Below are 144179 nucleotides of genomic sequence, written 5' to 3'. Positions count from 1 at the left end.
GGTGGTAAATTGCCTGATTTAAGGTGCATTTGTTAGAGTTATACCCATTTTGATGTGCATTTCTGCTGTTTTCTTTTTAACCACTGAAATAATACATTTTTACTTATTAAACAGAAAGCAGGGTTGGAACCGTTGCTGCCAAAAAACTTAAATTCTAGATAACTGTTGCAAGGGATAACCCATTAAGAAATAAAATAAATGTATAATTTCCTTAATTTATTAATAAACCAAAATTTTTTTTCAAGATATACAATTCTTCACAAGATGGATGTACATTAGCTTACTGAAATCAAAGTGTAAAGGTTGGTATTGAAATCTGAAATGAAGTAAAAACGTGTTGCTGTTAGACAGAGATGCCACCTTAAAAATGGAATTGTTATAAAATGGATTTTTGTTTGTTAGTTTGTTTTCTTGGTCAGTCCTTCATGGACAAAATAAACAGTGTCACTTTACTGTTTAACTCTTGAATTATTTGTGCTTACTTTTTTTCAAACAACATTGGAACTTGGTTGCTCATAATACCTAGTTTCCTTTATTTGCTTAGTCAATGTGCATTTCCTTTCTTCCAATCACAGTGTTTGGAGCTTTGGAATTTTGCTTTTGGAATTCCTCTTTATTTGGTTTGCTTTTATGTAAAACTGCAATTATTTCCACTTCAGACATTTGTTACAGAAATTAAGTTTGTACACAACCAAATGTTACTCTACCAGCAGTAGTTTGTCATACTTGGATGGCAGGGAGAGCAGTTTGCCACAATGCAGTCAAGTAAAATTTACTTAATTCTTTTCTTTAACCCTTGATCTACAAAATTCAGTATATGAGGCATCTCTCTGAAGGCTGTGAGGTTAGGACTAGGAGTGACGTTTATGAGCATGTTGAGAAAACTAGTAAATTCTAGGCCAATCAATTATTTTTTCTGGGATAAATGTTTTATAAAAGTATAATGTAACTTAGTAAATTAATTTGTACATACTGTAACTATTAATCCTGCAAGATTTATAACTCATGAAGTGTATTTTAAGGAGGTTTCCTCCACCTAATTTTTTTTTCTCTCTTTTTTTTTTTTGGGGGGGGGGTGGGGGGGGGGGGTGGGGGGGGTGGGGGGTTAACTGTTTTTTTATCATATTCTTTGAAACATAAGAATTTGCATTTCACTTAATTTTTTTTTCAATTTTGCATATTTTTTCATAATTTTATAAAATATTAGATCAGTTGTTATGGTCATGCATAGTAAGTAGATCAGTTACTTAGTACTTGAAAAGCTTTTTAACCAGATACATTTATACTTTTATTTTAGCAATTTCTTTAAAGACATATTTTATACTGATGTGCCGCAGGCATTAAAACTAGAACTGGGCAGCTAACATTTGTGGACTGTTTTAATGGTAGCATTTTTATCTGCTGCCCTCACCTCGAGTCTGGGTTTCCATGGAGGTTCATGGTAGAGGTACTATAACTTCTCTGTTTCCACTTTTAGGTTAAACTCTTCCTCTTATTCAATTCCATTTAAACGGTCGGTGGTTGTAAAGATTCTTGAAATCTGGTCTCAATTCATGTAAACAGTCGGTCTCCAGGCTTTTTTTTTTATTTTAAACCCTGTTACAGCTAATTATGTGTTTGCCTCTTTGGCTGGATTTCGAATTTGGCACCTTCTGTTTTGCTTATTTTATAGATAAGGAACCATGTATGCACCTGGTTTGTATGTATTAAAACACATCCTAGCTTGGGACGTGTTTTTATACATGCAAACCTTAAGTCTCACTCTTTATGCCCAGCATGAATTTCATGTAGGTTTCAGAACCGCTCTGCATTTTGTTGTCACTAAATTGAATATAAAGCTTATAAATGAAAATGCTACTTCTGCAGGCCAGAACATTTTAACCCACTGGAGACGAGTGTATATCAGAAAAAAAATGAGGATCTGTTTAGATCATAGATTTTTCAGGATGGTTTGTTGACATTCTGTCATCTCTGTTTCTTCCTGTCTCTTTCTATGTTACTGATCTCCCAGAGGATGAAGATGATTCCGCTGCCCTGTTTCTACTCATCAATCACTTTCTGAGAGGGCATATATTATAATTTTTAAAACTTCAATTTTCAACTCTTTCAAGGCTTGTAGCTCACAAGAAGTTATCAAAGAAAATGAGCATAAGTCAGTGAAAAATTCTGCCAAAACTTGTTGAAGATTGTCAAAATTATATTTGTAATCCTGAACTCAGCCATCAATGTTTGACAAAATGATAGCCAAAAAAAGTATTGATACCAATAATTCCAATTTGAGTTAATAAAATGAACAAGGATTTATGGTAATTTATCTAGTGAGGAGAACAAAGTCAGGAGAAATGCAATCTGACAGCTGTAGCTCAAACAGTCAACAAACCAGCACACTAGAGTTTAATCCAACTGTAATGCAAAAAAAATTATGATATTAGGGAAACAAGTAGCTGTGATAATATTCCTTAAACTTCTCTGATTAACCCTTATTTTACCCAGTGTTCATCAGAAATATACATATTTGGGCTTCCAGGGCAGTGAAAGTCTGCACAACAGCCCAAAAGATAATATGTTGTGAGGTTGAAACAGAACAAAAATTCAGAATGTGAATGTTTCCACATAGTGAAAAGAAGAATGATGTAATAGCAGCAAATGACAAAAAAAAAAAAACTTTAACAAGACATGAGGAAAAGGGATATGGAGCCTGGATTATGAACTTAGTAAAGTAAAGGAGTAACAGAAAAGCACAAAGTATAACACAAAGAATACAACAAGGAGGAAGGAGAACTGCTTAGTATACATACTGAGGGATAGGTGGAGAATGACGTTAATGGGAAGTGAAAAAGCCAAACATTTCTGTGCTGAGTTGTGTGCACGGTGCAAATACGAGGATGTATTACCATGTGTCTGAAGACTGTGGCCAGGATGGAGCTGACCAGTTTGTCTGTAATTTCACTGCTGGTGATCCTTAAAGAAGGGAACCCAGCACGGCACGGATACTTCCAAGGAACAGATCCACATCTAGAGAAACACATTTAGCAATGTCAGTTTTTCTAAATGTAAACATCATGCATTTAACCCTTGCTGTACATTAGTGGTGTGCCGATTGATCAGCATGTCAAAATGCACCACAAACACAGAATAAAATAGGATATTTATATTTATATAAAAGCACTTGATGACAAGTCATCGAGGCACACCGCAGAATAAACAGACAGCAGGTAAAGCTGTGTATATTTACACTGTCCTCTATGAGAATGATGTTCAGAAAAAAACAACTGATTTTATAATTGGGTAAAGGAGCAGCAGTGAAAGACTTTTGGTTCCATTGACGGCTCTCACAGAGAGATTATCAGCTGTGCTGCTGCCATTAACACCTTTGTTTATAGATGTTGAGGATGGGCCTGTTTTTCAGTGTAGCCCTGTTTCTCTGACTGTGACTGGCTGGATGTGCTCTATTCATCCTCTGACAGTTGCCTTTTGTATCTCTGCTTCTGTCTCCTTGAACCCCAGTCGGCCTCGGCAGATGGCCGCTCACACTGATCCTGGTTCTCCTGGAAGTTTTGTCCTGTTAAAAGGGAGTTTTTCCTCTCCACTGTCGCTACAACCATGCTTGGTGTGAGGGATGGCCTTTGAGTCAATGAGTCGATGCAATCAACTGATTTATCTTAGATAGAAAATTTTTAATCAATTTGACTGTATGTTCTGGTGAACTGTAAAGTGCCTTGAGATGACATGTGTTGTGAATTGGCGCTTTAGAAATAAACTGAATTGAATTGAACTGGACTGGCAACCAGGGTTTATCTCCCCTTTCAGGTTTAGACTGCTTGAGATAGGCCCAACTGTGTACCTGATTAACTAAATATGAAGGAATTAATAAAAAAGTCCCTTAATTGCATTCAAACGATCCTTTTCAGAGGTAGTTTTATCCATATTTTTACGGCAATTATATTTGTGGCTTAATATTGTCTTTCACTCTTTTTTTAAGTACTTAAACTCTTTGAACATTAAGGTACATGTTTTCATTTCTGCTCCAACTCAGGCTCTAATTTCTCCTAAAAGCCGTTACACCTCAATACTTTATATTAAGGAGCAATACAGAGAGCGTGCAAGTTTTCCTTTTCCAAAACTAATCAGGCTTTCCTTAAGTCACAAAGATTAACTACACTACAGTCATTTACCATTTTTTTCTGAGGTAAGCTACCTATCAGTGTTTCCCCAAAGTTGCTTCTTATTCATCTGAAACATGTGGTAACATTCATTCTCAGTCATCCACTAGATGGTGCCTGAGAGGCTGCTGGCTAGGTGAGCCCCTGCAGGTGATTCTCATCAGACCTCATCAACAGCAGGATTTAAGGACGTTGCTGCAAGCTCCTCAGCGTCTAAGTGTTATGTAGTGGTGGTAGGGCTCTCAATTCTTCAACTATCACTTTATTGTCTTGTGAAACTCTGCTTACATTTTCCTGTGCTCACTTTTGGATGATTGACTCCCTGGATTATGATCCCAGTCTGCTCTCTGGCTCTTCCGATTTTGTGTTTAAAAGACTTGCTGGTTTTCAGTCCTGGCAGGCAGGGATCTGTACGTCCCTCTTGGCAAACCTTTTTGGTTGAACGCTGTTCCCCTTCTACCACATCTGCTTGACTCGGGTGAATCTGGCCTTTAAGGCACGATGCTCCCAGTCTGGATCCTGAATTTAAATCACTACTCAGATGAAACCCTCCCATGCAATTCTCAAACATCCAACCACCAAGTCCTCTTAGAGTGATTCTTTTCAATATTCTGATTAAGATCTAATCATCTAGATTTCCTCAGATGTGTCGCAGCCTGGTCCAAGACTAGCCCCGGTTCAATAAGTATTGTAAATCTTATTTGTCTATCTCCTGAGTGTATCTGCATGTGGGCCACAGCTCTTAGAAAAAAACAATGATGTAATTTCTAGCGATGGGCATAAATATTTTTTTAAAATCTAGATGAATCTCACTGTATTCTTGGAATTAATCTAGATCAATCTAGATTAAATCGTTCATTTAATTCTGCCAAAGGCATTCATGATGTGTGTGTGCTACATCTAGGATTTAAAAGAAAATTTTTCATTTTTTATGCTTGCAAAATTACACGTAACGTTGTCTTCTTACTTAAGATTTTGACAGAGTTCTAAATATTTATTTTGCTCATTCGTTACTGTGTTTTTGCTGCAAAAAGTAGAGTCTCCCACTTCCAATTATAGATATCCCACTTTAACAATATAATGTCTCCAAACATCGGATACGCACGTCGCCTCAACCAACATCTTATCATTTGCGGCTTTCTCTGCAGCGTGCTGGTCATGTATTCTCCTCATGATAGTTCACCTGGCAGGTAGTTTGTAGGATGGGTCACCTGCGTCCTTCTGGAGAACAAGCTCGATGGGCCGGCGGTTTGTGGCTATCCACTGACTGAGGAGATTGGTTAGCTTGGCTGATAGAGCTGTGCTTATAGCTGAAACAAATGTCAGCACAATGTGGTTCATTGTGGTAATTTCACAGTACGCCTACTTAGATTGGAAGACCGATTTGTTCTCGCCCCCCAATATACACCCGCACTAAAATATCAAGGTGAAAGTCATCATTAGAATAGACCCAGCTCTCAACCCAACTGTGAGAATAGATTGACGGCGATATTTTTTATTGCCCGTTAAGAGTCTGGCATTAACGTAGTGTGTTAACAGCCAGAAATTTCATTAGTGAAATTATTATTACTCTCTATGCTGTGTTCAGACCAGACGTGGTGTCTGCATTGAGTGCTGTGGATTTACATAGAATTCCTATAAAAACTGTGAGGTAAGCAGCCAGTGGTGAATCCAACGTGGTGACGGTGTTCACTGCTGCACTGTCACTCTATGCTTCTAGATAGAACTGAGCAGTGATGGCTGAAGTTGAAATATTTTTACTTTTCCATGAAATCGCAACATGACAACCAATCAGGGACTGGACTGGATGTAGGTGAAGTGTTTTTCGGTTAAAACTGAATACAGAAAATATAATGATAACAAAGGTAGAAAAAAGGAATGATTTCAATGCTTGAAAAAAAAAAAACTTTTTAATTTAGTCATAGAAGCACTACTCATTGTCCTCCCTTACCTGACCCCTGACCCCAGACCCTGATCTGCCGCTGCCCACTGTCCAGCATCTGTGCTTTTTCTGCATGGGTAGATTTACAAGTTCGGCCGAATCCGACCGTCATCCAGACGCAGCTCTGGATGAACCTAAGTGAACTCTTTTTTTCAGTGCTTCTGGGGCATTTCCCAAAATCTATGGTACTCCCAAAGAACAATTTAGCATCAGTCTGCGATGCTAAGTTTCACCTGTGCTTTTATTGGAAAATGCCGACAGTGAGACCTTGACAGGAAATGGTTGTAAGGAGTAATGGCAGGTCCAAAGCGAAGGGTTTGGGAGGCTGGTGTCTTTGAAAATATTAAACAATCACTGCAGCCACTAAATAAAGTAAACACACCCACGGTTATATTCAGTAGCAGTGTGAATGACATGTGATGTTATGCAATAACTTTATATTAGCAAACGAGTGCGGCACTAACACGCAACACAACATAAAAGTTCCCCAAGTTATCCTCACAGAATTTGGATTAAATCAAATGGGGAAATCAAACTTAACTTTTAACATATTTGTAAAGACTGAAATGACATTGAGACAAAAGTCACATTTTTCAAAGTAATTTTCCTGGAATAAAGATATAAGTTTAGAGAAGGATCTAAGCCAGCCAGAAAAAAAAAAAAAAAAAACAGAAAGATAAAGTTATTTCACCAATAATTACATTTTGTACCTGAAGGCAATTAATTTAGATGTTAAAGATCTAATGTCTGCTGATTATTGTTCTGCTGTCAGACGCAGCTGAAAGAAACTTGGGTAGTGTTGTCTTACTGAATTGGTTGAATAAGGTGTCTTGTCTTTTCATTTTTCTTATCAACGTTTATATAATTATTTTATGTCTGAAAGTTTATCTCATTACAGTAACTTTTAAACATGGAATAAGAGAAAATAAGGCTTTTGACTATGTTTTTTAAAATATGTTATATATAACAGCTAAAACTTTGCCCACACACCACACATGGACTTTAAGGTAAACTTACTCAATTTCAACTAGTGAAAGGGAAACAAGGTCAGACAAGGTGTCATTATGCATATTTTAAGATTTAATGGTGAAGTTATGTAACTGTCTGCATATACAGTGAGGGTTCAGTTGAAGGCCTGACCTCTGGAAACATTTCCTTTGCCTAGTGAAGAATCGGGATAAAAAGTAGTCAAGACAGAGATCTCCAGCTGTTGACATTGTGTGCGGCTGATGTATATGAAAAGCAGATGTTTTACTGCTCACTAACCCGTACATGTTGTCTTTTTGGATTTTGTTTTCATTTCAATTTGCCAAGCCCTTAAAGGCTTTGATTGCACTAGAAAATGAAGATCTTTGTCTGATAAAGTATCAATGTTTACCATTAAGTTTCTCCACAATAAAGGTACTGATATTATAATGTAACAAACATATTTTGTAAAGGTTTGTCTGCCAGCTTCCATTCTATATGATGATAGAACATAGTCATGACTCTACCTTTATGTTTTCAGATTCTTCATTATAATTTGCTTCTGCTTCACTTTGTATAAAGAAGCTGGGAGTTTCTTATTACTTGTGAGGCAACTCAGGTAATTTGGAGAATGTGCCGATGCGATAATGAAGAGATTTTCCTGAATTAAAGTTATTTCTGCTGAATTCAACAGAGATTTAGTCAGGGATCTAGTGAGCTTACAAGGTTTACCTGATACACATCTGCCTTTTTTTAACAGAAGTATTCACTAAACTCAGTTTGAACTCTCACTTTGAGTTTTCAGACAGGCCTTTTTTATTTGTTAGATCTGTGAACCTCCTATAGTTGCGGTGCACAACAGCTGTAATATTAGGTTTTAAATTGATGTAGGATAATGCTTAGCTTTTAGCATTAACCACACAGCTGTTAAGATTAGTACTTTGAGAAGACAATTCACTGTGTGAGCTTTGAGGAAAGAAAACAAGGATGACTTAATGATAACATATTTTATTTAAAGTGCCTTTCAGGAAACCCAAGGACACAGTACTACTAGAATCAAAAATACACAATATCACAGAATATACACTAAATTAAAACAGTGGAGGCAGTCAGTGGAGCTATGCAGTTTTGAACAGTTTTTAGCCTTGATTTAAACAGAAGTAAAGCGTCACTATTACAAATAAACAGTTGGAGTGAATTCCAGAGTTTGAGAGCAGAGCGGGAGAAAGCTCTGCTTCCCATAGTGACAAGGTGGACAGGAGCCTAAACAAGGTGGATAGAAGAGGAAGATCTAAGGGTACGGGAGGGGGTAGCAATCTGAAGGAGATCTGAGAGGTATGGTGGAGCAAACTAGAGGCTCTTGAACTGGATTCTGGAGCTAATAGGAAGCCAATGAAGCTCCTTTACGACTCGGGTGATGTGATGGAAAGAGGGGGTTTTGGTAATTAAATGAGCTGCTGAATTCTGGACCAACTGAAACTTATGAAGCGATTTCTAGGGAAGGCTAAAACGAAGAGAATTGCAGTAATCAATGCGGGAGGTTACAAGGCTATGGACCAGAACAGAAGCAAAGTGCAGGGAAAAAGAAGGACGAAGACAATGAATGTTTTAGGTGAAAATAGGCAGGATGGAGGATGTTTTTGATGTGGGAGGTGAATGACAGACTCCTATCATGGATGACAACCAGAATCTTGACCTAAGGAGAAGGAGAGGCTATGGAACTGTCAATCGTAAACGAGAAAGTGCTATTCTTGGATTAAACTTATTTGGTTCCTAGCAAGAGGATCTCAATTTTGATGCAATTCAGCAAGCTAGACGTGAACCAGGCTTTTATTTCAGCAATCCAGGAGGTGAGGGTCACAGGAGGAAGTTTAAAGTTAGGTTTACCAGATAGAGCTGGGCTGCATCGGCATAACAAGGAAAATTGACTTCTCGAAAGATATTACAAACTGGCATAAGGTATAATTAAATTTAGGGGCTCCAGGAAAGAACCCTGAGGCACACCAGTTGTGACAGGTGAATTCCCTCATTACAATGGCAATGTGATCATAATATTTACCTTTTTTATTTTGTCTCTACATTTCATCCTTTTTTGATGTTTTCAAAAAGCCTAAATACAGTGAAAATTGGGTGTTTTTCAAATATGCAGTAGTACAATTCGGCAGACATATGATTATTTTTGAAATAGTAGGAATCTTAACATTTTTAATGAAGTTTGTGACAGACAAGACAGCAAGGGTAAAGACTAAGAAGATTATACTGGAATTAATTGAAATTATATGAAAAAGGAGAGTCATACACAGTAAAAATAAATTTTTCCCTCCATGGTGAAAGTGGTTGCAGACTGCTGTGTGTGTTGCCAACTCTTTCCTGTAATTTATGATCAGTCAGTGAAACCCTCACTGACTGGTTTTCAGCCTTGAGACAGCAACAATAGTTGATTTCACCAGTCGCTTGGCTGGTGGAGGGAAAGCAATTGTTACCTTATTGCACAAGTTCAATTGGAAATAACTCGAGAGGGTGTTTCCTCAAACAAAAGGAAAAAAAAATTGTAACTCTTTTAAGTTTGAAATATTCAAAAGTGGTGACAGTGTGAATGGAAGTATTCACCATCAGCTGCTGCAGGTTCCATCAAATGGAATACCTATCGACTCTAGCATTATAATATATATAAACAGTCTGGTTTAAATTGCATGATTCAGTATATGATATTCATTATTTATCTATGATCACTTATTGAATATTGACACGATTTAAATTCTTAAATAGCTTTTTATTGTAAAATATGCACAACAGCACAACAAAACGTATCAAAATATTAATTAATGCATGAAAAAAAATACATCAAAGTCAATATGGAAAACTAACCAAGTTCATGTCAAAAAAAAGAAACAAATACACTGAATGAATAATACAAACATATATAATAATAAAAGAACATTACTCCTTGTATTTTACCATGATGACACAAAATACAACCCTATATTTTGATTTCAAATACAAAACATTTCTAAACCTCCTTGTTAATCTTTTAAATTTAAACTTTGAAGCTCTTCTATGCTTTGTAATGCGTTTCTTGGCCTCTGGAATTTGAAAATGAATAATGCCATCAGAGGGTCTGCGACATTTGGTCTTTATTATTAGTCATAATACTAAACTTGAAGGGGGAAAAAAAACAAAAAGGATAGTTTAATATTGTTTACAAATAAAGGTGGGATCTCAAAAATAGGGAAAGAATAATGATGATTTATTTTATCAATTTAATTAAAGTTGAACAATTTATTAGTTTCATCTAGAAAGCTTAACATATTGTAAAGTACAGTTTGTGATTAATTTAATTTAAAATTCAAGTTTAGGGGCAACTCAGTCAAAACAAACTGGCTTCTTCATTAAGTTACATTTTCATAGCAACACATACGCAAAGCAGTTGTACATGGTTACCTACAGAACGACATACACAGCAAATTTATATTTTTAATTTTTTCTCTATTAAAGGCAGTGTTGCATGTAGTTTTATGGGGGCGGTGATATTTGTTTTTTGTTTTTTTTATGTGGACCAGTGTTAGAGTTTAAAAAGCAATAACTGCACAGCTATATTCAATGAAGGGGAGTGTTGGACTAGTTAAAAACAGATAAATCAAAGGGAGGTAATCAATTTTAATTATGACTTGAGATGCACCAATAACCAGCATTTGAGCCTGCTGTGGCTCAGTGGGGAAAGAAGTTCCTCTTGCAACCTTGTCGATAGATAAAGACTCTTGACCCAAAGTTGCCCACTGATATACTTATAAATGCGTAAAAATGTGTCTATGCTTTCATTGTGGCTGGTGAAATGTGGTTTGAGTGTGAAAGCACAGTGAGTGGTCAGTATGACTGGAAATACCAGTCTATTTAGCATTTTAATAAATTAAACCGATTTCTAGCTTTCTTATAGGTCTAACCAGTAGGTTCTAGTTGATATATCTAGCTGATATAAATTATATATTTTTTATATACCCATGGACATTTATATTAAATAATGAATGTGATCGATTGACCATTTAAGACATTAGCACCTGTAGGTTTCTATTGAGTAGTTAAATATTTGAATTTATAATGAGAGACTGCAAAATTATTCCCCTTAGAACATTAAAGAATATTATTTAAAGCATACACCCACATGATCAATAAAGAAGTGCTGTAGAATGCACTGGGTTTAAAATGTAAGTTCTTGTTACCAATCACTGATTGGGGCAATGAAGGACAATCAGACTGATTTTAATTGCTGACTTATTAAAGAAATGTGTTATGTTAATTAGGATATTTTTTAAAGTGTAAAGATTTTCAGTAGCGAAGGACTTACCAGCAACGAGACGTCGCTAGGCGTATAATAATAATGTATGAATATTTCAATAAAATCAGGATAACGTGAACAGAGGCAAGAAGTGTGACAGGAACAGGATGTGAAGTTGGTGACAACACAAAAAAAAACAAAAAAAACAACAACTTAAATGCAACAGGAATTAACTCAAAATAGTTGATTTCAGTTAAGTGAAACAAAATAGTGTGGATTGGGAAATCACCAACTCAAACAGGATGATGACGTCCCTGCAGGGTCCAAAACTAAGTTTTTGACTCGCCGGCCAAGTGGACCGGAAGATAAAAATATTTGCCGGCCAAGCATATATTTCCCTGCTAGGAAAAAAAAAAGATAATAATTTGCTCTCATATTTGAACAGACTATTTCACTAGCTTTATGTTAAATGCAAACAAAGTTACAGTAAAAGGTCATGCAATTTTATTAAATAAAGTTGTACTTTAGAATTTCATTAATTTCACTTTAGAAAAGTGAAAATGCTAAATAGTTTTCTTGATAATGTTGCCATTAATAAATAATACATATTATTATTATACAATAAAAAATAGAAAGCTAGTTTCATTTATTATATTGTCAATATATTAAATTGAAGCCTTTTTTTCCAATGCCATGAGCAGTGCAAACCAATATTTTTCTCTTTGTAAGTTTGTGTTTATATAGTCATCAGTGCACTGACAGTTAAACTCCGTTCCAATAAAAAAAAAAAAAAAATAGTTTTAACCTGAGAAGAATCAGCTTTTAATGGCAGTGGGAACAGCTCACTGAGGCGTATCTACGCGGGCCAAAAGATTTGTTAAGCGACGCATGTTAAAATCGTTTTGACTCTGATTGGCATGCTGTCGGAATACCAGAGCCGTTATACCATTGAACGCAACAGACAGATGTCAAAACCCGTGACAGTCGTGTCTGATCTAACAAGTTGAAACAACTCTGTTTACATTAGATAAACATGGCACAGCACTGGTGAGAGAGTTCGGACAGATAAAAGACGGAAAAAATAAAGCACAGTAACTACGTCCTGGCTTCCTTACATGTTGCATCCTGATTTTTGTCGCACTGGTGACATCACACTGAGCCTGGTTCTGCTGAAGGTTTCTTCCTGTTAAAAGGGTGTTTTTCCTCTCCACTGTCGTTACAAGCATGCTTAGTGTGAGGGATTGTATTTGAGTCAATGAGTCGATGCAATCAACTGGTTTTCCTTAGATAGAAAACTTTGAATCAATTTGAATGTATGTTCTGGTTGATCTGTAAAGTGCCTTGAGATGACTCAATTGAATTGGTGCTATATAAATAAACTGAATTGAATTGAATTGAATCATCAATGGTAATCCGGCTTGTTGGTATCACCATACATGTAGTGGCAGGGATCAGCGGCCATGCAGCTTGCCAGCAAGGGGTTAGACCCCACTTTTCTTTACAATGGGAAGGGAGCAAAATGCCGATTCTTAGTGACCCCTGTTTGAAAAACTAGCATTAAATTTTCAGTGGAAAAGAGGCTTTATTGTGGGATGGGTTGCTTGATTGAGCCTGAGACATTTTCTGCATTTGTGTTCACGGATGCTTTCCAGTTTCATAGACTGAAGTTCAGAATATTTACTGCACACTGAGCAGCTGATTAACTTAGCATCAATGTCATAAAGAAGTCTTTCTCTTGCGAAAAACAGCTGTAGATCCTCGCTCCCCTTCCAACTCATCGACATGTTGTCTTTTAGAATGCTTGGTTGCTCTAACTGTTGGGATCTGGAGCTGTGCCACCTTCCCCCAGCAGAGTGCGCCGTGGGTCTCCTGGAGCTGGAGTCTTCCAGCACACCTGAGACGCATCTACTCATAAAGAGACCTGCCCTTTATAACCAGCTGCCAGACCTTGCTTTGACGCCGCAGTGTTGACCTAGTTTGGTTAGCAACCTGAGCCTAGAACCTGAAGAATCTTAGCTGTCTCTTGAGAGAGATCTGATTCTAACTCTCCCTTGTTTTTGCCTCACAGGAAACCTGTCTCTAACCTGAAGCTCTGGATGAGCTTAACCTGCCGAGATTGCCCCTGTGAGCCAAACCTGAAGATTCCTATGTGGATTCCCCTGCTGCTCTTAGTTAAGAGCTGGAAACTCTGATCAAGGTCTGCCATTAAAGTCAGAAGCAAGACGCTGCAGCTGCTCTTGGACTCTGCTGAACAAACAGTCTCTGGACCCAATGGTTCCCTCTCTCTCAAAGAGAAACCCGGACTCTATCAAGGTATACTCTTGAATTACCAAAGACTGATAACTCATCAGGCTGCTTCCTAATCAAACTATCATCTCTGCAGACTTCAGTGAACCACCCCGGACCAGTTCCTGATCCAGTTCATGATCTTGTGTTTTGTGCATAACTCAATAAACTCTGTTAAACTTTTACCCAGCCTCCGTTGTGTTCTGCATGTGGGCTAAGAACCTTAAACCCATCATGACACTAACTATATACCGCCACATTTTGCCTGGCGGCAGAGTTGGGGATGTGCTCTCTGTACACGTCTTTTAGGAACAGACAGAGGGACAGAGGGAAGACTTAGGAAGATAAAAGATGAAACTGAGGCGCAACTGTGGCCCCAACATCTACTGGCATTGTGGCGAATGGTGCTCTGGCATAAACTCCCCAAATGAAGAAAACTAAGTCCCATTTGGCAAGTGGCAAGTCCTAACGTCCGACCCTGCCTCCATGCCTGTAATCTAATTCTTTTGATATTCTGGTCCTACTGCCACAGTTGTGAAAAAGAGAGGACTGAAGTGATAAGCAGATGTGGGCAAATGCAGAGTGATGGATAAATACATAAATGAGGTCAGCATAACTTAAACATAGAGAACACAGAGGGTGACTGGAATGTCAACAGAATAACAACAGACCAAACAATAACCAAGCAGAAAACACTGACTTAAAGATAGCAGAAAACAGCTGAAAACAGGTGAGTTGAATTAACTGAAACATAAACAGGTGTTCGCTTCAATTTCAGGTATAATGGGAAGCTATATAAGCCAATGTGTCACAATTATTTTTTTTTTTTTTTTTACCAGTGTTCATTTAGAGTATATTACTTTTCTTGGCAACACCCTTTGACTTCCCAGACCAAACTTCGACTGAGAAGTAAAGGCAAAGCATAAAAGATTTTTGTCACAGTCTATAATAGCACAATGTTGCCCAGTGGGGGTAGATCGATATTGAGGCAAATGCAAACACACATCCAGACACTGCACGGCATAGACAGCGACCCTCCCACAGTTCACAAACACTCTTGAGTTGCAACCTTGGCAACTGTTTTTCTGTCTTTTTTTAATTAGAGCAAAAGATCAGAGAAATACCAAGTGTCAATACTGCCGAGAATGAGAATATGGCAACGACGACCTTTTAGAGCTCTCTGATCTTTTATAATGTCAGGGATGGAGCGTCTTGTTCTTTTTTGCCATACGTTTGGGTCCTCTGTCACACCCCCACATGGAAATATAGAGAACTGCAGTGTATTAAAAATAAATTAAGTTATCACAAAAGGCAAACACTATCTTCTCACAGAGAGTCTGTAACTTTATTAGAATGTCTCAGGATAATTTCTAAAAATGTTCCATAGATTGAAAGAAATATCTGTTCAAGAAGAGCAAACTAGATGCATGAATAACAGTTGAAATACAGAATTTTAGGTATTTGGTACCCCAAACCCCTAACTCCATGTAGGAACAACTCACCATATCCCACAACCCACCAGAGTTCAGCTTTCAAGGCAGACTGACAACACAGCTGCTCACTCAGACAACTTATGTTTCCAAATTGATGGTATACAACACAAATACACTTAAATGAGCCACCCATAAGGTTCTGTATTCAAGTGTGGGGGGAATATTTATTTGCAACCTTATGAAATTCTTTTGTTTTTGCTTTTTATCTTTAATACTTAAATTGAAAGAAAAAAGGGAGAAAATCTTCCAAATTAATCTGGCACAATTTGAAAATGTAACCTCTCTTAGTCACCATTACATTACTGCATCTGCTGATACAGGGTAGGCAAAACAATCTCAGAACATACCACGGCATGTATCCTGATCCTCATGTAAATAATTACAACAATAGATAGAAGATAGAATAAAGTCACAGATACAGCATTTAGCAGTCAAAAAAGGGTTTAAAAAAACTAATTCTGATTATATGAAGCTTCAATAGGCTGCAGTGAGAGCCTTTAACCAAAAAATACTCAGAATTCACAATTTTACACAAAGAAACATTAGGGGGGAAAAATAGCATCTAAGGGAGAAGAAAAGTGATCTCACATTTACTAGAAACTTCTTTACTATTTGTTGTGACCCAGCTTTGATGACACAAAAAAAAGGGAAATCCACAAAGGCCACAGACGCACCATGGACTATGTAATTTATGCAAGCAAAAGAAAAATAGTTCCAGGTAAACTCCTTTAGATTTCTCATTTTTATTTTCCTCAGGCAAGCAAACAGAAAAAGACAAACATTTCCTTTGTGTTTCTCTTGCGCTGGTAAAAAAAAAAAAAAAAACATAGGCCCACCCAGATGCATGCTGGTCCTACCATTGACAGCCTATTTCTAAAAATAATTTGCCCAAATTAATATTATTAACCAAAAACAAAGGAACAGGACTAAATAACAAAGAAACATAATCTAATAACTGATATCAAACAATAAAGTAGAATAAATTTAGCTAGATTATCCACAAAAACAAAAAAAAATTGTTAATTTTTAACAAAAAATAATTGGCTCCTACACTATTCCCAAGACTATTGCGAAAATAATCAAGGAATTTTCTAAAAAGTAGAACTTCTTGGAGGACATGTCAAAATAGAAACATAAACATTTTTGGAATGGTTGACTCAAAGTATATTTTTTAATTTAAGATAAGCTGCTAAATTAAACCATTACTACAAAGAAGAGAAGGACAATATTCCTCCGCAGTGATGTCTCTGCCAACTGTTGGAAATACTTGATACTTGTTGCCTAAAAAGGTTAAAACTGTAGGGAACAATCACCTTATCACACAGGACCAGTTTAGTTGGTTAACTATTTTCATTTTCCAAATGAAATAGTTTAAAAAACAGCCTTCTGTATAAAAACACATTAGAACACGGTTAGTTTTCAGATGTCCACCTAGTGACTGCATACGCTCAGGTTTAAATTGACTATATAGATGTCATGCAGACTAAAGCTGTGAAAGGTGGTATGAAGTTTGGCCTGCATGAAAAAAATACTTTTTTCTCTCCTAATTAGACCCTGTTAGAGATTAATATCAATGCCTTGATGTTGCAATGGACCATGCTGGCCACATGCTCCTTTCCCAACATTCCCTGAGCAGCAGGCTGAGGAGGAGATAAATCATCTAGGCTAGAGGCCCAGCGTATGGGATCATCTCTATCTGCAGAGATGATCCCAGCACTTCTTTGTGTGCATGCCGGTATTAGCGGTTAGCACGAGTTTTCGCCTCAGGCTGTGAGACAAGGAGATTTCAGTGTGGTGCTGGTGGCCTGGTCAAGTTGAAAGCAGACTTATCTCCTAATCCTGTTAAATAAATTGCCATCATTTAGGTGTAGGATAACACTAGTAGTAGGGAGAACACATTTATCAGCAGGAATAAAAGAAGATGTATATTTAAAGAAAACTATTTTCACAGTGATATCTGTGTGTGAGTGGAAAACCATAGTACTAAGTTTACATACTCATTCTTTTTTAAGTTTATGTTAAATGTAAACATACTCATATGTGGGTTAATGATACCATATGAGTGTCTGACTGCCAGGAGAGTGGGTTAGCCTGGCTTGTGGCCTACGTTTATTTAGCTGTGAATTCTTCCTCCTGATCTAATGACTCACAGCCTGTTTGTGTGCATACAAAACACTAATCTCTTGTGGAAAGTGTCCATTATTCCAGCAAACCCCAAACTTCTTTCAGAGTTGGCCCTAAACTTTGGGTACTTTTGAAAACACCTTATCTAGGAGACAACATGAGCAATAAAACTAATTGAATGTCTTAGAAGATGTGTTAGAATATACTGGATATTCATTAAATACTTTTACCTTCGTTCTTTAAAAAATACCTCAAAAAATAGTATTAAATGATTGTAACTTAAGTTGCAACTTTTATTTTCAGATCACCCAGATTAATAAAATGTAGAATACAATTTAATTATTCAATGTTGAGGAAAAATCTTGACAAAACTTTGCTACCTCCTCTCTCTTGTCAGATCTATGTTGATTTCTTTGTCTGATGAATCCTGCCAAAAAAGAATAATACTTCATCTATTCAATACCAGTATTGCTATACCATGTTTCAAGCCTGTAAAGCCTAAACTTCAATAAATGTGTATAAATAGACTTTTTAAAACTAGAATCTACATTGAAAATGAAAACCATGAATAATTTCAAGTAGATATTTAATTTGTATGATCTGTTTACTAAATGTGTCTGATTGTATAAATCTAGTTTTTATAAGAAAATAAATATAAGGTCTCAAAAACTCATGTATCAAATATGATAGACTGGACATTAAAGGGTTAGGATGTGATGTACTTCCGGCAGAAAAAAAGATTAACTCTTTTCGTTTTTTTAAAGAGATATATTTTTATACTTTTTTCTTAAAAATTCAATTGTCAATAAACCAACAAATTACATACTTGATGGAATAGAGGCTCCAACCAATCAATGAACCTTGAAGATGAAGAAGTGATGGAAATGTTACTTTATCATTGTGGATTTGTTAAAGTGGGCACGGAAGTGTGATTGTCCCTTGTTACTGTAGATGCCTTAGAATTGGTAGGAACGAGCTGGATAAGTGCTGAGAAAATGCAAGTCAAGACTTTTTCCTCAAAAGCCGGATCTTGGATTTGCAGGATATAATGGACGGATGTCAGGGACCCATGCTTATGTATACAGTACCTTGTGGTGCCACTAGGTAACTAGGGTGGAATACATTGTACCGCTCCTACCTTCGCACCTCCTTGTTCTCTTCTGCCGCACTAAGCTGGTGCTTCCCCAACGTGTCAGGGGCTTAAGGTTCTCCCCAGCTTAGAGCCAGTTAGTTATACTGCAGGGTATTGGTGATAACAAAAGATAAATAAAATCAACCTGCTGAAAATGTTTTTGTTTGGTTTTAATTTTTTTATTAAGTCAAAATAACTCTTTTAATTGATAGTATAGTATATGTCTACAAACTTGATATGTAAAAGCATTTATTTAGAGTAATAGATCTGCAGTGCACCGTGAGGGTGTCTTAGGAGAGAACCTCTGCAGGAAGAGAATTAAATCTCGCAGAGGATAATAATGAATATGTGAGTCACTAACCTGGTCTTACAGTTCAGTCCGTGCCGAGAAGACCATGTTAGTTCTAGCCGCTGGCTGCTGACAAGACGCGGCGGAAGCCGCCCAGAGTGTCCCGGATATTGAAGCCCAATCCAAGGACCTCAGAACATATATTAGTAGTGGTTTAAATGCTATGGCTAATCTGTGAATGTCTCCCATTGGTACTTTGCAATGCATTACAACAGGCAGTATTCCCCTGCTACTATCTAAGAAGAACCATCTAAATCTCACCGACAACTTTTATAACTAACAAATGAGATAAAGACAGAACAACAAAATCTCACCTACTTTTTAACTCATGCCTCTAATCCCTCTGCTCCTCATCACAACTGACAGCAACGATTTGAGCTCTCACACAGCCGTTGCATTCAGAGATTCACCTTTCTTTGCTCATACTGTAAATCCAGGGTTTTTGTAAAACCTAAAAAAGATCATAAATCTGAACCACCCAGGATGTTTTTATGGTGAATTTTGTGAAAGGATTCAAAACACCCACTTATTAGTATTTTGTTGCCTCTTGACTTCGAATGAGAAATAGATTTTGGGGATTTTCTCTATCATTTGTTTTGCATCTCCTTCAAAAAAGAATGCACTACAAAAAAGAAAACACAAAATCAATTTATACCCATGGGACTGGGTACTAATGCCAAATCTGTTAATGGAAACCCTAAATGTACTTAAATTATTTGGTTTGAAAGATGTAGGTAAAGTTGTGATTTATTTCTTAAATACCTGGTTGTATTACTAAGTTTATCTTCTTTTTTCAAACAAAAATCCAAAAAGTATGTTTTTACCCAGGCCTTCATAGACTTACACATATTAATACATAAGTGTGAATTAAAAGCTTAAATTAAACCTCTTATTATAGTGTAAATAGTTAAATTTTATTGCATACACAAAGACACATGGCTGTTTTTCTTAACTTAGCTTGGAAAAACGTTATCCTTACCACTGGAAAAATGTGTGTACTCCATAGATCTATTTTGTTCATTGTTTTTTATGGAGAATTATAGGACCAAAAGAGTTAGGAAAGCCAAATTAAATACTTTTGCAGTTTGCCGCAAGCCAATGCAAAAAACAAAACAAAACATCTCATTTTATAATAGACAACCAACATTATTTTTTGAATAAAGTGACGGTATGAATAGTTTTTGGTGTAACTGTATGTACATATGGGAATTTGGAATTACTTTATTTATTTTAAGAAACAAATCTTTTCAGCATTAGTGATAGTTTTGCTTTTTTAAGTGTAGAGATTAATGCAGATTGTGCCATGTTACATAGGCCTAGGCTTTGACTTTGAGTAGTCAAAGCGTTGTTGATTAGAGGAATGTATTTTCTACTGAAGAAAGCTTAGTATAAAACATGCTGCTTTCTTTTTATCTTGTGATTAAAGTGTCTGTCAAATACTAGGCTTTGTATTTCTTTTACATTAGCACATATGTCTTCCTTTTCATCTCCAAAGGCCCATATCTTGTTGCTACCATTGTTTATTTTTGTACTATGCATCAATTTAAGGGCTAGGTTTGGACTTTCTTGTTTTATTAGCACAAGTTCTCCTTCCTAATTGTTTTGGAAGTTTTAGTGGTCTTCTTTTCCAGGGACGTTTATTGTTGAGACAAATACCTAAATTTTCTAATAATAGTTTTATCATTGCTCAGTGCGATGATCAGTGTATTTTCTTGTTTTGTTGTTAATCTCAGTCCTCATCTTCCTCTTTTTGATTGGAAAGAAAGGTTGTTTTGTTGTTGCTTGTCATCCATACTCATATATTGAACCTTTTTTTGTGTGTGTGTTATGATATGGCAGGTTCTATGTGTCTTAAAAAAGTTTTGAAATTTAAAGCATTAGCATTCAATAAATGTGACATGCAGAATGAAACATCCTTATTTTTAAAATGTTGTAACTGTCCGTATTTGTGGTGATCAGACACAGACTGAAAGGAAAACAAGAAAAGAAAATTTATAAATAGTGTGGTTGTGTGAGAAACAGACTTTGCAAGGCCAAAGGGACATGAAGGGGGTGTTAGGAGCAGTACTGGCAGTACACTCTGTAATTGTGTGTGTGAGAGAATGTGTGTGTTTATGTGGAGCCCAGATGGACTGTACTAAGGTTACTTGGAGAGAAGAAAAGACTCATGTTGCTCGGGAAATGGACTTGTGTATAAAAACTTGTTAATTTTGCTACATCTTTATAGAAAAGCAGATCTGCTTTTCAAGATGTTGTTGTGCTGCATCGTCAGCTGTCAAAATTCACTTGTGCTAAAGATGGGTTTAGATGAGGAGGAGAGGAAACTGGAAAAAAACAAAGATATAAACAGAGGAGGTGAACAAGAGAAGGCTGTTTTCTGCTTGTCTTTGCTAAATATGCTGTGTTGTATGGGATTAGACTCCTACCTAGTTACAGTATGGTCTAAGCAAAGCCCTGATTCATATTTGTTTGCTTATTCTGCAATAATGCTTAAACAATAAGTACACACAGAAATACATTTCAGTACTGTACATGCTATAAACATAGTCATATTGGTAAATTTTAAACAATGTATCATCGTAATATGTATTTACGTATTAGAGTTAATGGTTTCAAAATAAAACTATACGTAGGCCTATTTCTATTTAATAAACTAAACTGAATTTAATCAATTTAAATAAGAATTAGATTGTTAAATTAAACATGACGTGATGTTCCCAAAAAATCCCTTTATATTATTGTGTTTTAACCCATATTACAGTTATTATTATTATTATTATTATTATTATTAGAAACAGTAGTATCAGTAATATTAGTATTAATAGTATTATTCAGAAGGATGCATGTTAATATTGTTAAAGTTCCCTGCTAATAAAAAAGGGAACAGATAAACTACACAATATGGCTGTGTCCGAGCATCTGTCTACGGCAGTGGCGGTGATGAGAGTCTTAATGTCTACTGGATGAAAAAGTAGTGGACTCGAAATCTCCCACAATGCACTTTGAGATTTGTTGTGATGGAACAAAGAACAAAGATGCTGCAGCACCATGCAGGGCAGCAGAGTTACATGACCAATGGGGAGTGAAAAGTAATTATCATCTGTCCAAAAGGTCAGTTAACTGAGTTCACTATAAAGTCCGCTATATACAGTAGTCCCTGCTCTAGATAGTGATTGAGGTATTTAGGTGTTAGGGAGGATGTCCGGACTAAGCCTATAACTTCAATTGAATTAAACTTCTGTGAATCAAATTGTCCACTTAGGAAGCAACACTCAACTCAATCCATTTCAGATGTTGTAGTGCAAATGTAATAGACAACAGATTGAAATTATTGTCAGTTAGCAGGACACACTCAATAAAGGAAAGGTTCTCCAGGTAGGGACCACGGACCACTTCTCAGTACAGTACCTAAGCTTTCTGGCTGATGTTTTGGTCACTTTGGAATGTTGGTGGTGTTTTTATACTTGGATTTGGGTCATTTCAGGCAACGTTCACACTGCAGCCTGAAGTGACCCAAATCTGATTTTTTTTTGCCCACATGCGACCTGGATCTGATCTTTTCATGGCAGTCTGAACAACACAGATCCGATTTTTTTCAATCCGACCTAGGCCACTTGGCTATGTGGTCCTGAATCCGATACGAATCCGATCTTTTCAAATGCGACTTGTGTCGGAACGGCCACGTTGCATTTATCCGGCCTGAACGCCGGATAAATGCAAGGATTGGAAGGATTGTTAGATGCGCTCCAGCACAACATCCATGTTTACTTCCGTAAACACGAAGGATTTTGATGTCATTGCGTCCTCTACTGCGCATGCGGGACACTTAAGCTATATGAATGCAGGTTATGCAGGAGATCACATACAAGTTGCATATATTTGGAAATGTGAATGGCAACGGAAAAAAATCGGATTTCACAAAAAAATCGGAAATGAGCATCAAGGCCTGCAGTGGGAACGTAGCCATAGTTGCATGAGACACTCTGCAACGCACACATGACTCAGATAGTACAGCTCATCTAGGATGACATATCAATCCAAACTGTGGCAAAAAGATTTGTTGTTTCTGTCAGCATAGTGTTCAGATGATGGAGGTGTTCCTAGGAGACAGGTCAGTACATCAGGAGACTTGGAGGAGGCCATAAGAGAGGAGCAACTTAGCTGCAGGACAATTACTTCTACCTTTGTGCGAGGAGGAACAGAAAGAACATTGCCAGAACCATGTAAAATGACCTCCAGCAGACCACAAATGTTAGAAACCGACTCCAGTAGGATGGTATGAGGGCCTGATGTCTACAGATGGAGGTTGCACTTACAATCCAACACCATAGAAGTAGAGTCAAATTCAACTTTTATTGTCATTACATTGTCACAAGTACCAACAACGAAATTCACTTCTTGGGGAGCACTGGGCTGCCATTGTGCGCCGCCCAGGGTGCAGTGTGGAGGTTAAGTGTCTTGCTCAGGGACCCAAAGTGGCAGTCTATGTGAGTGGGGCTTGAACTCAGAACCTCTGGGATACAAGTGCAATGTCCTAACCACTAGGCCACCACTCCCCATCAGGACACCTGGCACTGGGATTGCCAAATTTGCCACTGTCGGCCTGTTGGCTTTGCAGTTCAAAGTAGGTTCATACGGAGCACATGTGACAAACATGACATAGTCTGAAGACACCGTGGAGAGTGATCTGCTGCCTGCAACATCCTTCAGCATTAGTGGTTTGGCAGTGGGTCGGTAATGGTGTTGGGGGCTATTTCTTCAGAGGGCCGCAGAGCCCTCCATGTGCTCTCCAGAGGTAGCATGACTGCCATTAGATACTGAGATGAGATCCTCAGACCCTTTGTGAGACCATATGGTGCGGCTGGCCCTGGGTTCCTCCTAATTTAGGACAATGTTAGAAATCATGTTGCTGGAGTGTGTCGGCAGTTCCTGCAAGATGAAAGATTGAAGCTGTAGACTGGCCTGTCCATTCCAGAGGACCAAGTCTGATTGAGCACATCTGGGACATCATGTCTCGATCTATCAACCAACGTCATGTTGCACCACTGACTGTCCAGGAGTTGGCAGATGCTTTAGCGTAGGTCTCCTGAGGAGATCCCCCACCTCATCAGGAGGCATAATAGGGAAGTCATACTATACGGACAAGCGGAGGTTCTGCTGCTATCAGAGCCAAAAAAATGCCCCCCATGCCATGGGGTTTAGGCCTTTCTAACAGCATTTTAGAAATACTATATCTGAGCAGAATAAGTCTGAATTGACTTGAGTTGCACTTTAAGAAAAAAACAACAACAAACAACATCCTGGCAGTGGAAACAAAGAGCAGAATGGAAGGGACTTTGGTGTTTCTTTTATTAACAAATAGATCTATGTTGGAAAGCAATAAAGTGGAGAATTCAAAGAATGGAATCTACTCACTATGATGTCACAGAGAATAAGCATCATAACTTTTATGTGGTTATTCATTTTTGCCCTCTCAGTCATACATACTGCATATTTAATGGATTTATCAACATTTATTTTAGGCACTGAATTTTGATTCATAACTTATATAATGATTTGATTATGCATTGACACAAATTTTGCATCCACAGTCCTTGTGAGTTGGCGTGTGTGAGACAATCTGCGGCTCCGCATTAGCTGCAGGGGCAGTTCCATAAAGTTTAATTACATGTTGCATTCCCAGTGGAGGATCTGAGATTAAACTAAATTAAATTGTGTTGGGGTGCATAAAACGTTTCTGTGCTGCAGAGGATATACACACCTTCACATGCAAAGTAGCAAACATAAATACACACACACATAAAAAGGAGGTAATGCTGCACTGCAGAAATAATTGAAATCGTGGCATCTTTTTTTGTAGGTCACATGAGTGATAAGGTAGAGTCCATATGGTTAAATCTGTCTAGTTTGACTTTGTTAGAATGAATCAAGTTTAAATGTTGAAGACATTGTGCAGAATCTCGAGAGAAGTTCTTTTTAAAAACTTGATTTGAATAAAATTGTTGAATATAACTTCATCACAATTTATTTTCCATAATGAGTTACTTGCCCAAGTAGAACTAAAAGAAAGAGTTCTGTTGTTCATTCATTATATAATGACTATAATATCAAATATAAATGATTAATTTCCCTTTGAGATCAGTAAAGAATTTCTTTTATTTGAATGTAGATTGAAAATCTTATGTCACAATGCTACATAAACGATCTCAGCATTGAGGTTTTTTCCAGATTTTACCTTGCTGGACAGCATGTCATTATTTTACTGAAGAAAAAGCTTTATTTTGTTATATAATACATTCTAAAGTTCCAACAATGGTCTGTATAATTAAAACAGTCTTTAATCAGGTATGCCTCTCATAAGGGATGCTTATGCAGTCTTAACACCTAAAAGCAGAGTGTCCACAAGTTCAAGTTTAGTATTCTTAGATTTAAAGCATGTGGTCAAGTCTTAATTATTACATTAACATTTAACATATAACTATCAAAAATAAAGAAAACGTTTACTTTTCCATCTATTCACTTTTGATAACCTTTGCATTCATGCTTTGCATAAAATTACTATTACAACCAATTATCTGTATACAATAGTGATGTCTTGGATGTGACACTTATCAGACTTTCAATCTTAGTAGAAAGCCTTCAGAGCACCAATCCAAGTTAACTTGTGTCTCTAGTCTAACATAATCGGGTCACGATCTGTGCCACAGATGAGCTGTCTGGTAGGGATAACTGACCAAGAGATTTCTTTATCCATCTTTATCCATGCACTAAGAAACAGAGGGACTGTCCAGATTGAATCAAGCTTTTACATTTATCTTGCTCCCAATAAGCAAGAGAAAATAAGCAGAACAGGTATTAAAAAATAAATAAATAAATAAATCCCTTTATTGTCTGACAATGGGGAAATTCATTGTATGCATTTTGATCCATCCGCTTGGGGAGCAGTGGCCTGTCATTGTGTAGTGCCCAGGGAGCAATCAAGGGTTAAGGGTTTTCGCGCAGGAACACAGAGGTGAGGCTTTGGGGGTCGAACCGGGTACTTGCAACCCTCTCAGAGCACAAGCACACCGCATTGGGGGGGGGAAGTGGTCGCCCAGTGGTTAGGGCGTTGCGCTTGGAATCTTGAGGTTCTAAGTTTGAGCCCGACTTCCACAGACAATCTGGGTCACAGTGTGGGACTGTGCAGTGCCCGATGTGGGGTTAGGGGTAACCCCACACTGCTCCCCGGGCGTTGCAAAATGGCAGGGTTAATTTAGTTGCTCTGCACTTATGAAAAAAAAAAAAACCTTGTCATAAAATGGACCCAGTATCCAAGGTGAGACAGTCAGTAGGAAAATTCAAAACATTTATTAAAACAAAACCATAAACAAACATAACTGAAGCGGGGGGCTATGGAACTGCAACTGCAGCGACTGCAGCTACTTCAGCGACTGCAGGAGGGGGCGAGGCACCGCCCAATCACTGACACTCTGGAGGGAGAAACACAGGTAAGTGACCACAATCATCTGACTGGAGATGATTATCAGAGTGAATCACTTACTTGGTTTAACGGTTCAATCTGTCCCCTCAATAATAGACAGGATAAGCTGATGCACTGCCAACGAGATGCGGCCCTGAACTTTCCAGAGTGTCCCCGATGCTGCAGTCCCGGAGATCATGAAAAAAGCGATCAAGATCAAGGGAAGACAAAGAAGGCAGAAACAGTTCAGGAATCCAGGAGACCTCCGCTCGATCAGAGGTTCCGACCCAAATAGGAATAGACAGGTCCGGGTTCCAGCAATCCAAGAGAGCGTGAAGCCCCATGCTTCGAGCAACCAGTTCAGACAAAAATCGCACAGACACAAACAGGCAGAATCCTGCAGAGTCCAAAGGTGGTTCAGGCGGACAAATCAGACGGGTACAGACAGGGCCAGTGGGTGAGAGGGAACGGAATTAGGATATCAGAATCAGTAAGGAAACGCTGACATGCTCTCCCCACTGGTTAGTGAGGTCAGAACTGGAAACAGATAATTTAACAATTTAGGGAATGGCAGGTGAACGTGGGCCTCTGACAGCAGGAGAAAGATCTGTAAGCAGACTGAAACAACAGTTTCTTAACCTTTTTTAAGAAACTGTCTCTTGACCCAAATGACTTGGTCAGTATTAGACCTATATCCAATCAAGGCTTCAAATTGAACTACAAATAACCAAACAAGAATAAGATGAGAAATAATATTTCCTTAATTTTATTTAGTTTTTTTATATATATATATATATATATATATATATTTTTATTGTCATGACTGTTTATCCCACAACAAAAATCCAATACAACTAAACATTGTCGAAAAAAAGATGGAATTTTTAGGGAATTTAGAGTGGCTACAAGTTTAAAATTTAGAACGAGTGAATTTACTGGACATAAATAAGCTGACACCCAGACATCTGCAGAATCCATCAGTAATGATAACAACTTAATTTTGTTATCATTTGTAATTCATTCTTAATGCAAGTGTTTCTATATGAACCTTCAGCTGTTTTTTCTCCAATTTAAAGTGAACTTTTTTGTGGTGAAACCGAGGATAATGAAATTGGATCATGCTTCTAAAATGCTTTTCTGGAGTACTCAAAATATGGCTCAGTGTGCAGTTCATACTCATTCAAAATTATATCAAAACATGCCAAGAGCTTAATTAGGATTATAGCAATGATTATGTTTTACTATTTTAGAAATAATAGTATGACATATTCTAAATTTAACTTTCCTAATCTGTGGATAAGTATTTTTGTTACAGTAGCTATAACAGGATTGGAACATTTAGCTGTTTACAGCACTTAGACAGCTGACTGCTCTGTTTTTTTAATTAACGTTGGACTTGCAACGGCTTTTTTCTCTATTTTAAGGTTTGGTTTTGTCCTCCTGGCATATTTTTCTGTATACTTTAATACCAGTATACTTTAATGCCTTCATATGTTGTTTCCACATATGTTCTCTAAAGGGAGTGAGGGAAAAAAACTATAGAAATCACACTCATTCCAGATGCAGTTCATGTGGTTAGTCTCTGCACATGGCAAAAGTTAGCGGCCGTCTGGGAAATTATAAATATCTGCTGGTGAAGGAAGGCGGACCAAACTCCTTAAAGTCTTTCCATAGCATATGAAGCTGTAAAGCTACTTTTGGTTTTAGAGAGGAATCATCTCAAGAGTCGTGGGATATATTTTACCACCAGGCCTTTTCTTTTTGTGACATATATCCTACAACCTATTCTTAATTCATCAAAACTTTATCTAATATCATCTCTTTAACATTTTACCCCTTTGGGTTTACATAGAAACAAAAGCAAAAAGGGCAAATAATATCATTCTGAAATAAAAACGTATATACAGTGTGTGTTCTTTTTTTTATTTTGATATTAAAAAACTTTTACTGGGGAGAAAACTACGTAATATTTTAACATAAGTATAAATAGGTTCAACAAACCTTTCTCAGGACCTTTACATAACAAACTGTTTCTCTACTTCCATGCCTTAATTAGTTGATATAGCAAATACCTATCTAATTAAATCTAACTAAAGTCCTCAGTATTGATATCACTTATGAATTGATAAATCAGCCAATGCATCGTACAGACATACAGTATACTTTATTCTTCACTTATGCATTTATACTTGTTTAATCCCTCTACCTCAAAAGAACCAGTTTGACATCTTTTTTTTGTGATGGTTCATGTTAGACTGCAGCAGCCAAACTCTGAAACCTGCACTGTTCACAGGGGATGAAGAAAGGTTTCCATTCAATTACTAGACCCCTCTGCCCCCTCGCGCTCTGCAGAGCTGGTAATACCTACAGTATGCACGTATGTGTGGGTGTCTGCACACTGGCCGCAATGCTATCAGTCTTCTCATTCCTCTAAAAGCAAGACATGTTTCTAAGGGATTATTTCACCTCATGAACAATGCAGTGTATACCGATCCTTTGCTTATGTTCAACCTTATGTTCTATTCTACAAGCTTAAATAAACAAAAACAAGTACATAATGCTTCCTAATATTCACTGTTTAATTAGAATCTTCTTTTTTGAGGGGTTTCAACTGTGTACAGTTATAATTCTATCTTCGACCTACCTTCAAAAAGGAACTTACAGACATCTTGTCCCATTTCAATCACAAACATTTATGTATTAAGATGGGACTTTTTGTGGTAGATCCACACAAAGTACTGTATATTTGGGAAATGTTGCTTAATTTATTTAACAGGTGAAGCTCCAAATAAAGAATGGTTTGAATCACATTTGAATTTAGCTTGCAAGCCTGAGAACGCCATTCCAGTAGGTAGTAGAATCATGTGGTTTGGCTATGTTGCTCAGAAGAGACTGGCCCGTTTATAGATGCATCTTGAAAACATTTTTTTAAAGTTTTGTGGTTTTTATTTATGGACAAATCAAGTAAATGCTGTTTAAACTTGTAAAAAAAAAACTCTAAAATTGGTTATCATATTATGGTGTTAGTCTGATAGATTGCATTACAATAACCACTGTTCAATTAAAAAAAAGAAGACAGAAGAGTAAAAGCCCTTGAAACCAATGTTCCAAGAAGACAATGAGTCCAAAGAAACAAGTAAGTCTTGGTTACAAACCAGTAAAATGAATGCTATCGAGTGGCAAGCTCAAACCCTCTAGCTTAATCCATCATCAAAAATTATATTTTTGAACCAAAACCCAGAAATGCAGTGCCACAGTAGTGTTTTCATCTTGGGGTGGTTTGCATTCACACAGGAATTAGAAGATATTTGACTCAATGCAACAAATATGTGACAGTGTTTGAGCTATTTTATACATATACATATCAATACATGAGCACAGCTCAGAAGGGAATTGGCTAAAGTGCCAGCGGTGCCAAACACCAACTCCTGGTAGATAAAACAAGACTCGCTCAAGACTGCAGAACTCGAAATACTAACATAAGCACTGCCTTGATTGATTACAAGAAAGCCTACCACTCAATGCTACATACTTGGATTGTCAACAGGACTCTAAGAAACTTCATTACAATCTCAATGAGGTTGTGGAAAACAACCCTTGAGGCCAATGACAAGATACTTGCACAAGCCTTCATCAAATGTGGCATATACCAAGCAGATGCGCCGTCCCCGCTGCTGTTCTGCATAGGTCTGAACCCCCTCATCCAAATAATCAACAACACTGGTTATGGGTATCGACTCAGGAACGGGGCCACCATTAGCCACCTCCTCTACATGGATAACATCAAGCTGTACGCTAAGAATGAGCGAGAAATTGACTCACTGATCCATACCACCCTGATCTTCAGCACAGACATCAGGATGTCATTCGGACTAGAGAGGTGTGGTCGGATGGTAACTAAGAGAGGGAAGGTAGTCCACAAAGAGGGGGTCTCACTCTCAAAAGGAACAATAACAGACACTGAAGACAGCTACAAGTACCTTGAAATCCAACAAGCAAATGGCAACCTCGGAGAGGTTGCAATTTCTTTTTTTGGCTATGGCCAAATACCTCCAACGTGTGAGGCAGGTCCTAAGGAGCCAGCACAATGGCAACAATAAGTCTCGGGGCAATAAATAGCTACACTCTACCAGTAATCACATACCCTGCAGGAATAATAAGCTGGCCAAAGGAGGAGGTACAGGCCACAGATGTTAAGACACAAAAGCTCCTAACCATCCACAGAGGGGACCACCCCATATCCAGTACCCTGAGACTGTACGCCAGCCGTAAGGAATGAGGCCGAGGACTAACGAGTGTAAGAGCCATTATCCAGGATGAAATATCCAAGATCCATAAGTACATCAAGGACAAGGCTCCAACAGACAACATCCTCACTGAACGTCTCAGACAATAGGGAACAGAAGATAAGGGGCCAGAGACTCTGTCATGGGAGGATAAGCCCCTACATGGGATGTACCACTGGAACATAATCAAAGTGGCAGATATCAGGAAATTCTACCAATGGCTAGAAAAAGCGGGACTATAGGACAGCACAGATGCACTCATCATGGCTGAACAGGAGCAGGCCCTAAGCACCAGAGCAGTAGAGGCCCAGATCTACCACACCAGACAAGACCCCAGGTGCAGACTGTGCAAAGAGTCCCCTGAGACAAGGGTGTAAGATGCTGGCAGGAAAAGCTTACGTGGAGACCCATAACCAAGTGGCTGGAATAGTATACAGGAACATCTCTGAAGAGTAAGGGCTGGAAACCCCAAGGTAAAAGTGGGAAACACCTCAAAAAGTGGTAGAGAATGATCAAGCCAAGATCCTGTGGGACTTCCAGATACAGACTGACCGAATGGTAATGGAAAACCAACTGGGCATTGTGGTGGTGGACAAAAAGCAGAGGAAAGCCATTGTGGTTGGCAATACCAAGTGACTGCAACATCAGGAAAAAAGAACATGAAAAACTAGAGAAATACCAGGGGCTCAGAGAAGAGCTGGAGAAAACCTGGAAGGTCAAGGCATCAATGGTACCCGCGGTCATTGGGGCACTCGGGGCAGTGACCCTCAACCTTGAACAGTGGTTACAGCAGATCCCTGGAAATACATCAGACATCTTGGTCCAGAAGAGTGTAGTTCTAGGAACAGCAAAGCTCCCAGGTTTCTATGGGAGAATTATCCTGCCATAATGCAAGAGCACATAATTTCAATTTGAGAAAAGAATTTCATCTTCTTGCACTCAAAACTTATAATGCTCACACTCAAAACATGCGCTCTCTCTCAAATATTTCCTCTTCTCTCTCAAATCTTTGTTTCTTCTCTCAGATTTAATGCTTCTTGCACAGATATTTTCTCCTCTCGCTTGCCTCCTTCTCTTCGCGCACAAACCGCGCTCTGCTCAAGTCTCGGTTACGCTTGCAAACCCAGAGGCTCTGCTTGCGGATTTTTTTTGCTCTCTCTCAGATTGGATCGGATCGTCGCCTAGCAACCTTTCCAGCCAATAGAGTGACAGCCTCAGAAAGGGGGCGCTTGTCTAACTCTACTGAGTGGGCCTGTGATAAACCTTACCGACAATAAATTGGCTTTTTAATTTAAAAGCTATCCATTTTCAGACGTGACGTGATGTGAACAGAAAACTCCCGCCTGCATTATGGCAGGATAATTCTACCACCTTCTTGTTTACTACCACCAGTAGTAAACAAGAAGAAGAAGCAGCTTAGCCGAGCATAGCAGGGAAAAAAATCTGTTGTTATGGAGAATGTGTGGGTATGGCGAGTGGGAAGGAACAGGTGTTGGAAGACGCACCAGCAGCACTTTATAGGTCTGCTGTATGGGACCGCTTTGCATTTAGAGTGACCTACGATGATGGCGGAAAGAAAGTTGTGGATAAAAGTGCAACACGTTTTGTTTATGCTACATGTAACAGCAACATGTCATGCTAACCCCGAAATCCATCATACTTTGTCAGCAACCCCCACTCCGCCCCGCTGCGCTCCAGACCGGCTGCTCAAAGCAAAGCCTGCAGCCTCCACTGTGGCTCCCGTCCGCCCTCTGAGTCCCTTGGAGATGGTAGAGAGCATGCGCGAGATGATTAAATTCAAAGCAGCAAAACATACGGAAATGATCCAGGGTCTCTGCAGATCATTTAAAATAATTACAATCCATTATTTTTGGGGGGATTTTTTCATTAATTTCATAAATTTTTATGGGATTTTGGTGTAACAATCAACATATACCGAATCGAACCGAACCGAAAACCGTGACAACGAAATCGTAAATCGAACCGAACCGTGGATTTTGTGAACCGTTACCCTAATATATATATATATATATATATATATATATATATATATATATATATATATATATATATATATATATATATATATATATATATATTTATATATATATTTATTTATTTATTTATATATATATATATATATGTATATACACATCCTGTAAATAACAGAAGATTTTTTTCTGTTTTTGAACAGTTTTTGAACTTAATGTTCAACTTGTAAAAAAAAAAAAAGGTTGACTTTGTTACTCTTTAGCAGCCTTACATCCCTGTTTTCTCTTTAAAAGATGAAATGTTTGATAAAAAAATATTTTAGCTTGGAAATGCTGTATTATCTTTAAAAGACAATGTGCAGTCTTTCCAAGTTACAGGGTATAAATGCATTAATGTTTTGTGGGGGGAAAAATCCCACAATTTTAAACTTGAATCACTTTTTAAACCACTGTTATTTTGAAACCAACAGTTGTTCAGTTTCTTATGTGTCATTGGTGACTTTCTGGAGCAGGTCATAACAAACCTAATGAATCAGTGCTGGATGACGGCATGTGCAGAACCAAGAGCTTACAGCAAGATTTAAAGACAGAATCTCAGCTCTGTGTGCCTTTCTGTGTGGAAAACTGATCCAGTTTTTGGAAGCCTTGGTAATTCCTGTAATAAATCCTTGTATCATTTCCAGAGGAGGAGAAAAAAAAAGGACAACAGACAGAGATTAGTCAAACATCCAAGTCTTCATTTACATAGTAGGCATGTATACAAATGTGTTTTATTTAACAAAAATGACCAATACTAACAAAGTTGATAAAGGATTTTTTTTTTTTAACCCTGTCACTTATTGTATTATATTTTATACTCTTTTAAGGTCCACATCTGTGTGACCAATTTTGCTCTGATCTTTTGCTGTTGTAAAAAACACAATTTACTTATTGTGGGAAATTTGTTCTATTCTATTCTAAATTAAAAGTACAAAATTAAAGACTTGTAAAATGCGTAAAGCGTAAAGTAAAAATTCCACCTGCCCCCCCCTACAGATTTTGAGTATAAGCAAAAATGCAGATGTAAAAATAGACATAAAAAAAGATATGCAGCTATTTATGGTTACACCTGGAAGTATGACTATGATTTTGAACTATGATATAGAGTTTTTAGTCTAAATTTAAAGGTAGAAAGTGCTTCTGGGTCTTTAATCAAAACATGCTGCCGGCACCACAGTGGGAGGATCTAATAGCTAGAGGCTTTGCTAGACTTAGAAACCATAGGAACAAAAAGAAACCCTGCATTCATAAAGGAAGATACTCCATTAGGATGAGAGGACCAGGAGGTCTTTAAGATTTGATGGGGCCTGGTTATCTTAGAATTCGGAAAGTGCACTGAAGAATGTTAAAACCTGCAGTGACTTGTGTAGGGAGCAACTGCAAAGATCTCAGCAGAAGAAATATAGTGTTGTTGTTTTTTTACTCGTTTTTGCCAGTGCTCTTACAGTACTTCTGAATATCAGATGAGTTGAAGATTTCTTTGAAACTTTTGGAACATCCAGAAATTAATAAAATACAACTGTCAAGGCTAAGGTAGAGGAATGAACTAAATCTTGTGTAATGTTGTGCATAAAGAGAAGCGCAGACCCTAAGGCTTAAAATGGTATAAAAGACAAATGTTTTAAGAAAATTACAAGAGTTTCGACTTAAAGCAGCAAGACAGTAAACATGATAAGAATGTTTTCCTTTATATAACTTCTTCCGAACACTGAATAAATAGATAAATAAAGAAAGAAAAGTAGTTTTGTGAAGTTTTTTTAGAGTTCAGGCTAAACGATCTCAATAAGTGCCAGATTTGCCTAGTTCCAAGGAAAATCAAAAACAGATTTAGAAAAAAACAATAACTTCTATTAGGTTGGGTAAGGTCACAGATTCAAATACAATGGCAAGCATTGCCAAAATATATTTAAGTATATTAAAGACTTATTTAATAAGAACAACATCTAAAGCACTGTAGACCTCATTCGCCTCATTTAAAGGAAATATAATACAAAAATGACAATAGTTTGTGGACTGTAAGAAAAAATTAGAAGTTGCTCTCACAAATAGTGTAAAAGTAAACAGCAATCCAGAAAATATCTAACTGCAGTTATTTTAAAATAGCATCCATAGAACCAGTTTGTACAGTTAAAATGCAAAATTTTAAATTACTGGGTCTGAAATTGTGAAAAAAATGCAAATTGTAAGCGTGTATGAGCGATGCATACAGCAAGTTTAAAACATAGCATGCTCTTGCATGAGTTTAATAAGTGTTTCCTCTCGGGTGTGGGTAAAGGGTTGAGCATGTGCATTTTTGTTTTTTAAGTGAAGAGGGCATGTTTTTTTTTTAAAAATTGTGAAAACTCTCCCTACTCACTATACCTTTAATGCCAGCAATGTGGACCAAACTCGTGCTTGCTTGTACAGAGATTGGATGGCCCCTAGAAATGGCCATACCGACCCTGTAGTCCTGGACTGCTGCCCCCCAGGGAACTATGAGGGATAGTGTTGAATGCCTTCGCTATGTCCTCAAAATAAATGTGGATCAGTTAAGAAAACTCCCAAGCACCTTTGATGTCTCTGCAGAGGGTTTAGAGCTGGTAAAGTGTTCCTATTCTTTTAGCAAGTGATTTTTTCTAATGAATTGTTCCAGTCAATAGTGGATTTAAAGGTTAGGCGCTAAGAGACACTTCCCAGAATTACAATTTTAATTTATAACCAAGGTTTTTGTTTCAGGTACAATATAAGGAGATGCATTTTGAGGGATTTTTACATGTTGTCCATTTTAACAACTGACACACAAAGCAAAATAAAGTTTCATCTATATGCTCTTCCATTTCAGACAGTGAACATGTTTTTGCTTAAAAGCCAACAAAAACCTCTGTCAGTAGATGTAATCAAACAGACAGAAAACATGGCTGATGAGCTAAGAGAAGCACTCACTGTAACAAGCAGTGAACAGCTGTCGCCTGTACTGGGAGCTTATTAGGCGACTGGGGCAGGTGGGCTGATCAGATGATCAGCTCAGAACTGTTGGGCCGGGCAGCTCTGAAATGGAAGGAGGAATGGAAAACAGGGAGAATATGGAGATGAAGTAATATTTTTGACTTCGACAAAGAGCTTCAGTAAACGAGAGGCACACTAATGACTACTTTTTATATTAAGATGGTGTCATAAAAGCAGTTTTTAAAATATCATAAATCAATTTTTGAAAGTGAAATTAATGATTTAAATATGAAGTTTAAGGCAGACAAATGACTATTTGTGAATAAAACCTCACTGCTGACTGTTTGTGAAATACATCTTTGTATCGACCTGTTATCAAAAACCTTAATTTTCTTTCCCTTAAGTGACTCCATTTGGTAAGCATGGTACAAACAAACACTTTCGGTATTCTCTGGACAGGAGCTTTGGCATCATATAAGTGGTCAGTCAGATGACTATTTTTTTTTCTCTTCTTCCTAGTGGGTTAAGTTATTAGTGGACAGATGTTTCGCTATTGGGGCTCATTTAATCAAAGTGGTTGTACCCCTCAATCATGCAGTATTCCTATGAACGCAAAGATTAAAATTCCCTGGATGAAATTTTCCCCCTAATCTTCTTACATAAGAAATGGGATTATGGAATATCAATTTAGATGTGATCAAGAGGATCATTTAGAAAACCAAACTGCTTATTTTCAAACCCAGCTTAAGGGAGCTTTTCTATGCTGGGATTTACAAATATCTTTTACACATTTTCTTAAAAATAGCCCATAAACTACATCTCATTGCAAAGTCTGAGCTGAGCTGAAAGAAGCAAACAAATTTCCATTCTTTAGATTTATACTTATTACTCAGAACAGAGGTCATATAAGCCTTTAGATCAGTTAGGAACATAAAAGGAAATTGACAATAGACACCTGGAGCTTGGATACCATATGGTGCTTAAACAGTCAATAGCAAAGTCTGTGTATACCTGTCTGTGTGTGAGGCCGACAAACTCACCCGGTGGTCCAGCAGCAGACAGCTTTGTGCTGGCACTGTAAGAGGTATTGAGTCCGATAACCTAAATGCAACACATTACACAAGTCTTTTGTGGAGACAGCTTGCTTATCTGCCTCTCTGTTGCTTTTAACTCTTCGATATTCTTGTTGGCATTTGTTCGACATCAAAAAGGTAATTTCTGATGTGAGTCAAAAACAGATTCACTCATTTGGAATTTTCCAGTCTTTCTGGCAGAATACAGTTTTCAAATTATCCAAAATATCTTTTGCACTTTCAAATTTGTACATGCACAACAAATTTGGAAGTGTGTTGTTTTATGTGTGAAGTAGCTTGAGAAAGATACCTACTTTTTACATTGGTTTGAATTAATTCGGTATGCATATCCAGACCTTCTGAATCAATACTCTGTTTTTTTTTTTTTTTTTTTTTTTTACAGCTTATAGGCCATGCCTACCAACTTTACAACTTAAAAGACAGAAATTTTGTAAATTATTGGAAAAGTTAAGCTTGCCCCATATTCTTAATTTTATTACGGTTTGGAATTTAACTGGACCATTGGAACACACAAATGCTTTGTTCTTAAGTGACAATGTGAAGTTGAATGTTAAAGGTCATTTTCTGCTGGAAAGTGAAAATTCAAATGTCAAATGTTTCTTTACCCTGAAGCGAAATTTGTTTTAGGATTACCCTAAATGTAGGTCATTCTATCTTTCTATCAACCCTGACAAGTGTTCATGTCCCTGCTGACCAAAAACAAACATTTTCTTTTTCCCTTTCTGTACATCACTTGTGGCAAAATGCAGAAATATCTTGTTAGAGCTTTCTTTTACCCACATCTTTCTTCATACTATGCTTTCATGAAGGTTAAATTTGTTGAGTATACTACTATAAATGTTGACTGAAAATTCTCTCCAATAAGCTCTGGTTCTCTGCAGCTCCCCCAGAGTAACAATGGGCCTGACTCTGACTATTCCCTGTACAATAAGCAGCCCACACATTATACATTTTTTCAAAAGTTAATTTCCTCTACATATGTCACTGCTACTTTATTGGACTTAAATTAACTGCTGAAGGCAATATCACTATCTGGCCAAACAACCTAAGTTCATTAAATCTTCTCTAATCCCACAGAGCAGGTACTCAGCTAGAAAAGTCAAGCCCTCCCACAATATCTAGCCACTGTTTATATTGGAAACTTCTTGCATTTTTAACATATATACTGTATATATTATGGAGTTTTGATGCTGTATCATGTAACCTGTATGAGAAACAGGTAACACCTGTCCTTGTTCTAATATGTTATGCTAATAGATGCAGACACATGGTGGCCTGCTGCCTGACCTTGCTAAGAGAGCTTGTGTCATTGAAGAGAATGGTGGTGACCGCCCTGCAGGGCTCTCTCTGGCATATGCTCACTCAATACAGTCTTTAAAAAATGCAGTGAGTTATTCCTGTGTGAGGTTGCATTCAGGATTGGTAAACAAAATCAATGTAACACCAAATTTGAGCAAATATATTGCTATCTTCCCGTTGCCAAATTATATTCAGATTGTGTTTAAGTAACAAGATGGATGAGTTATGCTTGGTCTTTTTGCTGTAGAAAACATTGTATTTTTTTAAAATGGAGAATCTAAGATGCATTCACTGTTTCATGTTAATATGGATATGAGTAAACTACAACTAAAACAAAGTCTATGCTACCTTTGATTCTGCACCTGGCCATATGTATCTCTGGAGATGCAGAGATAACATGTTTAACCTTCCCTTTGGCTTCCAAGTATTCCATTGAGATACCAATCTTCCACATGCATCATCTTGACTCATGCAACCATTTTTCTTGCAAGAGCATGTTCTTTGCCAATTCAAGTACCTGTTAAAGAAAGCTAGATTATTGGCAGAAAAGACACTTCTTCAAGCATGCAATCGTTGGAGATATTGTATTAAGTGTTGTTTTTTAAAAATTTTTTTATAAAGGCATTATTTTATTCATTAGATTTAGGAAACACTAACAAAGGCTCTTCAGATGCTCCTATTGCTTAGAGTATAGCAAGATTAGCTCATCTACACAACTCTTGCTGTTCCTCTTTAGGAAATGAAAGACTATTCTGACAAAACAGATGTCATAGCAGCAGCTATGAGTATGTCCTCTTGCACTGCCGTGTTTATTTTGGTTTGTTGGCTTAGCAGCTCTTGCTTTTATCACAGCTATATGTCCTGTCTTAAGGCAGATTTTTGCAAAGTAATTGGCTGACCTGTTTTTGTCCAGTCTCAAAAGCAAGCAGTTGCAGGACATTATGTACTGTATTCTTGTGTATGTTTGAATGTATAGATATTGCGAGAATTCAGAATGAAGGTAAGGTTATTTTCAAAGGGCAGCAGTCCCAATTTGGCAAGCATTAGCCATTTGCATTTCTGTCACCTAATGACGTCCAAAAGGCTAAAGGCTGTCGAGTTTGGCACAGAAATATGGGGTTCCTCACCTGGCACCAGCCAGATTGATATGTGTAATCCACTCTGAATTTTTTGTGAATTCACCAACTTCGAGACAATCCATCTTGATCAGAACAGGAACAGGCAGACTCAGAGGTCCAAAGGCAGAACGGGTCAGGATCAGGCAATTAGAACACAAACAGGTACACAAGAGAACTCTCACCAAAGCCTTGAATGATCTGGCACTGATGACTGGGACCATGCAGGTTAAATAGAGACTGGAGCAGGTGACACAGATGAACGGTGAAGAGAAACTGGGCAGAGCTAGACAGGTGAATAAAATGAATCATTAAGCTAGTCATCAGCGCAAAGATCATAAGACTTCTAGCAAACAGGCTTGAGGTAAACCCCATAGAGAACTAGCTTTGTTAAATGTACTATAAGCAATAATCAGCACACTTAACACCAATGAAGCCTTGAACTGCTACTATTTTCAAGTTTTTAATGTATCTACATTAATTTTAGGTTTTGAATGGAAAAACAAGACTTTGATTAAATTCTATTTTATTGATGCTCTACTTTACACAGCTTGATGAGACGTGTGTAAAATTCCTTTTCTTTCACCCTCTAAGGGAACTTAATTTTCCTCCACATCTGTGAATTCTTGTCTTTGGATTATTTAATAAACACTGGCATCAATTTGCTTGAAGGGTTGGTCCTGATGCTCACAGAAGGGCAAAATAAACCCTCTCCTAAGTCAACGTATATTAACAACAAAACAAGAAAAAAAAAGACCCCCATTGGTAAAACAGTGCAACATGCTGTAATAGCACTGTTTTTTTTACCACTTCTTTGACCAGATAGCTCTATATCCCTGCATTAAATCTGTTTTCAAATCTAAATGCAATGGACATTTAATCACCTTCCTTCCTGACAAACACACAAATATGCACCTCACTCAAATATCTGCCAAGCAGTCATGCAAGACTTTGTTTGAGTGGTTGTTTGTCTAGGAAGAGGGATTTTATTGTCTATCTCTCCCATATGCCTTCCGAGTGCACTTTTCAAGGTGCAGGGCTTGGTATCTCCATAGAAACAGCAAAGCCACCAGGAGACAGGGGAGGGGGAAGAAGGCGGGCGTGGGTGGGTGCACGATGTTGGGGGGTGGGGGCGTTTGGTCCTCTGTTTTCAGACTGAAGAACAGGGCACAGAGACTTGTGCGAACACAGTGACATTTGTGTCCTGATGGTGGAAAATAAAAGTGGAAAGGGAGTGGCTTTTTCTGGAAGGGTTTGTGTGTGCATCTTTAGTGACATCTTTGTCGGAGTGCTCCTGTGCAACCTTAAGGGGAACTGTACTCTCAGAGCCCAGGTATAATCCTGATTCTTGGTGAAGCCTGACCGCTCATTTTAACACACAGACCCTTGATGGTCAGTGTTTGTGAGGTACCAACCTCGAGTTATTAATGGATTGGGTTTACATGTGCATGTGTCAACACTGGCCCAGAAATGTCCACCTCTATAGATTCTTCTTCTCTGTCCCTGTTTTTTTGTTTAACCTTTATTCTATTGTAGTCACTTTTGGCTGTTTCGTCAGCTGGTCCGACAAATAACTGCAGACACTTTGTAAAAGAAAATCTTCTTGAGGTGTCATTTCTGTTTTTTTATTTTCCACTTTTTCAATGTGTAACCAAAAAAAGCACATTGGTGGATAATTATCGAGTAAACAACCTTTAAAAGGTTTTTCTTCAATCAGTTTGTATGCAGTTTGACACTCCATTCTGTAAATCAATCTGAGTTGAAACTGCTATTTTGTGATGAGATTATTGGCAAAGAAACAGTAAAATGATTTTTTTTTTATTGTAGAAAAATATGAAGCATTTTTATTATTAAACATTGCAGGTTTTAAATTTTCATAAAGCACTGGTTATTTCATCATTGGACTGGCAAAAAAGATGTCATTTCTGGAAAAAAAATTATTTAAAAAGTCCTGTTTGCATTTCCTTCTTCTTACTTCTTGATTGGTTAAAACTAAACTTTGGTGGGCGGGCCCTAGATGTTACTTGGCGTGGCTAGTCCCTCTGTTCCTGGAATTAGAGTAAACCAACATTGATATTGTAGAGAACTAAAGAAAGAGTGCTGTACATTGGCAGTCTGGTTTGCCAGTCTTATTGATTTTATTGGTAGAAAATTTTCTGCCGAGTTTCCAGTTTAGCAGACCAGAGCAGAGTGGAGAAGACAAGTATGCACCTGGGTTAGTCTTAGCAAGTACTTCATACAAATGTACATCCATCTTAGATGGTTGCTCTAAAAAATTGAAAGCCAAATATAAAGCACGTTTAATTCACAATTTTGCATGACTTTGTATTGGTCTGACACACGAAATCCTCAGAATTATATTGAAGGGTATGGAGAGCTTTGATACACCCTGTTACTATCCCACTTCTTGAAGTCAGATTTTCTTAAATGTCATGTACAAAACTAAGTTTTTCCTGTTGAAAATTATTATTATTATAGATGTACTGGAATAACACATTAATGAATATCAAAATATGATGCTTAACTACAAATACAAACAAAAAAAGCTCTTGTTTTAGATAAGTGTGAAACTTTACATTTAGAGAAAACTATCAGTACTCAGGTAGAAAAAAAAAGCTCCTGTAGAAGTAGGGGGAGTAAAATCTCAGAGCAGAAATAATCTAATTTTAGATTTTAAACAAGATTAACGTAATCCATATTTTTAAAATGAGTGAAATAGCCATCAATTTTAACATTCAACTGCAAATCAGATGGGAATTGTAGCATTATTAACCTCTTGTATTGTTAGGTTATAATTTATTAAAGTCCTGAATTGACGTGTAACAGATCAGGGCATGTGATATGATTTCAGCAATAAATATATGCCTCCCTTCAGGCAGACCCAGCTGTAGGAACAAATTAAAGGGGAGGCATTCCATGTTTTCATTGGGGCACACATTCTCAGCTAACTTTTTGTTTTGTCTCCAGCTTAACAATTGCTCTGTTACTACTGCTACACTGCTTAGAGAGTAAAATATATCAATAAATACCAAAATAAAAAAAATCATTTTGTGTAATACTGTGTTCATTTTATTACTCAAAAGTTAAAACCAGTCTTAATATATATTCATAAACACTATTGTTAGGTTGAGATAATCATTCACACTAGTACAGCTAACTACATCTCATCAATGCACGGTTTGTCCCACTTCCATTTGGAAAACAATTCAGGATTATTGCATCAAAAACACAGGTGGGTGATAACTATTTAAATTTACTGTAGAAACAAGTATGCACAATGAGGAGAAACTCTTTCCTCTTTTTTGTAACAACTCTGGGATAGGGACTGGTCCAAAAGCAATGTTAATGCTATAAAAAGTCATATAGCTACAGTAGCATGCATGTAGTCCATGTACTGTTATTACTCCCTAACTTTTAAAGGAAATTTCACCAACTTAATGTAATATTGTGGGTCTACCTTGTTTTTTTTTTTTTTTTACTGTCCCTTCTATCTATTTATTATTGACATGTTTTTATGCAGGTTAATCTGCCAAGATCTACAGTCATATTTTAAAGAGGGACTTGTTCGTTTAGGCAAAATGTTTGTATATGATCAAATTAATTTAGCTGCATTGAACTTGATCTGACTACATATGGATGAATCTTAATAAATTTGTACTGTATGGAATTGGGTTACATTTCTGTACTCAATGTAAATGGATATGAATGGGACATATTTGTATTTTAAAATGACTTAACTTAGCAATTAATAAGAAAACAGCTAATAAAAATCCTTTATTTTATTATTAAATTGGAACCTAGTTGTAAATATTTCAAGCTGTAAATATTTCAGCTGACTTTTTTATTTAGGGGGAATTTGAAATTACTTATGTGTATATGCTTTCCCTTCCTAAATCCCAGAACAATTTGCACAAACAATACTGCTTAAGATTGGAGTTTTTTTTATAATAATTGTTTCTAATTATTAAGCTACAAGTGAGTAAGATTCATACTCTTTTTGTAGATGTAATGTTCTCTTTATTGTGTATTACATTTCCCATGAAAACGGTGTTGTAAAATCTGATATGCCTATTGTGACAGCCTTTAGTACATTAGCAAAAATCAATGGGAACCACAGACTGTAAATAAAGCCAGATTAGATTTTCAGATGGCATACATTAGAGATAACTGCAACAAATATTTTTATTGGAAAGATTTTCATTGGGTCATTCGTTTTGTAGTGTATTTGTCTTATTATTAAGCTATTTGTTGTGAATTATACCTAAAAATAAAACTCATGTTTACAAAAGCACTTCTGACAATTTTTTGTGTTCCATCCCCTTAAAAATCATACAAATAATCAGGATGTTGTTTCTTTAGCAGGCTCGGATGAAAAGTTGAGTGAAGCCCAATACGCAACAATAAAGCTTGATATTCTGTTAAAGGGCTGCAACAGACTAGAGTGTGGGGAGGAGCTTCGTCATCTAATAGGACCAACAGCTAAACACACAGACAGGGCAGAAATTCAATGAATCAAATCAAAGCAAATCTGTGAATTAGTAGCCAAGTCAGAATCTAACATATAATCCAATGCAGAATATGCGGGAAGACTTTCAGACTTTGTTCACTCAGGCTCTCAAATCCAGTCTGAGTGAAATTTAGCTACTTTGCAGAAAATGCAACAAAGTTACAACTAAAATCAATTATGGCTTTAACAAACTATGAACTTTGTCCAGCTTTCCTGGCAAGTCGAAGAAAATCCTCCTGGCGGCACAGTGTATTTAGGTTGATGAGTTTGCTAGGTAACACTGGGGTTTTTTTCTGTTCTAAAGTCGGGACTGACCCAATGCATAAGCAGCGTAAGCGACTGCTTGAGGCCCAAGTGCATGTTTGGGGACCACAATAGCAACTAACTGATTGCTTTTTGTTTTTCTTTAACTCCCAAATCTCATTGTATCCGTTGCAGAATATAATGACAATAAAGGCTTTTGACTTTTTGACTTTTGATTTCTGTTTAAATGTAGATATTATTATATATTTTTGTTATAGGTATTGTTGGTAGAAATAAAGGACCACAAAATCAAACTTTGCTTGGAGGCCCGGGGCTGCCCTTATTAGAGTAATGAAACCAATGCACACTTCCACAGAAAGCTTTGTTTTCATAAAAAAATAACTAAATTCATGAATAATTTTAGTTCTACTTCACAAGGACTTTCTGGTGGTTTATTAGATACAATTCTGAACAAAAATATTGAATTTTGTGATTGTAGAGTCAAAAAATATGGAACATGTAGAATTTCATAACTGTTTTCTGTCTGTACAATGCTCATGTTTGGTTCTAAACAGGGACCAGTACTCCTGTAAAACCAGTCCTGGCCCCTGTATGGTCCCTGTACTGAAAAAAAGGATTGCAAAAATTTAAATATATATATATTTTTCTTTATGAGAGTATTTTTTCTTGATGTGAGCAGGTACATTTAACAATCTGCCAATGGAATAAGATGATTTATGTTAAAAATATGAAAACAAAAAAGGCTCCATTAAATTATTTGAAACACATAATATTCATCCTTTTTAAAAGACTTTTTAAGAAGGTTAGACCTTTTATAGATCAGTTTTTGTTGTGGAAATGGCCTGTACCTATATAGCACTTTTCAAGTCAGGAGACTTGACCAAAGCGCCTTACACTACATTCAGTCATTCAGACAAATGCTCACACCCTGATGGTGGCAAACTACACTGTAGCCACAGCTGCCCTGGGCCTCACTGACTGAAGCGAGGCTGCTGTACACTGGTGCCACTCAGCCCTCTCACCATCAATGTAATACTAAATATTTTTTATGATGATATGTGCTGACAGAAGGGTCAGTAACATAATCCCCCCTTGGACCAATTTTAATATTTAGCTTTTACAATTTATTCTAACAATTATTTGAGCTTAAGCTTCAGTAGCACCGCAGTTTTCATCAGTAGTCTACAACCATAGCTTTATGGCTCACTTAATATAGCAAATGATGTCCTTTTGCTTTCTTTGTCAATCTTTTGTTCTGTGCCCACATGAAAATTATAAACTGGCTCCACCCTGGGAATGGAACCGCCCCTGACTATACACATCTATGTTTAAGAGTTTAATAGTCAGCGGGGTAAATCATGTGCTAAATGAGGGCAATACAGGCTAGCAAAGACTAGAAGGAGCTCTCCTCTCTCTGCCTGTAAATTGGGCCCCTGGGCCCAGCGGCTTCCTTTAAGCAGCCACTAGGGGCGCTGGTGTTCAGCGAGTCTGGGACGGCTCGCTGAATATTCAAAGTTTATAAAAAGGCATGCAGCATATCAGGGACCGCTGGAGCGGAGCGCTGACATCTATTTATGATCCTAGAAAGAGCGCATAAGTTGTACAAAAAAAAAAAGAAAAGAAAAAGATGAGTTTAGGCCGAGGCCTCTCTCATGCTGGAGGTGTGATGAAGCAGGGAGCTGTCAGCGGGCCTGTCTGTCAGTGGGCCAGCGCTCCGTGAAACATCTCACACACTTAGACACACGGGCTGTGGGTGGGAAACCAGTGGCCGGTGCGAGAGTCAGAGCGGCAGGGAGGAGAGGAGAGAGACGTGGAGCGGAAAGAAAGGAAAGAGTTGAGTGAGAGAGAGGAGAGAGTGAGAGACCTTGGCTAAAAAAAAAAAAGGAGAGAGAGAGATAGAGAGTGAGATAGGGAGAGAGAGGAGGAGAGCTCCGTCTTTCCCGGCGCACTTGGCAGTCTAGTTGTGGGCTGCTGCGCTGTTGCTGTCGTGGCGTGGCTGGTCGCGCCAGGCGGGGGAACTTCACCACACTGGAGCCCGGAGTCCCACTCTCTCACCTGCGCAGTTCGGAGCTGTCATGGCTCTCTCGCCAGGATTGACTGTCCTAATTATCCTGCCGGCCTTCTTGCTGCACACCAGCGGCCTTTATATCGCCAGTAGCGTTGGTGAGTACAGTAAAAACCAAACGTGCTCAGTGTTTATACTCGGATCTGATCTCATCTCTTATTAGCGGGGCTCATCTGAGCGCTCCCCCGAAACTCCTCTCCTTATCGCCCGGTTCTCTTCTTGCTTGTTTCACCCTTTTTTCAGCCTTATTTACCCACAAAATAAGACAATTTGCAACTTCAGTGCGTCCCGCTGTTGTGCGTGTACTTTCCGAGGGTCCCCGCGCGCCGCGCCGCGCTGGGATCTGACTGCTCCTCCAATTTAATGGATCCAATCTTTGCTGTAGAGAAGAAGCAGATGAACTGATCACAGCCAGGTTTTGCAGGGAAGTAGCCGGAACGTTATCTGATTCGGCCGCTGTCGCATCTATCGACCTGTGACAGGACGCAGGGAGTCGGATGTCAGCCTATTGATCACTCCATCATCAAATTGTTCCCCAAACATGGAGAGGTTTAAGAGGAATTAAGAGAGTGGGTTTGATGTTATCAGTATGCAAACTTTATAGCCTACATGATGTGTGCGCCTGTGGAACATGAGGTGGTGACTAACCTGAGTGCTCACCTGTCTGGGGGACACTGGCACCATAAAACGGCCTTGGCTCTGTTTTTTTTGCGCGTGTAGGTGTGTGAGCCCATACCTGTAATGCCACTATAACTACAAATATTTGTAAAAAATAATAACATGTCAATGCATCTGTAATTTATTCAAAGTCAATTGTTTTCTTTTCTGTTCAAAACATTTACTAGGTTAATTTAGTTCATACAGTGAATGTTTTTTCCTTTTTTTGAAGTCGGATAGTGTGACAGGAATGAAACAGCGTGAGGATGCTGGAATTAGCGCCTTGATGTGTCTCTGGGTTTCCTGTTGTCAGTGGAAGGGCACAGAAGGTGTCAGGAGCTCAGCGCGCAGTGCTGAGGCTATCGTTTCCAAACGCACGCACCCAAGCGTCGGGGTCGCCTGTAGGAGCATGGGTGGGGCAGCGGCTCTGCTTGAGCTTCTGTTTGGAAGGGGAGGATTCAGGGGAGATTAAAATATGATAATAAGGGGAGATTTTTCCCCCCCTTATTTGTACATTTCATGATAGTCAAAGACAAAAGAATAGATATACATATATACTATATATAGGCCTATATGGTTGTTGGGTGTAAGATAATTACTTATTATTTTGGAAATTTCTTTCTAATAAAATTGTGTTTAACTGTGCAGTGAGTTTGCATTCAGTCCACCACAAACATACTCTATAGATACCCCTGTAGTTATTTCTGATCATCCCACATTCTGGCTTTACAAAATAGTTCAAACCAAGACAGGATAAAGAATAACTATAAACAGGCATGTATAAGTCTTGCGATACATTCTTGATTGGATTTACATCTGAAATTTCACTAAGTCACTCTAAGAGATGAATGTCCTATTATCTTAATTATTAGATTATTGCGCTATCTAATGGGAGTGGCGGCCTAGTGGTTAGGACAGCTTGAAATCCTGAGGGCAAATTTGGCAATCCCACTGCCAGGTGTCCTGATGGGGAGTGGTGGCCTAGTGGTTAGGATATTGTACTTGTATCCCAGAGGTTCTGAGTTCAAGCCCCACTCCCACAGACTGCCACTCTGGGTCTCTGAGAAAGACCCTTAACCGCTCTCTGGGTGTGCCATGCCGGCAGCCCACTGCTCCCCAAGGGGATGGGTTAAATGCAGAGGCAAATTTCTCCAATGTGGGATAAATTTTAATTATTCTTATTCTCATTATTATGTTTATTCTAGACCAGGCATCCCCAAACTCGGTCCTCAGGGCCCCCTATCCTGCAGGTTTTAGAGGTTTTCTTGCTCCAGCACAGGTGATTTTAATTGAAAGCTGATTAACAGGCTTTGGGTCTACTGCAATCATTATAACCAGCTGTGCTGAAGCAGAGAAACCTCTAAAACCTGCAGGACAGGGGGCCTTGAGGACCGAGTTTGGTGATGCCTGTTCTAGACTAAAGTAATGCCTGAAGCTGCAGACTAAAGTCATCTGTGATATTTTAACCTTCTTTACCGGAATTGGCCTAATATTAGTTACACATTTTCCCATATTTGTGCTGTAGTTGCTCTGTCCCTGCTGAAGAAAAACCTCCCCACAACATTATGCTGCCACCACCTTGTTTTGCAGTGTAATTAGTGTGTTTTCAGAGTGATGTACAGTGTAAGTATTTCACCATATATAGCAAGGTTTTTATATAAGACGGAAGGTTGCAAGGGTACCTTCTCAACATGGCTGTTGTGTTCCCTTTTTGTAAGACTCTTTAAAGAGGCATTACTGAGTTTTCTAATGACACTGCCACCTGTGGCCCAAACACAAACTTCTACTCATTTACATAGCCCACACTTTTACTGACAATTTTTTATTTTATTTTTTTTTTTATTGCTGCTGAATATCCACAAAATCCATATTGAACAAAATGCTTCGATTGTTTGCTAGGTCAGAACTATTCAACATGGACGGAGTTGATGTTACAGCCGCTGAACAGCTCGGGAACCTCTAACCTGAAGTAAATTCAGGAAAATATGCTACAGGCTCAGAAATGCATTGGCACTGAACTACTGAGGTGTCAGTCTGCTCATCAATTGATGTTTTAGTCATATGAGGTCAAATAAAAAGGCTATTTTAAAGATAGCTTCAGTAAAAACTTACATAATGTCTTTATAAGCAACTCTTTATAGAATTCTATATTAACTTTAAACAGATTTTTCCACTTGAGGAGGTTGCTCCTCCCTCTGATAACACTCAGCAGCTTAACAACCTTTTGATTTATTATTTTACCCAAAACTCTTTGTGTCGTTTGCTAATTTGTATTAATAAATCTCTTAGGCATTCACAGAACAATTGGGTTTACATTTGTAAAGATAACATTACACCTAAATAGATTTTCCTTTTATTGGGTTTTATTTTGGTTGATTAAATGCATGTTTTTGGTATATTACCTGGATTTACAATAAACTGTAATCAAGTTACACAACAAAGTGCGAAAAGGTAAACTTTAAGCTTTAATTACATGCATCTCTTAACCAATGTCTATTCTTGTATCTATTCAGTCCTGTAAATTAGAGGGCAAAAGCTACACATAAATCTAAAAGCAAATCGGTAGATGTCACCTACAAACTATTGATGTGCAGAAATTGCCAGGCAACGTCTGTCAACATAAAAAAGAGTGGATCTTCATAGAGAGGCACGTCTAAAACGCAGCATTAAGAGGATAAAGTGAAGGATATTATCTCCTCACTTCTTTAACAGCTTTTGTTTCTTTTAATTATTTAAAAATGTTTTCGATAATTTGGTAAAATTAAATTTGGTTTTAGGGAGAATCTGAATAAAATTCTAACCATGTATTTTCATTTTCTGTTTAACACTGATTAGAACGCAAATTGTACATTAACAGTTGATAATATAATAAAAGAGATTTAATTAATAATAGCTTGATCTTAGGTATTTATTTATTTTTCTTTTCATTCAGTGACAGTGACAATGATGAAAGGTTAAAGTAACATAATTTTCATTAAATGGTTGTGAATTGGTCTGAAATATTAATCTTAAATTTTTCAACACTAATTTTCACTACACTTATTGTAAATGTAAGACTACTAGTAATCTGCAATCCATAAATGCTTTACAATCTGCTAGTTTTAACTTTTTTTAGGTGGTCCAGTCTGTATATTGGCGCTTTTGATCAAGCTTTTTCTTGACCAAATTGGATTCCTGGTGTTTTCTGAGGTTGGATGTACCAAATTGGATTTTTACTGATTTGTTTTATTTTACCATAGCAATAATTATTTTTTTACTTAAGCAACACATTGTATGTGGAGTAAAGAATAAAGGAATCAGTAAAGCATTCAGATATGTGTCTTGAAAGTATAGGTCTCTAGTCTTGATCCTTTATTAAAAAAAAAAAAAGGAGAGGATATTAGTTCTTTTAATTGTGATGCATTTGGTGAAAGCATGACAAATTTGATTTTTAAACTTTCAAAGCCAATATGGGGGAACTAGCAGATCCTCTATAATTCATTCTTTTTTGTCAAACCATTTGTCATAATCCAATGGACATTGATTTAAGTGTATTTTTAAGGGTTGACACTTCTTATGCTTGATTGTATTTCTGTGTTTTTGTTCTCATATTTAAAATCATGTTTTTCTTCACAATGTTGGCCTGTCATCCTTATCTCTGCATTTTGGTCACAATCAACACTAGCAAACAACATTTTCCAATTCCATAATTTCTGCATTTGTAATTTTAGACCAGACTTGAGTCACTTTAAAATCAAATTTTTTTCTTTACTTCTTTTTCCAGTTTTCCCTCATTCCTGCCCCATGTAATTTTTATTCTTTCCTTTTGCTTTCATCCAATATTACTCTTTACACCTATCTCAGGTTCTCCGGCTTATTTCCCTCATCCAACTCTGTTTTTTCCTCTTTCATAGACTCCCTTCAGCACATCCTGGGGGACTATGGACTGGTACGGCCGATCAGTGTGGATGCAGAGGGCCACTTTCTGTCACATGCCGTCTCAGCTGGTCGCGTGGCAGTGGGGCAGTCCCGTAGGCGCCGGAAGAGGGAGGTAGGAGAAGGCAACAATCAGTGGGAAGGACCTCAAGGAGCCGAGGAGAACCAAGATCACCAAGCCAGTCAGGAAAGGCTTTACTACAATGTCACCGTCTTCGGCCGGGAGTTTCACCTGCGCCTGCGCCAAAACACTAGGCTGGTGGCTCCCGGAGCCAAGATGGAGTGGCACGACGACAGTGACAGCATCCGGTACTCCGAGCCTCTGCACAATGAGTGTCTGTACGTGGGGGACATCACAGACACGCCAGGGGGCACAGTGGCTCTCAGCAACTGTGACGGCCTGGTAGGTGGAAAAAGCAGTATTATATTTGTTCTGTTCAGGTCACGGAGGTCACCGAGGAATGACCTGACAAAACATGAGAAACACAAGGGAATATAACACATACAATAATAAAGGATGAGACTTGTCTTGGCTCAGGAAGTAGGGGTTCATTATGTGGGTTTCTCTTTTGAGTCTCTGCTCCACCCTTCTCAATAATAGTGTCTTTGATCAAGACACTTTACCCACTTTGCCCTGAAAAAGCTGTAAAAATACAGCCCATTGCTAGGGTTGCAATATATTTTGCTTATGGACTGTGCAAACTCTTATTGGTCCTGTCTCTGGTTGGGACCAGGTTTGACGTCTGGGCCTGGGTCATTCGGCTAATGTTCAGGTATCCGTAGGGCGGTTGGGCTGCTCAGCTGTTGTGGAGGGTTGGGTGGTCTGCTTGTCTCTCCTCCAGAAATAAAGGAACATTTTCTGGGTCCGTGGACAGGTTTCCCCTCATAAAGGGTGCTACCTGGACCTTGGGGTACAGAATGTGTTTGAGGAACACGAGTGGGTGTATGATGTTTGTTTTTCTGAGGTGTTTATGTTTAGTAAGTTGTTGTATCTGCATCTGATTGTGTTTAATTTTTTTTTTCAAATTGAGTTTTGAGCTGAACCCTCTCTTTGATTATTTGTCTGCTTCCACCTATTGTACTCCGCTCTGGTGGCTGGTGCCTCTGCTCACTTCTGCTTTAGTGGCTCTAGGTATCTGGGGTTGCTTGGTCAGTTCTCTGCAAGGTGGTGTTGTGCTCCCAGAGCTTGTGTCTCTGTGTCCATGGCTGGATATTCACTGGCTTAGTGGCTCCCAGGGGGTCGCCCGTTACTGTGGTCTGCTGCTTTCTGAGGGTGGGGTAAGGTCTGGCTGTTCTTTGCGGGGCTCCTAGGCCTCTGTGCTTGGTGGCAGTTGGGTGTCAGTGATTACAATTTCTCTAGTCTTGTCCTCATGTACTAGTAGGTCGAGTCTGTCGGCTCCCACAACCACAATTGAACATTTTTATGGAGAAACCTTATGGACACATCCTCACAAATGCACAGACGCATGTTTACATTCAGGTGTTTGAAAGAATACACTCTCAGTTTGTCCACGGTAACCACTAAATGCATGTGGTATTACCTTGTACTGTTTACTTTACATTGATGTCATAGCTGTTGTTATTATTATATATGAATATGTTGTTTGTTGTTGTGGTTTCTCAGTTTTTAATTCACTTTTTGCAGTTTTAGAGACAAACTTCATTGTGTTGACTTGTGTTATCTTTCTTTTATCTCCTGTACTTCAATCTTCTCCTTTCCATTTAAAACCTTTACATACTTTTCTCTCTTTGCTTCCTGATTTATTTTGTTTCTTTTACCATTATATAAAAAACCAAAGCAATTTTTAATAGGTTAATATCCATCCATCCATCCATCCATCCATCCATCCATCCATCCATCCATCCATCCATCCATCCATCCATCCATCCATCCATCCATCCATCCATCCATCCATCCATCCATCCATCCCGATTTCTCCCTTTCTCGATATAGGCTATCATTTGATCGTTCACGCTCTCTATAAATACTCTCATTTAGAAAGAACATTTGTTGGTCTTTGCTTTGATAATCTGTTGGTTGCTTTGACAAGTTAAAGAAGTAAATGTGCAGTATAACTACATACACAAGCTTTCTAGCACACTGTGTGTGTGCTGGAATAATTTGCATGTCTAAAAAAATAAACCTGTATCTTCCTGGCTTTTCTAGTAATTGTATAATGTATTTTATTGAATCAACTATGTTGAAAAGCAATGGGGTTAAATTATTGATCCATGTTAGACTATCTTCATATTAGGGCTGAACGATTTTACCAGAAATCTAAATTGAGATTTTGTTTTTTACAAAAGTTGTGATTTTATTTCCATTTTCCTTTGCACTAACCCCAAGCTTCCAGATGTTTCATCTCAGGCTTTGGGTTATTGAAAGCTATTTTTACAGGACTTTAATGTAACTATTGGGTGAAAAAGTGTTTAATTCTACTTGCATGGATGGATCTTCATGCTAAGTGCTACCATCTCTATCTTTCTGTATGGAGACAGACCCACTTCAAGCATTTAATCACCAACTAAAGGGCTGGAGGGAGAAATTTAGTGTCTTACATGTTAAATATAGTGTAATTAAAAATCTGTCGCTCTGTGATTTGAAAATTGTGTTTTGTTTAATTACGATTACAAATGCAAATGCCCAGCCCTGCTGTGTATGTTTTAAGTCCGATGGTACAGTAGCATTAGTAGGTCTAATGGGTGACACCTTGATGGGTGGAAACTAACCTGTGTTTGCAGCAACAAGTGCCAGAGGGGAATAATAATTTTATACTCTATCCTCCAAACAGCTGGAGAAGCCTCTGACCACTCCTCCTTATTATCTCTGATTGAAAGGATTTTAAACAATGGAGTTGCATTGCCAATAGCTATTTTTGGTTTGATGTGCTAATCAAAAATTTTACAAATTATTATATTTTTATTTTGAAAGGAACAATCCTATAAAAAGTGAAACAGAAGTGTTACAATTTTCTTGACATGAATAACAGTTTTGAATTCAACAAATAATAAAGAAATGAAAGGATTAGCGCAATTTAGTCATCACAGCTTATTCGCTGACTGTTAATTTTGGAGAGTGTTTTAAGTAAAAAAGGCATCACAATACATGCCGCTGACTTTCTGACTTCTTTGAGGTGTTATTATTTTAAAAAAAGTACTAATGGGCTACCGGTAACTGGCCCATGCTTACCTCACATGTATTACATTCTCAGTTTTTTCGAATTGTGTTTGGCTGCTTTGTGATGCACGCAGAGAGAGCAGACTAATTACTTACAGTCCAACAACATTCAGGATTTAAACTGCCCCGGTGAAATATTTTGGTTGCTCAACAGTTGCTCAAAGAGCTTTTAATAGAGCTGATGATACAAGGAGAAAAAAGGAAGGATATGGCAAACTGTTGGTGAGTGACTGTCAGTAAGGGAGCGAAGTGAGATGTACACAGTGTGAAAACTGTGCACAGGAAATGAGATGAGAAGATGAAGAGAGACCCGTATGGGCAAAGACTTGTGCCATCAGCAACTGAATGTCATGTAATAAAATGGAATGCATCACTTTGAAAAGGAATTAAATTTAAACTTCTATAACTCGATTTCAGATTTAAACAATGTTCAGTTTATTTGTGTTAACATCAGATCCTTTAGCCACAGAGTAATTAAATATAGATTCACCAATTTAGACTAAGCTTTCTTTTACAGAAATCTTCTGATAAAGCAATGGAACTTTAACCTGACTCCGCCAGATGGATTTGCTCCGCATATCCATCTGGAAACCTTCCATAGAAGTAATTTTAGGAAGGGGCGAAAATACTGGTTAGCTGATTGGCCTATGTTGGTGATAGACGGGCCAAATAAATCAATCAGATCAACGAAGCATATGACGTAACAGAGCGACGACGAAGAGGAGCCAATTGATAGATCAAACTCTTGCCGAAACCAGTTGGGAGAAGAGCAAAAACATCTTTTCCTCTGAGAAAAGCCTCCAGAGCAGTGTTTTGCTCTTCTTTCAGTGAAGAAATACTGTGTAATTCTGATAAAACTTGCTTGATAGCCACGCTAACGCTAGTTTCATCGGCTGAAGCCGCCATGTTCTTTAGACTGAACTGTCGCGCTTCTCGATGCTTCACACCTCAACCCGCCTCAAAGCCATTGCTGATTGGACGTTTGTTTGGTGAACGGCTCCAAATTTTCTTCAACGGAGAGTCTCCAGACTGATTAGCGAGTGAAATCTTGAAAGCTTGCAAGATCAGGATGGTCTTGCGAGGCTAATGGAACTTGGCATACTTGAGCATAAGGTAAAGTGGAGGATATTCTTTTTCCAGGTGGATTATCAAAATAATCGGTCCTCCTAATTGTCAATCATTCTGGTAATATGTTTACGTAAGGCCGTCCTACGTGCTCGTCCCCATTTTCTTTTTTTTTTTTTTTTTTTTTTTCTTTTTTTACAGTGTCCTGTCTGGCAAGGTGGCAATAAGAATAATTGTCTTGATGCAAAAAGGAGCCCAACAGATTTTACTTTCACAAGTGTAGCGGTATCGCAATTGCCATACTACTCCACTTGTTTCATGTATATAAATTGCTTTATTATAATTATGCAGGGAGTTTTACAGTTCATATGGACACTGCAATGTAAGTAGAGCAGAAAAACAGAAGAAGAAGAAGGAAAAAGAAAAAGAAAAAAACAGGACAAAAGATGAAAGAAAGAGGAGATAGGAAGGAGACAATGACAAAACATTTTCAGTCTGCTTCAACACCTGTAATGAGATGGAGAAAAAAAAAAAAAAAAAAAAAAAAAAAGAAAAAAGAACAGCACAACCAAAAAACATGGTACGAGATATACAATAAAGCAAACACCTTGAAACTATCGCTAAAGTAATATTATTAAGTCTGACAGTACTCTGTGTTACCTGAAGATATGAATGTGGGGTTTCTGTTTGGAAGTGAATCTCTAAGTACCTGAAGCCTAGCACCTGTAGTTGTTTGTGAGGGTGAACTTGTGCATGTAAAGTTTTAACCATAGAAAAAAATGCTCAATAGTGGTTGTGGAGAGCCGGAGAGGCACACCCCCCAGAGCACTGAGTCCAGCGCCGGGAGACCCAAAGCTCCAGGCGCCCAAGGGGACCCCAGAAGCGAAGGCACCAAGGCAGGGCCAGCCCCGGAAACCAGACCCCACCAAGGCAGGAGGAGAGACAGCCACGAAGAAGCCCCCCAGCCACCGCCATGCCGGCGCCCCGGGGAGCCGCGGGGACGAGTCCGCGGGCCCCGCCGGCAGCCGGCCACCCCGAAGTAGGGCCGGGCACCGAACACCAGCCCCCCCACGGCGCCGACCGAAACGCCCCAGCCCCACAGAGCACCGAAACACGCCCCGCCCCCCCGCACCAAGCCCCGGCGACCGGCCGCAACACCCACCGCGACCGCACCACCCAGGAAAACACTCAGGCGGCCCCGCCCCCGGCCGGGGCCCATGCGCATCCGCCGCGAACCGGCCACGAGCGCCGCGGGACCCCCCCCAAAACGCCCCCCCGGCCAAAAGCGCAGCCCCACCCCACCAAGACCGATGCCAACAGCGCGCAACGAAACACACCGCGCACAGAATCAGCCCGAGAGCAGAAAAGCCGCCCGGCGCAAAACCGCAAGAAGAGCAGACCGCAGCCGGCGCAACCACCCCCCCAGCAGCCCGAGGGGCAGCACAAAGCCAGAGCGGAGCGAACCGCGCCGCCCCCCCACCGGACGAAGCCAAAGCAGCCCAGCCACGTCCGCCGCCCCCCCCCGCAGCCCGCACCAGGCCCTGACACGCGGCCAGAGCAGCTCCGCCGCCCCGGCCCCCCACCACGCGCCGGCCATAGCCACTCCAGGCCCCCACCCGCCCCGCAGCCCCACCCGCCGCGATCAGCGGGAACAGAGCAGCCCCGCCATGCCTCCAGGAGGGAAAACCCACCCGAATACCCAGCCAGCGCAGCCAGCCCGCCCAGACCGGCCCCCCAACACTACCCCCCGCCGGAGCCGCCCGGACCCCCACCCAGCAGGCCCGCCCGCCCCCCGAGAAAACAGACATGCTCGTCCCCATTTTCACTTATCTGTGGTGAGTCTGACTTAGTGGAAAAAATTGCAAATCTTTTGGAAAGTTAGCTTGTGTGAGCAATGTAAACAGCAACTTTTAAACAGAGCATGCACAAGGAGAAATGGGCCCGTGCACGCTCTTTTGGGAGCGGGTACAGGGTTGTGCATGTGCATTTTTGTTTTTTGAAGTGGAAAGGGCGAGTCTTCTGAAAATGTAAAGAAAATCCTCCACTATACCTTTAACAGATGTCATAAAAAATGTTGAACCAGCGTGTATGAATAACATTATGTAAAAAATAAGGGGCTTGGGCTATACTGTAAGATTATGTTACCTGAAGTGATTAGCTAAAGATACTAAAGCAGCAGTTTGTGGCTGTCCATTTGTCGATAAGCTCGATGGTACACTAGATTTCTCTATCGCAGCCCACCGGCGGCTCTCTGTGTTTTGGTCAAAAAATGTGAAATGTGGACTGGAAATTTTAAACATTAGTTAACTGAGTTTTAGTTATGTGTATTGGAAGATATTAATGACCATACTTAAGCACCAACTATAAAGTCCCCAAAAAAGCATACGCTTAAAACACTTGAAAAGAAGCCCGCCAGCCTGCCAGGCTTGTAATTAAGTAGGGAAAGCCCTATCATTATAAAATATGTTTACACTTTGATAAGTAGTAAATGTTCATTTACATAGTTTATGGCATCCACATTCTACAAATTCAGAAATCTGCGTTTGATTTCTCTGTGACTAATGGAACCGGATGTCAGGCACAAAGAAAATGAAATGTTTAATTGAATTGTAGAAATGGAGTAATGAAGTAAAAAGAGACAGATTGAATTTTCAATATAACAACATGCATTTTCAAAGCAAATTAATTCAGTTTTAATTTAGTAAAATAAATTTGTAAAACAATGCATCAAATTTCAAATTACATGAATACATATTAAGTCTGAGTAATTCAAATCCAGTTACTTATGGAACAAGTCTCTGCCCATAGATGGAGACCAGTGCTAAAGAAAGAGGTAGAAATAAGCTTTAGGCAGTGTGGGGCTGAAAGGAAGGTAAATATGGAAGCAGTATACTAAAAAAACAGACATGCACAGGAAATGCTGAGTTTGGGGTAGGGGGGGTTCCCCTCATTAGGGAAAGGGTTCATTAGACAGTCAGATCAGCCCACCACTAAAGCGGAGCAGCAGCAACTGGATCCATTTAGGATTGAGGACGCTGGGGACTGAGTAAGCAGCTGAGAGTGCAGGCAAGAAGCCAGAACAGGACTAGCCTGACATGCCCACTTAGCTTGATACCAGCCGGCGGCAACTTACCGCTATAACTCCTTGTTCTGCATTGTCCTTTCAGACCTTATTGGCAATGTCTGGAAAAGCTTACTGTCAAAGTAAAGTTGTAACAGATTATAGATCTGTCAGCACCAATTATTGGTCATTGGACTGCAGTCTTGTTTCATATATTCAAAGGATTTATTAATTAATTTAAACTTTCTGTTATTTGCATGTTGGAACAGGTTCAGTTAACTAAAGATGTCTACAGAAAAGCATTATTCAGATTTTACTTGCACTGGAAAAAAGGACCATCCTAAAATAAACAGAGAACAGATAATATCTTTGAATGAAACATGTCAATCTAAGCAAGGCTTTAAATGTTTTGTCAGCAGTTTTATCTCAGTTGCAGGGGTTTAAGGTAGCACCCAAGGCCATGCATTATAGGCTTATGCATGGAGAGCTTCTGTTTTAGAAAGTGAGGGTCCTCTTTTAATTTTAAACTTTTGCTTGAAGCATGTATCAACATCAACAGGGAATTTAACTTGCAATTTTAACTACTTTAAAAGTATATATTTGTGGGCACACTTAAGTTTTGTCTCTCCTTTGGCCCTGTTAGGCTACAGTGAAGTGTAAAGAGTGAACATCATGATTATTTCTGTAAGTTGATACTGTATCCATGAAATGTCCTTAGTTTTCTATAATTGATGAGTTAAGTTTTTCCACACCTTGAGTTTCTTATAGAAAAAAGGAAAAGAGGTTTTTGTTCACAGCACTTCATGCTGATACAAAATGATATAAATGATATAATGATAAAAAGAATATATCACTGGAATTATTCTACTTAAAGATGGTTGGTATATTGATGTGTTATCATAGCGTAACAATAAGGCTTTGAATCTAAAAAATTCTAATGAATCAAATTAAATGTAAAAGCAGAGTTACATCTTTTCTACAGTAGTTTAAGCTGCAGTCATTCTCTGTCCTGTTATGTGTAGAAATTTTATTTTTTAACTAATCGAAAAATGGGGGAAACAATATGTCCAGACTATAGCACATCAGTGCCACACATTCACCAGTTAATTTTTACCTGTTTATCTAACCTAGTTATATGTTCACAATCCTGGAGATTAAATTTAAATGCCTCAAAAGTGCTCCTTGTGTTCCAAGTGGTAAAATAATCATAGGGTAATTTAATTAGAACGAAAGCTAGGCTGCTGTCAGTTTGAGCTGCTTAAACATTTCAATACTCTTTCTGTGGTCCAAATACCATTACATTTTGCTTCGATTCATCCATCAATCTATCTTTTCCCACTTATTCTGTCAGGATCTGTTGTAGGGCAACACAGAGACTTACAAAGACATACAACCATGCACACACACACTGACACTTAAGGACAATTTAGAGATGCCAATCAAACTAACAGTCATTTTTATGAACTTTGAGAGGAACCCGGAGTACCCAGAAAGAACCCACAGATGCAAGGGGTGAATATGGAAACTCCATGCATTAGAAACCCGGGAATCGAACCCTGAACCTTCTTGTTTTTGGGAAACAGTGCTACAGTGTGTACTACCATGCAGCCCCTGTTTCGATTCAGCTGAAGAAATGTTTGGCACATTAACGCATCATTTTCTTCTATACATTTACACATGGCTTGAGTGTGCTCATAATCATCGTAGTGCATGGCTGTGGGTTGCTGTTTTTTAAAATCTGAGTTAGGGGGAGCATGTATATATTGAATAGAGGGGGTCCCCAAGATTGATCCTTGGGGAATGTCACATGTCTTTCGTGTTGTCTCTAATTTCCTACTGACACAAACAAGATTCTGCCTGTCAATTAGGATTTAGACCAGTTGAGTGCTGTACCATAAAGTTTGACGCCATTTTACTGACGCCTCGATAGAAATTAAGTGATCAACAGTGTTGAATGCTGCACTGAGGTCCAATAAAACCAGCACTGTGGTTGTTTCACAGTCTGCATGTATATGAATGTCATTGAAAACCTTGACAAGGTCAGTCTCTGTACCATGGTTAATACAGATGCCTGTATAAAAGATATCAAAGCGGCTGGTCATTGCTATGAAGTTGAACTATTGAACCACAGCCTTTTCAATAATCTAACAGATGAAGGGGGGATTCTAGACTGTTCTAGATCTGCGGTAGCAGCTCGTCCGAGTTCCTCTTGTTCATCAGCATTTTTTTTAATTGCTGCTTTTAGTGCCTCAGCGAAAATACCTGACAATAGGAACATATTTATTGTTTGAGTTAAATAAGATGTTATGACATGTAGAGTGGGTAAAACATCGAGACAACAGGAAGAAGAGCCTTGTTGGTGGACAATTGATATGATGTTTTTTTTTGTTTATTTTTTGAAATTAGGAGATTTTGTCAGAATAAGTTCTAGCTGGAGACAACTTTGGCACTGGACTTGATAGGGATATGCCAACTGCCCCTCTTATCTTTTTTTGTGTTTTTTTTTCCAGTGAAGAACTTATCAAATTTATTGCATGCCCTTATAAAGTGGATTTCAGATGCTGCAGGCCCAAAAGGGTTTGATAATCTGACAACCGAGTAAATAAAGCTTAAACATTATTAATGATTTTAATTTATATTGTAGTAAAACCTGAATGGAGACCTTTCTTAGATAGTCTGTGAAAAATTAGGCTGCACATTGGGATTCTACTTTTGAGATGATATTGCAGCATTGCAGTAAAACTCAACTTCCTGTTTATTTAGATGAGTTTATTTTATGGACTGTATACAACTTTTTCTGAATGATGTTTATGCTATGGTTTTTTTTGGAGTGGTGGTAGTAGTTCTATCTAAGTTAGTCAAGTATCAAAATTGGTTTAAGCCACTACATTTTTTATATATCAGAAAAAAGTTTGTAACGTTAGAAAAAGAAAATGTATTTTTAGTTGACAAAAACTTTGTGAAATAAAGGGGTAGTAAAATTGATAAAAGTTGGCTTCAGGAATTTGCAAACAATGATCAAATCCTCAAAATCGTTTCTCATTGCAGAAGGAAGAGGATTAAGAGAGAGAAACTGGACCAAAACCAGGATCTGAATTCCTGAGTCCTTTCGTCTCTGTGTGTTTGTTTAGAGAGGCTGTTGATTGTGCTGGCCTAATTTTGTGCATGTTTGGGTTTGTTTCTTTTTATCACAGAGATGGATTGTTAATCACCATTATAACATCATTGCAACTCCCTTTTTAATGACAGACAATTATTATATTGTGAGATATATCTCATTGTGTTTATATTAATGCAATCATTTTTACTTCAAACATTTCATCCCTTAAGTTCCATTTCTCCAAGCCTTTTGCTGCTTTAAAGGGACTTTATACTCTAAAGTAGTGAAACTTTGCACTGTGTCTCATTTTCCCTGTTTATCAGAGGATTTAATTAGAACATTTTCTTTAAGCCTTTTTCACCTTCATGTAGGCATGACTCTTAAAGGAGAATTTAACCTTGATGTAGAAAAAGCATGGAGAAAGATGCTCTATTCTGCAGGATATGAACTATGCACTTACTTTATTTTTAAGCATTATGAACTTCAAAGCATTTAAGTCAATCTTTTAAAAAACACAAATTCTTGTGGGCATTTAGTCACTCAATCACTCAACCTCTTGAATTTCCACAGGGCTTTTCTTCAACTTATTTCTTTATATTTAGCATAATATATATACTATAAATCAACAAAAAGCCAGTTAGTAGCACAAGAAAAGTTCTTTTTTTATTTTACCATTCATCACCTCTGGATTTAACTGAGCGAATTCATTCATGTATGATGGAATAATGGGTATTTTTTAAGAATGCAACAAAGCATGCAGCCTACACTAAATCGAGGACACCAAAGAAGGATTCTTTAAATGTTTGCTTTGCTCAAAAGATCATGAAAAAATGTTTCAAAAGTGTGTATTGGGCTTGCAATTCCAGACACAAATCAACAAAAAACTTGTTTGTAGTGTGAGGACTTTGTGTATTCTTAGATGGACCACAGTAGTAACTAGCAGATTATGAAGAGTAGTCTGACGGTTGTTTGTAAACAGAGTCTTACTTATCCATGTAGGCTAACACGGTTCATCCATGGTGAGGACTGATGTCTTAAACCTGCTGTTTCAGTGAGGAAGTTTGTTGCCTCTCATTTAGTGTTTTATTGCTTCAAAACAGGTGGGTGCACACCTGGGTTACTAAATGCAGCTCCATTTGCTGCAATGTGCATCCCCGCATAAATGCGAAGCACATGCATCAAATTCCAGACATGTTAGCTATAATCAAAGATTCAGGCACCCATCTTGTATTCGCCCTGCAGTTTCTTCACACGTTCTCTTTCTTGGCCAGCAGCAAAGCAGAGGAACTCTCCTAATGATGGCATTAAAGAGTCAGGGAAATGACAGAGAAGGTGAAAGACAAAGAATGTAGGAGATTGCTTCTTGCTTCCTCACACCCACAGATTCAGAGCTTCAGTAAAAAAAAAAAGTAATAAGAGCGAGAGAGGAGAGACAATGTTCCTTTGGTGAGCAGTCTGTCTGTTTTTAGCAACAGCTTTGCTACTGTGCATTGAATAGAAGAACGCTGCTTTGAGTAAAGGATACTTCCCCCCCGTCTACGAGGCTGCAGACATTATAGAATAGTCTTCGATATACATGAATTTATGATATGTTGACTGCTCTTTGGCCTTAATTCTGCACAGATAACTCTCCTGTGTTTTTTGGCATTGCTCAGAACAACATAGATGTTGAAAGACAGCGATGAGACTTTGTGCTGGCTTTGAAAAAAAATGACATAAACAGCAGAAAGGAATGCCCAACTATTGACAGGTCTACGTTACATTTGTTTTCTTTGGGTTAGAACGCTGATTCTAACATTTTTTAAACTCTGAACAAAGTTTGTTTAAGCTCTTATGTTTATCAAAAACCCATTTGATAAATATTGAAGCGCTTTTTTTTCCAGTTTGCTACTTGGAGAGCTGCATATCATAATTTAAATATACTAACTGCTTGTTTTTGTTCTTCCAAATGCCTTTTGTCCAAAAGGTCTAGCGTCTATTTAGAGAAAGTTTGGATCCTATTTTTGTAACTTTATTTGCTGGATCTGAAAACTAAAAAGTTTTGCTTTCACTGCGTTTCACTGTGAGGTGTTTTATATTTGAAGAGCCTAAAGTAGCAAAATTGTTTAACATCCTTAACATACTGTAAAGTATGTGTGTATCCAGTGCATTTTTGGTTGAAATTAATATTTTTTTTTTATTCTGTTAATTTATTCTATTCCAATTCAGAGGAGAAATAATAAAATAAATATTAGTCGAGAAAAAATTGGGCTGTGCATATGGAGGGCCATTTTATTCAAAACTACATAAATAAAAAAGTACTGTTATAAATAGATTATTATGACATATTCCACAAAATAGATATTTAATATTTTAATTAAGAGTGTATATATATATATATTCTGTTTCAAAATGCATTCTATTTCACTATGTATTCATTTATTAAGAAATATTTATTTACATGAAAATGTATTTATTTATTTTCAGATGTATTATTTTCAAAATATATTGACTAATATTTATAATTTTTTCAATAAATACATAACAGATAAATAAATCTTAAAGTAGATTTAAAAAAATACAACTGAACAAATGACAAAAATTGCTGAAAATATAGTTATTTTGCATTTTGTTGTTTTTTATGGGTACATTGTATTTATTTTAAGAAACATCTATTATATTTTCATTACAGTATTTTTTTTTTATCTTGAATGAAACTGCTCTCAGTATAACTAGGGTTGACTTTAAAACAAAAATAGGCAATGTTTCCTGCATCACTATTGCGATGGATAAATTCCTTCTTAAATCCTTTAATTTGATTGTCATTCGTTAATAATAGAGAATAGGGTTGTCAAAAGTATCGATACTCAAAAAAGTATCGATACTGAAACATTGTATCCGGATACAATACTCATTTTCAAAAGTATCGATACAGCCATCTAAAGTGCAGAATAGTGGAAAATGCACTTTCAGAACACAAAGCATAGCCAAGGAAGGAACACTTAATTTTAATCTTGTAAGTTTTTTATCAAGCTTGCTTAATATTGTGCACAGCATACAACCTCAAATATTATTCTTATTGTTTTTTTATTTATTTCTTGTATTTTTTTAGTAATGAAAATATTTCTGTTGAATTTTAGAGTCTTTGTTTTTATCCTTGTGGTATCGAAAATGGTATCGAGTATCGAATATTTTCCTTAGTATCGGTATCGAGTTAAAAAGTTTAGTATCGTGACAACCCTAATAGAGAATAACAATAAATTATGATATTGACCATTATGTAAAATAATTAATGATAAAGAATATTTTTTATTCATTATGACAGCCCAAAAATGGGCATACCTGTTTGCCCAATGGCCCGTCCAACCCTGCTGGTAAACATTGCTTTAAACAACCCACTCTGCGTCATATGAATGCCATGCTTGCAGACATTCAACATTTTATATCTTTGTTTATTTAAAAATAGAGCTTTAAATATTTTTTCCATAACTGAAATCCACTGTTTTAAACCTTAGACACAATTTTAAAAACCTAAATAAATTTAGCACAAAACTGATCTGTTGTGACCATATCTTTGAGATTTAAAATTTTGTTAACACACATGAATATTGAAAATTACACTTAGTCACTAATTTGTGGCATTGATGAGTAGATTAGCGTATAGGGACTAGAGTATATTATACCTATTTGCTTATTTTGTAATCTGTATTAACTTTTAAGATTTATTTATTATATTCCAGTTTTGTTTTTTAAAGTAATTTTATTTTTTATATCAAGCTAGAGCATTAATTTATTTTTTAAACAACCTAATCTGTAAATAAATGCATATATTTTTTATAAGTAAATGCTTCTTAATAAATAAATATATAGTAAAAAATGTATAGCAAAATAAAATTAATCCAGTCTCTACTGATACACTGAAATGTTGTTGTAATTTTATTCAGAAAAGATAACAAAAAATATCTGTGATTTCAAGTCTGACAGCAAATAGCAATAAAAAGAAAAAGTCTTAACTATTTTTTTTACCTTATTTATTTATTTATTTATTTATTTTTTATTTTTTTACAACTAAATCCAGTGGCGGCTGGTGGAGTTTTCTCTAGGGGGCGCTATAAATTCAAAATAGACGTATACCAAAAACCAATCAAACCAATCAAACGTATACTAAGTTATAAAAAGTATATGTATATGAATGGCAACAACAAAAAACTTTTTAAAAACCTTTTATAAAAACAAAACATAATTTCATGAACAGATTTACTTTTTGTACATACATTTTGCCCTTCTGAAGCTTTGTGAAGGTAAATCTGTGTTTGGCATGGCCCAATATTGTGTCACAAACCTAAAAATAAATGTACCAGTTTAACAATGGAGAAGTTTTAGTCAGCTTATATATAGCTTTTATATATAAAACTTTGTTTATTTATGAGCAGCTATGAAAATTAACAAACATCTAGAAAAAGTAGACTATATTATATTATTTTCCATGTGAATCCCAGATTGTTCATTCTTCTTTGCCTTTTCTAAAAAGGGCTTTAAATCAGTCCTACATGTCTTTATCCATGCTGGCTCAGATCCTGACGTTAGAAAAAGGAGGCAGGGAAAGCAGAATAATGCAACATGCTGCTAGCCAAGTCTTCTTTTTAAACCAGGTCCTGGAAAAGGACGTTTCTTGCACCATGTCTCTCTCTTTCCAATGCGTCTTCAACCCCCGCGACTTGCCCTGCCAATCATCCGCAAAATGTCTGCCCTGTGGCGAGAGGTAGTGAGCAAATACACTTCCTGTCAGCTCGGGGAGCAGCTTTGGTCCGCCCCGAACTCTCCTATACCTTCGTATTTCAGAGGAGCTACTGCACATGCACAACTTTTAAAGAGTCTATGGGCAAAGATTTTTGCGCCCTAAGGCGGAAATACGTTACCAATCGGACGAAAAATCGAATGACTAAAAAATATATATAGATATATTTTTAAATATTTTACATTTTATTTTAACATTGAATTATAAAATATATATATATATATATGTATATATATATTTTTATGTCCTAATTGGGTGTAGCAGTTTCCCTACCTGATATCTGACAAGCTTAGTAACCTCATAACGACAAAGAGGTGCTCCTTGCGCTAACAAATGAGAACTACCGTGATGTTTGTCATTGTGACGAACTTCTAGATGCCTCAATATACCTCAGCATCACTACCCTCTCTTGAGCTTGAACTGGCTGATGTTTCAACCACACAAACCAATTCCAAACTAGATGTAGTGGAACAAACATCAATGTTTCCATCCATCTCCATTATAAAATGTTTGACTTACTCCAAAGTTTTTTTTCCCTCTGATCACCACACATAGATGGGTTTTTATGGCTATAAATCAGAGTACAGCTCTGGTGCTACTAAATGTAAGATGTTTGTGTTTAAAATATAAAGTTTGATTCCTGAAAACTCAGATCCACCTGGTAGGTCCTGCTGCATGATTTTAATGCAAATTCTATGAAATCAATATCGTGTTATGAACCTGTTAAGTACAAAAGAGTTGATCTGACAGCTGACTTGTACAGTAGGGGTTTGAAAATTACCCTTCAGGCTGAAAGCCAACCGAATGTCATCCGGTTTCCCGCCAAGTTCCCTCCAAATTCCAGCCCCCTTCTTTATGCTAGGAGTGTCAGTGTTGATTGTATGTGCACTCATAGGCATCACAGCTGGTTTGCACTCTGGGAGCTCGGCATCATTGCAAAGGATTACATTCCCCTATGGACCGGTCGGTTACCAGAGAAAGATCTGACAAGGACCATTCAAGGACTCATCATGGAAACGGGGGAACTTTTAAATTGCTACTACTGTAGTTCATTTGGGCTCTCCAAATTAAAGTAGCCCCTGCTTATGTTGATTATTTTCTGATTTTACTTACTAAGTTGGACTAATAGGTATTTAAAAATTTTTGCGTAGTCCTAGTCCTAAAAATTAAATGCTACAGTATGAGACCTATGCACTCATTCTAACTAGAAGGCTCTCGCTGGCCACCCATCGCCTCATCATGCGGCTCTCCTCCAACCTTTAAGTGCAGCTTGATGCCTCTAACCAAGATCTCCCTGTTTATGCAACTGTATTCAACACCAATGTCTTGGGTCTGAGTACCAAGGACTTTCATTTCTTCATGTCAAAAAAACTTTGTAAATGCTGCTTTTACTTGGTTTGAATCTTTCCAGTTACACAAACTTAAAGACAAAAATAAAAGAAGATTTTAAAGCCATTAGTGCCATTTTTATTTTATTTTATTATGAAGGTAAATATAGTTTGGTCTGTGTCTGGGGTTCTTTGTTGAGTTTTCTACCCCCACTACTAGGTTGATAATAATCCTCCAATATACTGCAGTCTTGAATTCGAGGTGTTTTTAACAAGGAAAAGGGAAATATGTTGTGCAGTTCCCTAAAACTACATACTAGAATCCAATCTATTGGGCAAATAAATAATGAACTTTGTTGATCTCACTTTTGGAGAAATGTACCTCTACGTTTAACCCATACACTTGGATAGCAGTGGGCTGCCATTGTGTGGCGCCCGGGGAGCAGTGTGGGGTTAAGGGTCTTGCTTAGAGACCCAGAGAACTGGCTGTGGGGATCGAACTGGGTACTTGCAACCTTGCGCACAAGCGCACTGCTCTAACCACTTGGCCAACACTCCTCAATAGACCAACAATCTCCCAATGGAATGGAATGTATTCCATACATTTAAAAAAATCTACAACATGTGTATCTTTAATTGTGCATGAAAATGAACAGACTACTAGAAAATGGTCAAATGAAATGAAAGCAAAGAAAAAATGAGAAAAAAATTTTGTTAAAAAGAGCACACCCTGTCTTGCCAAGATTAATGTTATGTTGTGAATGGCACAGAAATCAATGTTTATGTAACAGTTACTTAAGCAGTTAAAATATTAGGACCAATCTTTTCATTATTCCCATTTCTTAGGGCCAAGAACAAGTTTTCCTTTAGTTCCTGAATTTAATTCTTCTTGGATTGCAATAAAATAAACACAGTTAGAATCAAACTTATGCTCTGATTTTCATGATAAATATTGATACGTTTCAAAAATAATTTCATTAGGGCAATTTTATTTATATCTTTTTTTCACATAGTGACTATTTAACAGGATGATTCTGGGTGTATATAACATTATTGAATCACATTAAGTTTCTCATCACCTGCTTCTGTTTCAGCCGAAAGCTCAATCATGCCACAGTGTGGAGACAGAGTTGGACACCAATTCCTATAAAAAAAACAGAATCACAATAAATTATGGTCACAACGGCACCTGCTCTAGCCCGTGGTCTATGGAAGATGGCCATTCTTTACCTCCACATTATAAGTCAATAGAAAAAGCAGCTGTGTGCTGAGCCAATTCATCCAGCCGACCCAGCAGTTAAGCCTGGTCAGGCGTAGCAGCTCACTGGGCCCTGCAGTGTGTTATTCCTCTCCGGGTCACACGATAAGCAGCTCTCAGCTGTAATCAGCTCAAATTGAAATCATGACATCAATTATAGCACAACACACATCTGTTATTGACCCTAAGCCCTCCCTTGTTGTAAAACAGACCAAAACAAGCAGAACAGAAATGAGGCCTGCAGGAACCGCAGAGCTGAACGGAGAGCCTTGTGTGGAAAAGAAAAAAGTCCAGCGTACGGCATGAATGGAGAGATGAGGCAGCGAGGAGAAAGGGAGGGAGAGAAGCATGTCCCCTAGTATCTGATTGCAGTCTAGCTCCACTCAAACATACAATTACTCAATCTGGAGTTATTATCAGAATTAGAGGAAAAAAGGGAACGAGAGCCAGATTGATATAGCGTAAACTCATTCTGAAGAATGTTACAATGAGCAAAGGAGTGCTTTTACCAGAGCTGTGATTACTGCCACTCACTTCCTGCACTTAACCAGCCCCCTCGCCACTCTTTTTGCTCTCGCTCTCTGTCATTCACATGAAGTGCTTCAAATAATAGGACTCACTGCAGAAAATAGAGCAGTGGATCCCCAGCAATTTGAAGGGAAACACCTCAGTGATGTCACAAAGCAAGTGGTGTAAATTTATACTCTCCACTTTTGCTTAATCTTTTTTTTTATATAATTTATTCCCAAAATATGCTTACATTTTCAGGCCAAGTTTTACTAAACAAACAATAGTGAAAAAGAAAATAAAATAATTTATAAATGCAGCATTTAAAAAAAAATGTTATGGTGCCTTTCTGATGACCCATTTCAACCCTTTGAGTCCCCAGGGCAGCAGCGCTATGCAGAGAACTGATCAATGCTCACAACATCAGCAGTTCTTTGAATCTCTGCAGCCTCTGTAGAGCTTCTTGGAAAACCCAGACAAGACATCATCCTCTCGTTCCGTCGTCTTAACAAGCAGGCTTCAGGCTCCACCTCTGACTGACCCGTCTTCATCCTCTGGAGCCATGTTCATTTTTTTGCTCACCTTCCTTTTCATGCTTCTCCACAAAATCTTTACAAAAATAAGAAACTGCAAAAGCAACATAATTAGAGGAGGAAGGTGGTGGCATTTATTCATGGTTATTCTGCAAAAACAATCCAGAAATAAGTAAAAAATGGCTTAAATTAAGTATATTTAGCCTTAATTTGAGCAGGTAAATAAGATGATTTGCCAATGGAATGAGTATTTTCACTCTTAAAATAAGATAGTTAGATAATATTTACTTGAAATAAGACGATAAAATTGTTTTTTCTTATTTTAAAAGGAAATTGTCTTGTTCCATTGGCAAAGTGTCTTACTTACCTCCTCAAAATAAGGAAAAACGCACTTATTTTAAGAAAAAATAACTTATTGAGATTTCTATTTTTTGCAGTGATATGTAATTACCATGCAAACATTAAACCATGCTTTAAGGAGCTTGGAAACTTCAATTTCTTATTGTGGATAATTTTTTTTTTCAGCTATTCCAATGCGTTGTATTTCCATGACCTCACCCTGATGCTTTCGTTTATTCACATATGCATATATGTTAATTTCTTTTTTTTTTCTGTTTAGGTGAAAAACAGATCATTAAGTCTGCATAGAACTAAAAGCTGTGTCTCGTATCACAAAAATACTCATCTTACTGTATCAAGGTGTAATCTTTTCTGTAATGGAAACATTATTTTTCTTTGTGCATGAAGATTGCAGCAATAGTATAAGCCTATGTAAAATATTACATAATGATATATATAGTTTTCTAATAACTGACAATGTGGGGGTGGAAGTAGAGAAGTAAGAAGCAGATAAAGACATGTACTCTTTTGATCAGCCGGACTGATTGTTTGCCAACATGTACATGGAAAATCTTAGATATGGCCTTCTAGTTATGCAAAAAGGAAATAATGGACATTCTGAATGAATCTTCCACATGTAAAAACACAGAGTGAAATCTTTTGGAGTGGCTTGTTGCACCTTCTCAATTATGGTTAGTGGGAATTGATAGAAAAAATAATGACACAGGCAGCATTGAGTGAACAGGAATGCACTGATTACTTTTTACTCACCATTTTTTAAGTGTTGTATAACATGGAAGCTCATATGATTTAGGATTGTGCAATTCAACAGCTGCTGCAAATGCTTCATAGAGTTGGTAGTTTTAAAACTGCCAGCAAAAAGGAAGTGATTGCAAATGTATCCCAAATTGTCCATCAATGCCCTAAGTGGAGTTTACTTTTAATAAAGTAATGCATTTCTTTTCCTTAAACTCTGACCAGAGGTTGCTGCTATCTGATGTATTAATAGGATGAAAAGTTTTAAAGTTTTAGTTGTTATTTGTACCACGGACTAAGGTGAGAATTTTCCGTATCTGACCATAGCTACAGTAGCATGACCAATTGTTAACAAATTCAGTTAAGCTATGTCATGGTATTATTCCAACCATATGAAATGTTAGGAGACAGGCAGCTGTGAAAGTCGCACCTGGTTAAGATGTGAAATGTTTTCGGACCCAGACCTCAGCATAGCTCTTATTTAAAGAGATGTTAGCAGCACAGTGCACAAGCTGCAGGTCAATTAGAGAGCTGACACAATGACATGACCATTACTTATCCCCTCCAGCCACTATGCAATCACTAATTTAGTGACAGTTGTTTAGACAGATCTTGAAGACTTGCTCTGCATTGCAGCTATTTTTTTTTGTGTACATTCTGTATCTATTAGCTCTAGAATGTGAGCTGTACTATGAAGATGATGTTATGACCAGTGAGCTGGTATACAGGCATAACAAACAAAAAAATAAATTTATTGAATGGAATTACCAAATGATTTCATAGGGAAAAAAAATCAAGAAAATGTGTAAATCCCACAATCAAAGGATTCCTCCTTTTTGCATTAAAAGTGACATATCTTGTTGAAATCGCTGTGCATATAGAAATGGTGATGTTAAAGTTTAATGTCAATTAGGTTCTATTGATGACATTGTTTGGTCACGTTAGCTTTCATTTTGTGGGCCGAGGCCATGTCCTCTACATCAGAGGTCTTCAACAATGGGGTCATAGGGGCCACGGAGGTTCTGCAGGTGGGTTGTGAATTCTGCATCCCTACCCCCCAACTGATGTTAATAACTTTATCAGCACCCCTGAAGTGAAAAAAAAAACCGTGGAGTCTTCTAACTGGTTTGCGAGGTTGCAAATAATTGGATAAATCAAACACAATCTGACACTAAAACATAAAAAAAGAAAGAATTAGCGTATTAGTGCATTATACACTTCTATTACTGAACACCATCAGATTCAATTATATATGTAGAACATATCTGTTTTCTTAAATGTAACATGAATAATCAGGAACAATCTATGTATCAATATCTGCTTCATGAAGTGTTACATCTCTGCAGCTGGACAGCTTAATTTTTAAAGTCAGAAAGGCTTGATATCTTTTGAGGCCTTTAAAGGGCAAGCTGAGCTTGGCGACGTTAATAAGCTCAAATGAGCATGCTCAAAGCTAGTGATGTTAGGGTCAGTGAGCTAAACCGTGATACATCAGAAGCTGTTACTTTGCTGTGAATTACTTTTGCAGCAGGAGCTGGAGTGTAGAGCTGTTGACATCATTGCTCATAATTAATATCTTGTATCTCAAGAAATTACAGGTTTGGATGGCTTTTAATTTTAGGAAGTGTTAATAAAAATAGTACTGAGGGGATGATTTTTAGTCTGGACGTGAGGGGGGGGGGGGTTCCTGTGTAGACATTGGCTGTCTGGCAAATATAATAAATAATAGAAATTTTGGTTTTAAAATGGATTAAGAATTAAGGAAAAAGATCTGCAGTTAAATTAAGCTTTTCACCAATAGATAAGTTCAAGTCTGTCATCCATACTTACAGCATTCCTGGATTATTTAGCATTTAGTAACTCAAGAAGAGAGGGTGTTACTCCCATTTTGTCCTCTCTGCCCTGTGCGCTTGCCCATTTGAGAATTTATTTTATAACTCGACCCAGGTAAAGGTCGTGGATTTCATTTTCCTTTTAATTTACTACTACTTTTACTTATTTTTTTTCTATTTACTCATTTTATTTGTTATAAATTGTTTATTTATTCTAATCAGTCTTGATTTTCATCAATTTGGTCAGTGGCTGCTGTTTTTGGAGTACTTTATAAATAAAGTTGTAATACAATTTACAAATACATCAAGACTTAGCAGTTTCTCGATATTTAATTTGGAATTTCCTATAATGTTTTACATTTAAATTTCATGTAGTTAAGTGAAATAAATAAAAGCTCACTCAGAAAAAGCACACAGAGGGAAGCTGTATTTTTTATGGCTAGATTTTTGTATATAATGTAAATGCGTGTAATAAAAGAACTGTAAGTATTTAGAACCAAGATGTCATATTTACTATTGGATAATAAAATGCTGTTTGTATTATTTACATATGGCTTTTTTTTCTTACTGCCACTTCATTCATTTCTGCTTTTTTTTCACTTTCCGGCCTTCCTGCTGGAAAAACAAAATAACCACAAGTACTATAACACTCAGTTTGTGTTGCTTCATTTAGTTTACCATTTATCCCAATTTTTGTTGTTGTTTCATACTACCGAGCAGCCTGAGCTCTCTATCATGTTTACACTGAAGTGCTAACAGTTTATGAAACTTCTGTGAAAAGTAACATCTTCAGCCTTATCCTGAGCTAGAAGCAGATTCCTGTCTTGTTCTACTTTCTAAAATCCCCCCTCAGAGTTTCCTTTCAAAATCCCTCAATGCCACATTATGAAGATCCTTTTAAAAACTATAGATTTCTTTTAAACAAATATCTGGATTTTTATTTATTTATTTGGTATTTTATGGCAAAGTTGAAGGCTTATCATGAGTATTTCTTTTTACTTATATCCAATTATATAGAGTAAAACTATTTTTTTTATCCATTCTGTTTACTTCATGTCATCTTGGCCTCCTTGGAGAATTAAATAAAGCACTTTCACTAAATTTGAGAGTATTCGTAATTGTGACATACGAACTGCACCAGGCCTCAAAATACAAACATGTAAGGCAATGAACTAAAGCAACAGATTTAAACATGCCTGAGTGTCAGAGATATAGCTACAAAGATAAACAATATATATGAAAACAAAAGAACTTTTTTTGCCTGATCCATTGAAATGCATTTGTGTGTGAAAAAGCAACAGCATGGCTGCATTTTATCAGCACAGGATGACTTCATTATATGTTATCTTAGGACTTCCAGTTAAGGTAAAAATGGCAATGCTCAAAGATTGCTTATTTATTTTTTGGGGCCATCAGGAGATTATTATGTAGCATGTGTTGGATACACCAATGTGAAATTCTAATACGTTTTATGTTTGTTTTAAAGTTTTAGAGATTATTGTTTTGTGAATATTTTTATTTTTTCTACAGACTTAAAATTCCATTTTAGGGTCATAAAATCACTTGTGAATCAACATACAACTTTTGGGGAAATTAAAACAGTGCAGATTCAAAGTCTCTGATGAAATCTCTGCCTAAACATGTCTTCTCCGCTTACTGATAAATATTTAAACATACGGTTATCTTTTTGCATCTGTTGAACACATCTGTTAGCACTTTGTAAAGTAAGTGGTAGACCAAGAAACATTCTTTCTGATCCAAACACCCTTAAGATAATTTTTGCCAAGTCAAGATGTAGAAATTATGTTAAAAGTGAATCTCAAAAGTATGTTCTGTATTTGTATTTGATATCTTTACTGTTTATTTAGTCATAGGCAGAACAAAAAAACACAAAACAGCAACTAATAAAAGAATTATAGAATGTCCTTTTTGTCTATGTTTGGCTGTTGTAGAAGCCAGATACATTTTTACCATCACTTGCCTCAAAGGTTCCCCTAACCTGTAATGATTGATGGCCTATGTTGAGTGACAAAGAAAATTTTATTTTATCTCTCACAAGCTAATCTTTTGCCTCTCTTTTAAATGCTGATGAAGGTTCTCAGTCATCCAGGTCATGGTCATTCCGTAAAAATCTCTTTTAAATATTCTGGCACCCAGAGACGCACTGGGGAGTATGGACTCATCGTTGGATTGTTCTCTGTCTTCACAGTTCATTTCTAATCTTCTTTCTCCCTTTTCGTTTCATTCATTAGTATAAGCTGTTCTTTTGGGGCGACAGTGGCGTTGGATGTAGGAGTTTGCCCTGAAATCGAAGGGTTGATGGTTCAAGCCCCGACTCCGACTTTCAGTGTTGTTGTGTCCTTGGGCAAGACACTTCACCTGCATTGCCTACTGATGGTGGTCAGAGGGCCCGGTGGCGCCAGTGTACGGCAGACACTGGGCTACAATGTAGCTTGCAACTATCAGCGTGTGAGTGTGTGTGTATGGGTGAATGAATTTAGTGTAAAGCGCTTTGGTCAAGTCTCCTAACTTGAATAATGGCGCTATATAAGTACATGCCATTTACCATTTTGGACCAGTGCTGAGACCCCTTGAAAAGCTAAATCTTTGGGGAACACTGAAAGAGAGCGGAGCTGTTCAGATAAGGGAATGTTAGATGAGAAATGAAATACGTCGGAATTGAGACGAGATCTGTATACCAGGGACGGAGCTAGATGGGGGCCACCTGTGGCCACCCCTACCAGTTTTTCCCCCTTTAATACAGATGGTGGCAGCTGTAATACTCTCAAGTGGAATATGTAAAACATTTAAATTTTTCATATATTAAAGTTTACTTGACAACAAAAACACTGTGATTAATTATGCACATCAATATACTAACATTAAAGATGAGAAGTACAGAGTTCTTTTTTTTTTTCAGAACTAGATTTTATATTATATGAGGTAAAGATAAAGTTATGTGTCTCTGCAGGTCATCTAAGAGTCTTCAGTAAAATTATTGACAAATAGATATTTTAATAAAATTGATTAAATAATCAATTTATGCAGATATTAGTACTTGTAAATATAAATTTTATGCAGAATGATTTTTTAATAAAAGAAGTTAAGTAATGACAATGGAAAAGATGTTCGCCCAAAACTCAAACCTCAAAGAATTGTATCCACTATATCTTTTATCTAGAAAGCACAGATGTTTAAACATTTATGTGTCTATTTGTCAGCAAAGGTTGTAGAAAAGTATAGTTTGTCTTTATTTAGAAAATATGGATTGTGTGCCTTTTCCTGTTTTAGATCGACCCTGAGCTTCTGGTGGCTATCAACTTTCGCCCTCAGTTTACATTGGTTATTGCCTGGCCACCCTTATAAAAAATGTCTGGCTACGCCTCTGCTGTATGCAGTATAAATGGAGGAAAAGAGGGAGGCTTTTTCATCTGTTTATTGCTGTTTAGCTACTTTCTTTTTGCAGCTGCTGGGTTTTCCCCCTCAGTGAGGCTGCATCCCTCATTACTTTATTTCTGATATGATATAAAAGTTTCTTCTACCTCCTGAATTATTGTCTGCATGTTTTTTTTTTTTTTTATCTTTTTAAATACACTCTTTAGAATGTGCTCACTTGTCTGTGTGTGTTTCCTAACAACGGCAATGGCCTATTTGTTAGGAAGTATGAAAAAGTGCTCCAGGAGAAACTATCAAGTTCAAGCAAAAAACTTAAAAAGTTTGAGATTAAATTTCCTGTAAAATATGTCAGATATGTTTTTCTGTGATTTTCATCTAATCAATGAGTTTGTTCTGGATGAGGTTTTCAAGGAATTTCTTACTTCAGGGTTATCTTAAAAATTGTTTGGATGTTATTTCTTTAAGGCCGAGAAATGTTTTCCTACATTCCCAATGCTTTCAAGTATTTTATTATTATTTTCTACTGTTGCATTGAGCCCAAAAGTTGTCAGATCCGGTGCACAGGGGCCAAAGTTCCAACCATATTGGCTGTCAGAAAGTACCGACTTTTAAAGGCCACGTTTAGGATTTAAGCCCCACTTAGCCATGTGAAAACCTTCCTTTTGATTCCCAAAACCAGTTGTACTAATTGGAAAATTGCTTCCCTGTTGGTGTTGTAGATAAATGACTTGAACTGTTCAATGATATTTCCCAATTCTGTGCTATAAATTCACTTACACGCCACTTCAATAAATGTCGCAGACTACACCTTTAAATCTGAGGTCATTTACCGGGTAATTATGTTCATTTTGGCTGAAGAAAGGTTGGACTGAACATCTGTCTCCACAACAAGGACATAACATTTTATGACGCAAATCTGATGAAAACACATCACACTTTTTGGGCTGAATTGTATCTCCACAAAGGCTTTTGTCTCCGGTGCACAAATGGTCTGCTTTCACCAGCTGCTGTAGTCAGTGTTTATTGGACCGTGCATGTCTTATTTGCAGTGGATAGAAAAATCAAACTAAACATTTTTTGCAGTATTATGTAATGGCTATATAGTAGATCAATTTCAACTTCTAGACAAAGCAGCGGATATGAAATGCCCCTCCGATCTTTGGAAAACCCCAGATTTGTTATTTCCAAATCCTCTTTTAGTCCTTTTTTACTTTCAGTTCCATTACCACGGTTCTGTCTGGATTTCCTTCACTGGGGACCGAGTCCTGATTGGCTTTCCAATGCGCATACATTCAGACTGGAATCTACACTTTGAGAATGCTTGTATAGGTACTGAATGGACAGTTTAATGAAATCTCTTTTCTCCAGCTATGTCAAGATGCATAAAAGCTGCTTAACTTTTTTCATCAAGGTAAACATTTTCTATGCTTGATATCTTGTGATTTTCATTCACATTAATAGCAGGTTCCGTCCATCAGAGCAGACTTGTATTTGGCTCTTTTACAGCTTTAGAAATTAATAGATTAATCTCCTGATATGTACAGAGCAATTCTGCTTCATAGCTTAGAAAATCACTTGTAATAAAAAGAAAATATTGCACCATTGAAAATAGTTGACAAGCCAGGTAAAAATATGTGAACAACTTTAATATATCATTTTCTTTATAGAAAAGTAGAAAAATACCAACTTTTAACTTCAATCACCATTTCCACACCTTTAAGATAACCTGTAAAAATGTTACTCAAGCATCACATTAATGTATGATATGGTTTTTATTCTAAGTTTCTACAAGTGTTGAGGAACTTTTACCAAGAAATCTGACTTCCCACATCTCTGGGATATAAACATAGCGTTAAACGGAGGCCTATTATTTATTAACTTCAGAAATTAGAAAGACAGAAGAACATGATTAAAGGTAAATATATGTCAGAAGATATGAGATGTGTCTTATTCCTCAATATGCACCTGGAGTTTCTTCTTGAAGTCCCACAAGACAGAACGGATTACAGGATTTGAGCCATAGTTGGTTTTACTAGAAACATCAATGTTCATTAATAGAACAAGTTAAATAAGATTTGCTCAGCACTTGTCTTTTGGGAATTGGCAGTCGCCCAGACATCAGTGGTGTGGATTGTTTAATATAGAATAAAAGGGGTTATTTTAACCCTTATGACACATTGTAAGATAGATGTGTTATAATCCTTCTAAATTGGAAGAAAAGTAAAATAGCTATTAATCTACTTTTATCCATTCCTACTGACACAGTATAATTGAAACCTCTATATTGGAAATGGGGAAAAAAAGAAGTGGGGGGTGGCAGATTCTCCTCTGGCTGTGATCGGTTGTTTTGACTCGTCCCGAATTATTCTTTCCAGATTGAAATACAGGCAGTATGGGGGACCAATTGAAGCAGTTTTTTTCACAGGTTACATATCACATGTACTGCTGTCTGGGCATAGGGACAGTTTTAGCCAATATGACAAAAAAGTGATTTTTAAAAACTTTCAGACTTCAGCTTTAAGCCACACTGATACCATGTAGAATTTAAACTGAACTACATTTACCGATGTAGAAAGCGTTGTGTAGAGAGCGTTTGCAAAAAGGAGAGAGATTCAGTACAATTCTTTGTTTACCTGCCTCCCACGTAAAGTTTTTAGCAAATCACAGCAGCGGGAACCGCTCAGTGACTTTCTTACCATATCCAGTCGGGGGAATGCGCAAACATCTTCCCATCCACAAAGTCAAAAATTAAATCCTTTTAGTAGATTTTCAAAAAGAAATAGAGCAAAAACCAGTGCAGCCATGTTTGTTTTGCTTAAGCCTTGCGCCTCTGGTTGACGTCATAGAGACACTGCAATTCATTGTTCCAAAATATTTCTGTATCAAGGCTAACACTTCTACTGGCTCCTGGAAAGATGTGTTTTCAGGAGTTTGTGAATTCAGAAATCTTGCGACAATTCCGCTTGTTTGCCAGGTAAGCAATTTCCAGTACAACTGCATATTTAATCCAATCTGTGATCAGCTTGAATTCTCCATGTACCACATATATGCAGATGATACAATTCTGTATTCGTGAGGACCCTCTACATGAAGTTCACTTTAATCTTCAGACTGATTTGATCACTTTTCAAAATGCTTTTTGTGGGTCACAGCTGGTTGGTAATGCAAGTAAAACCAAAGTTTTGTTTTTCCCTATAGTTCAGCTGTACCCATCTCTCCTTAAAACTCTGGATGGTGATGCCATTGAAGCTGTTGATCTATACAAGTATCCTGGTACTTGGCTAGACAAACACCTTAATGTTAAGCATCACATTGAATATTTGATTCTTTTTATTAATTTAATTAAAATCATGCTTTTCTATTTCGTCCCAAAAGCAACTTCTAATAAATTTGTTTTTATCACAGTTGGATTACGGAGACACGTTCTATACATTTGTTTGTTCAACTATTTCTGCTAAACTGGATCCCATTTACCATGCTGCTCTAAGGTATATAACATTTTCACCCGATAGTACTAACCATTTAACTTTATATACTCTTGGTGGATTTACTTGTCCCAATATTTGAAGAATGAAGCATTTTTTCATACAAAGCCATGTTAGGAAAATTATAATAGTCTATTTACTGTAGATTTTTTTGCTCTATAGAACACATGCAGTCTCAGGTCCAGTAGCTGGCTAAGGTTTTAGGTACCGTTTGTGCATACAAAGTCAGGAAAAATTTGTCTCTTATTACATTTCAGACACATCTTGCACCTGTAACATTAATTCAAATTAAATGGTATAAATGATTCAACATTACTATTACCTTATAAATAATGTTTACGTTCATGTTCTGTAATACCTTGTTTTCACCTTTTACCTTCTGCTTTTTTACTTCTTGGCCAGGACATCATTATAAAAGAGATTCCAAATTTCAATGAATTTCTTTCATGGTAAAATGTAGGTTAAATAAAATAAAATGTTTTCGTGAGATTAATCTACTGCTGTTTTTTTGAGCCTCTTGGAATATATTTACAAGAGGCACAATGTTTTAACAGTGATGGAGATTTTTACAAAGTATGTACAGGTCTTCAATCGAGCAAAAAGTCTGTGAAAAAAACCTCTCACTGAATGCACTTGTGAAGATTGCATGAGACGGCATGTAAGATGCTCAGATCCGCTTAGTGTTGTAACATGGTAATCATTTGTGTCTGATATGCTCTTTCTCCCTCCCTAACTGCCAAATCAATCATTATCTCTCTCTATTAGCCTCTCTTTATCTTGTTATTGTTTCACACTAAAGGGTGGAGGTCATGCTGTAGTCCCTGACTTAGCTACAAGCTGCTGTTGCCTAAAACAGTCTACCGTACCTCAGTAAGCTCAGTTTATAATGTTACTGACACGTTTTTTAAAATAAATAAATCGTACCCAATCATAATAATTTTTGCAGCTTTTCAACATTTTAATTCATTTAGTGATGCCTTTTAAAACTGGCTCTTGTGCAGTTAAGACCGATACTTTTATAGCACGTTAAACCATAAACAACAAACAACTAATTTTGTATATGGTTTGTATAAATTATCCATCCTTTCACATGCAAACCAAGAATGTGCTTCAGATACTCTTCTTTATTTACCATGTAAGCATTTTCTGAAAGTTTGGGTTTAGTTGCTAAAGAAGTGGTATCCATAGTAACATATTGATGATGATGCATTGAACAAAGAAGCTTCTGTAAATCCATTAACCGAATATTGCCCTCTAATTTCTGCAACGGTTTCTGCTCTTGCTCAGGATCTGGGGCCTTTTTAAAAAAACTGCAAAATTTTGATGACAAAGGGACAAAAAGGGAGGTGAAACATTAATATGTTAACTCCAGCCAAATGCTTTGGTTCTTTAAAATGAATTACCGGTATTCTCCCTATCTTGACCTTTTTTTTGTGTTAATTTGCTTCATAGTGAAGAATCTGTTATCTTGGTGATTGCATTCATGTGCTTAGTTGTAGAAAATGTTAAGCTTTTTAATTGAAGCATAAAGAAAGTGACAAAGGGTTTATGAAGAGACCTTTCTCATTTAGATAGAAGGAAGATGTTTCACTTATATATTCCCACAAATGGTTTTTAATTTAGAGCAAAAATATGTGCACCGTCTTTGCTTGTGAAATACATTTGTTTACTTTCGTATCTTCTCAAATGCTGCTGGACATTGCTGCCGTCTTTTTTCCTTTTTTTTCTGAACCTCATCTCTCAATGTCTAGAAAATGAGGGGGCGGATGAAGCAGGGGTTGGGGGTAATTTGGTTAGAGGAGGTAACTATGAGATATGGCGGAGAGGGAGGCAGGCTTTTTGACACAGCCATTCGCTGGTTCTATGCTGTGATGTATAATGGCAATACGAGTGAGCTTGCAGAAAGCAGAATGGCCTGCACAAACTACACATGGTGCACGCGCGCACAGTAAATTGCAAACAAATTTAACCTATAGGCTTCCCTTCAACCAGATAAAATACCAAGCGTGGGCCTGTATGCTTTCTTGGGATTTAGGTGTCTGTTTAATCTCTGTCAAAGTAACACATAAAAAAAAACACGCAGAGGACATCTCTAAGCAAAATTGCATAAGATCAATTTCCAAGAGGAGCTGAGGTCAATTTTCCTTTTCTTTTAAAATGACTCTTTTCTCAAAGCAGTAGTAAAATCGGCTGTTTCCTCTCTTACAATATGATTGTATCAAAAATGTTGCTGTCAACCCCCATTCCGGGTTTCATAATTGGGTGTAATAAAGCAGCACGGTGGTACCCCTGCTGATGAAATCTCTTTTTATAGAACTATAAATTGGAGTGCTTAAAAAGAAAAATATACACATGCATCTGTGAATGTGTGTCTGTCAGAGTATAAGGGTGCACAAGCACATATTTATTTGTTTGAAAGCGGTGGGTTTCCCTGGTGATTACTACTTTGATAGCTTTTCACATCCTTTATTTTCCAGGTGGCGAGGTTTCTCTGAGGAGATGATGTATTACAATATTGTTCTGTATGTGAGGCGGGTATTGTTTGTAGATTTGGGATTAGAGGCATGTGTTAAATCCCGTGGCTCTGATGTTAATATGTGCATGCTGTGCAGATGTGTTAGTGTTTTAATTTGCTCTCTCTCTACATACATACATACATACATACATACATACATACACACACACACACACACACACACACACACACACACACACACACATATATATATATATATATATATATATATATATATATATATATATATATATATTAGGGATGCACGATATAATCGGCCCCCTATCGGTATCGGCCTGTATCGGCCTTAAAACTGAATATCGGACATCGGCCACCCCACCGATATTTAACCCGATATTTGATCAGCTTCTGAGTTTCTAAAGTCTAAAAAAAAAATATAAAATACTACTTCTTCTTCCTCAAAAACTTATTTTTTACAGACTTAAAAACTTCTATCTTCATATGCTGATATATTGCCATTTAAAAACACCATATCAATCTCTTTTACTAATGAAATATTGCTATATGTCATTGTTATGCTACGAAATCCCCCAAAAATTCACGAAATTTTGCCATATTTTTATATGTTGATATATTGACGCAGTATCGATCTATTTTACTAACAAAATCTCACAAGAATTTGCAAAATATCACGAGAGTTTGTAACAGAACGATAAAATTTCTCAAGATTTTGAAACTAAAATAGATCGATACCGCATTTATAAAAATCAATATCAGCATATGAAAATATATTTGAGTATATTATTTTTCAAAGTGTCAGAAATTGATAACAAAACTGCTATTTTCAATGACTACTTATTCATTCATTCTAAGCCAGGCCATACACATTGTCTTCATGCCCTAAATGCTCTTACTTTTTTGTTGTATACAGCAATGTATGTGTTCATTTATGCGTAGTTCAAGAGAGACTTAGTACCAAGTGCCTGAAAATTGCATATTTGAAATCATTTTTTTTTCTTCTGTAGGTCATTTATGTTTCTTAATAGAGCCATCCAGTCTAGCTTCAATTTAGGTACTGAATTACCTACTGTAGGCTTCAAAATGGTGTCATCCATAAGATTAAAGGTGCCATAAGATCTATTTTATACTATGGTGGGAGTCGAGGCCATTGACAGTTTTTTTATGACAGATCTAGCTCCCAAGATGCCAAGACTGGCAAATCCTGCAATACTAAACCGATAAATAAATAAATGTATAGCTTAATAACAACAATTTCCCTTAATAAGTAGTTCAACATATAAATTAAACAATTAAGATTTTTCTGAAGAATCTATCTATCTATCTATCTATCTATCTATCTATCTATCTATCTATCTATCTATCTATCTATCTATCTATCTATCTATCTATCTATCTATCTATCTATCTATCTATCTATCTATCTATCTATCTATCTAATTTAAAGTTAAAACGATAACTCTTTTAAAAAGTAATCATTATATCTGTTTATACAAACTATGCACAATAATATGAAGACAGATCTTGAATATATCCATGTATTTATGATAGATGAGAAGCCAATTGATCCCCCTCCCCCCTGTTTCGTTGCAGCGCTCGGGGCATGCCTAGGAATTTTGGCTCTCAATTTGCGTTTGAGTGGCATGAACGCAAGGGTGCCAGTGGATGTCCTCCTGTGTCATGGAGACACCAATTTTTAATATGGGGTCTAAAAACATATCACATAGGCTAACTAATTCAATGACTAATGCATTCAGTTAGGCATAATGAATGGACCAGAGATGTCTGACAAATCTAAACAAATAAAAAGATGTGCAGAGAGACAATGATAACCATAGTATTATGACCTAATCATGTTGTTGATGATTATTTTTAGTTTTAAATGAATCTGTAGCCCCATCAAAATGAAGCAGTATTCCTTTTGCATAAAAAAAAGAGGGGATTAATTTGAATAAAATAGTTCTCTCTAGACAAAATAAGCACATCTGGTAAAAGTAATTAGTTTTGTCCTATAATTTACATTTTTTAGCCTTTTAAAGATGTAGTAACTGAGGCATAAGCTGATCAAGTCAGCCTTTCAGCTGTAATGAAAAATTAAATTAGCTAATTGTGAATTTTTTTGACATGAATGGCGATAAACCAGACTTCAGCCACACCCTTCTTCTCTACATTATCACAAGCGGCTCCGATGGTATCCCTGGCTACCGCTGGTAACCTTGGTGATACCGGTGGAGATATGCTGCAGTCAGTGGGCGTTGCCAGGGCGTGATATGAAAGCATAGCCGGAGTGTATGTGTGTGTGTCTACACATGCATGTTTATGTGTTCTTGTCTAAGATCCTAATAGCAGTCCCTCCCAGAGTCTTCATTTTGACATATACTTTGATGACAGCATTGGCATTCGGGCTGCCTCAAATGCACACACACGCACACACTAACAGGAGAGGGGAAGGAGACATGAGGGAGAGCTGTGAAATATGAAACAGGAGCGTCCAAGTTCAGGTACACACTTGCATCAAAATCGATTAATTAATAGAAGGGTCGAGCAGCATGTGAGAAATTATGTTATGTGTTTCTTGTTAGTTTATGCACTTCTACTGATTAAACTTGTGTGTCTGTATATTTCTTTGGGCCTTTAAGGCCTGCGTGTATCAAAAATGGCTCCTTTGCATGTGATTTATGGCCAAATAACAGGGATTAATCAAAAATATTGCACACCTACTGTATCCCAACTGAGGTGGAAATGGGCTGATACGGCAAGATAATAGGATAATCAATACAGAAATTAGCATCTTGTATAACATTGTGTGACCTGCAGTTTCATCTTAAATAGCTGTACTAACGAAGGTATGGTTTTTATGAGCAACAAATAGTTTAATGAAACCTAGTTCTTGAGTTTTTTTTTATGTTTTTTTTTTTTTATTATTCTCTTTTTTATGCATTCACAATTTTTTTTTTGAAAAAACATATTTTGTTTCCTTGGTTTGTAACTAACAGTATGTGGACACAGTGTGCCAAAGTTTGCTTGCTGGCAGGGCACAAATGTCTTCTGAAACCCCAACCCTTGCCACATGGAGGAATACAAAGAAAACAGCTCCTGATACTTCTTAGCAACTAATCAAAAGCTAATATGGTCACTGTAATACAATATTAGGTTCAGGATAAGGCTAAAGTTTCCCCAACATAAAAGGTTTGACAACACTACTAACAACAATAAAGGCATGGCTTCTTAAACTGACTTCAGCTGACCTCCAAATTGGACAAAATGCTTACCAATAAAGTGAGAATTTTTAAATAAAGCATCATTTTTAGATCAAACTCGTTAGTACATAATTCATTGCACTAACTATAGGTAAATACCTCGATGCTGTACTGAAATTGAAGAACTATTTTTAAAATAAAAAAATAGTACTCAAGTCACAAAAATATAGGGCAGTAAAACTGTCATCTACAACTTTCTAAAGTTGTTCAAGTAAATGTAATTTAGTTTTTTTTAATCTTGTTCTTCTGTTGTTTTCTTCAAAATGATTAGAAAACCATTTTCAGTTGATATAGTTATTTAACTCAGTTTTATCCAGTGTCAAGATATGAGTGAAATGTCACAAAAAAAATTGAAACTATGACAAAAAGATTAAATGTTCGCCCAAGTTTACTTCAGACCCTCTAGAAATTGTGACTACAACAATGAAACGCTACCTTCATTTAAAAAGTACATTAGGTTGGCGTGCCAGTGGAGGATGTATGATGCTATGGGCCTCTTTCAGGGGGCCATGAGAAAAAATATGTTTATGGGAAAAAACAAAACATATCGCACTTCCAAATATATTTTTAAAACAATTTCTTTGCTTTTTACACGAAATTGTAAATGGATCAACATTGGGTCTCTCAGCAGGTACCAGTGATATAAAATAATTATCCAAATTCTATAAAAAAAACATTGACGCTTGGGGTAAACAAAAGGGTAGCCAGGATATTCTACAAAGAGGAATTGTATTGCTGTCTTATTGGCAAAAAAAGGACGCGAAAAAGCGATATTCAAAATAAATGTACATCTGATAATATTACAAGAAAATAACTTAATATTATGCCTTTTTGTATCTTACTAAATCAATACATATTTTCTAGTGTCCATATTGTCCAGTGTATGTTACAGAAGTGGGATATATTTAAGGCTCTTACAGACCTATACCAGAGGTTCACAAATATATTAAGTATTATAGTTATTCTCAAGTAATTTACCTCTTTCTACCTCTTTCTAAAGCATATCTGACACTATTAAAACAGTTCTAGGGACAGAAAAAGATAAAGTTTTTTAACCTGGTGTTGTTTTAAGAGAACCAGATTGGACAATATAGATTATCTTCATTAAAATGTGAAGTAAATACTTTCCTTTCCTTTCCTTTTACTATTACATTTTTTAAAGATAACTGTATTAAGTACAATCCATCTCCACTGATCAGTGAAAATAGAAACAGTTTATATCCCAAAGGTTGGTTCAGCCATTGGTCTTATTCTCCTTTTGGAGAAAAAAAATTGTACTCAAAGCTTTTTAAAGTAATGTAAATACCAAATTATTATGAATTTATATAGTCAGAAATTGTAAAAATAATGAGTCAGATAGAAATACAAATCCACCAAGACTAACCACTGGGGTTAAAATACTGCTTTTTTATTTCATAACCTTAATGTGTCCTTCATGCTTGCGTTTTCTGCTCCCCAACATCATCTCAGGATAATCTACAAGAGACAGAAGAGCTCAGAGAGTAGGAGATGCTTCTGCAGTGTGAAGCTACAACTTCCCAGAGAGGGTTGAGTTGGAGGCCAGCAATGTTCATTCATCTGTCGAACACGCACACTGTCTGTCTTGCATTTGAGAGAGATTCTCATGGCCTAGGTTGCTTTCATCAAGACATTAGCAATATCCTACAGCTAGCATTTTTACTTAGTAGAAAAACACAGGCCTTACCCTAACTGTGAAGGGAGTAGAGGCAAGGTTTAGATAGCTTATTCTCCAGTCTGTTATGACTGCAGCCATTTACTGTTGTCAAAATTCCTCTACTGAGCTCTATTCCTTTTTACTCTCTGGCTTCCACTTTTGTCCCTGTCCTTTCTTTTGCTTCCTCCCCCATGAGAAGAGGTCATTACTAGATACCCCCTCAGGTTCTTTATAATCAAATATTTGACCTAATGAGGGGATTTAATTACTGGTTGCTCAGCACTGGAGGTGTCAGATTACAGCTCCCCTTTTCATTTTCTCTGCAATTTATCACCACTCTGACAGCGAGGTGTGTATGTGCACATCCACTCTGTGTGTGGTATGTGAAAGCAAGTGGAAATTTTCTTTGAAGTCTCACTGTGAAGGAGTAAGTGTGGACATGTATACAAATGTGTAGATATAGTAACTGACCTCTTGTGACTTGGGAAACAAATAGCTTTGTTAAACATGGCATGAAAGCAATACTAAACACATACTTTGTCCGCACAATTAGCTGCATTTTAATTTCATTCTATGGAACATCCAACAAAATTAGATGATTGCAGCAACACAGTGCTTCAGCTTTAGTAGAGGAAACAAAAAAAGACTTGCTCTTATTTTAAAAACAGACAAAATATAAATTTTCTAATAATATTAGTGTTACTTCTACAGTTTTAAATATACATGTTGGATGTCTATACCTTTAGACTGTTTGGGAAAGCCTACAATACATGATGATGAAGCCATGGCTGTCAGGTGGTGTGGAGGTTTTTAGAGGACCCAAATGCAGAGATGGAAGCTGAGGTCGTTTCTTGCAGATTTAATAACCAGATGGTGGCAACTGAAGCATAAATCCAAAAACAACTGAACAAGGAACACATGAACCAAAACAGAGGGGAACAAATGGGTTAAGGAGAAAAAGAAGAAATGAAGATAAACCAGCACTGAGCAACTGTATAGGAGGAGTATAAATTGCAAACAGAACAAAGAATGGAGTAATCAGCTGATTGGGAGCACGTGTGGACAGAAGGATCTAGAAGGGTGCTAGGGGACAAGGGAGCAACAGAGAGTAAACAAGAAATACATAAGAACTCAAATACAACCGTAAAACAAAAAGAATGACACAAAATTGAAATAAAACATAAACTTGAAAAAACTGAAAGATATGAATCAAAGTGTAACTGAAAACTCAAAAAGAAAACTTAAACAGACCCGAATAGAGCAGAATCATGAAAATTGACTTTTAACGCACCAGGTAATGTACAACATCTGAGCAGACCTGCAGAAGCATTCTAAGAACATAATATCAGGAGTAGAATTTGGAACCTCCACAAATCTGGGTTACCTTTAAGTAGAATTGTCTTGATGTATCGCTGTATCTTTCTTAACAACTATATGCATCTTCAAGCAGTATTTAATTATTTGTTACCAATATCTTTTAGAACAAAGATGGGAAATAAAAATGCTATCTAAATGGGATTTACACTGGCTAAAGATTTTAAGAGAGGCTCGTTATCAACAATTAAAGAAGTCAAGTAACAACATGGGCTATTGTTAGAAATGAAGACTGCATACTAAAAAGCAATATAGAAAAGTAGGTTAAGCAGTTCAAAACACTTCGGTAAGAGGGAGATCGAAATCATCATTTTTGGGTAATGAGATGTTTATACCAAATGATAATTATGCATTAAAATTCGATATAAAACAACAGTATTTAACTTACTTTTTGTATAACAAGGGTACAATACTTCTTATAAAAACAAAACTGTTGTGATAGACTTATTCTCATATTTATCTTCCTTGGTTCCAGAACTTATGCTGCCTTCACATGGTCTGGTAAAGATGATCCTTTTCACTTGTAAAGTGGGAATTATCAGTGCATTGTTTTCAAGTGCTTTTGTTGTGGTTCATCTGCTACAGGAAGTAGAGGATGCATCAAATGCATCGATTCACTGTTAACAAGAATTTGACCAAATCAAATGATAATGGTCAATGTTTTTAATTTTTATGTATATCACAGCATTTTGTAGCCTATAAACACAATGGGAGAGGATGTCTAATGATGCATTTTTTAAAAAAACAGAATCGATGCACTGCCACGTTGAATGGTCAAAGTTGACCTCATCTCAGCAACTCGGGTATCATAAAACATTCCAGTGTAAAATATAACATGAGTGGGTGTTCCTCACTAATTTTTATGTTTTTTTTTTTTAGTATTTATAATTACGATACCACATTAAGGCAACATTAGTCTGTCAAACAACATTTCACATTGCATAGTTTAAAGATTTGTGAAAAGTAGGATACTGATTGTTTGTTATTGAAAAATCTACAGTTTTTCATTATAATTGTAGTTCTTACAGAAAGGCACAATAATGCCAGTCACTTGTGCTCTTATGTGACTGCACATGCTCGCAAAAAGAATCAAGAGCATGGAAAGATAAATTTATGCTCCACTTCCTAACAATGCAATGTCATTTTTCAGTGGTTTCCCTATCCCAAACCCTGCCTCCTTTCTCCACAGGAAGCCCCTAAAGGCACGACTCCATTCTGCTTCCCTTGTTTCTGTCTCTCCCTACCGAGTGAGACTAAATAATTGTGAGCAAATTTGAGGTTTTCTTTTTTTTATTGCAGGAGTTATTTTACTAATTTTAGCCCATGAATGAACGTGTAAGCATTAATAAATCGAAATCGCTCTGCTCCAAAGTGGCATGTGTTCTTCATTTGGTGACCTGTGTGTTACTTCAACAGCCAGGGGCTGAATGGCCTGAATGAGTAAGATATATCTGTATAATTTTAAAAGCTGTCTGCTCTAAGAACTTCAACAACAAAAAAATCACTACATTTTGCATCACATATGAAGTTATCCTATTGTTTTTACCTTATTTCTGCTTCTTTGTTAGTCCCACCTTTGAAATCAGGCTTTACCCACTCATGTCTGGACTGTGATGCCTTGTATATTGCGCAAGTCAGTCTGGCTGGTCAGGCTATGAGACAGAAAGGAGGGATAAAGAAGATATCTACTGCTATTTTCCTTGAATTAGCAGTGTAAGAAATCTAAAAGAAAACAAAAAATAAAAACACAGTCACCCTATCAACTTATTTTAGTTCTCTTTTTTAATAGCTAAAATATGATAGTGAGGCAGCAGGAGCACCACTTAAAAAGGGAATCTCAATTTAATTTGGTATAAAAAAAAATGTCAAATCTGTATTATAGCTCAAAATATTATGGCTTTATTCTGCTGGAATGTCTTTTTTTTCCCTCAGCTTTCCAGCTTTCTGTGAAATTTGCAATATGTTTGTCCAAGGAATTACAAAAACAGCTAGTAAAAGCTACCACAATCTACTTAGATATATAAAAAAAAAAAAAAGTTTAATGGTATATGTAAGATAGTTTGATAGTACATGAGACGATTTTAATAGAATATATCAAGTAGTTTGATATTATATGTAAGATTATTTGTTTGTTTGATTTATTAGTATGTGTTGGATGGTATGTAACACGGTTTGATAGTACATGTAAGAGAATTTTATGGTAGATATGAGAGACTTTAATGGTGTTTGTGAGACATAAAGATTATAGTGGTGTTTGTGAGAAGGTTTGGTTTTCTATTTGCGAGTAAATAGTTGTGACATTATGTCATGTGACAATTTATGTAGGCATATAAGACAATTTTAACATTATGTCTTATGGGGCATGATAGCATGTTTTTGTTGAGTTATGGGACCTAAGACTATTAAAGTGATATTCATACTTACAGTGAAATCAATGTAATTAAATAAACTTTTTTTTCTTTAAGTAGATAATTATTTCAAACGCAAATATGTATGAAATGAAATAGAAAACAAAAAAAAATTGACAATAAAAACCTGGGGAGCAGAGGGGAAGTAGTTATCAAGAAACAGGTGAGAATAATTACCTGAATATAGAGGAACTGTGGGGAAGCATGGACGACAACACTGAAGGAATTTGTCTGGAATTTACTACAAGGGAAGCACAGGAAAAACGATCAGATTAAAATCAAAACAGAGGGATTAGAGGAGCTATCCCTTCGCACAAGAGAGCACCAAAGAAGCACAGCTTTTGAAAAGAGTAAGTTGGAGTAAATCTCTGAATCCAGTTTTTAAGACTTATGTCAGATGTTAAATTTTATTGCCAAAGTTCCTTCTCAAACATTGCAAACAATACTCCTGTTACATGTTTTGTATGCCAGCACAGACAAAAGAAAAGACAAATAAAGATGTCTAACAGTTTTTCTGATAGACTCTTATGCAACAAACACTCCATTGGACATAACTTTCTGTTTCAATACCCATCAGTCTTTTCTGCAATGCCAGGGTGCTGGAGAGTTCTCAGATGTTTGAAGTGTAACAAGCTGCTTCTGTCCTCATACAAGTCGCAGATGGGGAACCTGAGCTCTGCATTATATGAAAAAAGGGACATCCCCAGGAGACGGGCCAATGGAAACAGAAAAGAGTACAAAAGCATGTACTTGTAGAAAGGAGAAGTGCATGGCACTAACACACAGGGCCGTATTGTGATCTGGACCAGCGGACAGAGGGGACTGAGAAGCAGCCAAAATCAGTTTGAGCATCGGTGTCACTTCCTCTGAATCCTTTTTGTGGGTTCTGTGGGGAGCCTTTGAATGACTTGGTTTATAATAATCTTGCTAAATCCTTCCAGACTTTGTTTTCTCTTCTCACTTTGATTTATTGCCATGGCTTCTCCATTGGTGTTTTCCATATAGTATCTCGAGTCAAAATAGCCTGTTTGGTGCTTAAAGTATAAAGTTTGATTTGTTCAGAATTTATCATTTGTCTTCGTTTAATGATAGATTTAGCATTTTAGGATTAACAACCAAAAGGCTGTTTAAATGTCATCTTGTTTGGCTGGGGAATTGGGTTTGTGCTTCTGCATACTGTTTCAAGACTAACTAAAACATTTTTAGGTTAATAAGGAAAATATTCCACAGATAATATTCTGGAACACACACATATATACGGACATGTATAAACGTTTACTGTATACACTTTATACACAGACTGTGGTGCGCTCCATGATTGGGTGCTCAGGCAGTTCAGGGTAAGCACTGCTGTTCACATCTCTATTGGCGTCAGGGCCTGAACAGGAGACATCAGGTAATTAAAAAGAAAAGTGATAGAAAGAACAGGATAAGGGAAGAGAGGGAGACGGGAAAAGAGGGAGGAAAAGGCTAGTAGGGACAAGGATAATGGACAACCTCATGCAGCTTTGCCTGAAAAGATAACCTGTAATTAGCAGAGCTATCAGCAACAGTTATAAAATATAAGGTTGACATTGCCCTTCTTTGTACTTCTTGAATAAAAACTGATTTGTATAATCTTTTAGCCATTTGATCAGCTGGGTTTCCTTTGATAGAAAACCTTTAACCAATCTGACTCAATTGAACTGTCCCTATAAAGCGCCTTGAGATGACATGTGTTGTAGATGGTGCTATATAAATTCACTGAATTTAATTATTGTCCATACGTGTACCCATAGAACAGAGAAGATCTCCAGGTTGAAGGTTCTGAACACCGAGGATTTTATCACAGTCTAAAGAAGGAAAAGACTTTCAACAATATCAAAATGTGCACTATTTTTCTGAATGTATCTATCTATCTATCTATCTATCTATCTATCTATCTATCTATCTATCTATCTATCTATCTATCTATCTATCTATCTATCTATCTATCTATCTATCTATCTATCTATCTATCTATCTATCTATCTATCTATCTATCTATCTATCTATCTATCTATCTATCTATCTATCTATCTATCTATCTATCTATCTATCTATCTATCCATCTATCTATCTATCTATCTATCTATCTATCTATCTTTTTATTTCTACTTCCTATATTTTTATCTCTACTTTCTAGTCCTAACATAAAAAAAACAAAAACTTGGGTTTCATTTAAGCTCATTTCCGTTATGGCCTGTTGGTATTTAAAAATAATAAAAACCATCAATCAAAATACGTTATTTCATCCAGACAATGGATTTTTCGTTGGGCTCGATGCTGCACCAACTTTTTGTTCAGCACATACAGAGATCAAGAGTTTTTCAAGAGGATGCAAAATTAAATTTGACATTAATAAGTATAAGTATCAGGAAGTATCATTCAGAATTGTTGGCTCTTTGTTTTATGTTTGGAGTAGAATATAACTTTTAGCTGCACTGTCTGCTGTACATAAACAACTTCATGACTAAACCAGCGCTGAAGTGGCGGTGGGGAACACTGAGATTAATATACTGTAGGTGTAACAAAAGAATTAGGGGAAAAGAACAAAACAAAAGGTGGTTCTCATCCCTTCTACTGGATGGGGTATGGAGGTCACTCAGGGGTCGTATAAATTTTTAATGAGCATATATGTGGGTGAATCAGGTAGCCGGGTGCATTCCAAATAAATAAAAATTAATATATTTATTCATCATGGACTGTAGAAAAATGTTCCTTCAATAGGGTAGTGCAAAAATATGGTTTAAAGTGTATGTTCCTAATGTTTTTTTCCCCTTTACTCCTTTTACCATTATACTTGAGGTAGCTTTAAACTGGTACTTAAGCTTAAGTTGATATTATAACTTCTGGAAAAGTGTTTTAAATAGTAGGATCTACTGAAAAACTACTTCAGTAATAAATAGAAATACTTTTGACACCTCTAGCTGAGACCCAAAATGGTCTAAAATCCCTTATCAGTTGCCTTTTATCAGACTGTATTAAAGGCAAAGTTTTTATTAACATGATGCAGCAGCCCCAAATAAAATGTAACTGCATATGAATCCGTTTAGGGTTCAAACGAGGATACGGCGCAGCATGTAGATCTTTTTATGAACCCAATGTTCTTTGTTCAGTGCTAAACAGTGGTTGCAAAATTTCTTGAAGCGTTTCTGAGCAGACTTTTTGAAAATTAATTCATCAGGGGTTGAACTAACCTGACAGGATTCAATGAAGAAGCTTGAAGTGAAAAAAAAAAGAGAATGCAAAACAAAATAATCTTGTGTCCTATATACAGTAGGACTATGACAGTTGGACTGTAAAATGGTGTGCAAGGATATACAACTTAGAAAAAGTAGACTCAGTTGACCTGAGTGAACTATGTAACACATGTATGATATGTTTGCTCTCAAAATATGTCTAACCTTTCTGTTTTTAAAGCAGGCCACAAATACCACAGTGTCACTAGCCTTTGCTTAAAATGTTTTGACTAGTGCTGCAAGTAACAATTAATTTGCAAAATAATTTATCTGATGATTTTGTTTTTGATTAAGCAAATAATGATTAGATAGCAAAAGGTTCCTTAAAGTAGACTTTAATTAAACTAAAAGTTTTTCACTTAAGGGATTCTGGATAGAGCATATTGATTGATGAAAAAGGTTGTTTTTTTTTACCTTAAATGCAAAATGTTTACTTTTTATTTTTTTATTTTGATATAATTGCTGCTCAAGATAGGTCGCTTTGTCTACTAAAGGCATGTTTTAGATGCTCTATCCTCCATTTAACGATTAATCGATTACTAAATTGGTTGACAATTACCTTAATAATTGATTAATCCGATTAATTATTTCAGCCCTACACTCGAAATTTCCCACAATGCACCTTAAATAGTAGGGATCATCCATGGTCACTAGATGAGCAGATATATCCCAGAATGCTTTGCGCGTAGAGCTCCTCTCGCAAAGCATCAGGATCTATTGTCCTTCTGTTAGGTAGTGTCAGCGACAAATAACAAAGATGGCGCAGGCACCACACAGTGGATGCGGAGCTACATGACCAACAGGGGGCGAAAAGTAGTGATCATCTGACTGAATGGTCAGTTAACTGAGTTCGCTATAAAATCCACTATTTAGTCCCTGCTCTATATAGTGATTGAGGCATTTAGGGGTTAGGGCAGACGTTGGAAACAGCTAGTGTCATTCCTGTGAGCTGTTAGAGCTTCATATGGTGCAATCACTGACCAGAAACAAATACCGATTTTTAAAGTTTCTGACTCTCCATCCGGTGATTATTTTTGATTACACTCAATCAAGCTGAAATAAGGCCGTGTCCGGTTCCCTGGCAATTTGTTGAACATGTCAGCATGAAAAGCATACATGGTTGTATGTAGAAATGCAAGATTAAATATTAAACTGGAACTGTCGGGTGTGCTTAGCCTGTTTCTATGTCTATCTTACACTTTTAGCAAAAAAAAAAAAACAAAGCTAAGGGAAAAGGTTGGAAAAGGTTCTTTCGGTTGAGAGGAAAAGTATAAGAAAATAAAGAAAAAAACTCTTCTCTCATTGTTTAGCTGTCTGTCCAGTCTGAGACTAAACATGAGAAGGTTACCTTAACTATCATTGAAATAGTTTCCAGTTATGTTTATGTCTTCTGTTGTCATGGTAACAGCATAGGAAGTTGGCTAGTGTCAGGTGCCCACTGGTTTAACCCCTGTCTTTTGAAGATGATGAGCACACACAAAAAAACTGCTCCTTGGAGCTTCGGTGGTTTACTTTTACACACCCACGCCAGCTTGCCTGCTTGCAAAGGGGACACAGGATTACTGTGAAAAGAAAACTAAATTTCTACATGCCTAGTTCAGTTGGAAGGGGTCAAGTTGTAAAAATCTTTGAATTAAAGTTGATTTGGACTTGTTTCATTGTGTTTTGCATCCTACCACCTACATCATGTCTGGGCTTATAAAGAGATGTGAAAGAAGAGTGTTAAGCCAAAAGATATAAAGGAAAAAATAAGAAAATATTTTTTAAACATGGAGCTTTAAGCAGCAAAATTCAGAAAATCGTGACTATGCCACAAATGCATGCAGACATAAAACCTTGAATAAAACGGGGGGGGGGTTAAATAAACTAATTTCTGTACTTTCTCATCTTTAAACCTTTGACAAAATGAAGGGAGCGTCCTAACGAACAGGGCCTAAAATAAATAAGTAAAACACAAAGTCACACAGGAACATTATTCATGTGCACTATCCATTTGAACTGCATGCTGCTACCTCAGTAAGAGAAGAGGTGGAAGAATGACCCAGCTCTCCGGCTCTCTCTGCTCCAGCTGATTTGAAGTGAATGAGCCTCTCGTTCTGTAAGCTGTGTAAATATTTCAGCAGTTCAGATGCCTGCGCCAAGCAAAGCCACAGTGCCATGTCAGTGACCATTAGTGCTGACCTGCTGCTTCTGGTCCGCTGTACTGTTTGGCTTTTGTTTCTTCCAACAAAAGTTCCAGGTATTCTCCCCATTTCTTTCTTACATCAACTGAAAAACAAAGAAAAACAAAACACAAACATTTTGCACGTTCATTAGAAATCCGGGGTTCCTACACACTCTGAAACAGATTGTAAAAGTGTTTGATTTGAGTATTTTGAAAGTCTAATTAAGTATGAAAAATAATTTTAAAACCCTATTTCCTGTCATGTTGTCTAAGTTTTTCTTCTTTTCTTTTCTTTCTGAATATCCCCAACTTCTGTCCCTGCTTGGGTTTTTTCTTTCTTCCTTCCATGGTTGAGTTTTGCTTCCCCTCCTTTCTGTCCCCCTCCCCCCCGCTTTGCTTCCTAGTAGGAAACTGCCTTCCATTTCTTTCACATATTCTTCCTTCTTTAATTATCTGTTCTCATCATTTCTCACGTTATGTTCTTCATGTCATCCATTCTTTTCTCTACTCTTTTCCTGTCTTTTCTTCATCCTTTCTATTCACCCCCATTTCAAATGTTTAGGGACTATGGAAAAGCAAATATCTTTATGAAACTAAGAGATTATGCATTTGATAAGCTTCAACACGACGCAGTGTCGGCCTTGTTTCAGAAAACCTCAGGTGTGTTTACCTGTTTCATTTGATAAAGTGTGAAAACTGTCAGTCAGATTGGGGTGTTGACTACCCCCTACCCCCTTGCTGTGAAAGCTGTCTGTCAATTCAGTGATCTGTGTTGACAAGATTATAAAACACACAAGACAAATTGAGCTTGCTTTAATATAAAACACAATTCTTTACTAAATTAGAACATGAAAAGCAGCATTAAAAGCAGTTTATTGTTTTAAGCTGAGGGTTTTTCAGAAACTCGAACTCATGTGCTCAGTGTTCTTTTGTCAGTTTTACCTCTAAAATATTTACATTGAATCTTGTTTAAACAGTTTCATGCAAGACTGGTATTTTTGAGAGCTGAGCCTTCATAGCAGATGGCATAAGTTGCATTGCAAGAGGTCGGGATGTAAAGCCTGATTTGTTTTTTTTTCTTACAGCATCTGGAGTTTCTGATCAAAAGTCTCAGGATGGTTTCCTGGTGTGAGAAAGAACTTGACACGAGTTGTAGGAAAAATGTTATACTGTGCTGGTTTCTGTCTTTTATACACAGAGGTATGAATGCTTATGCACTCCCACATAATACAGCAGGTGGATCAATCAAAAGAACAACTAGCTCGGTCTGTCAACTCATGCACAGTCTGAGTCTGATCGATCTGGAGGCAGATCTTATTGGTGTTCTCTCTCTTTAGGCTGGAACACTAACACACATATCTCCACAGTTTCAAACACAGATACCAAAAACTTATCTTAAACACACTTTAGTCTTTGGCTGCATAAAGGAAAATGAAATTGTGGTTCATGAGTTTGTTGCCCATTTCATTAAGCGTATATAGCTGTGCTTGTTTACATACCCTTCTAATAAACAGAAAAAAAAATCGTCTGCATATAAAATAAATTGAAATTCATATTATTAATATTATTAAAATTAAAAATGAATTAAAAAAAAGGAAAACATGACATTAATTATATATATATATCTATATATATATATAGATATATATATATAAATATATATATATGTGCAGGCCAAACGTCCTTCTCATTCAAAGAGTTTTCTTTATTTTCATGACTATGAAAATTGTAGATTTTCACTGAAGGCATCAACAGTATGAAGTAATACATGTGGAATTATATACTTAACAAAAAAGTGTGAAACAACTTAAAATATGTCTTATATTCTAGGTTCTTCAAAGTAGCCGCCTTTTGCTTTGATTACTGCTTCGCACGCTCTTGGCATTCTCTTGATGAGCTTCAAGAAATAGTTTTCACTTCACAGGTGTCCTCTGTCAGGTTAAATAGGTGGGATTTCTTGCCTTATAAATGGCATTCGGACCATCAGTTCTGTGGTGGAGAAGTCAGGTGGATACACAGCTGTTGTCCTACTGAACAGACTCTTATAATTTGTATTATGGCAAGAAAAAAGCAGATAAGTAAAGAAAAACAAGTGGCCATTATTACTTTAAGAAATGAAGGTCGGTCAATCCGAAAAATTGGCAAAACTTTAAAAGTGTCCCCAAGTGCAAAAATCATCAAGAGCTACAAAGAAACTGGCACACATGAGGACCGTCCCAGGAAAGGAAGGCCAAGAGTCACCTTTCCTGCGGAGAATAAGTTCATCCGAGTCATCAGCCTCAGAAATCGCAGGTTAACAGCAGCTCAGATTAGAGCACAGGTCAATGCCACGCAGAGTTCCAGCAGCAGACAAGTCTCTGCAACAACTGTTAAGAGGAGATTGTGTGAATCAGGCCCTCATGGTGAAATAGCTGCTAGGAAACCACTGCTAAGGACAGGCAACGAGCAGGAGAGACTTGCTTGGGAATGGCAAGGAATGGACATTAGACAAGTGGAAATCTGTGCTTTGGTCTTATGGGTCCAAATTTGAGATCTTTGGTTCCAACCATCCTGTCTTTGTGCGACGCAGAAGAGGTGAACGGATGGATTATGTATGCCTGGTTCCCACCGTGAAGCATGGAGGGGGAGGAATGGTGGTGTGGAGGTGCTTTGCTGGTGACGCTGTTGGGGATTTATTCAAAATTGAAGGCATTCTGAACCAGCATGGATACTACAGCATCTTGTGGCGGCATGCTATTCCATCAGGTTTGCGTTTAGTTGGACCATAATTTATTTTTTGACCTGGCCTCCACAATCACCGGACCTGAACCCAGTCGAGATGGATTGGGGTGAGCTGGACCGCAGAGTAAAGGCAAAAGGGCCAGCAAGTGCTGATCATCTCTGGGAACTCCTTCAAGACTATTAGAAGACCATTTCAGGCAACTACCTCTTGAAGCTCATCAAGAGAATGCCAAGTGTGTGCGAAGCAGTAATCAAAGCCAAAGGTTGCTACTTTAAAGAACCTAGAATATAAAACATATTTCCAGTTGTTTCACACTTTTTTGTTAAGTATATAATTCCACATGTGTTAATTCATAAATTTGATGCCTTCATTGTGAATCTTCAATTTTCATAGTCATGGAAATAAAAGTCTTTGAATGAGGTGTGTCAAAAATGCATATATAAATTGATTAAAAAAACATTCATTTAATAGTGTCAAAAATATTAAACAAAAGCAATACAAAATACCTTAAATACTAAATAGCATGTATTTTGGGTCCAACTCAACTGAGGTCAACTGAACAGAAATTAACTCAAACAAAAACTGACCTACTGATAAAGAACACAGGCTGCTTAAAAAGTTTTTTCAAGAAAATGTTGTTTATTAAAATAAAAGAAAAATAGATATTTTATTTTACTTAAATATCATTTTGTTAATTTGTATTTGTTATTACTTTTTTATAGTTTTGTGTTATTTGAATGTCTAGTGTGAATTCATCTTTTTTTTTAATGGGAGATATGGAAACCTTCAAGCACAACTGTGCCTTAGATAGATGCAGAGATCTGCAGACTTTATGCTTAAGAGGTATTTGGTGAATAGTGATATTAACTGTTATAGATTCTGTCAACCAATGTCAGTGAGGAACATTGTATATGGTCATTATATCTCTGTGTCTTTTTTTCTCAAGAAAAAGATAATAATTGGGTTCTTAAATATATTGATCAGTTAACTGAAAGTGCATACAGGGATATGGGGTATGATGATACCGCGGCTTTTATGCTCCACAAATATCTCCCCAGGCCCCTGGCCTGTGTTTCTCTTTTTGGACTTCCCAATACTAGCCTCTTTATTTACTAGTTTTCTATTTATTTTTTCTCTATTGTATCTGCTTGTATTTTTCTTTGCCAAACCCACTAGACTCCCCTTGTTTCTTGTGCTATGGCATAGCAGCAGCTCGCTGCTTTAGTGTCACAGTGGTCTTAAAGAGCTAAGCCGTGTTCGTGTAATTTAATTCCATTGGGATTTTTTCCCAAACAATACAATCCAAAACATAAGGCTCTCTAGCCTTATTCCACATTTGTCTCTCATCCTTCTTTACTACTTTTGTAGTAAAGAAGGATGGGCCTTCATCTCTTTTTTGTCTATATCAATTTTTCTTCTTTACTCTGTCTTTAATCAGTCAATAATCTTCTTCGCCTATATATCACCCAAAGAAGATGGGGGTGATACATGATGATACGAAATCCTTTTCATTTTATTTTCTGCAGTCAAAAGGTTGTGCTCATATATCCTTCTTTACCTACAGTTAGATATTTTCTTGGTGTTAGGCGAAATAAATGCTGATTTTGGTTGTATGTGCACATTTGCATGCAGGTTGAGTTTCTCCAGACCCTGCATGCTTGTGTGTTTGTCTCTGTGTTTTGGCCTAGGCTTGACCTTGATTATAACAGTGATGGTGAGGTTTCTCATTAGCACTGGACTGGAGGAAACAGGGTAATGAGGGAGCAGGTTGTCTTCAGGCACACACACACACACCCAGAAACACACAGATGCCAATGCACAGCTTTGTGTTAGTGCAGGCATGCACCTGCTGACACCTGCGCTTATGCAAGATTTCACATAAGCTTCCTGTTCACTCACTCACTCACACACAAACACACTTTATGAGTACTTCTCAGTCTCCTGGCCCCCCACTCAGTTGTCTCGCCTCACCTTCTGTTTAGTGTTTTTCTCTCCCACACACATTCTGCCTCTTCCCTTCAACTTTGTCTGCTTCTTCCTTCTTTTTCTATTAGACAGACCTTGCAAACCTTGCTGCCCAGATCCTGTGGACCTAGGGTTTTGTGGTTGCCCTCTGCTGGTAGTGTCTTTAGTGCATGTGCATGTCTAGATATAATAAATGTAAAAGTAAATGTTTTTCTTTTTTATGTATTTTTTACATCCGCTTCAGCTATCTAAGCAATTTTATTTACTTTAATGTTCTTTGATGCCGAAAGTAGCCCTATTGCTCAAGGTGACTTGAGACATTGATTTATATGTTGTAGCCATTTGCACAGTGGCATCAAGAAGGCCCTTGGTTTGAATACTGGCCTGAGGTCTTTCTGCATAAAGTTTCTGTGTTCCTTGTTACCCAGTATTGGTTCTTCAAAGGCACTTCCGCTTGCTTCCAAAGAGCAAGACTGGGTCTTTTTTATTAAATGCCCTTAGGTGTGATCTTTGTTTAGATGGTTGTGTTTTTTCCTGTGTTTCTGTTTTTTTTTTCACTGTGAAAACTTGTTTTCATGGTTAATGAAGCAAATTCATAACCAACTTTTTTTTTTTATAAAGCCTGCCAAAAATCTAAACATAAGTCATTGGCACATGTGAATAGCAAAAGCTAAATGTGAATATGGCTCCCAAATGCAGTACACTGAAACAATTACAAGATGTTATGAGCAGGTATTCATTTGTTAGGATAAGCCAGTTTACTAACTTAGACTCTATTTAAACAAATACATGCATAGGTTTAAAGTATATATGTATTACCCACTTATGATTTTAGAAGTCTTGGATCTCAGCATTGTTTAAAGACCATTTATTCAAATATCCCTTTTCAGAAACTTAATTACCTAGGACTCCACACTATTAGCAATCCATACATTTATCTAAACCGTAGAAAGAAATGAAACAATCTTTTCCTGTGTTATTTATTTGCTTTTTAACACTGGTTTTTCTGTCTACCATTTTGATTAAACATTTGTCACTAAAAAATTTGTCAGTTCATGATACTTTGTCATCTCCTTTAATTTTGATACCTAATAATTCAATATCAATGCACACGAGACAGCAGTTCAGGAATGTATGGATTTGTCATGTTTGGCTTCAGGTGCCAAACCCACATGCAGAACACTCAGAGGCAGGAGAAAAGTTCAAAGCTTTATTGAAATGTTTAAGCACAAAGAATGAACAGATCCAGAGGGGAATTTGTCTGGTCACAAATGAGTTCTGAAAAGCACACAGAGTTAACTGGTCCAGGACTGGTCACGAGTGGGTTCACTGCAGAGGGGGACAGAGGAGTTAGTGGAGGTCCAGGTAAATTGCAGGTTGAGAGTGTGCAGGGCTGTACCTGTTCTGAAGTTGAGCAGAGCGGCAGAGGGGGGGAACCTTGAGGGTCCGGAGGCTGTCGGCAGGCTGAGGGCTAGACGGAGGCAGAGCTTGGTTTGAGTGTTGGCAGATAACAGATTTGAGTTTCCCTTCCAGTTTCTTCTAAGAGCGGGCAGGCAGATCTTTAGACATGAATTATTCTCCAGGGTTCTTCAGAGATCGGACAGGCAGATTACTGACAGAGAAACTCTTCAGGGTTTCAGGTTTCAGGCAGGCTCAATCTAGGAAGCAAAGAGGAGAAAACAGATCAGGTCAGGTTCAGGCTTTCAGGGAGTCAGAGGTTCAGACAGGCTGGTTGGCTCAGGCTTGCTAACCGTTACTGGCAAACACTCTGGCACTTGAGAGAAGTCCTCTGCCTCCTTAAATACGGATCTCCTGATGAGCAGATGAGCGACAGGTGGTGCAATCAGCTCCGGCTCCAGGAGATCTCGTACGCCCTCTGGTGGAGAAAGTGGACAGACCTCCAGATCCCAACAGGATTTGATGTTGTGATTGGGAGCAACCTACTTTTGCGATATGTAGCCTAGGCGGAAATTCAACTGAAGAAACTCAATGTTTTTTTCATACATCTACCTGCGTCACAGCCAATCAGCTTTGAACCACACCTCCACGAAAGCCAATCGGCATCGAAAGTTTTTCAAAAGGCCTCCGATACGCACCTGTCTGTTCCTGTACGCAGACGGTAGATGCACTGTGACTTCATTCAGATGACACCGTTTCAACCCACCTCCAGACCCTCCTCCACCAACGTAGCTAAAGCTTCATCAGAGTGTCATTCCTCCCAGGTCTCTTACTGCGTTCCCTGTCTCATCTTAACGGGTCTGGCAGAAGACCGCCATGTTGAGCCTGGTTCTGCAGAGTTTTCTTCCCAACAGGGAGTTTTTTCTCTAGAATTTCATGCCTGCTCATTATGGAAAGGTTCTCTCAACCTGTGTTATCCAACTGGACTTCCATCTTCCAGGTCCCCGAGTGAAGCTCTAGTATCAGCTCACGCAATCCACTGGATCTCCCCATAAAGCTCAACTTACCATCTCGCTAACCAGCAGTCTACAGAGTGACCAACTTCATCTTTCTCCACTCCACCACCAGATTCAGGCCTGAGGGGAAACATTCTGTTCTTTACTGCTGTTCATGCATATCTATCAAAATTTAGTGCTATGTTTCCTGCCGAGGTCTGAGCGCCAAAGACAAAGTAATTGTATCAATAAATTTTTCCTAATTGTCTTTTCTCTTTGTGTGAGTTTTTCAGATTGAACTGTAATCGGCTCCCAAAATCCTGCATGTCTAACTGAGGGTTTTTGGATTTAGGTCAAGAGACCCTTGGTTTCTCTTGGCTCATCTCACATTCAGTTTACTTTGGCTTATTTTAGCCCAATAAATATATTTTGCATGGATTGACTGATAACTTTTTACCAATTAGATTAAAATAAAATCTGTATCTTAGGGTTGCAGTATATTTCAAACAAAAAAACAAGACCTATCAGTTTAAAGGTCATTTTGGGATGCTTTTTTCTTTGCTTGGTAGTATTGTACATCATTTTTTAATATGTAGCTATAAATCCATTAAAATATTGGACACATAACTTAAACTTTAGCACTGTAACAAAGTCTTTAGAATGAAAGATGATGGTACTTAAAAAAAAAACAAAAACAAATTAAAGGTTAAAAAAAAGGTAATTGAATACAAGAGGAAATAGGCAATGTGATGGACAGGCTAATTGAGAGATTAACTGATAGTCGACACAAGAACCAAGTGTAGAACAAAGAGAGCCAATGAGCTTGTACTATATACTTACAGAGGCATAATTGGAGAAAGACAAATGAACCACGGGAGCTAATGAGATAAAATGTGGAGTAGATGAGAGAAGTATATTAGTTAACAGAGAGTTTGCTTACAAAGAAAAAAAATAAACACCAAATTGAAATAAACTGATAATAAAAGCAAAAATAGGGATAATCTAATAGACTAAACACAAAGCATTAACTAATATGGTAGGGCTAATAAATATATTAAAACAACTACTAAAAACATACGTACAAATTAACACAAACATCAAATGCATGGAGAACATGACACAATAGTAATTTTGCATAGCATGAGTTCAATCTGAAAAAAGTCACACAGAAAGAAAAAAGCAATTGGAAGAATTTTATTGATACAATTACTTTAGACTTTGGCGCTCAGATCTCGGAAGGAAACATTAGCACTGAATTTTGTTTGATGTGCATTACAAGAGTAAAGAACAGGGGTTCACTCAGGTTTATTCAGCTTGGATAAACACAGGTTGGGTGAACCTGCTCATGGTGAGAAAGCATGAAGCAACAGTGGAGAGGAAAAACTTCCCAAGGGAAGAAATCTCTGGAAAAACCAGGCTCAACATGATGGTGTTCTGCCGGTTGAGATGAGACAGGGAACACAGTAAGAGTCCAGGAGGAATGGCACTGTGATGAAGCTTTAGCTACGATGGAGGAAAAGGTGCTGGAGGTGGGTTGAATCGAGAGTAGTCTGAATCAAAGTAAGAGATAGCACAACCACTGCCTGTGCTTTGGGTAGCAGACTGAGTTGTGGATAAACTGGTGTGGTTAAAAGCTGATTAGCTTGTGTTGAAGGCGAATGAGGATAAGTAATCAGGTTATTCAGTTGAACTTCTGCCTAGGCTCCATTTAACATTTTAACAGCAAAAACAGTCAAAATCTTTTGTTGCTTTTTTTTTTTTTTACTTTGTCCATTTTACTCTTAGGTTTGTAGAGAGTGCAATGACTTCATGGGAAGTTTGTAGGTATTTCTAATATTTTAAATAGAAATCGCCTAAAAAGAGTTCCTTTAGTTCTTGGTGGGTTGGTGTGTCTTGGTGGGTTGTTTTTTTAAGGTGGACAGATAAGTGAGACAATGGGATCATATTCTGCTTGAACTCTCAAAGACAGGCCTACTGTGGATAACTACACACCACACAGTGTTCCAGATAGAGCTCAACTGGACTGCATACTTTAAATTCTTTTGACTTTATTTTTAAGACCTTGGATGGCCCTTTTTCTTCTACTTTGCTAAAATAAAGAGATAAAATAAATATCAGTGCTTCACATGACTCTGATGTGATAGTGGAAAAAGTACACGTGTGTAAACTTGTAAAAGCCTATACATCTTTCTTTCCTTTTCAGTTTACTTCTCCTGTCTTTTCCTCTCATCCGTTCGGCATGAGGCTAATTAATCCCCACAATTTACTTGCTTTGATCGCCGTCCTCAGAAGCAGTGTGACTTGAGCTGTCGACACAGTGAGAGGGAGATCATCTCTCTTGCTCGCTGCCTTACTCCCACCACCTTCAACTAGCTTTGACAGTTTCCAGTAGAGAAAAGCAGGAATGTGAAAATAAAATGAGTGAGAAGCAAGAGGAAGGGACAGAAGGTAGGAAAAAGTCTTTCACTCCCTTGACATGTGTGACATAACACCTGCTGAAAAGGTTAAGTAAATTATAAATATGGTAAAAAAAAAAGATGAGCAGATTCCTGTTATATCACCAGATCTTGAAACTTACAGCTTTTTTTTTTCACTATGTTCTGTATGGATATGGTAGTTTGATGACCCCGGTGGTGCTTCTGAGAACCGTTTTACTGCAAAATTTTTAAATACATTTGTGGAACCTTAGCAAAAAAATCTTTTGAGTTGTCTCTGAAATCAGATGTTTTCTGCAATGTCCAGTAAGACTTCTGCACCTGTTGACAGATATGCTGGTTCACTATTCATGAGCAAGGTACTTTTAAATTGCCTGGGGCAGTTTGATTTGTACAGTAATATGTTTTAATAAAAAATCCAAATCAATATTTTATTTAGGGAAGTCAGGCAAGACATGAAAAAAATTTCTATGGCATAAAAGTGACTTTGAAGTTAAATGCAACAAAACCCATTTACTGCTTCTCTTTCAAATTTTATCTCAAAATTTAACTTGCCATATTTTTGATGTTTATTACCATAAGAGTAAGAGCTGAGTCAGGAAGGAGATGGACCAGAGGCCAACAGAAGAGTCCACCATGTGGGGTCTGTGCAGGTGAATAAAGAATAAAAGTAGCATAAAAAATAACCATGGGTTAATACTTTCAGCTAAAATTCCTCTGCAACTTTTATTCTTACTAATAATATTTCAAAATGTTGCTTTCCACATTTATTTTATGGTAACTGCCATAATAGAGAGAGCAGGGTTAGGCTGGAGATGGACCAGAGGCCATCCTGAGAATATCTATTGTAGAGAGAAACCAGGCAGGTATTAGGAAAAAGTTTTCACTGTTATTCCACAGGAAAGGTAAAAGTGAAGGCAAGAGACTGATAAATCACACTGTTAAAATACCCCCCCCCCCCCCCCCCCCCCCTCACTTCTGAGATGATGGATATGCCCCTGGAAATATGATTTGGATTCTGTTAATTACAGTATGTTACTATTACAGTTGTCCTTGTTGTTACGGTTATTATTGGTTATTTATCTAAACATTATTCAAACAAGATACTAGATTTGTCTTTAAAATGAAGATAAACTTATAATATGTACAGTTAAAGATACAATTTTCAAACTGATTTAATAAAAAATAAGAATTGAACTGGAATGTAAACAGTGATAAAAAGTCAGTTATACAATTCGACTTTAGTTACATTAGATATGCTGCTGGGTGTTAACTAAATTAATGAGAATGAAGTTTGTTGTGGCTGACAATGGTAAATCTCTCCCAGGGCACTAGACTTTTATCTTCCATAGATCTCAATTTAGTACGTATCTCAAAAGTTATGCAGTGTCACCTTGGCTTCCATTTATGCTTGTATTCATATAATATCACATCAGTTTAAGTTGCACTTTGCTTGATAAAAAAACCCTTAAAGTTATAAAGGTTTCTTATATGAATTATAAAACATAAAACTGAATATTTGTACATTTCTAGGGCTTTTGGTTTAAAATGTACTTTTGCAAATCGAAGTCTGACATTTTCTACCAGGACTACTTATTACTGACATTACAGGGAAGGCCTCTTTTTGTAAGACTAACATGGAAAAAATAACAAGAAGATGATTGGCTGGTTTTGAGGTAGGACTATGGCAGGTGATTCAGGTGAGGCTGATTAGATTCTTCCAGATTGAATTTGTGTTAAGCTTAAAATCCCTGCTGCAAATACTGATAAAAACTTTAAAATCCCATTTATGATTCAATGTACATGTATTTTATTGTCTAAAAACAGTAGTTTTATTGTATTTATCCTAATGCTTGTTTGGGCCTGTGAGTTCTATTCAAATTCCTTTATATACATCTTAATAAACTAATAATTTCTCAATGTTTAAAAATTCCACCACTGTCCAGACACTCGTGTCTTTATACTGATGTAAATGCAGACTAGAAAGCCACTAGCTCTTTAGCTTCAATGATTTAATTACTAACTGAATGCCATAATACCTGTAATGGTGTGGTGATTAACAAGCTAGAGGACATGTTTAAATGTGACGTGTTCTCCCATCAGTAAGTCCTTAGTTAATATGGATCGGTTGCTATTTAATCAAAAGCAGGTTTGCAGAATGGTGTGATCCTTGCTAGCTTCTGTGCATGAGTGTTGGTGCAGTTGTATGTTCACTGTGCTCCACATGCCCGTTCTCCCCTGTTATGTGGGGTCAGAAAGGTGGAGAACAAGGCAGCAACTCCCTGCTAAAGCAAACATTTGATTGGCTCCGGCTGCTGCCCCGATACAACCCGATTGGCTCCCGGGTCCAGCAGTCAGTATGGTGAGCAGGTAGGGGTGGGTCTCTTCACTCTGCTCTGTTGCTAGGTTACAGGTATACCCAATAGATTTGGAGATATGGAGATAGAGTAGAGATAAGGTTGAGGATGGGTGTGGATCAGTGTGTGTGTGCGTGTGTGCAGATGTGTCGCTACATACTTGCACACATGTGAGGGATTTTAGCACAAGGGGAGGGGTAGATAGGTCAGGAGGGTGGAAACGTAGATGACATTTGAGGGAAGAGACAAAGGGCTTCCCAGAATAATTGCAAAATAAAGAGTGTGGATATCATTCACTGCAAAATCATGTTCATCATTGTTCTATAAACCATGAAGATGGTTAATCTTGATTTCTAAAGCAGGATATACATATATAGAATCTGAAATTAGTAAAACCGTTCAGATTTATTGTTTGACATCCCTTTTTAATATGAGCCCTCAGTTTATATGTGTAATTGTGTCAGCTGTCCAGTAATTGTCAGCACTGTGCAGCTGATCCCAGGCCTGTGGTAGATTTGTAATTCATTAAAGGGATGTTGTATTAATTACAGATTGCTCCAGACTGCACTGCTCTGAGAACAGCTGTTCTGCGGAACTTGGACTGCAATCATAGAGTGGTCAGTTGCCACTAATCGTGGTCATTTATCAATCTGGAAGACCACACACTCATATGGAAGCAGGCTAAAATATACAGACGCCCACAAACTCACAGACCCTGATCGATGACAGGGCTGGGCTGGCAAAAAGGGATTGATGGGTGCTTTGTTTGGATGTGTGTGTTTCTGTATGTGTGTGTATCAGAGAAAGAAAGTGTGCTGGCATGAGAACAGGTAAGACCTACTGTATAGGGCATACATTTTCACAAATCAAATTCAAAGCTTATACTGGAATTGTAGTTTTTTTTTTATCCTTATAGGAACACTGCGGGCAACACAGATGAAAAAAATAAATAAAAAATAGGGCTGGGGAATCAGATACATTTACACTATAATCACAATTTAACTAAATGCAATTTTCAAAATTAAGTCACACAGTTTTAGGAACTTATTTAAACAAACAAAACTAGAGGCTGACTTTTTTTTAGCTCTAGCCCTTTAGGTGGTGGGAATATACTTAAAGTGGGTTTTCAGACGTGCAGAAAGGAAGAGAGAGTTGCAACTAACAAGCAGATCCATGGGAGTAGAAGATCTAACTGTAAAGTTCTACAACAGAGGACTCTGGACTTGCAGCTTTTCAACTACATGAAAACAATGAAATCTTGGCGTGAAACATCTACATGCTTGTGAGTAGTGAAAAGGAAAATTAAAACAAACATAAAATTGCGATATTGGTTGAAAAAAAGAAAATCCTTATTTGATTTCTGGGAAAATCTTTGAGCCCTAATGTTAACAGCTTGCAGACCCAGAACATTTGACTTTCTGGGACAGCTATGATGGTGATAATAAACTTAATTTCTAATAATTCAGCACAATCAGTTAAAATGACACATCCTATCAATCAATCCAATAGACTAGTCAGCAACTGACCAATCAGCTATCTTCATGTATTTTGAAGTAAACCAGCCTTTCCATCCAAGGGGCGCACCACAACACTGTTACCAAGAGTTTGCATTAGGAAGGTAAAGCGGACATAGGAATTTTGTTTAGATAAATGTGTAGATAAAAGGCTAAATGTTGTCAGTAAGGAACATGTAATTTAGAGACACATTGCCCAAAGTATTTAGATGATAGAATCCGGTTAATTCTATTTCCAAACCTAAAAAAGCGTCTTGGAAAATGTAGCTCAACACAATAGTATTTAAAGTCACACCTTGTAACTTTTGGCCACTAGGGGCATTAGTGTCGCAGCACTGTCGCAAAAGTAAACAACCAGTCAGCCGCCAGCCTCCCGTGTCTTTAGAGGTTTCCCTGCTCTTGCACAGCTGACTACCTTGATTGCTGATTAACAGGCTTTTGCTGAACTGCCATTATCAGAATCAGCTGTGCTGAAGCAGGGATGATTCTAAAACCTGCAGGACAGCAGTCCTCGAGGACCGACTATGGGCATGCCTACGAGCTCTACACATGTAAAAACAGCCACTCTGCCAATGACTTGGGGAAAAAAATCAACGAAGCAGTATAATGGGCGTTAAAGATTATTAGTACCATGTTCTACTGGTTTTGTTTTTATCAAAAGTAGGAATCAGCCGTTTGCACAGAATGCCTGAGATTTACACATTCAGGCTGTGGGGTTGTTAGCCTTTGTTTGTGGCCTGCAAATTTCTTTGATCATATTTTGCGTCTACTGAACATCGAAAATAATAATAAACATATATGACTGTATACTAGGAGCAAAGTGTTAACTTACCAGTCTAATAATAAAGTTGAGAAAAGAGAATCGGTTTTACATCCGGCTTCTTCTTTCAGCCTGCACTAAAAAGCAAACTCCTTTCCAAGATCTACTCTTGTTTTTCCTTGTTCACGATCCCTCCCATGTTTTCTCTTTTTAGCCTCTTCAGAAAGTTTAAACTATTTCCTTGCTTCAGCCATGACCAATATTCCAGCAGGCAGAAAAATAGTAGAAAAATAGAGCCTGTGGAAGTAAAGCATTTTTCTAGGTCACATGACAGGCCAATGATGGTACGTTAACTCCAAAGTTATATAGTCAGTATTTTAAAGGAATAGTACACCCAAAACATGATTAGCCTTCATTTTCTACTCACCCCCATGCTGAACAACACTCTGGAGTACTTTTTTGATATCTCAAATGCATCTGGAGATCTGGGAGGCTTCTTGCTGTCTGCTGACATTCAAACAATGGAGGTCTATGGCGCCCGAGGCAGAAAGGTCCATAAAAGTCCACAAAAAACGTGTCAATATTCCTCCATACTGCTCGTCCAATGTATTCCAAGTGTCCTGAGTGGGTAGCATCCAGAATTTACTCGAAACGAAGTCATTTAGAATGTTTTTAGAGCATAAACAGTAGTGTATAGGATTTCCTGAAAGCGCGCACATGCGCGTTCACAACGCTACGGAAGCCGGTAGACCAAAGCAGCGCATTCAGCTCGGCAAAGAACTCATGCTCTTCCTCAACACTGAAGTCCTCAGACATTTTTCTTTCGTTGTTTCTTTCTTTGCACAGGTAAACAGCACATTTCTTCTTCTACGCTTGCATTGTTGGCAGAGCAGACGCTGAATGCGCACTTTCATCTGGTTTGGTCTGCCGGCTTCCGTAGCGTCGTGAACGCGCATGTGCGCGCTTTCAGGAAATCCTATACACTACTGTTTATGCTCCAAAAAACATTCTAAATGACTTCGTTTCGAGTAAATTCTGGATGCTACCCACTCAGGACACTTGGAATACATTGGACGAGCAGTATGGAGGGATATTGACACGTTTTTTGTGGACTTTTATGGACCTTTCTGTCTCGGGCGCAATAGACCTCCATTATTTGAATGTCAGCAGACAGCAAGAAGCCTCCCAGATCTCCAGATGCATTTAAGATATCAAAAAAGTACTCCAGAGTGTTGTTCAGCATGGGGGTGAGTAGAAAATGAAGGCTAATCATGTTTTGGGTGTACTATTCCTTTAAGAGGGGGGCAGCGCTCGTTGCATTATCGGCCTTAGGAATCATTTAAAATTTAAAAAACAAAGTCCACGGTGTGCCTTAAAATGGAGCTTGTTCGTCTTTATGAAAGTAACCAGCAATTCTTTTGTTTTTTTGGTCCTAAGAACATTGCTTGCTTATGTATAGCTTGCTTTGATTAATTAATTATGAACAATGCGGTCATAAACTATATAGGAGACAATGTGCTGGTATAGGTTTAAATACTGATACACGGTCTGATACATGCTTTTTTTAACCCTCCTCCCGTTCATGTACTGTTTTCACTCCCCCGTTTTTGTAACTTTTAAAGTTGTTGGACACAGCGTCACTTGCAGGCAGCATGACATTTTCCATTATTATTCCTCTGGCTGTGGAAAGCAGGATTTATAACACTTATTTTTCTGATGCTGCCTTACAAATAACTTTACTCACTTGATCTGGAAAAAAAAATATGTCCATTGTCTATGCCTTAAAGTTTGCTGACCAGGAAAATTGCTTCATAAAATGCCTCAGGTATAGCTGGACTTCACTGTGTAGCTATTAAAAGTACCTTATGTTGGTCAGAGCTTTGTTTTTACCGGCTTGCAATTCATACATAAGCAGAACGATCTTGCAGTTGGCATCAAGTCAATTTTCTTATGAAGTCACTTTATTACTGGATTACACTAGATTATACGACTGGATTATAGCTATATATGTGATCAGTAAAAAAAAAGCATAATTCCAGTTTGTTTCTTTTTTTAACTTCTGTTTTGTGTCTCTTTTTTTCAACTATTCATATGATCAGTTTGCATTAAAGGAGGAAGTGAGCTCTTTTTGGTTAATGATGAAAGGAATTTGGAAAGAGAAAGTTAAAAAAAGAAGGTGAGAAATGGATACTGAGGCGACCCAAAATGACTGTCTCCCGTTTCTCTCGGTCTGTTTCCCAGACTGTCATCAACCATGTTTCTGTCTGTCAGTGCCCTCACTGGGAGCCGATGTTTCCACAGGTCGAGTTGTCACACTAACCAGGTTTGGCAGGTTTGGCTATTCTTAGACTGGTGCTCTTTAGTTTTTTGTTTCTTTTTCCCATTCCTGGGTCTGTCCTCAAACCTACTGCAACTGTTGCAGTATGACATAACAAAATCGCTGGAGTAAGACGAAAAGGACTTAAGTGTAAAGACATTCGGAAAAATACCAGTAAGACAACAGAGAAGCAAAGAAGAATACAGGAAGCCCAGTTTATACACAATATAGGAAAGAAATGCAAATATTAAGACAGGTTGAAGTAGATTTAGATGAGCAGCAATTGTTTAAAGGTCCATCTTCTACAAGAACAATTCATTTTCGCTCAGAACTCAAACATTTTCAACTTAATTCACTCTGTCAATTAATAGGGTGATATTAAGCAGCAATTATATTAAATACATCACCAGATAATATTTGTGAACAGTTTTTTTTTTCCTGTTTAATTATTAATCTGTTAACTTCTTCACAATTCTGTATGCTTCAATGTTCACATATCTACCTCTATCAGACCTGTGGAATTATTCCCCTAAGTGTAAAATACTTGTAAATATTATAAATATTTATATTATAAATATTATAAATATTTGGCTAAATGTTTGCAAGAAGCAACACTTGAAATATCAGACTAAATGAGATAATGAACCTGTGGCAAAAATATATTTTGAAAAACAGAGTAATTTAAGACCCGCATTGCTTTCAGTTTATACTAATGCTTGATTGCAGTGTTTGCTATGTAGCAAAATCAGTTTCTGGTCCTTTTGTAACCTAACTTTATTGTACAGTGTGAGGTTATGGATACTTTTTCACAAATAAATATGAAGTCACTAATTCAGAAGTTAAATTTGGATTTGCTCGTTATCTTTGTGAATTGGAAAAGAAAAAAAAAAGCTGAACATTAATGTATTTGAAATAATCTTCAAAGTAGTGCAAAATTTAAAAGTTTTCTTGCATTTTACTGTATGTTACCCTAAGTTTGAACTTTTTCCCTGCTTCAGCCATGACCATAGTCCAGCAGGCAGAAATATATAGAAAAATAGAGCCTGTGGCAGTAAAGTGATACGTTCTACTAGGTCGCATGACCTGGCCAGTGATGGTACGTTAACTCCAAAGTTACATAGTCAGTATCTTAAGAGGGAAGCCACGCTCGTTGCAAAAAAAAACAAACAAAAAAACTGAACATTAATGTATTTAAAATAATCTTCAAAGTGCAAAATTTGAAAGTTTACTTGCATTTTACTGTATGTTACCCTAAGACATACCTTATTTAGATTTTAGAACTTAAATCTGCTGAGTCCATTATGCTTATAAGTCAACTTTCCCCTAATATTTAGCACGCCAATGTATATAGTCAACAATGAGTTATTGGAAAAAGAAACAAAAGCATATGGCAAATGCTTCCCCTGGCTGCCCCTATCAGATTGACGTAGGGCAACTTTCATCCTTCAAGCCACTGCCGTCCACAGATTCTTATGGTATGATGTATTCCCATATAGCAGTTTTCAATAAGTTTCAGAGCTCAGCAATGGGTAAAGGATTGGGGGAGGGGATAAGTTTGGGGTTCCTCCCCTTCATTCACCCAACAACTTGTAGATCCAGCAGCTACACAGGGATTGAGATTTACAAAAAACAAAACAAAACAATGCTTATATCACAGGTATGATGTGACAGAAAACTTTAGTGGTTTTGCAGATGAGACTTGAAACCGGTAACCAGCCCATGCCCAGCCTACTTAGTACACCATCTCTTTCAGCTGTTTGACTGTTTTTATATAGTAAAAACAGCAGCATGAAATGAGAGCAGGATCTATTTTTTCCACAGCTATATGAGGATACTCCCTATATGATATGTAAAGTGTTTATCTTGTAATTCTTTTAGTTTACAGCTGATTTACACACCAAAACAGAAAATCGTTTATGCAGCTCTTATGTGCTTCCTGGTTAGCTTTAAAATTCTAGAGAATATTAATTCATGCTTGAATGCATTTGAGCATACCATGGATCAAAAGAAACACTTTTCTACAGATCAAAGGTTTAGTAGGAATCCAAGGTAGAATCCCAGGTGGTAGGTCCGTTTTTATGACCATGCTCCACATTTACTATTTAGTTGGGGTTATTTTATTAGTAGCAGGCATTTCCGTTTTCTTGCGTTTTATTTGTGTTGTGAGAGACACAGAGGAGAGAGTCTCTGTTGTTTGGTTGAAATTCCGTGATCAGAAATGTAGGTCAAAAACAGACACTTTGCAAATGAGGTTCAGTCATAAAATGAGAAATAGTGAGTAGTACAAGGATGTCAGGCCATGTATTTATATGAGAATTATGTATGGTCCTTAGAGTTATTTATTTAATGCCAAATCTTTTCTTGAGAGATCATTTTTAGAGACCACTCTGTGTAATGAGCTGAGCTTGGTGGTGACAGTAATGAGTATGCATCACTAAGTCCTTCCTGGCTTAAATCGCTCTGAAATCTGGCTCACACCACACGCGACTGTAAAACCTGAGGAATATCCGGAATAGCTGGACTATCTTTCAGATGATAAAGGGAAAAAAAGAGAAAAAATGTTCTATATGAAGTCCAGTTGTGGTGGATTGGCATATATAAGTATAATATACATAAAAAAGTACTTTCATTTTAAACCTGACAGATATAAATACTTTGGTATGGCCTACAAACCCCAGTATGAACCTAAGATCCATGGCTAAACAAAGGGAAAGGTGAAAGCCTGGATTTGACTAACTTTTATTTTTGGGATTTACATTGTCCTGAATGGTTCCAATTTTACACGTCCTTGTGAATTGTAAAGAGAAAGGTGTCTGTTTGTACCCCTAAATCAGATTTGTAAATTAAACAACATCTGACAATGTTACATCAGGTTAAGGCAACTGGGGAAAACAATCATGTTTTCCAACTGACTAACAACAGCAAGAATGGTAGTGTGAATAAAATGAATCGGCACGTCCTCAGGGAGAAAAAATACAAAACAAAAGAATATCCTTACCCTGTTGTCAATGCATTTTTGTTTTGCCACTTTAAAAGATAGTGTTGAGGTCTTGATATTGGGTAATTTGAATAGTTTACAAGCAGTATCTACATAAACTACTTAAGAACGACTGAGATTTGGTCAAACTAATTCACAATTAAAAGTGATATTTTACTAAATAATAATAATAATAATTGAAATTTATCGATCTCACATTGGAGAGAGTCACTTCCTGCATTAACCCATCTCCTTGGGGAGTAATGGGCTACCATTGTGTGGCGCCCGGGGAGCAGTTTTTTTAAAGAGTTTTTGCTCAGGAACCCAGAGAGGAGGCTGTGTGGATCAAACCAGGTACTTGCAGCCCTATCAGAAAACAAGTGCTCTGCTTTAACCCACTAGGCCAACACTCCCCTAAATGATTTGCCTTATCAAAAATTAATAACCATTCAAACAAGTGTTTTTTTTCTTGTTTTTTTTTTCCATTATTATATTTGAAGGAATAACCAGAATAAAATATTTATTAATCCTATAGTATTGTTAGTTACTTAGACAAAGCTAGAAGTTGAAAGTAATGAGCAGATTAGAAAATGCATACATGCTAAAATCATGTTGATGTATTAAAGTTTGTCATAACTTATAAAGAAATTCAAAATTTGGCCATTTGAATTTCCCTTTGGGTATTAATAAAATGTTTTTGAATTTAATTAAATTTAATCTGTTTAGTTAGGATGCCTTCATCATATACTCGCCATTAGCTTCTGCCGGTTGGCTTCCGAATCACAATAAAACCCATGATATGATCTGAAATCATCAGAAACCGCTGCCAACAGATCGACTTGTGTTGATCTCTATTTTGGTGAAATCAAGGTTTCTTCAGTATTGAAGAAAGTTTAGCATATCAAGGCTGTCTTCTCTATGTACTCTGTGACTCATGCAGAGCTGCTTTTATTGTGTCTCTGCTGGATCTTTAGCCCAAATTCCTCTTGAAAAACTTAGAGAAAGGTTCAGGTAGCCTACAGTATACTTTGAAGCAGCTGTAGGCTGCTCAACCTTAAACTATGAGTTTGAATAATGTGATCCATTTTGCCCGGTGGTTGCTGATTTCAGGCCTTTATTCAGAGGGTCATCTCCCAATGTCACTACCGTGGGAGCTGTCCATGGGCAAAGAGAATGAAGGGAGTGGATAACAGGCTTTTTTTAACAGGCTCGGCAGGATGTTTAAAACACCTTCCTTTTTGGAGTGTCTTGGAGAGGGACTCAGCTTACAGTCTGCAAGCTATGTTGCATTTTGTTTTATCTGTCTTTAACATTTATTCTTTTTCATTTCATTTAATTTCTGCGACACAATAACGCAAAGACTGACCCTCAACCTAGAGGGAGAAGCATGACCTCAGTGATGGGTGGCAAGTTAAAAAATTTCAAATCAAGTTTCACTCAATTTGCAAAAATACAGTGGGGCAAAAAAGTATTTAGTCAGCCACCAATAGTGCAAGTTCTCCCACTCAAAAAGATGAGAGAGGCCGGTAATTTTCATCATAGATATACCTCAACTATGAGAGACAGAATGAGAAAAAAAAATCCAGAAAATCTGGATAATGTCTGATTTTTAAAGAATTTATTTGCAAAATATGGAAAATTGGAGGAGAACCTTGGTAGTCTACACAGGTGGAGCTAATCAGTCTCATCAGAGCGCTGGGCTTTAAGGAGCAGCCATGCCTTTAGTCAGGGCTGATTTATTGTTGTTTTGTCGTTTCCTCATCTCTTGCTCCCCTCGAGTATTTTCCCTGACGCTGTTGGTTTTTGTTTGGTTTGTTTGTATTTCTGCATTTTGGATTTTTTGCCTCAGTTGCCTGTTAGACCTTATTAAATCAGCAAAACTCACCTCTGCCTCCTCATCTCTCCCTTTGGGTCCTCAAAGCCTCCACCTAACCTGACAATAATGAAAGCATCTCAGTTTTTGGTCATTGAAAAGTTAAATGGTCCTTCAGGTTCTTAATACACCTGCTTTAAACTTGAACATCTGAAAAATCAACATGTAATTTTTTAAATATATATTATCAGGTTTTTTACATTTTTTTAAGTGTAAATTTTATTTGTTTTAGATTTCCTATATTCCTGAATTTGTTTCCTGGATTTGGACTTGCTTTGCATTGATAAAATAAGTTGTAGTTGATCAGTCTAATTATTGCATCTCTGCTATCATAAGGGAACAATTGTCTACTAGGGCTGCAGTTCTTTAAGTTTTCCATGCATCCCTGCTTATGCAGCCTATGCAGTTCTGAACAGTGACCTATTGATTAGAACCAGGTGTCTTGGGGCACAGAAATTAGGTAACTTGGAGGATGAGGGTCAAGGTTCCCCATCACTTTGCTAAAGGTACCCAATTTAAGAATTTGAATTCTAGGTTATAACAAAATTGTCGCTCATGGCTAGTTAGTCTTCCTGTGGTGGCCTCTGCTCATTTGTTTACAACATTCGGCAAGCGTGGGTTCAGTGTGCTCAGAGTAGCACTAGCAAAGGTAGCAACAAAACTTGATCTGACATGTTTTGCATTTAAATGATGTGTTAAACTAGAGCAACTTCGGTGATAAAATAATTGTCTTTACATTCCCGTCTTCAGTCTTTTTGAAGTAAATTTTGCCTTTTATTTCTTCTTCTGTTTTTTGCGGTTGACAAACAGCTTTAGGTAAATTACCGCCACCCACTGCATGGATCATTCAGTGGCTCAAATTAAAATGCTTGTGCATTAAATTGGCACTCTGAATTACTCATGATTATTTTTTTAGAAGACTGTTATTCATAATGTCATTAAAAAACCTAATTAAAGCATTTACCTGACAGCCCTACTTACTAAGTCCCAAATTCTTTTCCCCAACTATGCTTTCAATCTCGTTTTTCTGGTGTTTTTCTGGTTTTCTAACATTCCTTTAGCTTTTACCTAAAGTATCAAAAGTGGTCATTTCTAGAATTCAGTTAGGGTAACTGACTAGTGACTCTTTTTGGTGGGAAACCAAGAGGCAGAGCAAGAACCAAGGAACTGCATCATCTCTGGTTTGAGGACTCCTTAGGACCCTCCTGTAGTAACTGTAGAGTGTGAAGAACACGAGAAAGGAAAACATTTACAAATTTCTATTTGTAATCATAACACTTGTCATGCTAAGTCTAATTTCCCTTTGCAAAAAACAGTAAGTGACTGTTGAAATGATTAAGTAAAATACCAGCCATGTTGTAGTGATGCTTTTTCTGAGGCTCTCATGAAGTGCTTCTAATTTTCCCAATTAGACCTACAATTGTACGAGACTGATTCTGTTATGACTCAAATGATGAATGGAGGTTTACACAGAACGAGTGACTCACTTACAAAGCTATATTTGTGTGCGGATGTGTGCTTGTGTGACTACTGTAGGCTTGCCCTGTCTGTCTGTGGATGCTTGTGTACAACTGTGAGTGTTTGCCAGCAGTAGTGGGGTTATGAATCATATCAAACATACACAATGACACTCAGGGACAATGGATCAAACGTGCACATACATGCTGGCTGTGCTGAACTGAGCTGAAAGGCTCTGACCGGGTGTGACTTTGATCCTGACCACAGCATCCGTTCGTTGTTTCTATTGATGCTTTTCTGCTACTCATCTGCCTCATATGCCCCACTGATCTCTTGCCCTGGATTCAAGTTACTTCTCTCAATCCTTTAAATATGGCTTAGTGTTAGTTTAAGAAAACAGCATCCAGCAGTTTTGAGCGGACACACTGTGTTTAACCCAATTGATGCTTGTGCACCGCTTTAGGAAATGAATACAGCTTAGTGCTGTTAACATCATTGTGCTGAGAGTAATAATAATTCCAAACTAAAAAGCACAATAACAAATTATTCACTCAAACAACACTACTTTTTGTGTATTGGTGTGTGTAATGAGGGCTGTATGGTGGTGCACCTTATAGCCCTGTTCCCTTGCAGCAAGAAGGTCCTGGGTTTTGATATTTCTGTATGGAGTCTGCATACTCTCATAGCCTTAGCTGCGCCCGGGGACAGGTGACCTGCCCAGGATTCACCACGCCGTTCACCCAGACCAAGGAAGGAAGGTAGACATGATTCCCACTGTGACCCTGATGGATGATTGGGAGAAGTCATTTTTAAATCACTCAACTGAAGAATTTATACCTTTATCCCATATACTAGGGATGCACGATATAATCGGCCCCCTATCGGTATCGGCCTGTATCGGCTTTAAAACTGAATATCGGACAACGGCCACCCCACCGATATTTAACCCAATATTTGATCAGCTTCTGAGTTTCTAAAGTCTAAAAAAATAAATAAAATACTACTTCTTCTTCTTCCTCAAAAACTTCTTTTTTACAGACTTAAAAACTTCTAAAGACGAGGGAAAAATATTGATACATTAAAATATCACAATATCTTCATATGCTGATATATTGCCATTTAAAAACACCATATCAATCTCTTTTACTAATGAAATATTGCTTTATGTCATCTTTATGCTACGGAGTCCCCCGAAAATTCACAAAATTTTGCCATATTTTTATATGTTGATATATTGACGCGGTATCGATCTATTTTACTAACAAAATCTCACAAGAATTTGCTAAATATCCCGAGAGTTTGTAACAGAACGATGAAATTTCACAAGATTTTGAAAGTAAAATAGATCCATACCGTGTTTTTAAAAATCAACTTGATATCAGCATATGAAAATATAATTGAGTTTATCATTTTTCAAAGTGTCAGAAATGGATAACAAAACTGCTATTTTCAATGACTACTTATTTTTGTCCAGCTTTAACATCGGTATCGGTTATCGGCTACATGAGTTTTAAAATATCGGCATATCGGATATCGGCCAAAATCCCAATATCGTGCATCCCTACCATATACCTTAATATTTTGATGTGGCTTTCAATCTGTTTTACAAATTACTGAAAAGAATGACATGTTTTTTAAATCCCTTTTTAATATCTGTAATAATTGGCACATTCCTTTTGACTATGGAGCTGATGTAACGAGTAAATTTCTCCACTCTGAGATCATTAAAGTCAATCAATCATTTATTTAATCAATTACAACATTCATAAATATTAGTAATTCTTGATAAATAAGCCTGAGTTGTGTAAATTATGATATCAGTAAAAATACTGTGAAAGCCTTGAAAAACAGAAGCCAGGTTCGTAATCAGTTTGTGAAAAAGTTCTAACACATTATCCAAAGTTTTAAACAATGGAAGAAGTGGGCTGCAATTGTGCAGTCCCATGCTGGGGCTGAAGGTCTTGCTCAGGAATGCAGAGTTGCAGTCTGTGGATGCAAACTAGAGAACTTGGAGCTTTCACAAGTCCCAGGTCCACCATTTCCCCATGGACCACCACTCCTTCTTAGTGAAGAATGTCTACACGGTGGTTGGACGAAATATTGATACACTGGGGACAGTAAACAAAGGTGTTTCACACTTTGATTTTTTTAGCCTAAGATTTAAAAAATCAAACATCATTGTTCTTTATAAACAATATCTATATATTACTTTGTTTTTTTTTCTGTTTTTCAAAATCCTCCTTAAAGAACATTAGGATTTGGTATTTCAACAAACTGTTAGTTGTGCTATGCAAAACTAAGACATCCCCTAAATAAATAACCAGAGCTGTGTTTTTAGAATATTCAGTTGATATTAACTTTTGTATTCCATGCATAGGATTTAAGGGGCGCTGTCACACCTTGACGATTTAGCCAGCGTATGCCCGACGTCCCAGAATCTCCTAAAACGCTGGCATACGTTGAACGTTCTATGTATTTTTTTAATTTGGGTGTATCAGCATCATGTCTGCTAGGAAGTTTGTTGGTCATTGCCATGGGCGTGAATGCAGGGAGGATCCTTCACACTCATTTTCACGCTTACCCTATGATGGGGATGCAGTCTGGAAGAGAACTGATGGTTTCTCCTGTGAACCCCCTTTTAGACGCTGCCAATACACCATTAAACTGTAGCTGTAAGTTAAAAAGATGTTCAGCGGTCGTCCTGAACAGGTTGAATACGTTGATATGCGTTGGAGATAAGTTCTTGATAAGCTCCGCATACTGTAAGTTATGCAGTTACTGATAGGTTTTGGATAAGCTAGACACACAACTTCTGAGTACCTTACACTTATATGTCAACGATCAGATAACTTACCTGTAACTTATGCCCCACGTATGAGCATATACTGGCATACGTCGGGAAGTACTTTCTGTACATTGAGCTGTGCCAACGTGTTTAAGCGTGCCTTAACTTCAGCTTGCTCATAACTTACACAAAACGTACCCATAACTTTTCCAACGTATGTCAGCATTTTTGCCCGATTGGTTGTATGTCAGGCATACGCTGGTCTAAATTGTCAAGGTGTTACAGGAGCTTAAAGGCTGATTTATACGCAGAAACCAGATTGTCTTCGTGTGTGTTGCAGTGAACGCAAATGTGCCTCCGCAGATATTCCGGTGCACCTCTCTAAAACTGTAGGTGACCGCAGACAGTGCCGCAGACAGGAGGTCTCTGATTGGTCAAATCTACATCCGCTCTACACTATGCGTATTTCTTGTTTGGTACCTTACCGGCTTGTTCAGTTTGTATGACCGCCATTGATAAAAATTACTCGTGAAGTTGGACCAGCTAGAACAGTGAGGTGTGCGAGAACACTGGGACCCTTTTTCCACCTGGATCCCCGCTCTTTTTCTCCCTCATGTCCCTCCGTTGATGCACAAACTTGCCCCCATTTCCTCACCACCTCTGCCATATCTGGACCCACGGCTAGTTCCTGATTGTCGCTCTTGCATCATGGCGTGGAATAACATAGACCAGACCACGCTTCAATATTGGGCATAAATAAATAAAAAAATTGTGACAAGCTAACAGTGACACACTGTATAACCAGCCCAGTAGGCACTGAAAAATAGATACCCTTTTCTTTTGTAATATGTTTTTTTTATAAAGGGGGCTTTGTGAGTGAGGAGGAAAAAAAAAACATGGATACTAACAAGAAGAACATCATGGGAAATCTCTTCCTCTCTGTAATTTTATTGCAACGTTTTATATCAGTTACAGAAACCTTTTGATTGCAAGGAATTACATTTCAGCCTGGAAGTAATATATTCATAAACTAGTCTTACAAAATGCTTTTAGATGAAGATATAGTGTAGAGACTGATTGTGTTAGAATTTAGTGGCTCATGAGGGGAATGAAGCTAATAAGCTACATCTTAACATGTCAAACTTAATAAAACATTTCTCGATTCATCACCCAGAGGAGCACAATGAATTTAGTGTAATAAGAGAGCAGCAGTTGGAAACATCTGAAGCTGTATCATTTCTCAGAGAAGGGAGCACAGTTAAAGATTGATTAAACTTAAATTTTAAAATTAAAGAAAAAAAATCATATCAGCAGAGGAAAAACCACTTGGCACACAAGATCAGCGTTAAACATGTATTTTTTGAATATTTGAGAACTTGGCACTTTATGTGAGAATATAGATATATAACACTTATAGACGTCAAATAATTAAATCATAAACATATCCATTATAGTTTATTACCTGAGTATTCACTTCAAAGAATTGTAATGCTATTTTATTGGATAGAAAATCGTGAAGCCGTGAACTATTATTAAGTAAAGGGAGAGTGATAACTGGTTTTGAAAGTATGGTTTTAAAACTTGTATTTATATACAGTCCCTTCAGGCCAATAGACTGTTGAACCACCTCAGACTTCATTTAAAACTCCAGGTTTTCTCCTTTTATTCCTCAATATCAAGCACAACCTATCTTCCCTTGAAATGTGGCCTGCTGTTTTGTCCTCATTACGCCTTATGTTTTGTGCTGTGATAGTGTTGTTTTTTTCTGTTCTGCCAATCAGTCAAATTAAATAGTCAATATCCTCTTACTTCTCAGGACCCAGTGTCTGGACGCACATTTCATGATCCCCTCGTCTCAAACTTGTCTGCTGCTGTTTTTAGAAAAGATGAAGACCATACTTCGTACCATGGAAATGTGCTCACAGCCTTTGATGCTTTATTCAAGTCAAGTTTTTCAAAAGAACATGCCCGGTTCCTTTTCTTCCTCCCAGTTCCTCTTTCTCTAACCCCCGCCCTGCCCCCACTCTGCCTCCTCTGATCGATACAGCCATGTCTCTTGGTCCCACATGTCATCTTTTTTCTTTGACGCGGCTCTTCTCTGCTGGCTGCTTGGTATTCAGGAGTTGGAATGCATGCACCATCTCAGATCCATCAGATGATCTGATAGTGATGCCTCACCATGGCTCTATAAAATAGCAAGATGTGAACAGAAGGAAGAAAGGCTTGGTGAAATAAAAGTGATGTGTCTCTGTTTGGGGGTTGGGGTTACTGGAGTAGAGGTCAGTGGTTTGTCAATTGCTTACCGGGACCCAATCATACCACTGGAGGAAAGCAAAAAGAAGAAAAAAGGTAGACAAAAATAAAGTAAATATATATTGTGATTATATCATATTCAAACTTAAAATAATCACTTGATAATGGATAAAGCTTATAAAGTTTTGAAAATGTAAACTGTAACCTTAGAACCATCATGCATTGGGGTGGTTCACAGTCAAGTGCGTAGATGATGAGGATCAGCTCCTCTAAGTAACAGACCATGGTTTTCAATTTTGAAAAAGGAGGCGTGACCCCTTTAGGTCAGAAGAGAGTTTCTGCGTCTAGTTGAGGAATTTAAGTATCTTGTGGTCCACTTTATGAGTGAGGGGAGAAGGAATGCTATAATGCGGACGATGCACTGTTGTGTTCAGGTGAAGATGGAGTTGAGACAAAAAAGGCAAAGCTCTAAATTTAGTAGTCGATCTCCATTCCTACCCTCACCTATTGTCATGCAAGCTGGATCATGACAGAAAGAACAACATCCCAGATACAACCAGGTCTCCCTCGAAAAAGAGATTTTATCTCAAGCGACTTCCTGGTAAAATAAAGGTTAAATTAAAAAAGTAAACAACCAGCTGATAAAAGCTTTGTCCACATGGAAATGGGAAATCCCTTAGAAAAAGGATGATGGCTAAGTTAGTTCTAAAATGAATGTCCCCAGGACGTTTCCTGATGGAGATGTTCCAGGCTCATCCCAACAGAAGGAGGCCCAGGAGATGGAAAAAGGACAATGCCTCCCTGCTGGCCTGGTAACACTCCATGTTCCCCCGACTGGAAATGTTATACAATGTTGTGCCTGTTCATAATAAATAAAAAGATAAAAGTTCATGCCACACCGATGAAAAACAACTAGCTCTTTTTGTAGTGTACAAAAAATAAGATAAATAGAAATAAAAAAAAGTTCCCAAACGTATAAATTAGTATGAGTTTGAGTTCATTAGGTAAATTGAGCCACAATCCTCCTTATTATAACCTTATATTTTAGTCTGTAAATGTGTGATCATAAAATATAGAAAGAAATGGAAGATATTCGAACCTTTTATTTAGCCAAATTACACAGAAATTCAGAAACATAGAAATGGTTCAAGTTCTGCTGAAAAGATCTGAATCAAAAAGGATTTCTTACGTTCCTCATTCGGTAGCAGGTATTTTCCAAGATGCTTTAGCTCGAGCTTTAAGTGGAAGTAGCTTATGTAAGGACTTGGTTGCTAAGTCCCGGTGGTCATAGTTTGCACAAAAATGTGAGTGTTTTCTGTTCGATTCTTCCATTATTAGTTCATGTAACTCTGCCGGCTGCAAAACTGGCATCAGAAATACCAGTAGATGAGTCGGAATCTCGCACACCACTACTAGCAGTAAACATGCTGGTCTTTCGTGCTGTTTGCGGTAATAATTGCCGTAAATCTGACGGTATCCAATATAGGCGCATGTCAACTGTGTGTGTCGCTCATTATTCTCAGAGTGAACATCGCTGTCGTTCACGTTCATTAAGAGTAATATACAGTATATATACAGTATTTATATATATATATATATATATATATATATATATATATATATATATATATATATATATATATATAAATACTGTCATACAATCTGTAATCATATAATCATATTGATCGCACATTGGAGAAATTTACCTCCGCATTTAAGCAGTGGGCTGCCATCAGGGGGCGCCTGAGGAGCTGTGAGGGAGACCCAGAGGGGCAGTCTGTGGGAGTGGGGCTCAAACTCAGAACCACAGGATTCCAAGCTATATGCCCTAACCACTAGGCCGCCACTCCCCTAATACATACACACATATATAGTGATAGCTTTTTAATAATGAGTGTATTCAACAAAAGTGAACAATGTTAATTTATGACTGCAATTAAAGTATGTCTGATTATTAATTAATCATTAACCAAACCACAATAAATGTTTCTACATGATAACGTTTTTTAAGCAAAAGAAGGATTCACATTCTTATGAAAGGGTTACATTCCTTAGAGACAGTAGATCAGTCATATAAAAGAATGAGAGACACGTCCTTTCATCTATACTTGAATTGCGGAAAATTAAAGTACTTATAATCCTTCATGTTCCTGCGATCTTCGGTCTTGGTTATGTCAGGAAGGTTTAATCCAGCTTTAATGGCAACTGTAGTGTGTGTGCTCTATCAAGCCCACAGAATAAGCAAGTAAGAGACCAGGGGTGCATATGTTTATATATATATATATATATATATATATATATATATATATATATATATATATATATATATATATATATATATATATATATATACAAAAAAAGGAATACAAAATACATACAAAAGGAAATGCATGAATTACTGAAAGAAACAATAACAGATCCATCAGATTTGCTGGATCTGATGTGGGATGCCTTAAAACTTGGATAAATAATCACTCAAAAAGAAAACAAAAAACTAAACAATAAGTTGACCTGCTTACTATCCTTAAACATTATTCCAGGACTATAAACAAAAACATTGTGATTTTCTTTTTTCTTAACAGCAAAATGTAGTTTTTCTTTACCATATGATATTTAAGTTCTTAAATTTGGGTGGACTACATGTTGCTATGCATGCTACAGCATAAAGGCACCTTTGAATGCTTTTTCCACTTAAATGCATTCTGAATTTTCTTCTTTTAACTAATTTTGTTTTTTTTTTAACTTGCATATAATCTCTTATGCGTCAAAGCAGAGGAGGATAAGTAAAATGCTGATCATATTGATGTTTTCTCTTTTTTCTTTTATTAGTCCCTGTCTTATTTTTCCTGTCTTCTTTTCAAAAAGCCTCTCAATCCACAGTGTGATCTCCCCCATGACTTCCCTCTACAGCAGTGTGTTGCCTTGGTAATTACGAGTTGTCTTAAATAGACAGATGGAATAAGAGAGAGTGACGGGCAATTTTCCCGGAGTCTGCTTTCCCCATATATGTGCACGCTTTGCCTTTTTGCCCATGTTCTCTATGCACACTTCCTCATTTCTTTCTGTCTTTTCCTACTCTTTCTTGGGTCCTTTTCACCAACTTCCTGCAAGTTTGTAGGTGACTGATATGCCTGTGAAAAGCAAAAAAGGGGAATTACCTGACAAGAGGTGTTACTTGAAGATTGGAGTGTGATAGTCTCATCTCATTCTTGTGTGCTGGTCATTGTAGATGCCAGGTGTCACTCTAGACCTTCACAGGGGACCCACAAGACATCACATATCTTCCATCTTTTTTTCTTTCCTTTCAGCATGACCCAAACATAGCAACAGGATTAGGCAAAGGGCTATTTTTGTCTGTAATGTGTTGGATAGGTGAGGGATGTCAGAAGAGTGTCAAACATGGTACATGAGCTGCTGATATCTTTTGTCAAAGTTCAGAGTTTGCTTATGTTGATGTCATCAAATGTCTCTTTCAGGCTGGTCTGATCAGGACAGAGAAAGAAGAGTTCTTTATTGAACCGGTGGAAAGGGGCGATGGAGTAATAGAAAAGGAGGAGGACGGCGGAGGAGGGAGGACACACATCATCTATCGCTCGTCAGCTGTTAAGAAAGTGCCCATCAGCAGCCCAGCGGCAGACTACCACTCCAGAGGTTAGTCTGTGGTTCCCCTGTTGGTATCCTCCACTTTTATACATCCTTGACTAAACGCTCTTCATGCACACATCAGCAACACTTACTTCTGTTACTCCTTGAACTTGCAGCATGTTTGTGAAGGGGAGTTATCATTATCAGATCAAAATCCTACCAAAAAATATTTAGTGTATTGGTATTTTCACTAATAGATATCTCTATTTGTTTAGCTATTGTTACCCAAATATATTACTGGGTTGTTCTAACTAGAAACTAAAGCACCACAACATTTAAATGGCTAAAAACCTGACTATACTTAACAAGGAAATATTTTTTCAGTAAACAAATTACAAATTAGTATGATGTCAAAGATTCCTTTTTTTGTCAAGTTGGCTTCCCTTATATGTCATTTGCTGGACAGGTATAGACTTTTTAAAACCTGAAATCCTTGCAAAACCTCCCTTGGTGTCATTTTAACTATAGCTGCATGTTGCTGGTCTCTCAGGTCTGCTGCACTCCTCACATAAACAAAGCAACAGGCTGGTTAGATTGGTGCCTAGGCTGCTGCTCCTAATAGGCAACTTGTTGTGACATGGGATGTCCTAACAGGATGGTGTGACAGTGAACTAAACAAATCCAGTTGGCACATTCCAATCAAAGTTCTGCACAGCCAGCTAAAACAGGCAAAAGGTTAAATATAACTCACAAAACATAACAAAGGGAAAACAGGTCTTAAGCTAAGCTATAAAAACATCTAAAGGATATGCCAGTGTGACAGTTAGAGGAAGATTGTTCCAAAGCTGAGGTACCCAAAGCGAAGAAGGTCACTCACCAAGGGTCTGTATCCTGACATTAGGCACATTCACAAGGCCCTCTGCCCTGAGATAAGAGGACGCAAGAAAATACATGCATGTTTACATGTGCAAGATCACATGAAGGAGGCACTATTCTATAAAGAATTGTGTAGGTTAATAAGAGCATATTGAAGTCAGCCTGGACCTGACAAAGAAGTCAATGGAAAACATTGGTCATGTATTGGTCAAATATTGTCTGTCGCACGGTTTAAACAAGAATGTAGAAATTATATGATACTGAAGTTTACAGTTACTGTAAATGATTAAGATGTTTTAGATGTTCATAGAACACAGTAACTAAAAATACATGTTGTCTTAATGTACAAGTTGTCTTAAATTAAGTCATGACATGGGACTGTGTTGTGTCCTCTTCCCACATGATTTGTTCTTATCCTTCCTTTTTATAGTATGGAGCAAAAAACTGCTTTTTATAACAGTATTGTGTCTTTCTATATCTTCTGCGTAGTTCATCGCTGGGAAAAGTAAAATTGTCCTTTGCTTTTCTCTGTGTTGCCTATTGACAGCTACATATTTCACATGAAGAGAGCTATATATTATATCGAAAAACTACTCCCTTTTTTTTACATGCAACAATTAAAATGGCTGTATTTCCATAGTTTTTATGCAGATTTTAACATAAAAGGAGTGGTTGAAAATGGCATAATTTTCTAACTTTCTTAGTTTCACTGAATGCTAATCAGCTGTTTTCACCATTGGCATATTCTCAGGTACTACCATGACAGAAATGAACTAGATCTACATTTCTAGTAGTTGACGTGACTTAACAATTAAAACTGCTCTCTCAATATTTCTTAGATGCGTCCGTCAACTTCCTGTTATTGCAGCCATGCTTAAAGACAACTTCTGGAGAATTATGCATTGTAAAGCCTGGTTAATTTGCTACGGACCAACAGACAGAAACACTTGTAATTAGCATTTTTTTGTTTTCTTCTTTTTTGCAACATGTTAAAAGTTAAAAATTATATGACAATTGGACAAAAAAAAACACATGACAGTTTGTATGTATTTAATTTGAATATGGAGGGGTGCAAAGGTTTTCTTGTGTCAAAAATTTAGTCTTTAATAATTTTTTTAGTTGTCTCCAGATTAAGACATAAGTATCTCAATGTACTATATATATATATATATATATATATATATATATATATATATATATATATATATATATATATATATATATATATATATATATATATATATATATATATAGGTCCATCTGCATTTTTATTTATAACTGCAATTCTTGAGAATAATTTTGAAAGTTGTTTGAGTAGTTTACAACTAAGCACTGAGGGGGAAACTATAAGACCATATCGTACAGGTGTTGGAAGCTCATTATAATGGATACATTGCAACACATAAGATCTGTGTTTTCCTATTCTGAGCGGAAGACTTGAGAATGTCTAATAATATACTGAGCGAGTCTGATAGTTTCCATAGGAACACCCAGCAAGGACAGACTGCATTTGATTAACACAGATCTTCTCCCAATGTTACTAATACCTGCCAATGCATCCACATAGAGCCACAGCTCTGCAGCCTGAGCACATGTACACACTGGGGAGAACAGGAAAAACTTTATTAAGAACACAGGCATATAAAGGATGTAACCAAAAAGCTTACACAACTCCCTCGACTATGAATTTACACTTTGGAGCACACACACACCCTCACACATGCTGCATGTGTGCAGACAAAGGAAACACATACTCTCTCAGCACATCTCACTGCTTCTTGTTGCCTTTGAATCTGTCTTTCTAATGAAGAGTGGGGTGCAGATCGATAGCGTAGGATAGAACAGGCAACTGTACAGTATGTGTGTGTTCACATGTGCGCGCGTCTGTGTGCATGCACATACAGCGTGGGCATCAGTTCTGTGGTCGTCTGGCTCTGAGAGATGGGATTTTCAAGGCTAAGCAGACAGACTGACAGACAAGCAGGCAGGCATGTGCTTTTCCCAGTGGCATCTCATGTGGATGTCTCTCCGCTTCTCATCACTTTTTTGCCTTTTGTCTTTGCTATTTTAGACAAGATTATGTAAACACAAAGTTTACCTTCCAGCTGTTGCATCATGTTGCTGCAACATCAGATATATAGGAAAGCACCTTTCAGATTCTCCAGAGTTTATGTACAGATTGACTTCTGGCTAATACCAAATTAAATTCTTATTATCCTCATTTTCCCTTTGTTCCTTTGCTGCCTCCTCCTGATTGATCAGGAAAATTAACATCATTCATTAATTGCAATTAATCATTTCTGATAGTCTTCCATGGTAAGAATACCTTATACGAAGCCCAACTTATTTGGCTGACAAAGACAGAGGGGAAGAAGTTATATTTAGTAAGGTAGTAATGTAATATCTATAAAAAGGAATAAAAGGAATTAGGAGCAAGATTGATTGCTTTCTTACACTGTAAGGCAGTGAGGTGTAAATCAATGTTCTAAATAGAGAAAGCAAGCCTAACGTGGTCCATTACATTCATTAATAATAGCTTTAGGGATACAAGATGAAATATCGTCTTTTTTTATTCAAACCTCTATCATTCAGTAAATTTTTTCTGTATTTTATCCCATTTTATCTAATTTTAATCACTTTTCTTTTTTAAATTTAATTTCTTTTCTTTCTTGTTTGTTTTCATGGTTTATTTTTCTTTTCTTTACTTCTATTGTTACATCTGTTGATACTTTTCTCGCCATCAGCAGCCTAAGTTAAAATTTTGTCCTGCTTTTTTCATCCTAGAACCATAGAATGATGAGTACAGTTATTGTTTTGTCTTTGTGGACTTTGGACTTGGACTGTATTTCCACTCCATGCTACTTTGAAATTAAAGGGCCTGATCCTTAAGGATTCAGAATAACAGGTGCTAAATTGCACATAAAATTTTATATATATATATATATATATATATATATATATATATATATATATATATATATATATATATATATATATATATATATATATATATATATATATATATACACTATATTGCCAAAAGTATTTGCTCACCTGCCTTGACTCACATATGAGCTTAAGTGACATCCCGTTCCTAATCCATAGGGTTCAATATGACGTCGGTCCACCCTTTGCAGCTAGAACAGCTTCAACTCTTCTGGGAAGGCTGTCCACAAGGTTTAGGAGTGTGTTTATGGGAATTTTTGACCATTCTTCCAGAAGCGCATTTGTGAGGTCGCACACTGATGTTGGACGAGAAGGCCTGGCTCTCAGTCTCCGCTCTAATTCATCCCAAAGGTGTTCTATCGGGTTGAGGTCAGGACTCTGTGCAGGCCAATCAAGTTCATCCACACCAGACTCTGTCATCCATGTCTTTATGGACCTTGCTTTGTGCACTGGTGCACAGTCATGTTGGAAGAGGAAGGGGCCAGCTCCAAACTGTTCCCACAAAGTTGGGAGCATGGAATTGTCCAAAATGTCTTGGTATGCTGAAGCATTCAGAGTTCCTTTCACTGGAACTAAGGGGCCAAGCCCAGCTCCTGAAAAACAACCCCACACCATAATCCCCCCTCCACCAAACTTTACACTTGGCACAATGCAGTCAGACAAGTACCGTTCTCCTGGCAACCGCCAAACCCAGACCCGTCCATCAGATTGCCAGATGGAGAAGCGCGATTCGTCACTCCAGAGAACGCGTCTCCACTGCTCTAGAGTCCAGTGGCGGCGTGCTTTACACCACCGCATCCGACGCTTTGCATTGCACTTGGTGATGTATGGCTTGGATGCAGCTGCTCGACCATGGAAACCCATTCCATGAAGCTCTCTGCGCACTGTTCTTGAGCTAATCTGAAGGCCACATGAAGTTTGGAGGTCTGTAGTGATTGACTCTGCAGAAAGTTGGCGACCTCTTCGCACTATGCGCGTCAGCATCCGCTGACCCCGCTCCGTCAGTTTACGTGGCCTACCACTTCGTGGCTGAGTTGCTGTCGTTCCCAAACACTTCCATTTTCTTATAATACAGCTGACAGTTGACTGTGGAATATTTAGGAGCGAGGAAATTTCACGACTGGATTTGTTGCACAGGTGGCATCCTATCACAGTTCCACGCTGGAATTCACTGAGCTCCTGAGAGCGACCCATTCTTTCACAAATGTTTGTAAAAACAGTCTGCATGCCTAGGTGCTTGAATTTATACACCTGTGGCCATGGAAGTGATTGGAACACCTGATTCCAATAATTTGGATGGGTGAGCAAATACTTTTGGCAATATAGTGTATATATATATATATATATATATTTTTTTTTTTTTTTTTTTTTTTTTTTATTACATGCAAAAAGTGGGAGTGTTTTAGATGATCTAAAAAGATTGCTGCGCAAGTGTTTAGATGTGCAAACTGGTTTGGTTACGCCCCATTAAATGAGGCGATAACGTGTGTCACAAGCACGTAAGATTGGTTGTTAAAGATGAGGTTCGAAGCATTACCTCCATGTGGGTGGAAGTAATTGTGATAAAATGTATTCCAAAAATAATAAATGTAATCAAAAATCACATTTAAGTGCACTTTATGGAGGTCACTTACCTTTTGTTGTTTTGAACAAAATTTTAAAAACAAAATTACAAAAATAAGTAAAATTTAATATAAATGTAACTTAATTTCACTGTCATTCTATCATCCCTTTTGGGAGGAGGGAGAGATGCGCACTTTCACACACACCCAGCCACCCGCCACCCCTCCATGTCTCTTTCCAGGGTCTTTTGTTTTAGAAGGACGCATTATTTAAGTTTAGTCATCTTTTTTCCCTCTAATTGAATTGCATAAAGTTTGTCTGCCATTCTACTGCATTGAATAATGGTTCAATAATGTTCAAGCGTTCGTACGAACAAATGTGTTCTGTTATTCTGCTATTCAAACCTAGTTTTTCACTAGATGACTACATTTCTTGTTACTAAGAATATTAGGCCACATCATTATATATTATGCAATCTGCAATTATAAATTCCATTTTTATCCACTGTGAAAGATCTATCAGCCATTACAGTACACCTTCAGCTGGCATGTTGGTAAAACCAGGGGACAGTGGTATAATTTTTAGTTATTTTGTCAAAGAAAGTGCAGTGAGTGACATCTGTGTGGTATCAAGCTACAATTGAAATTACATAAAAAAAAAAATGCATTTATTTTAGTTCATGGCAGCTCCTTGGCTTTGTTATTACATAAAATGTGGAATGTTTTGGTTTGGATCTGTCAGAATTGATCAAATTAGAGGTTCAGCGTCAACATATTTATGTTTAAATGTTGTACGAGAGAGATGGTGAGTGTGACGAAGGGAAAACAGACGTGGCATGGAGTTGTACCGTACAGGAGTGCGTGCGTATTAAAAGGAGATTTTGCAGAATGAAGTGTCGTCTCTTATTAAGCATTTTATATTATGTAGCACCTCTTGCTTCCATCAGGAGTTGTGATTTACTTACAGATCAAATTATTGTTACTTTTTTTTTATTTTTTTTTATTTCCTACTGCTTCGCTTTTTCTTGTCCTTTAATTCTGCTTCTAAGCTCTGAGTCAGCATATCTTTAATCTCCGAATCAGTCAAGGTTTTATACTCTGTCTTCAATGCCACTTCTGTGAATGAACACCTTCTGTCAAGCGTGGGAAGTCATTTACGATCATTTACCAACGTTAAGAATATCTGTTGAATCTGATGTGGGATCTGAGCAGCGTACAGTAGTAGAAAAAGTATTAGAAATTTGCGACAAGAATACGAAAATGAGGTCCATTGACTTCAGAAATAAGTTCATGTCAGTTTGTACCTGATGTTCTAAAAAAGAAGAAAAAAAAGCATCCGCCGTTGAGTTTCAGTTTTAGAATTTCACTTTGCAGGTGAATGTAAATGTTTACATTTGCACATCCTCCACCTAATAATTTGCCATTGTTTAGTTGTTGAAATATGGTCTGTATATTGATGAAGGCACAAATAATAAAAAATGGTTTGCATATGCTGTTTGCTGAATTACAAATACAAATAGTTTTTGACCTTCTTCAAAGATCTGCTCTGTGCTTTCAAAAAGTGGTTTCTGATATGGGCAACATGGACAGCCGCTCAAATTTGATTTGTCATTTAGAGCGGCATCGGCATGAGATCCCCCGTCGTGCGCATTATCTCACGCACAAGCATGTTTAAATGATATGAATCAATAGCAGAGACACATTAAAGAGCCTCCCACTGCCACACACCACCTCCTTTCATCCTTTCCAGGTGATCCAGTATGCACTCCTTCGAACGCAAGGGACTGTTTGGGCTTGAGTTCATGTTTACATGCAGTTGTGCTAAAGATGGAATCACATAAAAGTAAGCAATCAGGAGCTCAGAACAGGAAATAAAGGAGGGAGGAGGAGAGAGATGTTGCCGCAGTAAAAGGCAACTTCTCCAAGTAGCTAAAAGATGGCAGGTACCTTTTATTTATTTCCTTTATTTATTTATCTAATAGGGACAGATAATAATGCATATTAATGAACGTAGAGAATATAAGTATGCCAGATTGCAGCACTAGTGCTTATATACATCTGCTATTCAGGTGGCCAAGAAAAACAGAATAGACAGACAGACCAAGCATTAAACACGTATACATGAACAAACACACATACATACTGTATGGCTAACACAGGTGGGTAGTCTGCCCTGGACCCCAAATGGGCTGGGGCCACCCGTGCTTACAAACCTGTTTGCCTGTGTTTTAAGATGCACAAACCTTATGAGTCTTAGCAACAGGGCAGCTTAAAGGAATAGTACACCCAAAACATGATCAGCCTTCATTTTCTACTCACCCCCATGCTGAACAACACTCTGGAGTACTTTTTTGATATCTCAAATGCATCTGGAGATCTGGGAGGCTTCTTACTGTTTGCTGACATTCAAATAATGGAGGTCTATGGCGACCAAGGCAGAAAGGTCCATAAAAGTCCACAAAAAACCTGTCAATATTCCTCCATACTGCTCGTCCAATGTATTCCAAGTGTCCTGAGTGGGTAGCGTCCATAATTTACTGGAAACGAAGTCATTTAGAATGTTTTTAGAGCATAAACAGTAGTGTATAGGATTTCTTAAAATCGCGCGCATGCGCGTTCACGAGTCTACGGAAAAAGCTGCAGACCAAACCAGACGAAAACTTTAATGCTGGGATGTTGATTTGTATTTTAAGTTGCATGGCATCATTTAGCTTGAATTTGAAAATATAGACTCTCCTTTGCACCTTTTGTATTTTATTTTATGGCCCTTTTATATGTGTGCATTTCCTTTATAATTTATATATATATATATATAATTTATATATATATATATATATATATATATATATATATATATATATATATATATATATATATATATATATATATATATGTGTATATGTGTATACATATGTGTGTATATATATATATATATATATATATATATATATATATATATATATATATATATATATATATATATATATATATATATATATATGCATAATTCTGGTGTGCTAAGAGTTAATTTAAGTGCAGTGACTTGTTTTCTGTTGCTAGGGTTGCTAATACTACGACTGTCATGGAGGGGGATTCCTACTGGTATATTTTATTTATGCTGCTGTTCTTTTCTAAAGGGGTGAACAAGAAAGCAATTTTCCATATTAAGCTTAAAATCTTTTATCGGTAATGGACAGTTTATTGTAAAACATTGCAACACATAAAGTAAGGTAATACCAAACACTGAGAAAAAAAATAAAGATATGATTTAGTTATTGCAAATTTACTGATTAGAGAAATACAATATCATTTACCTCATTTCAGAAACAGTAAAGGTGGTCAGTTTGTGCAGAGTGTACAAAACGAACCTTTAAAATATATAGATTGATCATTTTCTCCACAAAATGCTGTTAAGCAACTGCTCAATGAGAGCCACAGAACAGGTAGCAAACTCATCTGTGTCTTTTCGAGTCTCTTTTTAGCAGTATCAATCTGCTTTTTTCCAGTAAACACTATGTTGCAGTAATCTTGAGCCATTATCTGGTTTGGGATGTTTTATATATCATATTGTTGTCATCTTATTTGTGAGTAAGAGTAGCAGTGCTTTGTTTCTCATACTGGAAAGGTATTCTTTTTCTGCTGTACTAGTCCATATAGACGGGATCCTTGGAGGATGCAGCCTCTGAAACCGAACGCACCAATGAGTAAGATTCCAGTCAGTGAGAAAACCTCCTAGTCTGCACAACTAACACAATACCTGTTTTTATAGCCCGACGCACAATATGTCCACCAGGCTCCCCTCTTTCAAGCGGCATGAAACATTGCTCTCAACTGCTTGGTAAACAAAAAAATACCCAACTAAAATTTTGAAAGTGCAGTCGGGGATGTCCAACGAATGGTAGTTTTGAATCTGTGAGAACAAGCTAGCAACTCCCCATCTAAACGTTCAACATATAGAGACAATGTTGTGTTGGCAGATTATCCACCCACTTGCCATACAAAAGTGATTTTATAGCTTCCAGCATGGCGGCGTAAACACAACGATCACCTGACTGCACGTCCTCTATAAAGGTAGGCCTGCTTCCATTTTTAAAAGTGCATGATCTGAAAACATTAGAATATTATCAGTCAACCAAGGCATGACTAGTATAGTTAATGTTTAAAGCATTTTATATTTGCATAGTAAGGTCGATACTATACAGGTACAAATTCTGCAAAGTTCTTAAGAATGTATTTGCTTAGCTATGCATTGCTGCCTCTGAGATTGAAACAATAGTTATGTGAGAATTTCTGCTAAGCGTGATCATTAAGGAAATATAAATGCTTAGCTATTTTATTTTTAGTTTACTTCTTTTATAATTTTTCATGCCAGTGCAAAGCTTATCAATTATACTTAATCTCCTATTAGTAACTTCCCTGATGTTTGTCAGTAATTTTTGCAATAGAGTAGATTCTTATTTTATTTTTTTGCCCAACAGATACAGAACACTGCTCTTATAAAAAATAATGGTTCTCAGATGATTTTACATTCATCTTCAATTGCCAGATGCTCTGTGTAAATATCTACTATCTGCTGTGAGTCCCTGTAGCAACACAAGCCAATTTGTTTGCATTTTTATTTGTTCTAAATAAAACAAGCAGCCTTTTTTTAAATGTGTCAAGAGGCTGATGTTTTGTAGGTTTAAGAAGTGGTTAAGAGGTGAACATTTACCATCACTTTGTAGTTGCTTTTTAACAGAAGCATTGTTTGGGGGAAAAAAACACCTAAAGCTCTTTAGCAAAGTCTAAAATTTGTAAAGAACTAAGTAAACAAGCTTTATTTATATCACTTTTCACAGAGTGTCAAGCACTTTGTGGCTCAAGGAAGTGATCCAAAACAACACTGACTCAGTCCATCCATTCATTCACTAGCTTTTGCTTATCTCCGATTACGTTACAGCAGCCCTAGATAAGAAACTCAGACATACCTTTTTTTCCAATAAGTTTCTGTAGCTAAATCTCTGGAGTGATAACATGTGTTGGATTTATTTGTTCCTGTTTATTGAAGTGAAAAAAAATAAAGGAAGCCTTTTAGTGTGGAGGTTGATGATGCTAATAGCCCAATAAGAGTTTCCCAACCACTAGTGCTCTCCGCCACCTCATTTTGAGTCAGTTCTACGAACACCACAAACAGGGTCATGATATGGGAGACTCCAGGCAAAGCCTAAGTTAAATTCGGAACAACCTTGACTTTGTGAAGAATGAGTCACACCTGCTCTGACAACCACCTCCAGCTTTATGGAACTTGCTTTAGGTATTGTCTTCTTTCTGTTAACCTTCCAGGGCCGTGCAGAGACCGCTAAAGGGGCAGGTGCTCAAAAAAAAAAAAAGGGCACATCTTATCGCATTTTAGGACAGAATATTAACAAAGTCACATAGCTTTCAGAGTTTAATGAACAATGATAAATTACAAAATTGTGAGACATACAATCAAAGCTAAGGGAAATCTCTACATATAACATAGAACTATGCATATGTAAAATATTTTATTAGTAATTTCGTTCTGCAGGTCTATTTTGTTATAGGAAAGTATTACAATATTCAAACCTGCAATTTAGCCAAAGATGTAAATCAGAGCTGGACCACCAGACATATTTTGTCTTTACAGAATTAAACTGTTAAAAATGCATACAAGGGCACAATGCAACCTTTTAGTGTACTGTAATCTATAAAAAAGAATGTCTGCCTGGTTTGCTGTACTGACAGTGGAGATGGAGACGGTCCATTCAGAAAAGCAGAGCTGCTGCATCAAACTTTAACGTGGAACTGCAGAAAAAAAAGAACAAAACAAACATTTTATTAATGCATGTCACCATGAGAAAAGCCTACTCTGTTTGTGTCTTAGTGTATTTTGTAAGTACCTATATACATTTTCTTCAATCTTTCCCCTTCGTTTTTTCTTGTCAGTTTCTCTTTTCTTTTTTTCCTCATTGTCTCATCTTTTCTGTGTTGAGTGAAGGTCAATGTCTTATTTATTTCAGTCTCTTGCCTTTCTTTTTCCCCCAAACTAAATCCAAGATTATGATCCAAAAACTTATTTTCCGTCATGGTGATTTAACTGTTTAAAAACAAATTTCCAACTTTTAAATATTTTTGCTATTTTTGTTCTCTTTTGTTCACAGCAGCAGTTTTCTGTTAGCCATGTCTTTAAAAATGTTAATAACCTCACTGTGAATGATTGGCACATCCTTCTCGATTGCCAACAAAAGAAGGTCTGACAACCGATCCTCCTTGCATAAGCTGCGCAGTTTTGTTTTCACCAGCTTCATACATTATATCTATCATATATCTATCATGGTAGTTCTGGATGAGTTCTCCTTTAAGATACATTTACCTAACGCTAGAATAAATGAAATTTACATCATGCAGCAAAGGAAATGAGAAAATCAGACATATATCCATTATGGAGATAATAGGTTTTTGACGGGCGATGTGCCCCTATTGCATAAGTAATACTGAAGAATGTCCTACTATCATTACCGATACAGGGAAGCTTTTTAGTTATCTTGCTTTGCTAGCAAAGTCATTAGCTAGCAGCTAGCTCATAGCACAAGAACAACAGCCTAATGTCTGTATGATAAAAATACTGAATCGATAGATAAGAACAGCTTTTCCTCACCTGGCTGTCTCCTCCCGTTCAGTAGTTCTTCAGAGAAAGGCGCGCCACGTCCTATACTTTCCTCCGTTTAAACCGCTACTCTTTGCTAAAGTAGAGAAATTATACAAAGTTCAAAGTTTTCCGTTGTCTGACAAGTAGCAAGCCTACTCCAGTATTTTCACCAAAAATTATGTTTTTTAATTCACAAAAAAACTGTTCTCTAATCATTACAGAACAGTTTTTTGTGAATTAAAAAACATAATTTTCAATGTAAAAGACTAAAAGCACAGAGTAAACAGTGTTTTAGATCAAACAATACTGCATCATCCATGGGGCTCATTTGGTTTCACTTACATGTCTATTCAGGTTGACATTGGAGAGGCGGTGCAGACTGAAGACATAGCCATCCGTCCGATCATGGTTGATCTTGCTTAGGGCCAAATGAGCAGCGGCCACAGTGTAATGTGGAATATTCGCTACCTTTAGCTCCGCAGTTAGCCGCCTTATCTGACTGTGCGAGAGGCAAGTGCGTCGTCACCGGCAAAAGGTCAAAGGTAACAATGTGACCGGAGGGCTTATTGTATTGTTTTTCTTGCCAAAAAAAAAAAAAAAGATAATAATAATAATTTCAGTACATGTGTCAAATAAAAAAAAAATAAAAAAAAATAAATAAATAAAAAAAAAAAAAAAAAAAAAAGGGACCAAAAGGGCACATTGGGATCATGGAGCAAAAGGGGCAGTTGCTCAAGCCCCCTTAGCCCCCCCCCTCTGCACGTGCCTGTAACCTTCTGTATTATTTTTGCTTTATCAACTGGTATGGTCTACACTCAGAAAAGTAATTTGTTGGATTAATGTTAGGTTTAAACACCAAACATTTTATGCAGTAACCTGTACAAAGGAAAACACAGAGAATTTTAGTATGCTTTACTTGCAAGGAGAGTGATCAGAGACTGTTCAGTTACAATTCTCCAAAACCACTCTGAAAAAGTCTCCGCTCTACCAAGCTTTTTATTAAGGAAACGCCCTGGCTACAATGTGGTTCCGACTGCTAAGGGGAGGGGGAAGGGTGAAGCCAGTCGGAACCAGAAGTTCTGCATCACATCATACAATATCATGAGATAAGAGCTTTCACTCCTTTCTCCGGTGTTAGTGAGTGCATTTCCCCGTGTTTTCTCCTTGCTGACCTTGAGCAGCCAGCACTCCATCTGCACACACTAATAACAAGCATTAGAAAGACAGCAAGTGAAACATTTCAACACTTTGTTTAATACAAGTATACAGGAATATGCAAATGTGTAAATATGAATGTATAAGTATAATATGATTAAAGTAGAATAACTTGTACAATTAATCCAACATTTCCCCCCTGTTTATTCACTTTAAGCTATTTATTTTATCATTCAGTAGTCACTTCTTTTCAGATCTTTAACTATGAAATCATGTTTTAGCTGTAAAGGGTACACTCAGAGGTACTTTAAACTGGTGGGTTACTGTTAATGTCATTGGAATTAGGATAAAAGTCAGGAAAATGCAAAGAGATTTCATCCTCTGCGCTGTCTTCATCATCAGATGGGTATTTTTCAGTGGGCATGAGGGCATGCATTTCTGCTTTCATGGGTTGTATTGCTGTGGTAATTAGTCTATTTAACAGTGCTCTAATACATGGAATACAACAACATCCACATAAGGTCAAGATGGCGGCAAATACAGCTATAGACATTAAAATAGAAAGCACCAATTGTTTGTATTTACCAAAAATGTCTCCAAATCCATCCCACATTTTTGTGTCAACTCCAGAATGGTCTTTCATTTTGCTGTTAAGAGAGCGAAGGTCTTCAAGGGCCTTTGTGAGGCTGCCATCTGCAGCGGTGTTGTTGGGAATAAAGGTGCAACACTGATCTCCAAAAATAGAGCACACACCACCTTTTTCAGCTAACAACATGTCAACAGCAATACTGTTCTGGAAAGCCATCAGAGAGGTAGCTGACAATTGTTCATGGATGGCGGAGAAGCCTTGTTCTGTTTTATTTCCCAGCCTCTGGACGTTATAATGGATGTAGTTGATTCTGTCTAAATTTTATTTAGAGTACACCACCAGCATAAAAAAGATTCAAATCCTGCAGAAACTTGATTGGCTAATTTATACTCATCAGGAACACCTCTGGGTACACCAATGCTATCAATATAAGTAGGGTCATCTCCACTCCATGCATCTTCAGATGCCCTCCTCCTTCTAGTATGCTCTGTGTGAGGTAAAATGCTGTTTGCAGTTGTCAATAATTCATCCGTTGTGAGTGATGTAACAGAAACAGGTAAAATCAAAGGGACAGCAGCACATAATCCAGTGGTGTTACATGGAAGTTTGTCAAACAATTTGTCATCTCCACACCACCACCAGATGTCGCTGCGGAATTGAGGTTTAAAAAAGGTGGATACCAGTAAAATACTTGCACATTGTGTTTCATTTAGTGTGCCTAGTTTCGGGCCCGCTCCGGTCCTGTTTACACAGGTGAAATTTGCCACAGCTACTTTTTTCAAAAAGATTGGTTTCTTTTTCTCAGCTGTGGTCAGGGGATAGATGTTATCCCAATAGGTGCAATTATCAGATGGGACCGTATAATTCATTATATTTAGAAGACATTGAGGAGTTATGGTAGCAGGAACCACACGTAACAGCGGTCTGGCTCCCATACACACAAGACAATCATTAGACACTGTTTTAGCTGCTTGTTCTGCCATTAAAAGCCAGTTGTTTGTTTGACCAGAGATTCCAGTGATGACTTGAAACAATTCATCTGTTTTAAGCGGACCATTAATATTTTGAATTTTTATCTGTTCACCTTGGGCAGAAATAAGAATCTCTTGTATCTCATCTTCTTCTTGTGTAATATTTACGGGGCACAAATACAAAGGCCAACATGGATCGGTTCCACTAGACCGTGCACATAGAAATGAGGAAGAACAGCCTTCCTTCTCAAGGGGTTCTGCTGTGGAGTTTATTGTCATAGTGAAAACTTTGGAGGCATGGTTAACAGTGAACCCTGATATTCTACTCATCCATTTCTTAGCTAAAGGTGTCCATCCATATGATCCCTTTTTCCACTGTCCAGTGGTTCTAAATACGTCTCCCCAACCATTATGAGTTCTTTGAACTACGCGAGGAAATAGGTAGAAATCATAACCGTGCCAATTTCCGGGGTCATGTTTAAATCTTTGCGAGAATGTTTGAAAAGGAATAGTCACCAAACTGATTACTCTAGTAGAGTTATAGCAGAGATAGACGTCCCTTTTACAAATAGCTGGATCTTGAGGGCAACAAGAATCCTTGCTCTGAGCGAGAGCTAAAAACAAAACTAATATGAATAATCGCAACATCATCTAGGTTTAAACTTCAAAAGTGTTCTATGGATAATCTTTTTACACAATGGTCTACTTCCTATGACCTCTCGGCAGAGTTGTTGAACCTTCACCAGTTTGAGATGGTTGTATGCTAAAAAATACAACCCCCTTTGTACGATGGACTTCCTCTGAAGGTCGGTGAAGGAGACCAAATGTGTATTCTATAACAGGTACCACAGTAGAATTACTGTGAGAGAGCGCGTGTCTCGACAGTTGTGTAGGTGGCGTAGATAGGTCGTGTGCAGGGCTAGTGAAGATAGAGAGATATGTGATTGATAGTATGTACTGAATTAATGTGAAGTTGTGACTATTTAGTGATACCTAGATCCACCATGTGTGTCGATCGGTGCAATTAGCTAGCGCGTAGGAAACTCCAATTTTTGTGTAGTAGTGAATAATCAAGAGGAAGCATGATGGTAGATAGAGTGCAATACCGGAGAGCAGCTCGTGCGGGAGAAGCACTCTGAGTTTTAGAATTGTGCTTAAAGATTGTTCTTCGTTGAAGTATCGTATGTTTGCCAACTGAAATTAGAGACGATGTAGTCTGTCATCACATTGAGAGGCGTAGTTTTTGGACGCATGTGATACAATGCAGTAGTCATAAGATGTCATGATAGAGAGTTAATGTGCGATGAGAGTCAATGCTCCAATCTCAGGCGGTTCAAGGTCGTGTTGCCAGGTTAGTGAAGTAGAGCACTGAGTAGATATATAGATGTCTAGATGAGACCGCACTGTGAGATTACAGTGGACTGCCATGTACATTGCGAGAATGAGGAATATTTTGTTTTATTTATGTATGGACTACCCGCTGGGCGAGTGTGAGTGTGTGGGATCGGGTATCTAGGACTGAACGCAGAGAGAGAGCCTCCGTTAGTCATGGAGGTGTAGATGTGTGTTTGTGTTGCGCCGGTGATAAGAGAGTCTGTGTTGTTCGGTTGTTCGCGTGTAAAGAGGCGCATTCATTCCCGTGGTTTCACAATGTTATTTAATAGAAATGTTATGTTTTAATACTCAATGTTCGATGAAATTAGGGACAGCAACTAACAATTATTTGTAAATCGAGAGTTCTATCGTTAATTCTTATCGATTAATGGTTCAGCCAAAAGTTCTGTAAAGAAGGATTACTGAATGACATTAAACCAGGTGAAACCAAAAAATTATCCTCCTGAAGGCTCCGGACAGAAAGTATTGACAGAAAAAAACATTATATAATCGTATTTGCAAAATGTTTATAAATTTTTTTACAGTTTTGGATGATTACTGATCCAAGGTGGGTTACTCTTTCGGGGAAAGCCAGATTTGACATGTATATTATGTGTTAGAGTCTCTATACTCCATTTAATGATGAATCACTAAATTTTTTTTACGAATATGCAAATAAACAATGAATTTGATTCAGGTTTCAGCCACAGATAAAATACATGAGATGGGCAACACAGAGTAACACAGCCCAGATGTTCAACTTTTATAGTGAAGTTATTATTTTAATGAATGTATTATTTTGCTTGATACAGAGAGAGCATAGTAGGTAAAAATATAAGAGTGGGGTTTAACTCTGCACGATTCTATATATTCAGAAGAAAGTACTGTATTTACCGTCTGTCTCAGTTGTTCAAATAAAATCATTTACAAAGTGGAAAACAGTCCTAATTCCACATTCATCAGAGCCGGTGATACTCCAACATTGATAAACAGCATCTAGTTAGTGTAGTGCTTAAAAATGTTTATTAATGTAGCAAAATGCTCCTTTTCTCTTTAAACAATGAATTCC

The 144179-nt window shown here is 37.3% G+C and overlaps 1 protein-coding gene across 1 annotated transcript; it reads left to right on the top strand.

Moving 5' to 3' along the window:
* Positions 1–45362: 45362 nt before the first annotated feature.
* On the top strand, positions 45363–127074 carry LOC119777895 (A disintegrin and metalloproteinase with thrombospondin motifs 3). Its single transcript, XM_038276899.1, has 3 exons — positions 45363–45870; positions 50323–50747; positions 126880–127074. Exons 1-3 carry the CDS (start codon positions 45783–45785, stop codon positions 127057–127059), a joined length of 693 nt encoding a protein of 230 aa, XP_038132827.1. The 5' UTR covers positions 45363–45782; the 3' UTR covers positions 127060–127074.
* Positions 127075–144179: the final 17105 nt, after the last annotated feature.

This window comes from Cyprinodon tularosa, unplaced genomic scaffold (genome assembly GCF_016077235.1).
Source record: "Cyprinodon tularosa strain WSP-4 unplaced genomic scaffold, ASM1607723v1 ctg129, whole genome shotgun sequence".
NCBI lineage: Eukaryota > Metazoa > Chordata > Actinopteri > Cyprinodontiformes > Cyprinodontidae > Cyprinodon > Cyprinodon tularosa.
The sequence above is the reverse complement of the archived record's forward strand: the minus strand, read 5'-3'. Positions and strand labels throughout refer to the sequence as shown.

Bases quoted from the DNA above. Each gene is read 5' to 3' on its own strand.
- LOC119777895 (XM_038276899.1), top strand. From the start codon at position 45,783: ATGGCTCTCTCGCCAGGATTGACTGTCCTAATTATCCTGCCGGCCTTC. The intron at 45,871-50,322 runs GTGAGTACAGTA...CCTCTTTCATAG, and splicing joins TTATATCGCCAGTAGCGTTG to ACTCCCTTCAGCACATCCTG. The intron at 50,748-126,879 runs GTAGGTGGAAAA...TGTCTCTTTCAG, and splicing joins TCAGCAACTGTGACGGCCTG to GCTGGTCTGATCAGGACAGA.